The sequence below is a fragment of the Temnothorax nylanderi genome, unplaced genomic scaffold (assembly GCF_030848795.1).
Source record: "Temnothorax nylanderi isolate EJ_2023f unplaced genomic scaffold, tnyl_v1.0 TNYL_tig0550_pilon, whole genome shotgun sequence".
NCBI classification, from domain to species: domain Eukaryota; kingdom Metazoa; phylum Arthropoda; class Insecta; order Hymenoptera; family Formicidae; genus Temnothorax; species Temnothorax nylanderi.
The window spans coordinates 1-116962 of NW_027249612.1; the positions used below are offsets into that span (position 1 = coordinate 1).

Consider the following 116962-nt stretch of genomic DNA (forward strand, 5'->3'; position numbering starts at 1 on the left):
AATGTCTCGACAAACGAAGATGAACAGCACCCATTGATTATTATTATTCGGGCTAATAACAATACGATGAAGAGCGAGATCAAGTGCGCTTATCGGAAAAATTTCACCAAACCGAACAACATTGGATCGCTGCTGGGATTTTCAGCGAATCGCGTGCTGGAGTCGCGACAATGGCACGAATCGGATGTTCCGATAAATATCATCAACGTAAACATCATTCGCATAGAGTGTAACGTGACCGCGGGTGCGTACAGCAACAACAAGTACGTGCACACGATACACGAGTTTTCACCGAGTGTGCCTCCAGAATATAAGATATCGGAAACGCCGGAACAGATCATTTATTACCTTCCGATCATCGTACGGAGCATTTCGGACTTGACGCTTCGCGTCGTGAATCAGGACGGTCGATTAATTGATTTTCGTGGAGAGGAGATCACCGTTAGACTGCATGTACGAAGACGACAGCGATAACGTGAGATGCTCGTACTGAACGAAGCTGAGCAGGTGCAACAGACGAGAAACAAAATTAGAGAGACAATCCGATCGCCAAAGAAGAAACTCACTGCGTCGAACGTTGAATTTTTGAAATCATTGGGTTTCGTCGTACGAAATGGCTAATATCTTAAACATTGGAGGTGAACCGATCTTTGACGACAGCGTCGTCAAGATTGAGACACACACGTACAATCCGTACGCCAATACAACTTTTGGACATAACGATGAGATAAGAATACCCATACAACAGCAGGATTTATACACGTTGCCGTGCGAGAGCTTTCTCTACGTTGAAGGAAGATTGACGATAAAGAGAAAAAATGACGAGTCTGAGACAACGCTTGCGAATAATTGCGTGGCGTTCATGTTTGATGAAATTCGATACGAGCTCAATGGCGTGGAGATTGATCGCAACAGAAACGTTGGAATAACCAGTACCATCAAGAACTATGTATCGTTTACAAATGACAAAACAAAAATTATGCAAAATGCTGGATGGGACATTTCATCTTCTCACCCGGAGGGATATTTCAACTTTTGCGTACCGCTCAACACATTGTTGAGCTTTTGCGAGGATTACAAACGCGTGGTTGTTAACGCTCGTCACGAATTAATTTTGATACGAGCGCGCAGCGATAACAATTGCATTGTAGGAAATCCGGCGACGGAGCCGGAAATTGAATTGTTTAAAGTACAGTGGCGAATGCCTCACGTCACATTAAACGAGGTCAATAAGCTATTCATGCTACGGGCCTTGGAAAGCGGGCGATATCTTAGTGTCAGTTTCCGTTCGTGGGATCTGTACGAGTACCCCATGTTGCAGAGCACGACCAAGCATTCGTGGGCCGTCAAAACGGCGACTCAGCTGGAGAAGCCGCGTTACGTTATCTTTGCGCTGCAGACCGGGCGCAAGAATATCATGTCGCAAGATGTTAGCGTATTCGATGACTGTAACTTGACCAACGTGAAACTTTATCTAAACTCTGAATTTTATCCGTACGATGACTTGAATCTGGATTTTGGCAAAAATCGATACGCCGTCCTTTTCGATATGTATGCGCGTTTTCGTAAAGCTTATTACGGATACGACTGCTTCGATACGCTTTGCACCGTGGTTACATTCCTGACAAAAGGACCTTTTGTTGTCATTGATTGCTCGCGACAAAACGAATCTGTCAAGAGCGCCACCGTGGATGTGCGAATAGAATTTGACTGTAAAGAGAATGTACCGGCAAACACTACCGCCTATTATCTCATCTTGCATGATCGCGTAATCGAATACTGTCCGTTGTCGAACGTAGTGCGCAAAATCATGTAAATTGCAATATTAGCAGATATTGCAATATAAGAGGCACAGATGTACCTCGATAAGATACAGATTGCTCCGTCGTTTCGTCATGATCGTACCAACGTTTGTCGATCTGCAAGGATTCACCGTCGGGATGAAATTTGTCGTAAAGGAGGTGGCGGTTCTGAGAAACGGGGCCGTTTTGGCACATTACATTTTTACATGCCCCATGCCATGGAATCTCCTCACAAAATCCGATAAGTCATGCGCTTTCTGGTTGATTGCAAATCACCATGGACTACGATGGGAGGATGGAAACGTGCCGTACAGCATGGCGAAACACCTAATTACATCGGCCGTGCTTGGAGAGGGCGACGAGACGTCGACTCTTGTGTACGTCATGGGATGCCAGAAACGAGAATGGCTGGTGGATCTGCTTGAGAATAAAGCGAGAAAAAACCTAAATATTGAGACTTTGGATGCAGATTACGAAGATATCGAATCTTTAAATAATCTAGATGTTACTAATACTATACGATGTGAAAAACATGTTAAGAATTGCGCATTACAAAATGTATTAAAAATATTTAACTGGTGATCACAACACCAGAAATAATTATGATTTTAAAATAAACTATATATGTATATAAATGTTACAATGTTTTATTTCCTTTTCCCACATAGTTTGTAGTATAATATAGATGTTTTAGTTGTTTGATAATTGTTCAAAAGCTGTTTTAAAGATGTTTTAGTTGTTTAAAAGATGTTTTAAAGATGTTTTAGTTGTTTAAAAAATGTTTGATAGTTGTTTTAAAGATGTTTTAGTTGTTTGATAGTTGTTTAAAAGATGTTTTAAAGATGTTTGATAGTTGTTTTAAAAATGTTTTAGTTGTTTGATAGTTGTTTAAAAGATGTTTTAAAGATGTTTGATAGTTGTTTAAAAGATGTTTTAAAGATGTTTGATAGTTTTTTATTTGCTGTTTTAAAGATGTTTTAGTTGTTTTAAAGATGTTTTAGTTGTTTTTAAAGATGTTTTAAAGATGTTTTAGTTGTTTGATAGTTGTTTTTAAAGATGTTTTAACGATGTTTTAGTTGTTTGATAGATGTTTAATAGCTCTTTTAAAGATGTTTTAGTTGTTTGATAGTTGTTTTTAAAGATGTTTTAACGATGTTTTAGTTGTTTAAAAGATGTTTTAACGATGTTTGATAGTTGTTCAATAGCTGTTTTAAAGATGTTTTAGTTGTTTGATACTTGTTCAATAGCTGTCTTTTTTCTCGCGAGGATTATTTTCGCATAACATAATATGCCGCAGATAAATCACGCGCATCCTCGCTTCTCATTTTATTCGATAGCGGTTCAGAGTATCCACCCGCGATTGCAAGATGCAACGGTAAGTAGATTATTTTTCATGACAGCTAGTTTTTGATAATATAATATGCCGCAGATAAATCACGCGCATCCTCGCTCCTCATTTTATTCGATAGCGGTTTAGAGTATCCATCCGCGATTGCAAAATGCAAAGGTAAGTAGAAGATTATTGTTTCATGATAGCTAGTTTTTGATAATATCATATGTCACAGATAAATCACGTACAACCCTCTCTCTTCATTTTTCAATGCTCTATAAATTGAGCTCGGGCTAGAGCGCGGTCAGTATAACAACCATCCTCAGTAAAGGGCACATTAAGTAAAACATGGAGTTTATTGAGATCTTCTTCCCGAGGGACAGGGTACGGAAGTGTGTGACAAAAGTGTAGTGACATATAATATAGTTTTTTAATGTTTTTCTTTTGTTTAGTGGATGTGGCCGCGATGGGTGCAGCGATTCCTCAGGATCGAGGTGCAGATGGAGGACTGGTGGGTGCGGATCCGCATTCCCCGAGATTACGTGAGTATTATTTTTTTTCCTTTGTGCGTGCGTGCGTGTGTTTTAAGAAAAATTAATATTTTTTATGTTGATTTTACAGCCGCAGATGGATTACATAATACCAGGGTTTATAAACATTGAGCATTGGCGGTGGATGCAGAACGAAAGGCGGGCAAATCGAGAACTTCCAAATATATTGTGGGAGCAGGACCGATTCGACATTTTTAATTTACGAAGACTCTTCGGGGAGGAGTTTGAGGAGGAGGAAGAAGAGTATTGGTAAGCTAATCGTTTTTCCAATAAAACAAATATTGAATCCTTATCTTAATCGTGTTATTGCATTTGTGTGTTTCAGGTGAAGAAGAATTTTCATGCTACGAACGATCCGGTATAGGATGAATGCCGTACGAAGTTTTTGCGTTCATTGTTACATTTTGCGCCTAAATGAATAAGATGTATTTTTAGCACATTTATTAAATCTTATGAAAAACAACTCTTACGCTTATTTTATCATGTTTTAACGTAATGTCGCGTTGATGCTAAATTTATATAAAAATTATCATTAGGAAGTATAGAATAAATATATAAATCCGAATGTAATCTACTTCAGCTTAAAAAATATTTTAAATCCTTTTTTAGCAAAAATATTCATTATCTAAGTATGTGTATAGAAAAGTAAAAATAAAGATTAGAAAATAAATATGGTATAAGTAAACATGTATATTTGTAAAAGAAGATAAATACGGTTGGTCTCGAGTTAATTATCTCGTTATATTATTACGCGAATAGATAGGCGAATGATGGAGATGGCAAGTGAGAGATGATGCGGGCGGGAGGATAGGTAAGAAAACCGCGCGCGAGGGAGAGAGATAACGCGAACGGGGGCCGGCAGCGAGAGGGACCGCGCGAACGGGGGAGAGAGAGAACGCGAACGAGAAGACGCGCTAGGGAGAACGCGAACGGGGGGGACGGGGGCGCGAGAGAACGCGAGCGGGAGCGCGCCGTGTGACGTCACGCGGACCGACGCGGCCGTTGCACGCGGACCCCTCACCCCTCGGCGCCCGAAAACGCGAATGCGGTTCCCTGCTCCCTGCGGACCCCTCCCCCGCGGCGCCCGAAAACGCGAACGCGGGTCCCCTCACCCCGCGGCGCCCGAAAACGCGGTACCCCCTCCCCCTCCCCCGCGGCGCCCAAAAACGCGGTTCCCCCTCCCCCTCCCCCGCGGCGCCCGAAAACGCGGTACCCCCCCCCCCCGCCCGCGGTACCACCCTGCCCCTCACCACCCCTCGGAGCACCCGGGGTAGAACTGGCCTATATACCCTACTTACACAAAAACGGAGACAGGAAAGAAGTGAAAAACTACAGAGGAGTAACATTACTGGACATGGCATACAAAATTTATGCAATGATTCTAGAAGAAAACTGAGGAAGGAAGTCGAAAGACTGAGGCTGCTACCAGAAACGCAAGCAGGTTTCAGAAAAGGGAGAAGTAGCATAGACAACATATTTGCACTGAAAACAACAGCAGAAAAAACGATAACGAAAAAGAAGGGAAAACTCTACGTCTTCTTTGCAGATCTGAAGGCAGCGTTCGATAAGGTGAACAGAAAGAAACTATGGAAAGTTCTGGAAAAACGCGGCATAAATAAGAAATTAATTGACAGAATAAAAGATATTTATAAGGAAACTATCAACAGAATAATCGTAGGAGACAAATGCACAGAAGAGTTCTGGATAGAAGGAGGGCTGAGGCAAGGATGCCTATTGAGCCCACTCCTGTTCATAACATTTATCGCGGACGTGGAGGATTTTCTAAAGAAAAGGCAGAACGGAGGCGTAAAATTGGGGAGAAGAAGAATATATACCTTGGCGTACGCAGACAACCTAGCGATGATGGCGGAGACGGAAAGAGAAATGAAGAAAATGCTGAAAAGCCTAGAAAAATATTTAGAGGAAAAAGGGCTGATTTTAAATGCAGATAAATCCAAAATGTTGGTCTTTTGTAAGAAAGAGAGAATTAAACAAGAAAGGAACTGGAAATGGAAGGACGACAAGATAGAAGAAGTCGAGGAGTTCAAATATCTGGGATTTACATTTAAGAAATGCAACACCGGTGAAGCACACATAAAACATATAGCAAGAAAACAGGGTTGGGAAAGTTACTTTTTAAAAATAACTAGTTACAGTTACTCGTTACCGAGTCAAAAAAGTAACTAGTTACCGTTACTAGTTACTGATTCTCAAAAGTAACTCGTTACCGTTACAGTTACTTAAAAAGTAACGATTAGTTACTTTTTCAGTTACTTTTTTTAAATGTTAAAACAAGATTACAGAATAAAAAATTTAATTTTAACATGATAATTTTAAACTTAAAATTCTTAAATAAAATGTATTATGTATGAAACTACACTACTATTTAGATCTAGGATTATCTCAATAACGTATTAAACTACAAGGATTATATAGGGTTATTTGGATTATAAAATAATAAAATATAAACTCGTTAAATTTTATCTATATTTTTGATTTATTTTTAGTAAAAGTTGATACTCCATTATATTATCATGTAGGCGACCTCTTGAAGGTTGACAGACAGAATTACCGATACTAAACATCCTTTCAACTGATGCATTGCTTCGTAAAGCCGTATTAAATTTAATAAAAAGTTTTTTTAATTTCAGGAAATTAATTTCAATTTCAATTAATCTTTATTTCACTCCCCTTCCGGGGTTAGAAAACCTTTACAAATTCTGCTGTACAAATAAAATCATATACATTCATAATATAATTTTTCTTATTTCTTCTTTCCCGTACCTGGTCATTTCCCGTCCCTTCATCTTCAATCCGGCACCCTTTTGGTCATCTCTTTCAGCTTCCTTTAATTCCGCATCCCTCTGACTTCCTCCTTTCTGTCGCTGCTCTTCCCTTTTCTTTCCGGCTCTCTCCCTCCTCTTGTTCGATGCCTTCCTTCTTTCTTATTCTACGTTCACTCTGCAAATAACTGCATTAAAGATTATTCTTACATTCTTACAATCTTTCCTTCTTCTCCCCTTCCTCTCCCTTAATGCTTCTCTCTTTATCTCCCTTCATCTCTCCTTTTCATCCTAAGTTTCTCCTATTCTTTTTTCTTCCTATCTGCTTCGTCCTCGTCCGTATCCATAAGGAGATTCTCCTTCATCCTTTTCGCTCCTTCTTCCTCCACGGTCCTCTTTGGCCTCCCGCTTTCCTTTCCTCTCCTCTCTTTTCTCCTTTCTTTCTCCTCTCTTTCTCTTACCCTCGCTTCCACCGACTTGTCCTCGTCCATTTTCACCCTCAATCCGCTCTCTTCCTTTCTCTTTGCATCCAATACCTTCCGCTTATCCTCCTCAACATCATCTGTATTATTCTCTAATCTTTCTGACTAACTTGCCGTTGTATTAGCCTGCCTTCTTCTTCTCTCCAGCTGTGCCATCCATTTCTCTCCCTCTCCTTTACTATTCAGTATCCTTATGATCTTTCTCGCCAATTCCTTCTGGCTTCTCCTCCTCCTCTCCTCTTGTGCATCGCTCTAACACATGCTCCCATGTCTCTGGTTCTGCACCACATATTCTACAGCTTCTTTTCTCTATTGGTTCCCAATATCTTCCACCTCTCATCTCATTACCTATATAGCCTAAATCTCGCTATCCTAATCATGGACTTCTCTTTCCCTTTTTTCTCTAGGTATTCTGGCCTTCTGATTTCTGCTATCTCCCTGTACCACCTGTTATATCTATAGACTCTCTTACTCTTTCATCTCTCTCTTGACTCTGAATGTCTTTGTCTCTTCTTGTTATCTCCTCTATACTGCTCCAGCTATTTCCTCTTTTCCTTTTTATCTCCTCAGTTGCGTATCCTCTTTTTTCATAGAAGCTCCTTCTCTCTTCTTCCCAATTTGCCTTTCCCTTTCTGACATTTCTTTTTATTTCTTTCCAGCATTCTCTTGCAATCTCATTTCCCTCTCCCCTTTCCAGTTTTTCCTCGTATTTCATCTATATTCATTCCCTTTTACCAGCACTTACTCTCATTCTGTCCCTCTTGGTTTCCTCCCTTATCATGTATCCGGGTGTGCTCCAGTCTAGGCCCAATGTCCACCTTATATACCTTTCGTGCATTCTTTCTATTTTCTCTCTCTTTTTCCATCCCCACACTTCTGCTCCATACAAAGCTATGCTTGCTACCAGCGAATCGTATAACTTAATTCTTCTTATCTAGTTTCCTCCAAATAACCTTTTTCCTATTCCCCAAACCTGTCTCATTGCTATGGTAGCTTTCCTTACTCTTTCGTTTATATGCGCCTCCTGTCCTCCGTTCTTTTAGAATGTGTAGCCTAGAAAGCAGAATTCCTTTACCTCCTCTATTTCTTCTCCCTTCCATTTCCATTCCATTTTCTTCATTTTACCTCCTCCCTTCCTGAATCTCATTACCTTTGTTTTCCCTACATTCACTCTCAGCTTTTTTCTGTCGAAATATTTCTCCAGTCTTTTCATCATCCTCTTCATCTCCTCTTCATCCTCTGCTATAGCTACTATATCATCTGCGTATGCTAACGTCCAAAATTTTATTCTCCCTACTACCACGCCTCCATCTTGCCCCCTCCTCATTGTTTCCTCTAAGTCTGCCAGCAATAGTATGAAGAGCATAGCGCTCAGCGGGCATCCCTGTCTGATTCCTTCGACCATCCAGAAGCATGATCCCTTTTCTCCTTTCACTCTTACCACGCTTCTTGTCTCTTCGTACAGATCTCCTATCCTAGTTCTCAGCTGTTCACTAATCCCTTCTCTTTTCAGTACCTCCCAAATTTTTTCTGGGCAGAAATCACGTGAACTCTCCGTCTTTGTCTCCCTTTGTTCCGTTCATTATTCCTAATCCTTCTTCCTCTACAAACTCCAATAGCTTCCTTCCCTCTGAATTAATTTCTTTATCTTTCGATTTTCTTCTTTCTCCCATTATCTCTGTTAATCCTCCTTCTCCTGTTCTCGCATTAAAATCGCCTCCTATTATTATTTGCTCCCCTACCTAAACCACCATCATTTGTATATTCCTTTATCTTCTTTATCTTCTTTTCAATATCATTGCTCACATATACCGCTATAATTCTCCACGTACCTTCCTTTGTTTTTGCTATTCTTTCCACAATTCCTTCCTCCTCTCTCTCCTCTATTCCATCTGCGGCTAGTTCTTTCTTAACGCCTGTTATTATCCCTCCTTTTGCTCTTCCCTTCTTTCTTTCTTTCGTCGCTGACTGGCATTTCCACACATATTTATCCGATAACCTTCTTTTAACTTTACACCATTCTTTTTGCTCTACCCATGTTTCTAACATAGCTATTATATCCCAGTTTTCTATCTCTTTCCAGAATTCTTCGTTTTTCCTCATTAATCCAGCTATATTCCAGAAGCCTAATACTGTCATTGTGTTCACCCTTTCCTCACTTTGCTTACTCCCTTCCTGCCCCCCGTTCCGCATTTCCTCCCTCTTTCTCCTATTCCTTATGCCTTCTCCTTCCCTATCCTCTTTCCTTTCCTTATGACTTCCGAAAATCACTCCTCTTCTCTAACTTTCCTCAAAATTTGAGGTTATATGCTTGCTGTCATTTACTGTGTGTTTAATAAATGTTAAATATTTTCCATATATGCCAATCACTGTGTAAACACTTGTGAGTTTGCCAGCCGGTTTCTGGCACCAATGAATGCCAGTCAGTTGGCGCCACTAATCATTGCGTGTGTAAACTTACCTTAACGATAAAAGTAACGATAAAAGTAACTGTTAAATTAGTTACAGTTACTGAAAAAATGTAACTAAGTTACCGTTACAGTTACCAAAAGAAAAATGTAACGCAGTTACCAGTAAGTTACCAAAAAAAGTAACTTGTAACGGTAACTGCGTTACAAGTAACGAGTTACTTCCCAACCCTGCAAGAAAAGCAGCAGCAGCCATGGCACAGGTTTGGGGAATAGGTGAAAGGAAATTTGGAGGAGACTTCGACAGGAGAATAATGATGTTTAATGTCATGGTCAAAAGCATACTCTTATACGGAGTAGAAATATGGGGATGGAAAGAATGGAAGGAGATAGAAGCACTTGAAAGATACATAAGATGAATATTAGGCTTAGATAGATGCACGCCAGGCTATATAGTCAGAGAATAAACAAAAATAGAACAAATCAGCATAGAAGCTGGAGGAAGAGCACTAAAATACCAAAAAAAAAATAAAAGAAATGACTGACAACGAAATACTGAGAGAATGCAGAAGAGAAATTAGCAATACAGAATGGGAGGAGGACGCAATGGGGCAGAAGGATGCAAACGTTTTACGAGGAGGGCTTAAATCAGTGGACAAGAGAAGCAAGAGAAGAACAGGAAAAAAAACACGATAGAAGAATGGACAACTAACTACAAAGAGAAAAAATTGGAAGAGAGAGGAAAGAAGATAGAGAGATCGAAATCAACGAAAGAATACAACGGGTGGAAAACAAGTGAAAGAGCGAAATATTTGGAGTGGAAAGGAAAAGGCACAAAGATGAAAACAATCGCAAGATTCAGATGCGGAATCGAATGGAAAGGTAACAGATACTGGGAGGAAGAAGGTAAGAAAATGTGCAGGTTGTGTGAAGAAAGAGAGGAATCCTGGCACCATATTCTAAGAGAATGCCCGGAATCCAGAGCAGCCAATTCGATCGAAGAATTTATAATGGCAGAAGACGGAAAAGGAATAGAATGGATTCTGAAGCTGTGCATGAATAAAAGAAAAGAGAAAGAAAAGCTGAAGAGACAAGAAATAAGTGTATAAATTAATATAGAAAAGGTATATAGATGTAAAACATGATTTAAGCAAAACACAGAACCATGTATCCCGAGAAGGGAATCATTATCCTTAATAAAAAAAATAAAAATATATATTCCATCACAGTTTGAAAACTTTTGTAATTAAAGTTAAATTTTCAAATTTTAGTGTCTTTACTGACTGACCACAAGAAGTATGCCTATGGAGTATTTTCCACAATCGGTTGAAGTCCGTAAGAGTTGTCAAAAGTAGTAGTTTTTCTTATAAAGTCGTACTTTCTATGCTAAATTACAACTGTGAATGTCTCCAGGTAGTGAATTTTTGGTAGAGGCTAGTACCCAAGGAGTGCCAATGCGCGTATAATGCGCTTTAAATGTACATTAAACTTTGCATTAAATGCGGGTATTTGTCCCGCATTATATGCGCATTTAATGCATATTATGGAAGTGCATATCAAAAAGTGCACCTACGCTCATTGATCGAGGAGCCCAATCGGACAACTAGTGAACTCTGTACTATATTGGAATTTTTCTTCGTGCCCAGCTTTTAAGCATTGCTGTGAGCATATTCCAGTACAGCTATCACAGAAGAAAAGAACATTCTTATTTAGAGAATAACTTTATTTTTGACATGATAAATGTCATTTATTTAAAATTCCATTTATTTAAAATTTAATTTATATAAAATTTAAAAACTTAAATAAAATATTTTATAATGAGTCAGAAACTACTCATTTAAATATTTTATAAAACCTGTCATTTATAAATTGAATGTTCAATTTGCATTGATTACGCATTTGAATGCGCGCATTTTGAACACACAATTAATGTGGTTTTGAAGCCAATGCAATTGTACGCGCATTAAAAGCACGTTATATGCGCATTGGCGCTCCTTGGGAGACTATTGTTGTAATTCGTAGAAAGTTACAGTTTTAACTAAAGATTACAAAAAAGTATGCCTATCGAGTATTTTTCACAATCGGTCCAAGTTCGTAAGAGATGTCAAAAGTAGTAGTTTTCCTTAGAAATTTATACTTTCTATGCTAAATTACAACTGTGAACGCCTCCAAGTAGTGAATTTTTGGTGGAGGCTAGTATAATTGTGAAAATTTATAATTTGTGGTACAATCTTGTAGTATTTATGAGAAGTTACGAAAAACTGCGTCCTGGTTAGCTCTCTTAAGTTCAATAAAATTTTGTGAGTTGTACAAAGTTGTAGTTTCTATAAAAATTTACGAATATCTTGCCTTACTTGTTTCCATTTTTAGTCAAAGTCAGAAACAGTTATTAAAAGTCGTACTTTGTTTAGAAACTTGTAATTTCTATGAAAAGTTAGAACAAATGTGTGTGTGACTCCGTCCATCTTTTCGTTTCCCATTTATGTCCGAACTGTGTCGTAGAAACTAGTAGTTCAGCATAGATACTTATAATTTAAATAAAAAACTGCAACTATTTTTTTCTCGTAGAAGGTTGTAGCTCATTTCAGATAGTTGTATAAATTAGTTGTATAAATTTTCTACAAAAAAACTACAACTTGTTAAAATATGAGTGAGTTGTAAATTTCGGATACTTTATTATAGACAGTCATAATTTGTTGTCGAAATGATATACTTTCTCATAGGGCAGCAGTGTGGTCTAGTGGTAGAGCGCCAGACTCGTAATCTGAAGAACCAGGTTCGAGTCCACTAGAGTTAGAACCATGTAAACATGGAATGTTTTTTCCGAAAGCTGCGCCCTCCGTGCAAGATAGGCTCTTGTGCGGAGCAAACTGGGCTCCGTCTTTCGGAAAGAGACGTTAAGCCGTTGGTCTAAAGGGTTAAGTGAGAGGAGAAGGGTAGTATTGGATGAGAATTGAATAAAGGGTTGGGAACGTCCCTACAAAACGCCTTGCAACCCTGAGGGGAGTCAATAAACGTATTTATTATTATTAAATGACATACTTTCTCATAGTTTCTTTTTCCGCCAGGGACTTATTTTACTTTCAGTTGTTGCTTCAGCGATATCAATTAAAAAATGTTCTTTTATTACGTAAGTGCTCACGCGCCACGCACGTCGTGCGCGTGCTGCCCCTGAGTCATGCGTAACCTCTAGAGCGTTCATTCGTTAGTGTCAAATTGCTCTTATTTAAAAAGTAGTGTTCAGACGCAGTTTTGCCAGAGGAAAAAGTTTCTTCTGGCACAGATCACGTTCTGTACTTCGTACCCGCGATTTCTGGGACACCCTGTGTATATGTGTGTGTGTACATACACACGCGCGCGCGCGCGCGCGCGCATATGCATACGCACACGCACACGCACACATGGTGTGTCCGGAAAGTAATGAGAATAATTTTTTTTATCCTCCCCAGGAGGGCTGAGTGAAGAAAGTGGGGGTCGAGGTAGTTAACCTTTAGACTGCCGGCATTTGATGAGCTTTAATCCTCTTAGAAAGTCCTCAAATTGTTGTGCTTATATCTTATATATAACATATACAAAGTTCCGATCACACGTAGAGTCTATATTTAGGTTTTCCGGCGGTCTAAAGGTTAAAGAGAGATCTCAAGTATACGGTTAAACCCTCCTCAGCACTCCTCAGTTGAGTCTGAGCCTTTCAAACGGTCGGTACGTTACAGAAGTGCATCCTTGTTTTTAACTCTCGTCGCGGACGAAAATGCAAAGGAGCGTTGAGTAGCATTACGCAATTAAATTTTGCGTGAAACTTTGAAAAACAGCTTCTCAGAAATATTGAAGACAGCGTATGGGAAAGCTGCTTTGTCGTATGGATGGGAAGCCGTTGAGGATGAACAGCGCTCTGGGCAACCTTTAACATTCAAAAACCGGTGAAAATGTGGCCGTTATCAAGACTGTTCTGGATTGGGACCAACGTTTAAAATGAGGCATAGATATCCGATATATATGCAGAATCAGATATCATATCTGAGATAAAAATATCATGGCTTTTTATAATCTTGCAGATATCTCTGAAATATTCTCATGATATCTCGACAAGCACAATCAGATATTCTATTATTTAGATATCTTCCAGATATCTTGGTGATATATTTTGCTATGTGGGGTGTTTAAGGGGGTATTCTACTCTAGAACGCGCTGTTTTCGGGATTTTTTACAAGAAACCAGTGAAAATTGTTAATATCAGCTTTTTATGTATATATTTTATTATCTTTAAAGAACATAAAAAATATTTTTTGAAGCTGAATTAATGAATATAAATATTAATTAAACCCTATCGAATACATGGTAAAAAAAAACGGTGCCCATGATTGCGCCCTATCTGGTTGTCTGAAACAAAAAATTCAAAAAGATTCTTAATTAGTATGAGTTTGGCTATAGCAGGAACTAGAATGGAATAAAAAAATAGAAAATTTAAAAAATGGCGGCACTTTGAAAATTTAGTATTAATTTTTTTATCTTTCGAAGGTTGTCAAAATCGTAAAAAAATTTTTTTTTACTTAATTCTATTTCCGGCTATAGCGACACATCTGCTGAGGATGTACGCAAAAGCCGGACTTGATCGGTCAAATAGATCTTGAGATATCTTGGGTACCAGTTCAAAAAACATGGTTTTGAGAAAAACACGTTTAAAGTTTTGCGCACCGTTTATGAAGGATCTTTACTTACGAAGATTAATCTGCCAATCCAGGACCATACAGGGGACCTACCTCATGCTCAAAGAAGAAGAGAGCAGATGTTTTCTCAGAAAGGTCAGGAAGAAACCGTTAGGCCCCTCTTTCAAACTAAAAACCTACGAGACCTGTCGAGATGCGCTCGGCACTGCGCGCTGTGAGCCGCTCCCTTTAAACCGCTACAACTTCGTCAATTTTATGAATTTAAGCAAATCCCTTTACAGACACATTTTTCATAACATATACTTTGAGAAAAAAAATTTTTTTTCGATTTTTTGAAATTTCTAGAGTAGAATACCCCCTTAAGATGTTAATAATTAGGTTAAGATGTTAATAATAAAATAGTCTATAATAATTATTACAATATACATTTATTTTATTGTAATTTATTGCAAACTGTAATTTTGATAACATTGTCATATAACGTATGAAGCATGTTTAAAACTTTTTTATTAATGTAATAATATATACTCATAATAATATAAACTTTTTACTCATGAACTTTACTTATAAAATAAAACGCATTTAAAAAAGAGAACTAAAAACGATTTGTCCGACATCACTATTTTTACCTTTTCATCGTATAAAATAGAATTGTACACCATATGACACTTATTAAGTATACCACACTAAAGTTCTATCTTATTGTTAGTTTTACATCCAACAAAAAGCGGTTAAGAATCTGTTAAGTAGATTAACTGCCATGCAAAATAAAAGTTTATACTAACCCACTCGGCATGTTATGTTGTTGAAATATTGAAATATTCGGAAATGGTGCAGAAATATTTCGTTAACATTTCATTTGTAACTATGCATCTGAAATATTTCAGAAATGTACCTGCATCATGTTTTTTATAATATTGCATTAACAATATTTCTGAAATCTTTCAGAAAGTTGTTTACAATATTCCCAGATAGCAAGTTGCCCGCAGGTTACTGTCAATTTGGTTAAAACTGCTCTGCTAAGTTGCCTTCAATATTGAGGAAAGCGGCTTCCGATTTTGCCTATTGGATTGCCGACTTTTATTGCCACCAAAACGGTTGCCAACAGATTGTGGCAACTTTTATGGCAATAAGTATGCTACGAGCTTTCCGCTTGTTTGCGTAAGGTAATCGTTGTCTGCATAATGCTTTTAAGTTGCTCTAAACGAAATTACTGTTGTCCGGTGACAGCAATATGATGACAACTGAAGGGAAACTTATGCCAAACACTATTTCCTTTTTATGCCAAGGAATGCTTGGCTATCTGGGTTTGTAAGTTTCTGTAATATTGCAAAAAAAATGTAGCAGATGCAATATTTCAGAAATATTTCTGAAACATTATAAAAGTAATATTACGTTTGCATTGCACGAATAATATTTCTGTAACATATCAAACGCAATATTGCATTTAAAATATTTCTGAAAAATTTCTGAAAGATTGCGTAGGTAATAAAAAATTGAATTGCAGGCAGTGAATTTCTACAATATTGCAGAAGAAATATTGCAGATGTAATGGTTTAGAAACATTTCTGATACAAGATAAAACTATTATTATGTTTACATTGCATGGCGTTATATTTTTGAATGTTTCACATATACAACATTGCATTTGTAATATTTCCGAAAAGTTGCTGACAGACTTAAGAACTTATAAAAAATTAAATTTATTATTATATAATTATTGCATTTTATTGCATTTTTTCTCTTTTATTAAGAATTTTCTGATATTTCAAATTTTGTCATATGGCATTTTTAATATAAAATATTTAATAATATTTAATATAAAATAATATTCGACGCTGACTGGCAGAAAAGATTTATTTGTATATCTGTATTGTTAATATTGTTATGCGATAGCTTTATGCTCACCAAAATAAGCAAGTATAAGGAAGAAAGAAGCGTCAGAGTCAGAGGATCACCACTACCCTGTTCGATCATCAATGTCATGCAACAAGACGCCGGTATACTACTTGGATGAGTGACCGGCTGAGAGAGCGGATTTCTTCGCGCGGCGGCTATACGCACATGGCTTAATATTTTTTTTGTTCCAGTAACAAAATATTTCATTTTTCACATATCAACAAATAGTTTTTGCGTTAGTAACAAAATTTTGTTTGCTAATACAAAACATTTTTCTCAGTGTAAAATGTATTTGAAATATCTCTGAAGTGTTTCTGCAATATTTCGTAGATATATTTCATAAATATTTCAGTAATATTACCGAAATATTGCCAAAATCTTTCAGCAAGGTTGCATTTGAAATAATTGGGAACATTGAAACATTGCAGAAATGCTGTAGAAACGGTCGTGAAATATTTCTGAAATATTGATGAAAGGTGTAATATTTCAAATGGAATTTTGCAGAAATGTTTCTGAAATATTACATGCCGAGAACCTTATGCTGTATGCGGTACACACCTTCAATTTAAAATTGTTATTTAACATGTTGTGCCACACTGCCGCTTTATATGTTAGAATGTTAAATTATGGTGCCGGCAGCTAGTAAAGGTGGAAGCACATAAAATTGCAGGAGCCATGAGCAGAAGCCATATGCGCATGCGCTATGGTATCTGCAGTCTGCATGGCTTCTAAATTTTCAATCTACATAAAAATACATAATGCATAGTTTATGTAGATTGGAAATTCAGAAGCCATGGGGCAGACTGCAGATACCATAGCGCATGCGCATATGGCTTCTGCATTCTGCTCATGGCTCCTGCAATTTTATGTGCTTCCACCTTTAATATTTTAGATATTACAATGGTTTTATTTATAAGGGCCATTCTACAATACGTCGCAAACGATGGCATTTCAACTGCTAGTTGAAAAGTGTTATTTCTGATTACCGATTGCCAGTTGCTGTCGCCAAAAAAGTTAAAAGTTCGCTAACTCTCTTTTGACAACCACAACTGACAACACACAAGCGCAACTGGAAATAACACTTTTCAACTAGCAGTTGCCATCGTTTGCGACGTATTGTAGAATGGCCCTAAGAGTATCTTACTTTACCCCCAAACTTCCTCTAATCATGTAAAAAATCCCGCACTAAATCAGTAGAAACTGTCTCTCGGTCGAATAAGCTAAAATTTTAATATATTGGGAGCTTTCCAGCAAGCGACACAGGTCGACACAAACATCATTCTATCTTCCTTTTTTGGCAATGAGTAACAAAGACAAAACGACACTTGTGTCGATTTGTGTCGCTTACTGGAAAGCTCCCATTGTAGTTTAGGGCATTCTGATTAAAAGCCTGCGGCACACGATACGATTTTTCTTACTAGATCGCATGCGATCTAGTAAATTACAATAATTGCACCACTCAACACTCAGGATTTCTAGTAATTCATTAGATCGCATGCGATCTAGTAAGAAAAATCGTATTGTGTGCTGCAGGCTTAAAAGTTTCAATGGGCACAATCCGAAAATGGACAGTTTCTGCGCTATTGACCTTAGAACGTTACCTTAGTATGTATCCGACTAATGATCCAAAAAAGGTTTCCTTACACTTTAGAAGTGTGTTAAATATTTATATATGTATAATATATGTAGATTCTTAATACCCACATTCCCACATACACATATATACAATACCTATAGGGTGTCCGACTTTAATTTTTACATTGTAATAATTCGAAAACGTGGCGTTTTGGTAAAAAGTGTTACAAATAAAAGTTGTAGGGTTTTCAGAGGACCGTTAGGTGAGTTACCTAGATTTTGGGCCCGAGGTTTACTTTAGGCCCAATAAGGCCAAAGTCGATTTTTTAAGTAAGTAATTTTTTACAGTATCATCTTTTTCTACTATTTAATTTGAACAACTTTTGTCTGAAACATTTATTTATTTGCCTAATACTTTTTGAGATATTCAAAGAAAACTTGATAACTTTTTTAATATTTAGCTTACAATATCTTGATAATTGCTTGTTGGAGGGAAAAGGTGCAGGACTTTTTTACTTGATTTGGTCTCAAGAATATGGTAATGCAATAGCACCTCAACTTTTTTTAATACCTATGTATACATGAAAGCTCCAAGGAGATGTACGCACAAATATACAACTTTTATTTGTAATACTTTTTACCAAAACGCCACGTTTTCGAATTATTACAATGTAAAAATTAATGTCAGACACCCTCTAGGTATTGTATATATGTGTATGTGGGAGTGTGGGTGTTAACAATCTACATATATTATACATGTATAAATATTTAACACACTTCTAAAGTGTAAAGAAACCTTTCCTGGATCATCAGTTGGATACATACCAAGGTAACGTTTTAAAGTCAATAGCGCCAAAATTGTTTATTTTCGAGGGTTGTGCTTATTAAAACTTTTAATCAGAATGCCCTAAACTACACACATTAAAGTTTCAGCCAATTCGACCGAGAGCCATTTTCCACTGATTTAGTGCGGGGTTCTTTTTGAAAAATCAAACAAATGAATATAATTGCAAAGAATATGATTATTTATTTTTTACAGAAGTGTCAAATATAAACTTATATGATTTCTAAAAAATGGATTTTTTGTTAATTGAAAAAATTGCTCGGCAATATTGCACAAATAAAACCTAATGGTTAATAACTGCGATAATGAATACTAATGGTTGATAACTTTAATTGTTGATGATAAGTAAAAAGACGCTTTTATTAGCAAAAGGCAATTGCAGAAAAATAAAACAAATTAAAAATAAAAGAAAGATAAGAAAAGTCCAAAAGAAAAGTAAAATAGCAACCCCTTCGTTGGCATTGACGCAATAGTGCGTCAAATTAATCCGTGCCCTGTGTGGCATTGACGCAAAAGTGCGTCAACCTTTTTTTTCCTATTTAATTTGCTCCGATTTGGCATCCAAGTCTTATACAGGGGTTTTTGGGGTCGCTGATTACAAATCTGAATTCAAAATTTGCAAATTCAAAATGGCGGATCCAAAATGGCGGATAAAAATGCAAAAAAATTACTTGATTGGGATGAAATTTGCCACTCGGGGTTTTTGGGGTCGCTGATTACGAATCTGAATTCAAAATTTGCAAATTCAACATGGCGGATCCAAAATGGCGGATAAAAATGCAAAAAATTACTTGATTGGGATGAAATTTGCCACTCGGGGGTTTTTGGGGTCGCTGATTACGAATCTAAATTCAAAATTTGCACATTCAAAATGGCGGATCCAAAATGGCGGATAAAAATGCAAAAAATTACTTGATTGGGATGAAATTTGCCACTCGGGGGTTTTTGGGGTCGCTAATTACGAAGCTGAACTTAAAATGAAGGAATTCAAAATGGCGAATCCAATAACATGGAGCGAAATACAAAAAATAGATGGAAATGTATGAAGCTTGGTACTCAATGTTGTTTTAAATGATTTAAGAATTCCAGTTTTGAGATTTCTCAAAGTTTGAATCAGCAACCTAAATAACCCATAAGTACCAAGATTTATCCAAATCAAGCCGTTTTTTGTATTTTCGTCCGCCATATTGGATCCGCCATTTTGAATTTCTGAATTTTGAGTTCAGATTCGTAATCAGCAACCTAAATAACCCATAAGTACCAAGATTTATCCAAATCAAGACGTTTTTTGTATTTTCGTCCGCCATATTGGATCCGCCATTTTGAATTTTCGAATTTTAAGTTCAGATTCGTAATCAGCGCCCTCAAAAACCCCAAGGTACAAATTTTCAGGACAAAAAATTTTCCTGCCATTTTGGGCACTTTTTGTCGAATTCTCTCTGCCAACGAAAGGGTTAAGAAGCGAATCAAGTTAGCAATCGCGATACATCCTGGACAAAATATCTGCCAAGCGTATTTTACTGCATGATTTGTTATTCGCTATTGGTTAAGAAGTATAATTACTCCGACTTAAAAATTTTTAATTAAAATTTTATATCAAGGTTTATTTATATATTTTTAACTAGAGAAATTTTATAATTGAAATTCACACGTGTATAGATCTGTATACTACAGATATTAGTAACATCATTAATAGTAGATTCTTAGAGAAATTGTGTATATCCATAGCACTATTTAACATCACTATAAATACACCATAGTACATTATCTAGGGACAGAAACTCATAATAGAAAGAAGAAAATTCTAAAAATCTACTATTATAATAGATTGTGCAATAGATTGTATTATATAACAAGAACTATATAACAAGAAATATACTTATGTATAAATCAGCCGCCCTTTAAAAGTTACTAAATATCTAAATCCAAGACAGCATAAAGAAACAGAAAGAGAACGACAGAGAGGTGGAAAGAAGAGAGAGATTTTCCTATTTTCTTCATCATTACCTGTAAAGTAATTAGAATTTCCTGAATTCACTAATTAATATAAAAGGAAATCATCATATGTTATTTTGCTTACAATTCCCTAATGTCTTAAGATTGTGTCATTCGTGTCTTTTAGCACCATTTTTCTTAGATCTAAAAATACAAGGCATCTTTTATGTATTTACTGATGCCATAAAAATAATGGATCATTAATCGTCAGGCATAGGAGTATTGCAATTTCCATGCCACAACTTAGTCTCCGAATGGCACTCTGAATAGTTAGCGAATATATCCGCGTAACCACGATTACGCCACCAGGTACAAAGTTGCCTGTTCCACCCACAATCAACCATGTGGATCAGTTCTGGTCTTTCCATGCCTAGAAGCGTATAGAAATCTTGATCGCCTAAATGACCCTGTAATAAGATAGATGAGCTATCATTCTAATCAATCAATGTTAGCAGCAAAATATGAAGTGTATCCCATAATCACTTTTAAACCATAAATAATATTTCTTACTTTTCCATTAAATTTAGACTACCTTTTTACTAAAGATTTAGATTAATTTTTTTTATAATGTCAAAGAGTATACACTTATGTAATTTTTAAATTAAAAGCAATTGAAAATAAGTGGCCCTTTTCGAAAATTAAGTTGTAAAGAAATTTATAACAAATAAAATATATCATACTTCAGTTACTGTTAAGTGTATAGGTACTTCACTTCGATAAAATTTTAATTTAAGACTTAATTATGAACATATAATTATATAGAAAATTATATAGAAAATTTGAAAATTGCAATAAATGATGACTTTCTATGACATACGTTAAGAACAAGTTGACTCAAAATTATCGACAATACAAATGTAACTACACATGAACACGCATACACACGCGTGCGCTGTTATACACTAACATATCTATAACAAGCTTTATGAGCGAAATAAAATAATGAGGAAGCAATGTGCAAGTTTCTGATTCGCTAGATCGATTTTCTTCGATGTTTCTTGAAAGTATGCAAAACAATTTTGCACATTGCTTTCTTATCATTTTATTTCGCTCATAAAGTTTCCTCTATAAGGAAGCCATACTATTTTCTGTTAATAATTATGTTGCTGTAATTTAAAAACAAGCTGGCTCTAAAAAGAATGGTAGCGATCTGTAACGATGAAGAAGCAATATGCAAGTTTCTAATTTGCACACTTTTTTTATTTTGATGAGATTAAAGGCCAAAGCACATATGACAGTCGTAGTCGTGGACGTAAGTAACGCACAAGCTTTGGCGTATCCTGATCTGTCAGGTCGGGGACTACGACCGTCGTATATCGCTACGCCATGTTATGTGCTTTGGCCCTTACTGCGTTCATCGCATAATTCAGGTAGATCAACTGAACGTACATTTCTTTTGTTTTCAAAATGATACATGTAATATAGGCTACGTTCGCTTTGGACGCTTTCGTGCTGAAAACATCACTCCATCTTTTTTCAACATGTAATCTCTACTATTATATAAAGGAAAAAAGTTTGTTTGTGCCATTGTTCAAGGTAATCTTAGAAACTATTGAATCGATTTCAAAAATTTTTGCACTGGTGGATAGCTTATATCTTCCTGAGTAACATAGGCTATGTGCCATTGTGCTTCAACCCAATTTGAAAAAAAATTTGGAATATCTAAAATTTTAAATTCTTTAAAAGAGTCGTACTTAATGACTTTTCCTGTTCAGATTTTCCTAATCAACCAAATCTTAAAGTATTATATATGAAATAGGGGTAGAAAAAACTGAGGAATATAATAGAATTTAAATAATTGCTAACAATAAAGGGGTTACCGATTTCTGTCTAAAAAAAGTCTACGTGATTGCTCTAATTTCCACAAATTTTGAAATATCGAGCTAATTTTTTGTTTTATGGATAGAGTATCATTAAAGATAGGTTGGTATTGAATTTGGCGAGAATCGGTGAAAGGGTTGCCGATTTTTGCCTAAAAAGTGTACAAGTTATACATGTTATATTTATCATCTTATATAGAGTATAATTAAAGGAAGGTTGTGTTTTGAATTTGGCGAGGATCGGTGAAGGGGTTACCAATTTCTGCCTAAAAAATGTATAAGTTATTTGATGGATACAGTATCATTTAAGGAAGGTTGTTATTGAATGTGGCGAGGATCGGTGAAGGGTTACCGATTTCTGCTTAAAAAGTGTATAAGCTATACATGTAATTTTATATAGAGTATCATTAAAGGAAGATTGGTATTGACCACTAAAAAAACGCGTTAATAATATTACCTTATGGGTGACGTGGAAAGCTATTGAAAATATGTGTTTATGAATCATACATTGGTGGATAAGATTAACTAGAACACAAATGTAATAACACAAATAAAGTTGTTTAAAAAAAAGACGCCCGGACGAAGCCCCGGGTAACTAGTATATTATATCTCAAGCGCGGGCGAAAAAGCTAGTTCTCAATATTTCTCGGGTTAAATATCGAAAAAAAAGAAAATTCTTTTACCGATCCTCGTCAAATTCAATAATAACCTTTCTTTAATGACATTATATTCAAGTTCAGGCTATATGGTCCATATATGGACTTCGTATATGGACCTTTGATCATGTATAAAGCTGAGTCTATTCAACCAAATCTTAAGAATTATATACATATGAAATGGGAGTAGAAAAAACTGAAGAATATAACAGAATTATAAATAGCCCGATATCTCAAAATTTGCTTAAGTTAGACTAGTTAGAGCTACCACAGACATTTCTCAAGAAATTATCGACTTTTAATCGCGTATAAAGTTAGAGCAACCACGGACATTTCTCAAAAATTTCAAAATTTTATAAAGAAAGAACCCTTTTATCGATCATTGCCAAATTCAATACCAACTTTTCTTTAATAATACTCTACATTAAAAAAAATTAAGCCCGATATCTCGAAAATTATCGGAAGTTAGAGCTACCACAACACTTCTAATACCATACGCACGCACGCACATACGCACACACATACACTTTTAAAACAATTGAAACCCCCATTTTTTATTGCATACTAGACATCACAGACGCGCGCGCTACTTAGGTATTTTTAAGGATGTTCTCCGGAAAATCGATTTTCTCTAGATTTTCTTGAAACTGTGAATATATGTTAATTTAGGTGTGCTTTATGCGTGGTATAAATTTTAGTACCTCTTGCGGTATTGAAAATCAAGGTACTGAGCTTCAATGTTTCAATCAGCTTAGGTATCGTTTATTCGATCCAACTGGCCAACTTTATTTAAACAACGTTTCGACCGTAGATTTCGGTCCTTTTCAACGCTTCAAAGTTTCAACTTTTAACATGGGATTCCTATTCCGAGCAATTGTAAAAGACATTATAATGAACAGACATTATAATAAATGGTGAAAAAAGTTTTCTCTAAATGTTTTTGAAAAACTAGTATATGATGCGCCATAAAAATAGAAATAATATGCGATAAGTGTCAATACCCTTGCGGTACTCGTTTTCGAGAAATACTTGTATAAAGTACGCGATTTGATGAATTTTTCGCTCGGTTCAGAGTGACAGAAGAGGAGAGGCGTCAGTTACTTGGCAACGCCGCATGAGTTCTCACGCGTGAAGTTAACTTCTTATTTTTTAGATGTTATTATATGTAATATTTTGTATATAAACAATTAACTTCAGTAAAATAAATTTTTCTTTTTAAGCATGAATACAAGTTGACCACGACTGGAGACGGAGAACGTCCTTAAGGGGATCCTGCAGCCGTATGATTTACCGACATTATCGTTTTTCGATGAATCTTTTAATTGGCTTTATAGAATTGCAAAAATCTTTTACAGAATTAAAGTCCACACAAAAATCTAGGGTAACAAACGCGATTTTACATCAAAAACACCAAAAAATTAAAAATATTACTTATTTGGGCACATACGCAGCTGTCACCTGACGACAATATTTGCTTAAAACAAAAATTCTGCAGTTTATACATATATAATGTTTATCATCTGCCCTTGGGAAAACATGTAGGAATAATATCGTGCAAGTAGAAGTAAGATTCAATGCGTACAAAAAAAGATCCATCGAAAAATTATTTTAGTAATGCAAATACGGATGCAGAATGACAAGAAGAGCAGCAACAGTAATTGCCGGATCTTGCGAGAGATGGCGAGCAATCGAAAAAAGGACAGATGTCATTTCGTTAGACAAAGACAGATATAGGGAAAACAAAATTAGAAAGGTTGACATTATCGACATCGAGGAAGTTCGCTTGTCACTGCAGGATCCCCTTAAGGGGATGCTGGAGCCGCAGGCGAACTCGATCAGCGTCGATAAAGAAGTGCTTACCGACTATATCTGTCCTTGTATAGACAAAGATATAGACAAGGATAGCACGCTACATTGCATGCATACATACGCACGATACACATCGAAATTATACTTTTATATTACGCTTCCAAATCTTGATTTGGGGGGTTTATCGATGTTTTTATTGTTGTACAATTTAGGGGAACTTGTTTTCGCGTTCGTACCAATGGTATCCCATATAGCACAAAATGTTTTTAAAATATTTTTTAAATATTTTTTAGGAAGATTAAAATAATTCACAAAAATATTTTTTGAATGTTTCTATGTCCGCCAGATCATGTCAGAAAAATATTTTCAAAAATATTTTTATAAGATTGCAAATAAATATATTTAATAATATTTGTAAAATCTTTTAGAAATATTACTTCAAAAAATAAAATATGTTTAACCCAATAAGTAATAATTGTGTTTCATGTTTGAAAGATTTTTTTAATATCTGTAAAGTATAGGTACATCTTTTTTTTATATATATTTGAAAAATATACATATCTATCTTGTGAATGTCATGATTTTGCTTCGCCAGAGACCTGCTTATATTAGCCCTCAACTGAAATTTACTTACGAGTTAGTCTTACCATTATGCGCCGCCTAGCAGCGTCGTTCCAAACTAGCACGGAAAGATGCGCTATCATGCATCTTTTAATTAAGAATATTTCATAATATTTCAAAAATATTTGAAAAAAGATTTTAGAACCAATAATAGATTTAAAATATTTTTAAATATTTTGGAACAAGATTATAAAACAATAAATATGTTGATTTAAATTAATATTTCAAAAATATATTTCAAATATTTAAGAAAATATTTCCTGGGTGATAAAGAAGAACATTTTTATAAATATTTTTAAAAGATTCTCAAAATATTCTTAAAAATGTTATCACAAAAGGTTTTTTAACTTTTTTAAAATATTCCTAAAACCATTTTAAAATATTTCTTGCAATATTTTTATAGAAATATTCAAAAATATTTTTTGAAAACATTTTGTGCTGTATGGGATATCTCTTATATGAAATACATCTTGTGACGAGCTGACAGCTCGCCGCAACTCGAGACGCCATATTGGGATAAAAGTAAATAAGGAAATCTGTACTTCCGTAATTTTTTCTCGTTTTCTATATAAAATCGGAGTTCCCCTGAATCATTAATGTATGTACTGCAATTCTGGAGAAGGATTTTTAATTCTGTCAAATATTAACGACGCTACGTTTCGACAAAAAAATGCCGGTAAAACAGACGGCTCCAGCATCACCTTAATATTTCACTGTTACTATTATACTATTAACCACACAACTGTCAAAATATGCCATGACAGCCGCTCATGAAGTAAGCGCAACAAAAGAACCAATCGGCATTGCGGAAAAGCGACAACAATATTTCGATAGATTCGAGTATCGATGACATACCCTTTTTAGAAGAGGACCCTTTTTAAAAGAGAATTCTTATAGCTTACTTCGAAAGCTTTTCAAAACACTATAAAAAGTATTTTTTCATTAAGTTCTTTTCGAGTTATGAGTGTGTACATACATACATATACACATACACGCATATAGACATTTTGTTAAAGTATGTTTTTTTGCATGTTTTAGAACATTCTGAACACAATGCCCGTGAAAACTCGAAACGAAATTTTTGACCTCAAAATAAAGCTTTCTCTATGAGGAAGCAAAATATATTATTTATATTAATTTTTATAGGGGAGACCGGGGCTAAACCGCCAACGGGGTTGAACCGCCAAATCAAATATCTCGGAACCTGTATATTGTGCGAACTCGCTATTAACATTGTAAACGCTGCTTATGGTACCCATGTGACCAACGGAGTTTCGGCAGGTTACCTGCCGTGTTATGATTTTTACGAGGGCAAACGTGTTTTCGGAAGGTGAAAGTGAAATTTTCTGCGCGTGGAAATATTGTAATATCTGCAATAATGTTTGCTCTCCAAATCTCGAGGTACGTGATTATAAAGAGTAATGCATGCTGAACACGAATCCAGTGTAGTTTTTTCATTATCGTTGATGTCTAATATTTCGTGGGCGATCAAACCTGAAACTTATGTTTGGGGCTTATCCGCCAGTAAGCACCCGGGGCTGGTCCGCCAGTCTCGTCACTGTGGCGCGCCGGGCGCACGACTTCAGCTCACGGCGATTTCAGGTTAGGTTTCCCTCGAGCGTGATTCTGTCTTATCTTGCACGTGCGTCAGTTTGTGTAGGAGGGAAATGGTACGCACGTATCGTCGCAAAACGGGTGTTTTGGCCGACCGAAAAGATGGCAGACCGTTGTTTTCGAGATCGCTCACGCTCACGGCACGTCGGCGAGGTACGGCGAGGCACGGCACGGCTCTGAGATCCCGCGATTTCCGCGCGAGAGTTGACATGCCGCGCGCGCTGTAGATCGTCCCGACTCCCGGCCGCGGTAAATCGTCGTTGTTGGTCGTTGTGTCAGTGACAGTCGCGCGTGCGACCGCATCGTCCAGCGTTCGCCGCATCGTCTCGGCGTCATTGTCGCCGCCGTTGTAGTGGTGGTGGTGTCGGTGGTGGTCATCGTCGTCGTCGTCGTCGTCGTCGTCGTCGTCGTCGTCGTCGTGGTGGTCATCGTCGTCGTCGTCGTCGTCGTCGTCGTCGTCGTCGTGGTCGTGGCCGTTGTCGTCGTGGTGGTCGTGGCCGTCGTCGTCGTGGTGGTCGTGGCCGTCGTCGTCGTGGTGGTCATGGCCGTCGTCGTCGTCGTCGTCGGCGCGTCGAGGAATCGGCGCGAGGACGCCGTCGAGTCGGTAAAATGGTCGCGCTCCACCGCGAGCTTTTCTAACCCCCCTGTCGCTATTTATCGCTCCCCCGCGAGAAACGCGGCTTGGTTAAGTTGCTCGAGGGTCCGCGCTGATCCTATGGCACCGGAACGCCGTCACGCGTATTCCCCGTGGTTGCCCGCGTTGACAATGTGACGTGCCGTTGGGGAGTTTACGATTTGGTTAACCTCTGTATTCACGTGCCTAAATTGTTTTATGGAATAGGTAAAACAATTATTTTTTAATAATGTTTTGCATAAAAATTTTAAATAAATTTTTATATTTTTCTCTTAAAAAACAATTATTAAAATGTATTCTATCATTTTTCAGGATTAGATGTACGTATATGTATTGAAAATGCAGTGTGGCGGATTAGCCCCGGGGGGGTGGCGGTTCAACCCCGGCATTTTTGAGATTTCAATTTTTCCACCGTTGTCGTTTTTGCTCTATACCGGTTAAACAAAGCAACATAGATAAAAATTTCCTACATAAATTTTGTAGCTAAAGGTTCACTCTTTACAGTGGTATACCACATTAAACTAAAATTATTTATTTTCTTGTTAAAAATCGGCACCGAAAAAAAACTGGCGGTTTAGCCCCGGTCTCCCCTACTTGTTTACAATATTATTTATTATTAATATATAATATTAAAAAAACTGCCTAGTCGAAAGAATCAAAGCAGTAATAGTCGTTTTGCGTAGACTTTCTGATAGGATTCCTTCATGGAGCTGACTTTTCTTTATATTCGGTAGCATCAAACTGATTTTGAGTCCGTTGCAAAATCAATGTGATAAGTTTCTTTTGTCCTCTCAATTCTTTAATTCTTTTTTTGCATTTAAGGCTTTTAATTTCCTCAGCAGCGTTTGAAATATAAAATACTAAATAATTTAAAATGAAAATTAGGTGACGATTTAGATGCAATTCTTGAATCGCAAGATCAAGTAGCTGCTCGTAAGTCACTTTTTTACAGTAGCGAGTGAGAGTCCAAACATTTATTCCGAATTCTAACGCCGTTTTTACGAAAAAATTCGCGCTCGATTTTTATTCTTTTAATCGCTCTAAGTATAATTTTATTGGATATGTCTACCTTATCCGTCTTTTTTTTATAGTTACGCACCATTATCTACACGGAAAAAAAATGAGGTTGCTTCAATTAAACGTCGACGTCACGGGCTGCCACAAGCATAAATAATTAATTCAATTGGATATTATTGGACCAAATATTTAAATTATTAAAACAATTATCTGATTTTTTTGTTCATTAATATTGATGTTGCATCAATAAATTCTCAATTGCACTGATGCTGTTGATACATCTTTTTTTTCGTGTATGTATAAAAAAACAATCCTTTATTGAAGTGTGTGGACACATTGCCCTATCAAAAATAAGACAGATAGCCCCGACCACATTTTTCAGTTTTTTAGTATGTTGTGAATTTTAGATTATGCAGAATTAAGATTTGACGCTTCTCACATCTGATAACTATATATTAATGGATAATATTATAAATTGCTTGCCTTAATTTGAGTTAAACTACTGTCGCACAACAAATTTTTCGACCGTCGAAAAAAGTTAATAATCGTCGCTTTCTTTGTAACGCATGGTCTACGAAAAGCATCACAAGAGAACAAAAGCTTCTGATTCTCTTACGTAGAGCTTTTTTCAATTATTTAGAATGGTATATGTATATATATGTATATATTTGTTCTCTTAAGAGGTGTGTATATATATATATATATATATACATATATATATACGTGGGTAGTCTGAAAAGTTTTGAGCCTCAAACATTATTTTTTCGGTCAAATTCGGTCAAATTTTTCAACATCGACACATTTCAAGTCGATGTTAGGCTCAAAACTTTTCAGACTACCCTCGTATATATATATATATATATAGGGGAGACCGCGAGGCGAAGTCGGCCCTTTTTTTCGGTGCCGATTTTTAACAACAAAATAAATCATTTTAGTGAAATATAGTATACCATTGTAAAGAGTGAACCCTTGGCTACAAAATTTATATAGGCATTTTTGGTCTACGTCGCTTTGTTCAACCGGTATAGAGTAAAAACGACAAAGGTGCAAAAATCGAAAAGTCAAAATTCCCGGGGTGGAGTCGTGTCTTCATTCTCGGACTGGATTTTAAATAAAGATACATAATTTTGATCATAAAAAATAATAGAATACACTTTATTTATTGTTTTTTAGTAGAAAAATGGAAAGCGGAAAATAATTTCAAGAAAATCAATTTTCTTTTTCGCTACAGTTAAAGCATGTAAAAATGGAGTCTGACGAGCGCACGCACTCGTTGTGTGCCTTACGCCTGCACGAAATGCACTGTTTTTCATCGGCCCTGTTTTCTATTATCTCCGAGCATACGCAGCACATATTATTTAGCTTCCTTGACTTCGTTTTGGCTTGGAAACGACTTCGCCCCGAACACAAGTTTTAGGTTTGGTCGCTTATAAAATAATAGAAAATCAATGAAAATAAAAAAACTGCACTATATTCGTGTTCAGCATGCATTACTCTTTAGAATCACTTACTTTGAGATTCAGAGAGACAATAATACTTAAGATATTACAAACTTTCGACGCGGAAGAAATTTTACTTTCGACCTGCGAAAACACGTTTGCTTCGATAAGAATCACAACATGGCACGTAACCTCACTAAACTCCGTTGGTCACGTGGGCACCATAAGCCGCGCTTACAGTATTAATGGCGAGTTCACTCAACATACAGATTTCGAGATAATTGCAAAAACGACTCCGCCCTGGGGCCGACGCCCCGGTCTCATATATATATATATATAATATACCTCTTAACACCTAAGATAGCAGTACTGTGGACACATAGTCCCCGTAGACAGATAGCCCCGGTCTTTCCTAACATATTTATATGTAATATATATAATTTTTATTTCATAACAATAAGTTCTTCTGTCTATACATATCTTCGTTTATTATATTTTCTCTATGATATATCACACATCTTTCAATACGACAATTGATATCACAATATAGAAAATTTACTTCAATTATGTAACTTTTAATAACTGTCCAATATTACCTTGAAGTGATATTTCTCCGTCATAGCATTCACGCTATCTTTATTGACAATCTCATTGTATTCAAGCGATTTCCGTAATCTTTCCAAATTAAAGAGCACCATCCCACTATTATAGCCAGGGTACCCGCCTTTATGTTGAGGTTCGCCAAACATCGTTGTCGGATGTTTATTACGATATAAGTACAGAACATGTCGGTAAACTGGCGTAAGCTCCGGAGCTAAGCCAAACAAGGCTTCCTTTCCGAACTTGTTAAATTCTTCAAACAGATCCTTCACGTCTCTACGAAATTTCGTATCCGCATCAAACATCGCGGCGAGTTTCTGATGGCTGGGTGCGATTCTGTGCAAACCCAGCGAAATAAAGAATAATGCATCGGAATAATATGTTCCTGGTTTGCTACTGAAATGTGGCAACATAACCGATACAATATCCTCCAATTGTACAGCTAGTTGATGTACATTATAGTAAAACACCTGAGGACAAATAAATATGTAGATACTTTTATTATGTCAAGTATAAGTTCAGAATAAACAAGAAGGAACAAAAATGTCTATATGAAAACAACCTAAAAATAAACAATGTCTATATGAAATAGACTGCCTAAGAAAAAAAGTGGACATAATATGATAAGATGCAAAAATACATTATTAGATATGAAAAGATCTAAATAACATGTAATTTTATATGTATAATCAGATCTGAAATTTGGCGCGATATGATCATATCTTTATATAATCATATTCGACTTGATCTTATTATATATATGACATCAGATCTGGTTGAATATGATTATAGATGTAAAAATACATTATTAGATATGAAAAGATCTAAATAATATGTAATTTTATATGATTACATACATAATCAGATCCGAAATTTGGCATAATATGATATCTTTATATAATATCATATTCTACTTGATCTTATTATATATGATAACAGATCTGTCTAGATTATACATATATAATCATATTCAACCAGATGTGTTGTCATATATAATCATATTCAACCAGATCTGTTGTCATATACAATCATATTCAACCAGATCTGTTGTCATATATAATAAGATCAAGTCGAATATGATTACATAAAGATATGATCATATCACGTCAAATTTCGGATCTAATTATATATAATCATATAAAATTCATATAAAATTAAATCTTTTCATATCTAATAATATATTTTTACATCTGACCATATTATACCCATATTATTATACCTATTTCTTTTCTCGGGGAATTATACAAATATTTTAATGACAATGCAATATACTCATATAAGGACATATTCGTTTTAATTTGTTAAAAATAAGAAAGGACATACAAGAACATACTTCCATAAATTTTCCAGTGCTGGCCATAACATTTTGGATAACAATCGCAGCTATGTCTCGACTGTCATCATCAATTATCACATGGAAGGCAATATCCACAGAGGCGAATCTGAGCAAGGAGTCCGTGAATATTTGGAACTTACGTCTCATAGGCGAGTTCGAGGCAACCTTGGTAAAAATGCACCATATGTTATAATAATTCGTCTGATTTCGTGGCATAATGCTTGCCGTTGAAGACAAATAATTGATGGAATAAGCAGTAACTGCTGAGGCAGCCGTAAGGTTTGCCAAGCTTCTGTTTCTCGTTTGCGGGCTGAACAAGACCCAGCGTCCTCCATCGGATGTCTGATAGCAATATAGAGCAACCAAGAGTAACGCAAGGACGGTCAACCTCAGCAGCACCTTGCGTAACAAGGGCATTTAATTTGTATCCCTTATTCTTCTAATCTAAAAGAGCAAACAAGCTTCAAAAATCTACAAAAAGAAATAAATGTTTAGAATATAAATAAAAATATCTCGGTTAAAAAAAACAATAATTTAATTTTACATTTGTTAATTTTATAATTTCTTCACAATTTATTTCGATTTAGTCAAATAATTTTTAATTTTAATATAATCTAACCTAATTCGCTTCGGTTAATTCTCACGATTTTTTTTAAGCAAGAAAACATTAATCTTAGATCATGGGAATCAGAAAGGAATTGATAATTACGTGAGCATGATCAATAGCTGATTTTTTGTTACCGCACCATCGCGTCACCTGGTTCAGATCTCCCATCAAGCGATATCATAAGTTTGTTTTTTATTGCTGCACCAAACTGCATTACAACTTCTTTTCTCGCTTTCACCAAATTCAAACATATGCCTATTTCACTCAGTACAGAAGTCACAAGTCACAAGTATAGAAAATGTGTGTTACACTAGCTCAGCTAGAAAAAAAACAGACCTCATGTTTTTCCTGTGTCAATGGGTGTGTTTAGGTAAGACACCGCTACTGTAGCGCTACACGAATGCGTACCAGCCATTGGCTGTTCATGGTAGCGCTACCATTTTGGTTGGTAATTTGGGAAAAACTATTTGTAGCCGTGAACTACAAATGGTTTTTCCCAAACTTTAGCCAAATTAATTAACAAATCTCATTAAACTTATGCTCGTTTTAATCAGTAAGATCAGCCGCAACCCGGTACATCGCCGGTTTTCCATTTTGGCTCTTAAAAATTTATAATAAATAAAATACGGACTCGCAGCGAGTCGCAGCTAAGCCAACCCGACAGAGGTCTCTACTCTTACTCCTGTCGACCCTTAAAGCTGGCCACACACACTTTTTCGTAACAGTAACAGTAGGATTTCGACCAATCGCATTGCTCGATTCGGGAACGTACGGCCGTACGTTGGTAGAGGGGAATAGTCGACTCTGATTGGTGGATTTCCTTACGATTTATGTCTTACGTCTTCCGTCGATTCGTGTGTCCAGCGCTTAGGGCCGGTCTACAATGGATGTTGTAAGTCGTAAGTCGTAAGAATTGGCCAATCACAGTTCATTATTCTTCGACCGCAAGGAGAATAATGAACTGTGATTGGTCAGTTCTTACGATTTACGACTTACAACACCCATTGTAGACCGGGCCTTAGGCCTTAGGCCCGGTCTACAATCAGTCGTATGTCGGAGTCGGATGTCGCAACGTAGCCGATGGTCTAAAGCCTTGTGAACACGATACTAGAAATCGGTCCGAGTTTCGGTTTAAGCCAATAAAACTGCTGCTTTTCTGTAAGAGCTGCAAGTTGATTGGCTTAAACCGAAACTCGGACCGATTTCTAGTATCGTGTACACAAGGTTTAAGGCCCGGTCTACAATGGGTGTCGTAACTGTCGTAAGTCGTTAGTCGTAAGAAATTGACCAATCATTAGTTGATTATTCTCTTCAAATTCGATTGTGATTGGTCAATTTCTTACGATTAACGACTTACGACAGTTACGACACCCATTGTAGACCGGGCTTTAATGGATGTCGTAACTGGTCTAGTTTCCACCTAGACCTAGGAGCGCCTAGGAGCGAATTAACGACTTCGGTGGAAACTAGACCACTGTCGTAAGTCGTGAGTCGTAAGAAATTGACCAATCATTAGTTGATTATTCTCCTCAAATTCGACTGTGATTGGTCAATTTCTTACAAGTTACGACACCCATTGTAGGCCGGTATTTATAGTCGGTTCTTATATTTAAGACCGTCTTAAGGGGATCCTGGAGTGACAGCGACAAGGCATAATCGGTCTAAGCAATATCTTTGAATTGGCTGAACAGAATGGAAAATCCTTTTACACGATTAAAGTACGCACAAAAATGTAGAGGGCTGTACATGATTTTTTCTGATAAACTAAAAAAAATTTTATTTTTATAAATATTGTCTTCACCTGACGACAATATTTGCTTTATACAAAAATTCTGCAGTTTTTCTATAGAAAATAGTGATGCAGCCCTCTACAAAAAACTGTCAGGAATAATATCGTGCAATTAGAAGTAAGATTTGAAGCCTAAAAAAAAAGATATTACTTAGACCAGTGGAAGATGCAAGGTTAGGTGCTATCCTTGTCTATATCCTTGTCTATACAAGGACAGATATAGTCGGTGAGCACTTCTTTATCGACGCTGATCGAGTTCGCCTGCGGCTCCAGCATCCCCTTAATCGGGTTTAAAGCCTTGTGTACACGATACTAGAAATCGATCCGAGTTTCGGTTTAAGCCAATCAACTTGCAGCTCTTACAGAAAAGCAGCAGTTCCGCGTCGAATGAGCCGTATGAAAGTCAATTTGATTGATAAATAATATTTATCCATCAAATTACCGAGCTAACGTCACGGGGTCATTCGACCAATGGCGTGAGCGTACGGTTATTTCTATTTTTTAGGAAAACGATTGACCACCAAACGTTTTAACAATGATATTCGTGACCACCAAACGATTCCGCGTCGAATGAGCCGTATGAAAGTCAATTTGATTGATAAATAATGTTTATCCATCAAATTACCGAGCTAACGTCACGGAGTCGTACGACCAATGGCGTGAGAGTACGGTTTTTCCTATTTTCTGGGAAAACGGTTGACCACCAAACGTTTTAATAACGATATTCGTGACCACCAAACGATTCCGCGTCAAACGAGCCGTATGAAAGTCAATTTGAGTGACAAATACAATTTTTCTGATTAATAGCACAGAGTCATACGACCAATGGCGTGAGCGTACGGTTTTTCCTATTTTCTGGGAAAACAGTTGATCATTAAACGTTTTAATGACGATATTCGTGACCACCAAACGATTCCGCGTCGAATGAGCCGTATGAAAGTCAATTTGATTGATAAATAATATTTATCCATCAAATTACCGAGCTAACGTCACGGGGTCATTCGACCAATGGCGTGAGCGTACGGTTATTTCTATTTTTTAGGAAAACGATTGACCACCAAACGTTTTAACAATGATATTCGTGACCACCAAACGATTCCGCGTCGAATGAGCCGTATGAAAGTCAATTTGATTAATAAATAATGTTTATCCATCAAATTACCGAGCTAACGTCACGGAGTCGTACGACCAATGGCGTGAGAGTACGGTTTTTCCTATTTTCTGGGAAAACGGTTGACCACCAAACGTTTTAATAACGATATTCGTGACCACCAAACGATTCCGCGTCGAATGAGCCCTATCAAAGTCAATTTGGGTGACAAATACAACTTTCCTGATTAATGGCACAGAGGTGATATGTCCGGCATTATGCGCATACGGTTTTTTCTATTTTCTGGGAAAACGGTTGACCACCAAACGTTTTACTGGTGATATTCGTGACCACCAAACGATTCCGCGTCGAATGAGCTATAAAAAAGTTAAATTGGTTGAAAAAAAAAAATTGTCCGGCTAACTTCACACCGGAAATTTCATTTTGATTTTACAGGAAAACGGCTAACCACCAAACGATCGGACTAGACTACCAAAGACCACCAAACGACCACCAATCGATACCAATTAATGAAAGTTCGTTACGTTGAAGTTGTCCGGCTAACTTCATAGAGGTAACTTCATTGAGGTGGCCACTATGCGTCTTTTCCGTTTTTTCCTATAGGTAAATGTTGGCAACATTGCTTGTTGTTACTGATACACTTTGTAATTATTTTCTTTCTCTGATTGTAATAAAGTAAAGCGGCAAGTTTAACTTAATGATGAAAAACAATAGTTTAGTAACCATACGCACACACATTAGCTATTACGAAAGTTGTTTTTACTTCCTTGTGTGGTCGTGTGCCATCATTTATTCTGTATATCAATTTTATTTGGCAAATAATTGTAAGAATATAAAGAGAGGAAAAAAGAAAAAAGAGAATTAAACTGTTATAATATTAATAATTTTAGTTATGTGTGATTTATATTTTCAGATTTCAATGACTATTACGATGCATATGGTGATTTTGATTCAGGATGGATTTGGGTTGGAAAGAAACGAGACATCTCCGATCAAGAGTGGCTTGTATGGCTCACATTAGTGAATAGATTGATACCTTATATTTTCATCCATCATTTTATCAGTCAAATTATTAAAGTTAATAGTAACAATATGGTATAATAATTATATGCAAAATATATAGTAGAAAATAAGTAATATTAAAAGAAAATAACAAAGATATTTTTCAGATATTATGCTATTGGTATATCTTATCGTCTATCATTTTTCTCTATCACTATTTGGGTACATTGAGCATGTTATGTGCAGTACTGCAACCTAGTTTTTTACATATATTAACACATATATGTAGTAAGAATACAGCATGGATTATACATATTTTGTATCTATTTGTAATACACATATTAAAAATACCAAATGGGACTTTTCAAAGTTGGCTAGGAATCACTGATGAGAAGCATTATATTTTAACACTTCTAATGTGTTGGATACATTTAAGAAGTATCAGTCACAATATGGATAGCATTGATGACCAATTCTCCAATTCAAATAATTTTATTCAGAAATTAGCATATTGCTTGTACTTGCCTACATTATTTTTAGGACCACTTATTTTGTATCATGAATTTGTGGAATCTGTATGTATGAGTAATTATATTATATATCATAAAGAATCACGAAATTCTATAATAGATTTTATTTTTCAGATTAATCACCCACATGAATATTGGAATTATCAAAGGCTTCTAACTTTTATATTAAATTTAGTTAGATACATGTTCTGGTTATATGTGACCGAATTGTTGCTACATTTTATTTATATAAATGCTATACAATATCACTCACAGGTAATAAGTCTTTTTATATACAAGATATACATCATATTTATATATAAGAATATATTTTATTTTTTGTACAGGTTGTGCAGAATTTAAATTCTTGGGCACTGTATGGTTTAGGATATTGCATGGGACAATTTTTTTTGAATAAATATGTTGTAATCTATGGAACATGCAGTAGTTTATGTTATTTAGATAACATAAAAGCACCATCGCAACCTAAATGCATAGCTAGGATTCATTTATATTCCGACATGTGGAAACATTTTGATAGAGGATTATACAAATTTCTTATAAGGTAAGTTTAATTTATTTTTTAAAATTGATTAAATTTATCTACTAGACATATATCTTCTATTACACTAATTAATAAGAAAATTACATATATTTCATTATAATACAGACTCTTCTTAATATTCTAATATTGCTTACAGATATATTTATGTTCCAATACAAAAATCACAAAAATATAGATATTTTGGAAAACTGTTTGCATCATTTTCATGTTTTACATTTGTCTTTATATGGCATGGAATACAAATGAACATCTTTATTTGGACATTGCTCAATTTTATAGGAATAGTAATTGAAGATATAGGAGTATCAATTGGAAAAAGTAAACAATATCATAAAATACAAAATATGTATTTATCTTCAAGAAATACTAAAAGACTTCATTGCATGCTAGCAAGCCCTCTTTTAGCAATATCAGCCATATCTAATTTCTATTTTTTGGGTGGACGAGAAATTGGAAATATCTTTACAGAGAATATATTATATGGCAAGTTCATTATATCATAAGTTTTTATTTTCCATATATTTTGTTCAATATATAGAGAGATTATATCTATTATCATTTTATAAATGTGTTTTATATTATTATTAATGTGTTCTATATTATTATTAATGTATTTTATATTATTATTAATTTTTATAGTTTTACAAATAATCGAATATTGCAAAAGTATTCTTGTACTTTTAAAAAATCAAAATTAAGATGTCAATTTTTGTCTATAGGATCCTGGAAAAGTCTATCTATTCTGCTGTTCTTTCTTTATTGCTGTTGCCACGTTTCAGTAGATGTTAAAAGCTGGGAATTACGCCATATTAGAAGATAATGTAATGCTTCGAAAATTTGTCTACTAAATAAATGTTTGTACATAGATTGGTACAAATTTGATCTGACGCCTTAAATGAAGGACAAAAACATATTTGTGAGAAGTTAAAATGTCAGTTTAAAAGTTAATAATTTTTTTAAATGTTCTTTTAATTCTTGTTTAAATATTTTGCAGGAATATGAAAAAATATTTTTATAATCAAACAGACTTAAAAATTAGGAGAACATTTTTTAGGAATTTTATTTTTTAAGTAAAAATATGTAAATAAATTACAATTGCAATTCTTGTTAGGTCTCTAAAATATAACAAAAATCACTAATTATCATGAATAAATGACATTTTATATTATAAAATTTTATGTGGTTTCTTTATTAGCCTCTTTTTAAAAAAATTTATATATCTTGAAGTACAAAAATAAAAGATTCTTATATGCAAATATATGAGGGTTTGTACGATGCTCAGTACGAAAGTAATGCTTCCTAACATTTTTTTTTTCAAATCTGGCGCTATAGAAAATTTTGCGTTTCAATGAGTTGTTATTTGAAGTCTCTAGTTGAATTATGTTGAGTAGTATTGTAATCATGCTACAATATTGGGTGCTTTCCAGCAAGGACACGCTGTGTTACACTGTGCTACACCGTGTAAAATACTTGTTGGAATGCAGTTTAGTTTTGTAGTGTAACACCAGAGTGCATTATAGTTTTCCATTCTTATTTTTACGAGTATTTAGCGTATATCTATAATAGACTTATGATTTTAAATAATTATAAAATTATAAAGCCCTGTGCACAATAGAACACATACTAGGAATAAGAATATATATTAAATATTAGGATATATAATAAATATAGAAATATTCCTGTAATAAATATTAAATATTAAGGTGATACTGGAGTCGTCTGTATAACCGATAAAATTACCATTTTCTATGTTATCGACCTATATCTGTCCCCGAGCAGAAATTCGATCAGGGGTGTAATAACGCCCTTAGCAGGTTATCCCTAATGCAAATCAGGTCCCGGATAGGAAATCCTGGTGGAGGCCATATCAGAAATGTAACGCTATTTTCCGTTAGAAACCTGACAGGGCTGAAAAGTCAGGTTCTTATCAGGCTGTTTTTCAGGCCCCTAAAGGGAATAATTGCATTATACATGCCTGATATGGCCTATAGGCAGGTCCGTAAAGTTAGGTCCTTATCAGGCTGTTTTTCAGGCCCCTAAAGAGAATTGCATTATACATGCCTGATGTGAACTAGGTCAGGCTGTACCTTATCAAAACCTAATTTTACATTATTGCCTGATTATATCCTGATTAAACTTCTACTTTAATTTAATATTTAATATATAATAATAAATATTTTTTAAAGTTATTTCGCTAATTGTTAATATAATATTTACTAACAACTGATCAGATAAAGTTAATTAAAAGATTTATTTAAATGTATACAGAAACTATAGGTACACATATATTTAAAGGAATAATATTATATTTTAAAGGAATATAATTTTAACACATATATTTTAAAAGATGAATAATATATAATATATAAAATATTTTTTAAAACGACATCACGTTTTTATTCTTTCGGCTTTCGTTTATTTCTCTTCCCATCTCAGTCTTTATCGTTATTAATTATACTGCGCGCTTGAAAAAATTTGTTGTTCTTTGCTGGCGATGACTTGTCACGAGCTCTATATTCCGTTATAAATAGCATCTGAAATATAATGTATAGTTGTATGTTACTAAAAAAGCAAACAAATACTTTATATTACTAATATATAGTGATTTACAAGAAAAATACTTGATTTACAAGAAAAAGAAACCACTTTTGTAAAAGATGCTTTGCTACGTCTGTTAAAAAATAATTAAAGATCATAAATTGTTCAAACAATCCGTGCTTATACACACATACAATTATATTTTAATAAAATTACTAAAAGTGGACTTTGTTTTATAAGAAGTTTTATTTTAATTATTTTTTGTATATATGTAAATATATAGAGAGATGTTGCCGTAAATTTTATATGATTAATTTGACAATTATGTATAATTACTGACAATTAAACATAATACTGTATTTAAAATTATGTATAATTGCCAATAAATATGCATAATAACAAATTAATAATATTTACAGTGACATATAAATATATAATCATATTTATATAAGTTGTATGCAAAATATAAATTTACCTTTCATGCATTCACCAAAAGTAGTGTCTTTAATTAGCGATATACGACGATCGTAGTCCCCGACCTGACAGATCAAGATACGCCAAAGCTTGTGCGTTACTTACGTCCACGACTACGACTGTCATATGTGCTTTGGCCCTAAAACATTACTTAAGACGGTCTTGAAATAAGATCCAACTTATGAATACTAGCCTTAATATTGAGTTTTTGCAATACCGTCTTTCAGATACGATAACCGTCTTTCAATTGTTCATGTACATACATAAGTGAATGTATTTGAACAATTCAGATACGGTTACGGTTTATCTGAAAGACGGTATTGCAAAGACTCTTTAATATCGTTCAAATTAAGCACTCATACAGCCTACAACATGGCTGACCGTCACGTGATCGATTACCACTGCATCAAAGAAACAGACAGCAACTGTCGTAACTGTATGTATGTAGTAACTGTGGAGTAATATGGTAGCTCTCAGAGCCAACATGATTGCGTCTGATGTGATTGTAGATGTTAAAAATTTTTGTTCGTAATGTAAACAAGAAGCTTACAAGTGACAGTTCCGCCAAATAACGTGTGCATCGATGAGAAGCAAACGTGCGATGAAAAGTAAAGCTGTTACGCGCAATACGTTTCTCATGTTTCGTTATCTATCATTAAATTCGATGAACACATATTTCGGGTGTGGAGTGTCGTTTGTATTGGATCGACGTTATATCATCGATTGACAGACGGTGGTGGCTATTGTCATACTTGTCGTCGTGTATTGATTTCAACGATCGCCGCGTTTACACTATGTTCGCAACTCTGAAGAACAAGATACGTGAGGAGATCGGCAGTGACGTGTCTACCGTTGTCAAGAACGCTGGAAGTATACGCGGCATTAATTCCAAACACGTGTCCCAGGTAAATACAAAGTCACTGAATATCGTCAGTGCACATTTCAAGCTTTAAAGGCTGGTCTACAATACGTGGAGTAAGCCTGGAGTAAGGAGTAACAATCTTGGCATAAAATGCTTAAAACGATTTCGTCTAGAACGGTGAAGTAAGCGTAGAAATCACAATATAGGACTGTTTTCTAAAATACACTGCCAGCGCTGCAAATTTATAGTTTACGTTAACGTATAGTATATACTATAGACTTGTAACGCTAGCAGTGAATTTGCTAGCATTTTTGAAACACAGCCTAGGTCGCGTTGTTGACGAAAGAGGTTATGTTGTTGTCACTGCGTAAACGTATTAAGGACGTTCTCTTGTGATAGTCCCTCTCAAAAGTTCCGCGCGCCGGGCGAAAGAAACTGCTGTACGCAGCGCCTCTCTGGAGAGGGAAACTTTTTACTATGACTGTACGCGCACACATAGCGACGCTCTATCTGTATATACGCCCATACTAGCTTACGTCGAGGATACGGCAACACTGCGCCTCAAGCTCAGAGTTGCGCGCGCAGTAAAAGCAACGAATGTATAGCCGCCAAGCTCCGAGCCTAACCTCTATCATTCTGTGTTGTGTAAAAAATTCCACTCAATTTCGCATTTCAAACGGCAGGTTTGCCAGGAAAAAGGCAGAAGAGATTAAAAAAAAGAAACTTACAGCTATGTCTGCAGTTAAAAAAAAAACGTATTCAGAAAATAAATAAAATGATTTATACATAATTGACCTTTATTTTGTGAATAAAAAATTTATTTATAACTGGAATAGAAAAATAAAAACTATCTATTACAATATTGGTAATGTGGATTATAATCAGAATATTCAGAATGTAACATTTTATTTTATTCTTATTTATTACAATATGTAACATATTTTATTTTATTTCTAAGCGCTTTTATCTTTTATAATTTTTGGTTTTCTATCACCATTTTAGTTTTCTATCACATTTTATTTTATTTCTAAAAATGGAGGAGAAGAGGGTGTGTACACTTTTTACACTGCAAAATGTGAACCATATTGTATTAACTTAGTAATAATTTTATTTATAGCTTTTTTATCTTTCGTAATTTTTGGTTTTCCATTTTCACATTTTGCAGTGCAAAAGGTGTACACAGCCTTTTCTCCTCCATTTTTATACACTTCTTTCAAGTTCTCAAAACTGATATTTTGTTTCGCCATCCTTTTCAATAAATCTCGGGAAACAACACCTTTTAATAAATGTAACTTTTCTAAATTTGCCTTAATGGTATCATATTCTAATTGATCTGATAGACAAGTTTCGTATGGTTTCATGTATTTTAATAAATCATCTTCTTTTTTAAGAAATTTAATTAACTTCTGAAGAACTGAACATCGAAAGTTGCATTATGAAAGTTTTCCAGAACGTCAGGACCTAAAATGTCTTGAGCTAATGTTGACAATTTAAACAATCCTGGACCTTTCCGTTCTGGAAAAGCTTTTTTGAAAACTGTCAACGTGTCAACAAATCCAACTATATTAGTAAAATCTAAGTGAACATTATTTTTAACCATTGCTCTGAGTAGTCGCGGAACATCGAACTTAGCGTTATGTGCGACGAGTACATTCATTTTCTCTGAACAACTTAAAAATCGATTAAGAGCAATTAAAGCATCTTTTATATGAATCGTGGAAACTACTTCATTATTTAAATGCAAATGTCCTTCTATAATACTTAAACCTGTTATATTCATTGCAGCAGGTGAGATAGGTTGCGTCGGGGTTACATAAACATTGAATTCGCGATTTTCTGATATTGCAGCTATTTGTAAAATGTCGTCAGTCATACTTAGACCACCAGTTTCAAGATCAAAATAAATTACATTATAAGCAAAAGATACTGATTCGGTAACAGTTGTTTGTGTAGGTGTTACATTCATACCACAATTCGATACATTCATACCACAATTCGATTTATATGTTACACCTTCTGAACTCTCCATTTTTTTTCTTAACTGTTCTCTCTTTATTACTAATTCAAGTCTCCGTAATTTTTTTTCTTTAGTAGATTCTCTTATTGCTCTTGCCCTTCTTTTCTTATCATATGTAATAGCATATTTAGCTGTGTGAGTGCCCGGTGACAATTGCAATTTTTTTTTAATATCTAAAATTGAAGCTTCGCCGTCATTTTTTGTGCATACTGCACTCGCAACACGGAAATCTGCTGCAGCGCTTTTACTGTGACATACGTTTTTATGCGCTTTGTGGGCTATAATATTATTTACGCTTTCATTTGTCTGACTAGAAGCTGCGACAGAAAACTTTCGAGCGTTATTAGCGTATTTAGAAAACAACGCATATAAGGCTGCATATAATTGTTCATCTTTTAGCTGTATTGTTTGTACTCCGGAATTATTTCCCCGCCTGCACCAGTTACCGCAATTTTCGTGTTGATTATAAATGTGATCGGGAATACTCCGGATGGCACTTGCAAGCTCTGCAGTTTTACCTTTGTTCTGCGAGATTGCATAAGCAAAACATTTTTTTAAATGTGGAATTGCACCTTTTTTATTTAATTCTTTATGACTTTTTACTAACTCGTACAATTCTTTTCCGAAATTTTTTACTAAATGATTTTTATCTGCTAATTTGTACATAACTTCGGAATTTTCTTTTCGCACAGCTGCTATTGTGCTACTATCCTCGTCGCCAATAACAACTCGAACTTTCAAGCCTACATCTTTTAGTACTTGGCTGTGATTAATCAGTTGCGCTCCAGCATCCGCCTCCATAGCTTTTGCGCTTCCGTGATAATTTTTGCGGCAGTCATGATCTGCTTTATCATGTCCCCGGTCACATAATGCACACTTCCTATTGCGAGTAGCATAATCCAGAATCTTTCCACTCAAAAATCCGATGATTATTCCATAACCATTAAGGCTATCGTAGCTTCTTCCATTGCCTCTCTTGGTCCATCCCATGTCGTATGAAATTATAATATTTACTATATCTAATAATGCTGCATCCAACTCACAATTTAGATTATTATTGATGTCGGAGGATTCAAGGATTTGTAAATTAGGATAGATGTCATCAACTATTTCTGGCGGCCTATAAAAAAGTAAATAAATAGCAAATTATAAAAACATACAAAATGAAGTAGATTACAATGAAGATTTTATTTATGATTTCGTGTACTTAAAAAGTAGATATAAAAAAATAGTGTAAATTTCAGGATCACACGATGGATGATTTCTTCAAAATAAAATAAGATTAAAGTCAGTAAAATACATTGTTATACGTACAGTACATTTTTGGTACAAATCAGAGTAATCGAAGAAATCATCTTATAATAATTTTTTATGCGTCTACACATTTTTGACACAAGTCAGTAAAATAGATTGTTATATATATACAGTACATTTTTGGTACATATCAGAGTAATCGAAGAAATCATCTATCATACAGTACTATTGATACTTTTAACTTTTTCATTAGAATAATAATCTTATTATGTAATATTTTTAAAAATATAGTAGAATACATTTAAACATTTTTCATTAGCTTAAGGTAACATTCTGACTAAAAAATTTTTTTTCCTTCTTTTATGTTACCTTAATCATAAAAAGCTGTTGATTATTTACAATTATGTTCTTGCATGCATGTTGTATAACTACAATTATGTAATTACTGTAAAAAAAGTATCAATTACAATTCTTCACATAATCTCTTGACATTCTGGATGACAAGACGTCTCTCCTCTTCTGCAGCTCGTCTACAACTTTCTTTTGCAGCCTTTTCAATTGCTGGTCCTACTTCTCGTTCGTACCGTTTGTACAAGTCATTTGATATTGTTGGGATATTCATAACAGCCAGTAACTTATTCAATCCAGTACAGCCCATACCAGAATGTACAGCACCTGTCAAAAAGCATTTGAGGTTATTTTCAATATATATAATTAATAATTAAATAATGTATTCAACTTTATAACAGATGAATTATTATGTATCTAAAAGTAACAACGGACTTACCAAATACAGCTGCTGAATTGATGTCAGAGTAAATACGTTGTTGAGCTTGACACTCATGCTCTTTATTGGTACGAACTTCATTAATTCTTTTGCATTTATCACAACAGATAATTAAAGTAGAATCAAGTCCTGTATATTTTTCTTTCAAGACTTTATCTAAGTATAGGTATTCATTGCACTTCGAACATCTCAAATTTTTTGCAAGTACTTTGAGGTCTACGATGCGTTTCCCCTCACAGACATTTTCATCGCATTCACATAAAATATTCTGAATACGTCTTTTTTTAACTGCAGACATGGCTGTAAGTTTCTTTTTTTTTACTCTCTTCTGCCTTTTTCCTGGCAAACCTGCCGTTTGAAATGCGAAATTGAGTGGAATTTTTTACACAACACAGAATGATAAAGGTTAGGCTCGGAGCTTGGCGGCTATACATTCGTTGCTTTTACTGCGCGCGCAACTCTGAGCTTGAGGCGCAGTGTTGCCGTATCCTCGCCGTAAGCTAGTATGGGCGTATATACAGATAGAGCGTTGCTATGTGTGCGCGTACAGTCATAGTAAAAAGTTTCCCTCTCCAGAGAGGCGCTGCGTACAGCAGTTTCTTTCGCCGGCGCGCGGAACTTTTGAGAGGGACTATCACAAGAGAACGTCCTTAAGTGTAAAAGGACCATCTACATATATCTACAATAGCCGTAAGAGTATGCAGTAAGACGTAAGCAGTAAGCTACTGACTAATCGAATAAGTAACATTTACTTCGCCAGTCAATAATTAACACAATTAAGAATTTAATTGACTATACTGGCGATGATTATAATCGTGGTAACGATTATAATCGTCGTGACAAATCGTCACAGAGTTTCGACCAAGGATTCTGGTCATTCTAAAGTTGATGTAATTTTAGATGCTTATAATATAAGCATCTTAATTTTACCACGATTATAATCATTGCCAGTATAGTCAATTAAATTCTTAATTGTGTTACTGACTAATTTTTACAATTCAAGAATAATCGACTGTGGTTGGTCAATAGCTTACTGCTTACGTCTAAAGGTCGTGGCACATAGAAAAACTTAAGCAGTAAAACTTAAAGGGATCCTATAGTGGCAGTAATTACCGACATTTAGTTAAAAGCAAACCACTTTTAATTGGCTTTACGGAATTGCAAAATTCTTGTACAGAATTAAAGTACGCACAAAAATGTAGGGGGCTAGTGTCGGTTTTACATCAAAAACGAAAAAAAAATTAAAAATTTGGGCACATAGAGCTGTCACTAACGACGATATTTGCTTATACAAAAATACTGCAGTTTATATATACAAAATGAGATACTAGCCCTCTAGGGAAAACGTTGAAGAACAATATCGTGCAATTACAACTACGATAGAAGTCTAAAAAAAAGTGTCATGCTTTTAACTTTTATGCTGGGTCTACAATGCGAGTCGCAAAGTCGTGAGTCGCAAGAATTGACCAATCACAGTCGAATTTGAGGAGAATAATCGACTGTGATTGGTCAATTCTTGCGACTCACGACTTTGCGACTCGAATTGTAGACCCAGCATTATATGTGCAAAAGCACATGCAGGTTGATAGGATAAGCAGTATTGCGTGTAGCGAGAGATGGCGCAGCAATTGAACAAGGACAGATGTAGGCTGTTGTCTATGTGTTTTTAAAAGGAACTAATTCTTTAGTAGAATTTTATTGATTCATATGATCATTTGACACTAAAATAAGTTAAAAAACGAAAATGCTATTAAATTAAGGGGTGCACTTCTGAGATATTAACAAAAAATATCATTTTCCATTGTTTTCAAAATATCTCGAAAACGACGCAAAATACGAAAAAAGTACAAGAGAACTTTTTTGTAGGAAATAAAATTTTGCATCGAATACGTATATAAAAAATTTCTTTCCGATATCGGAAACCCAAGAAATAAAATTAAAACGAAATTAAAAAATAGCGAAAATTTGGGGAAAAATATTTTTTTTACATTTTTGCGTACAACTTCTTTTCTAGCAGTCTAACCGATTTTTTCGTTCTGAGATAAAAGAAAGTAGACATTCTAACGAAAAAAACGCGAGGTCAAAAACATTTTTACGATCAATAGTGACCGAGATATCGTTCACGCAAGTTGAATGGTTTTAGTCGGTTTTTCAGTGTTTTGCTATTATTTTAATTTAATGTTATTTAAACTGGTTTTTTTGCAATTATCAATGAAAATACATAACTTTTATGCGTTATCTACAATAACCGTAAGAGTATGCAGTGAGGCATAAGCAGTAAGATATGGAAATTGAAAATTGTTTAGTTGTGCCTGAAAAAGACTTTTTTAAAGAAATATATATGTTTTCGTTAATAATTGTAAAAAAAAACCAGTTTAAATAACATTAAATTAAAATAAAAGCAAAACACTGAAAAACCGACTAAAACCATTCAACTTGCGTGAACGATATCTCGGTCACTATTGGTCGTAAAAATGTTTTTAACCTCGCGTTTTTTTTGTTAGAATGTCTACTTTCTTTTATCTCAGAACGAAAAAATCGGTTAGACTGCTAGAAAAGAAGTTGTACGCAAAAATGTAAAAAAAATCTTTTTTCCCAAATTTTCGCTATTTTTTAATTTCGTTTTAATTTTATTTCTTGGGTTTCCGATATCGGAAAGAAATTTTTTATATACGTATTCGATGCAAAATTTTATTTCCTACAAAAAAGTTCTCTTGTACTTTTTTCGTATTTTGCGTCGTTTTCGAGATATTTTGAAAACAATGGAAAATGATATTTTTTGTTAATATCTCAGAAGTGCACCCCTTAATTTAATAGCATTTTTGTTTTTTAACTTATTTTAGTGTCGAATGATCGTATGAATCAATAAAATTCCACTAAAGAATTAGTTCCGAATGAGCGTCGTTTTTTAGCTCCAAGCAACAGCCTAATGCCTGTCGTTAGACAAGGACAGATATAGATATATAACATAGAAAACAGGATTAGAAATGTTGACATTATCGACATCGAGGAAGTTCGGCTTTCGCTATAGGATCCCCTTAAGGGGATCCTGCAGCCGTATGATTTATCGACATTATCGTTTTTAGATGGATCTTTTAATTGGCTTTATAGAATTGCAAAAATCTTTTACAGAATTAAAGTCCGCACAAAAATCTAAGGTAACAAACGCGATTTTATATCAAAAACACCAAAAAATTAAAAATATTACTTATTGGGGCACATACAGCTGTCACCTGACGACAATATTTGCTTAAAACAAAAATTCTGCAGTTTATACATACATAATGTTTATCATCCTCCCTTGGGAAAACATATAGGAATAATATCGTGCAAGTAGAAGTAAGATTCAATGCGTACAAAAAAAGATTCATCGAAATTTTATTTTAGTAATGCAAATACGGATGCAGGATGACAAGAAGAGCAGCAACAGTAGTTGCCGGATCTTGCGAGAGATGGCGAGCAATCGAACAAGGACAGATGTCATTTCGTTAGACAAAGACAGATATAGGGAAAACAAAATTAGAAAGGTTGACATTATCGACATCGAGGAAGTTCGCCTGTCACTGCAGGATCCCCTTAAGCAGTAAGCAAATCAGGGCGAAACTTCCGAATACGTCCATGCTCAGATTTAGGTCAAACTTTGTAAATAGATTCCTTTTAGATAAAAAAGACATATACCAAAAGGATTTTTTGCGACTCCAAAGTTTAGCAATTTTTTAAATATTTTTTCACATCACTTTCTTATGTCCTATGTATTATTGTACAACCTGTGTGAAGTTAGCACCCCATTTTTGAAATTTTGAAATTCTAAAAGTTGTTCCGGATTGTTCTAGACTTGTTCTAAATTGTTCCAGAAGATCAAATTTTTAAAATAAAAATGTTTGCGGAAAATTAATAAAAACGATTTTCTGACCTGGCACCCCATTTTTCGAAAATCGAACTTTTCAAGGTTGTTCTAGTTGTTCTAAACATTGTTCCAAAGTATTAATTCGATTGGTTAAACACTTTAGGAGATATTGAAAAAAGAAAAATTTTAAAAATAACAGTTTTTGGCCATTTATTCGTAAACAAAATGACTTACAAAACTGTCGATCTAGAACATATTTCTAACCGCGTAGAACAACTCAGAACAAAATTTTTAAGACCAGAACAAGAACCTAAAGGGTACTTTACTCTTCATCGGAAATATTATTTTTCGATTTTCTTCGTTAAAAATCTTGTTCCAGGCTTCCCGCTTTAAAACTATCGTGTTCTCTACTGGAACAACTCAGAACAAAATTTTTAAGACTAGAACAAGAACCTAAAGGGTACTTTACTCTTCATCGGAAATATTATTTTTCGATTTTCTTGGTTAAAAATCTTGTTCCAGGCTTCCCGCTTTAAAACTATCGTGTTCTCCACTGGAACAACTCAGAACAAAATTTTTAAGACCAGAACAAGAACCTAAAGGGTACTTTACTCTTCATCGGAAATATTATTTTTCGATTTTCTTCGTTAAAAATCTTGTTCTAGGCTTTCCGCTTTAAAACTATCGTGTTCTCCACTGGAACAACTCAGAACAAAATTTTTAAGACCAGAACAAGAACCTAAAGGATACTTTACTCTTCATCGGAAATATTATTTTTCGATTTTCTTGGTTAAAAATCTTGTTCCAGAGAACGATAGTTTTAAAGCGGGAAGCCTGGAACAAGATTTTTAACCAAGAAAATCGAAAAATAATATTTCCGATGAAGAGTAAAGTACCCTTTAGGTTCTTGTTCTGGTCTTAAAAATTTTGTTCTGAATTGTTCTACGCGGTTAGAAATATGTTCTAGATCGACAGTTTTGTAAGTCATTTTGTTTACGAATAAATGGCCAAAAACTGTTATTTTAAAAATTTTTCTTTTTTCAATATCTCCTAAAGTGTTTAACCAATCGAATTAATACTTTGGAACAATGTTTAGAACAACTAGAACAACCTTAAAAAGTTCGATTTTCGAAAAATGGGGTGCCAGGTCAGAAAATCGTTTTTATTAATTTTCCGCAAACATTTTTATTTTAAAAATTTGATCTTCTGGAACAATTTAGAACAAGTCTAGAACAACCCGGAACAACTTTTAGAATTTCAAAATTTCAAAAATGGGGTGCTAACTTCACACAGGTTATTGTACAGTCATTTTAAATGCTTATCCGAGAAACACATGTTTGCACACAGCTCTTGTCGTGAGCGAACTAACTCCAGTATATTACAAACCAAAACAGCTCTCAAGTAATGTAAGCAACCATAAAGTCATACCCGTCAAAGTCATAACATAAACATCATTGGCGAAACTTCAGAAAATCAGAAACGTTGTAAACCCATGTAACAACTCGTCTCGCGTGAAAAGTGTATGCGTGGAGGCAGTAGGTTCCGCCCTCCTGCGGGGGGCTTCATTATTGTTAAACTAGACACATAGTGTGCCTTCAAAGTACATATGCGTGGGCTTTCCACGCGTGGAAAGTTGTAAACCCATGTGGCACCTCGTTTCGCGTAGAAAGTGTGCGTGGAGGCAGTAGGTTCCGCCCCCCTGCGGGCCCTGCGGGGGGCTCCACTATTATTAAACTAGACACATAGTGTGCCTTCAAAATACATGCGTGGGCTTTCCACGCGTGAAAAGTTGTAAACCCATGTGGCACTTCGTTTTGCGTAGAAAGTGTATGCGCGAACCCATACAGCACAAAATGTTTTCAAAAAATATTTCTAAATATTTCTATAAAAATATTGCGAGAAACATTTTAAAATGGTTTTAGGAATATTTTAAAATGGTTTAAAAACCTTTTGTGGTAACATTTTTAAGAATATTTTAAGAATTTTTTAAAAATATTTTTAAAAATGTTCTTTTTTATCACCCAGGCAAAATTTTCTTAAATATTTGAAATATATTTTTGAAATATTAATTCAAATTTACGTATTTATTGTATCATAATCTTGTTTCAAAATATTTAAAAAATATTTTTATTTCTTATTGGTTTTATAATCTTTTTTCAAATATTTTTAAAAATATTTTTGAAATATTATGAAATATTCTTAATTAAGAAAGATGCATGGTAGTACATCTTTCCGTGTTAGTTTGCAACGACGCCGCTAGGCGGCGCATAATATGGTAAGACACTCGCAAGTAAATTTCAGTTGGGATCTAATATAAGCAGGCCTCCGGCAAAGTAAAATCATGACATTTGCGACACATATCTTCGCCAGCAATACAACGCAAGGCTTACCCAACACTACACACTGCGTTGCTATAAATATACAAAATATTTTCCAAAGTAAGATATAAAGATGTATATTTTTCAAATATTAAAAAAATCTTTCAAACTTGAAACAATTATTGCTGATTGGGTCAAACATATTTTATTTTTTGAAGCAATATTTCTAAAAGATTTTACAAATATTATTGAATATATTTATTTGCAATCTTTTAAAAATATTTTTAAAAGTATTTTTCTGACATGATCTGACGGACATAGAAACATTATAAAAATATTTTTGTAAATTATTTTAATCTTCCTAAAAAATATTTTGTGCTGTATGGGAAGGCAGCAAGTTAAAAATGTTAAAAAAGTTGCTAAACTTTGCAGTCACAAAAAATCCTTTTGGTATGTCTTTTTTATCTAAAAGGAATCTATTTACAAAGTTTCACCTAAATCGGAGCATGGACGTTTTCAGAAGAACAGCCCTTAAGTTTCACTGCCTACGTTTTTCTATGTGCCACGGCCTTAACTGCATTCTCTTACGGCTATAGGAAATAAAATTAATTTATTTCGCTACGCCCTTACGCCAGCTCTCTTAAACCGGAAATAGCCCTCTTACGCCTACTCTTACTCCTTACTCCACGTATTGTAGACCAGCCTTAATAATCAATTTGTTGGTTTATCGAATTCGAGACGGCGTTTTTAAGGTGCGTTTTCACTCATGTCGAGATGTAGGCGACATCGGGTGCGTTCGGTTTGGACGCTCACGCGCTGTAAGCGCTCACGCTTATAAGCGCTGTTTTCAATCGTTCGATTTGGTATCTGAGCGCTTACACAATAGTAAGAAATGTCGTTCGTTTTGGCAATGTAAGCGACTATGAGCACGTCAAAATGGCAGACGATAGGTTATTGTGTGTTATATTTGCACAAATAATAACATTATTAGAATTATTATTCGATGAGGAAGAATATTTAATTTTTAAAATAAACCCTTTTTTTTAGAATAAAGCGAGCAACATTTAATTTTATTGTACAAATTTTAAAACCTAAATTACTAACAAGGGAAGGGTCAACCCTCGGGGTCACCGATTTTGTCGAAATTTTACTAAAATGTAGTATTGATATAGAAGTGACAAATGCTGTACGGAGACGATGCGCTTCTCAACCGTTGCCGAGAAATCGCGATGTACTTATATTACAGTATACATCATATACAATATATTTATTATTATTATTATTACTTTTAGACAAAAAAATGTTTATAATTATAATTTTAAAATTGTGCATAAAATGTTCGTAAAATATTAGCGATTTTGAAAGTAAATAAAAAAATATATATATATTGGCGGGGATATTTACATAATATTAAAAAAATTGTATGTATATTTATTGGTTTATTTATTAGTTTTGTATAGGTATAAAAAAAAGGTTACAATAAAAAAAGGCGTACAAAAAGAGAATATTATAATAAAATGATTGCGATTATTCGTCGTCTTGCTCTGTAACTTTACAAACTTTAGAGTGATTGAAATAAAAAAAACAAGTGAAACATAGAACTGAATTACACCAAGCACACTTTATAAATCCAATTTTTTCGCAAGCACATTTTGTTTTTAATAACGAGACAGGAAAACACACGTCATTAACATTCAAAAAGCTCGGCCGTTTGCTCGTCAGTTTTGATGCAAACCATGCGTATTTAATCATAAGTGAAAATACCGGAGCATTTAACTGATGCAATATTAAAGAGTGAATTTTTATAACATCTTTACGAGATGCTATTTCTCTTTTTTCTTGTAGTAATATAGGAACCTTTTTTTATTGTAACCTTTTTTTTATACCTATACAAAACTAATAAATAAACCAATAAATATACATACAATTTTTTAAATATTATGTAAATATCCCCGCCAATATATATATATATTTTTATTTACTTTCAAAATCGCTAATATTTTACGAACATTTTATGCACAGTTTTAAAATTATAATCATTAACATTTTTTTGTCTAAAAGTAATAATAATAATAATAAATATATTGTATATGATGTATACTGTAATATAAGTACATCGCGATTTCTCGGCAACGGTTGAGAAGCGCATCGTCTCCGTACAGCATTTGTCACTTCTATATCAATACTACATTTTAGTAAAATTTCGACAAAATCGGTGACCCCGAGGGTTGAGCCTTCCCTTGTAAGATCAAAATCAGGACGTAAAACAATATCACCTGAAAAACAATTATTTATCGCTATATGGAAAATGGCCACCCCAGATTCATATCGGTATGTTATTAATATTATTATTACACATTGTTGTTTCAATTTTTAAATCAAATAAAGGGAAGTGAGAGAGGCAATCAGAGCCACGCGTGGTAATTAATGCGCATTCAAAATAAATCAATATTGAAATATATATATTAGTTAATACAAATTCGGACGTTTCGATACTTTTTGTGTCATCTTCAGCGTAAAAATGAAAATAATACATGAAAATTTCAGACGATAAATTATAGTCAATCGCGATAAAATGAGTCAATTAGTAGAAAAGCGCAGTCAAATCAATAAAATAAAATTTATACGAATGTTTGGTAGTCTGTCAGGATATGCCGATATGCAAATGCTCCGAATCGATCGCATCTTCGACGTTTACTCTCAGGTTGGAAGACCAGGTAAAAAAGAGAGATTCGATTGTCCTTTCTAAACCGTGAATCGGAGTCGCAATATGTTAAAAAACGCAATGTATCAGTATTAAAATTACAATCACAAATTCTTACTTACGGAGCATTACAGACCAGTAAGTCGCAGTGTTAAAATGTACCTGTCGCTCTGACATGTCGTGAGTGAGTGAAGCGTTGGTAGAAATCGGAAGGTTAACATAATAAAAGCGGTGTGTACATGAGTTAATGGTGGGGATAAAAATTCACAACCGGTTGTCTACCCCCTTAAATATTATTATTATACATATACCTATCCGTGGACGCATAACAAAATTTTTATCAACAGATACTGAAAGACTATTTAAGCATTCATGATCTATTTTATTTTCTTTATTAGGGATGAGATTTTTGACACCACACACTCCGCAGGAATACTGCTGAATTTCGTCTTCCTAAACAATTACCGACATTTTATTTTTTTTTTATTTTAAAAAATTATTAAAATATTTTTTTCACGACTTTTAGTCTATAATACATATATTGTAAACTGTTTGGAATATATCTTTATTTTGTTTTTTAATTTATAAATTAAATAAATTAATAAGGTTTACTGGCAAGTATACATAATTTATTACTGCAGTATTTATTACTCTTTACAGATTTACTTTTTTACTTACGCTTGTCCTTTCCATATTTTTTATATTCTATATTTTTTTCTATTTTATATTTTATATTTTTTAATACTTTTTTATTACTCTTATTACTTTATTAACTTTTACTAAAATTGCGTCTTATATGTCTATGTTATACGATAACGGCGATGACGACGACCATGATTACATGATATCGGCGACCATGGTTACACGTTGTCGGCGACCATCTTACACGACGTAGGCTACCACGTTACACGACGTAGGCGGCTACGATATATGATGTCGGCGACTCCGATATATGATGTCGCCTACATCTCGACATTCTCGACATGAGTGAAAACGCACCTTTAGTCTGATAAATAATTTTTAGAAAACGTTGGACTGCAGACGCAGATATATTTGTATTAAAATTACTTTATTACATTTTTTGTCCTGATCTCGATCGTCTTATATTGGTGTAAATGCAATTTACCAAAAAAAAATAATTTACCAATTTAGATTACTGAATTACTTAGTCCGAGTATACATAACCTTAACGTTCAAAAGCATCTTTTTCGGGACGACGCATGGCTCTGCGTGAGCGCGAATGATTAATAGCGGAAAGGTCCTGGGTTCAATCTCGGCTTTCCGCATGTTCCTCGATTAAGAAGAGATTTTTTGCACACGTTTAAGGAGAGAAGAGGTTAAAAAAATGGATCTTTTAATTAATGTTTATTTCTAATATTACAGATTAACTTCATTCTTTGTTTAACTTACTTATTATCCTTTTCTAATTCTTAAAACTAGAAGAAGATAAAAAATCAAACCGAGATTAAAGTTAATCTACATTGGTAGAAATAGACATAAAGAGAAGGAGAAAGGGCCTTGGCACATAGAAAAACCTAAGCAGTAAAATTTAAGCAGTAAGCAAATCAGCCAATTACAGTCAAGAACTTAAAGCATAACGTAAGCGGTAGCAAATCCAAACTGTTGATTTTCTTACTGCTAACGTCTCAGATAGCCAAATCTGTTCGAACAAATAATGCCAAATACTTGCTACAAATTTTGGTTTCAAAAATGGTACAAATTTGCATCAAAATTTGTTTTATCAAATGTTGTCGACAAACTGCTAGCAAATACGTATCAAAACATGCGTACACAATTGACGCCAAATTGATACCAAATATCGAGCAAAGCTTAGTAGTACCTGATAACAAATTGGCACCAAATTGCTGTTAAAGTTTGTTGACTAAACCTAACGCCAAATTGATGCCAAATATTGAGCAAATTTTGGTAACAAAACTTAAGAACAAATTGACGCCAAATACCAAGCGATGTTTAGGGCGTTTCATTCAGATGGCGCGACACGTGAGTCGCCACTTTCAACGCGCCCCCACCTCCTTCCTCGCTCTTGTTCAGTGTCATGGCCGCTCTTGCTGCGTTTCTTCGGACGAGACGAGTACGTTTTCCTTCTTTCGTAACTGATTGAGCTAAGCGGCACGTATTCTGGAGACCAACCGAGCGAGATTCGACTTCCTAAGGAGAGCTCACCGCCAGGAAAAGGAGAGCTTGAGGGAGGATTGAGGCGAGGAGTCCGGTCCAGCGAGCAGGGCCCTTCCGATATTCTCATTTGGGACGCCATATTGGAAGATCGACATTGATCGTGGTAGTACAAGGGGCTCTGCAAGGTTAATTCTCGTCTTAAGATCTGGCATTGCTCTCATTCTTGTGGCTCTGGTTTATATTCTAGCCCTAGAATTGATCTCGTAGACAAAAGCAGAGGCCCCCCCTCTCTTTTCTTTTCTTTTTTTTCTTTTCTTTTCTTACTTTGATTTCAATCAGTAATCCAGACTCCTTAATTCCGCCCTGTAAGATCTGGTTAATTCTCGTCTTGAGATCTTGGAATTGCTCTCATTCTTGTGGGTTTGGTTTATATTCTAGCCCTAATGTAATTTTAATATATGCATTACAATTTTACACTGTCAAATAATAAATAATATCGTTTGATAATAATAACAACAGTATAGATAATAGTAACAATTTTATTACTTGACTTATTTCATTCTATTTTTGACAACTCGTATATACATTAATTGTGGCTAAGGTCTATACTATGTCATAGTGTAGATCTTAGCTACATTTCTGGCAAGTCAGTCCAAAGTATGCGGCTTTGTTCTCTATCCTTTTTATCTGTAGCAATTTTATTTCTTTTTATTTTTTAATTATTTTTTATGTATTATCTCTTATGTATCAGGTTTCTGAAGAAGACTAAGTATATAAAGTCGAAACGTAAAACGTTAATTGTATTTAAAATTTGTTTAATTAAACGAGATTTTGTTTTTAAATTTAAATTGATGACCTTTTTATAACTCGAGAAAATCAGCCAGCCTTCCATCCTATAAGTTTATTTTGTACTGTTAGTTTAATTAATTTAGTTATATTTTTTTCCATTAACATTCCATTTGTTATAGTGATTGTGCAGTAGAAAATCTGAAAAAATAAATGTTTTTAAAGAGTAAAGATAGTATATATTTTGAAATCTATGTATTTTATGTAAACATAACATTTAAATTTATTTGCAGTTTATTTTAGAACATGCCAAAAAACACCGTTTCATAAGCTTTCTAAGAAAGTTAAAAGGCAGAAAGTGAATGTTGAAGTTGTAGAAGAACTCAATTCAACAGATTCTTTAATTGAATTCGATCAGTCGCATATTCAGCAAGCACATGCTTCCGTTAAAAGCCAAAGTTCCGTAATACCAGATTTTCTTCATAATCAAAAAGAATCTGAACTTTCTCATTATTCTTAACTTTTTCATCATTCTGAACTTTCTCACCATTCTGAATTTTCTAATAATTCTGATCATTTTGAGTACTCTGAACACTTTGATTTCGAAAATAACGATAATTATAGAGATATATTTAACATTAACAGACACACCGGCAACAATAACGAGGCTCATTCAGATGACAACGATGATAATTCTGAAAACTGCGAGAATAGTGATGAGAATAAAAAATATTCGAAATGTTTCGTGAAAATAAGAGTTATAAAGAAGAGTTTTAAGAGTATAAAGAGTTATACTCTTATAGTCTTAAAGAAGAGTTATAAGAGTATAAAGAATATGTAATATTATGTAATAAAATGTTTCATTCTACTTGCCGTTTGAATCTGATTAAGGCAAAATTGTAATATTAGTTTGAAATAGAAACAATTTAAAACAATTTAAAATACAAGGGAAATGCTTTAGTTTTATAACTATTATATTCTTGCAATATTAAAAATTTTACATATTCTTTCTTTGATTAAAATATTTCTCAAAATAATCTTGGAACTGTTGATGAAATATCGTGTATTTTTTTATCTGTAAAAGTTTAAAGTTTTGTTTGAATAGTTTAAAAGTTTTGTTTAAACGGTTTAAAAGTTTTGTTTGAACAGTTTTTTTTCTGCTGTATATTAATTTCTATTACATCAAACACTACAAAATTCACTTCGGTTGCTTGCACCTAAATGATGTATATTATTCTTTTGTTATTTCTTTCTGACAACAGTACTGCATTATTCCATCGTAATCGACGAACTATGCACATTGTGAACATTTGTTTATTTCAATTTTGCATTCTTGCAAATAATAAATCGTGTTTCAAGTTTGAACTAGTTGTTTAAATATGCACGGTAGTTATTATTGTATGATTAAAGAAAGGAAAGTTAGTAGTATTAGGCTTATAAGAATATTGTTTTAGATGCATTTTCATAGAAATTATACTCGTGTTTTCAGTAAGATTCTATAAATCCTTCTTATACCGGCCAATGCATTATCTGCGCACGGAGTATGTGTTCCAGGCATTATATAAGATTCTCGAGTGTTTACAAATATTGTATGTGCTGTTGACAAAGTTAAATGTTTGCATATGTCAGTAAATTCACATTGTATAACATTTACTGTAATTAATATATAATTAATTACTTTATTGCCACCGTTAGATTTTATAAATGTCTTATAATGTTTTATAAATATAAAGATTTCTTTTAACATATGTAACATATGTATAAAATAATTTATTGTAAATCAATAACAAATTATATGCTTTTTTATAATTTAATGCTTTTAATTTTTCCTAAAAAAAAAAAAAAATATTAGTATTTATTAATGGCTACGTAACAAGGCTTGCTGCAATTTGGCGTCAAGCTGTGTCATCAAGATTTGCTCGGTATTTGGTGTCAATTTGGCGTCAAGTTCTTTCGTCAAGGTTTGCTCGCAATTTGGCACAAATTTGCTGTCGAGCTTTTGTTGGCAAGCCTTGTTCACAATATGGCGCAAATTTGCCGTTGAACTTTTGCTGCCCTGTTTTGCTCGATATTTGGCGTCAATTTGGTGTCAAGTCATGTACACAAGCTTTGCTAGCAAAACACAAGCGTATTGCAGACACAGATCGCACCGAATTTGTCGACAAGTTTTGCGCGTATTTGGTGTCAATTTGGTTACAATTTGCTGACAAATTGTTTACTGGGGTTTTACTGCTTAAATTTTTCTATATGTTAAGGCCCAAAGAGTTTAGAAAAAAGAAAAAATTGAGGATTAGAGGTTTTATGTCATATAACCTGAAAACTAACGGTTGGAAACACTGCGATAAAAGCTGCGTTCTGATATTCACTGCCAGTACCGAGTGAAAACCTATAGTTTACGTCACGTACACTATAGATTTTCAGTACATAGTGAATATCAGAACTTATCTAACAAGAGGCGATTTTTGGCGATCGTTTGGTATGGTTTGGTACATATACCAAAGTTGCTATTGGTTCTGGTGCAGTTTGGTACCCTTTGGTTGCTTATACCAGAGCAGAGAGAAAGATGAGAGTGGTCATGCCCGCGTTTTGGCTGTACCCGAATCCTGTCGGTATGTGCACGTTTTTGTGGTTCTCTTCTGTGCTATGTCCACTATTTTGTGGTAATGTCAACGATTTTGGGGTTCTCTTTCATGTTATGTTCACGATTTTTTGGTTCTCTTCCGTTAGATTCACGATTCTTTGGTTTTATTTCCAAAGAGAATAAAAAAATTGTGGACATAGCACGGAAGAAAACCACAAAAACGTGCACATACCGACAGGATTCGGGTACAGCCAAAACGCGGGCATGACCACTCTTATCTTTCTCTCTGACCAGAGTCACGCCAAAAATCACCTAAGATGTAAGATTAATAGCAAATTTGGTTGGATGCACTAATGCGCACTAGTGCATATTAAAGTCGTATACTGATTTAGGTCGGTATTCATAGTCGGTTCTTATATTTAAGACCGTTTTAAGTATGATCTTGAGATGTTATGGACCAATCACAGAGCCGTATTAGCATCTTAAGACATTACTTAAGACGGTCTTGAAATTAGATCCGACTATGAATACCGGCCAATAAAGAATATTGAGGATTTCGTGATTTAACCTGTTATATTAAATATACACTTTACGTTTGTGTACGATGACTTTAATGTGCACCAGTGCGCACTGAGTGTGCACTAGTCAATGACGTATATACGTCGACACTCCTTATTCGCGGGGGTTACGTATCTGACAACTGCCGCGAATACGGAATCCGCGAATATGGAGTAGTTAAATGTATGGTAGTATATGGGATACGTCCCAAGAAAAATTAAATTAAACAAAAAATCTAAAACAAGATTATTATTTTTATTTAAAATAATAAAATATGTAATGTATATAATGAATTTATGTATTGACCCTAGAACGGTACACTGGGTTAGCGTAATCCATAGCGATTTTAAAAGTTGCGGCACTTCTATACTGTACGGGGAGGGGGGTTCGGACCAGGGGGGAAACTTTGGAGAGCCCCCTACTAAGCTGCACTCATAATCGAACCAGTGCATTGAAAACTGCCGAGTAAAAAACATTGAAAGTTAGTCTCCGGGTTACACAAACCTAGTGTACCGTTAACGTTAGTAAATCCGTGATATATACCAATTTTGAAAAAATAATTAAATAGAATTTTGTAATAAAATTGAATTGAAAAATCAAATAAATATTTTTTTCATTGATCTTATAATCTCAAAGTTACCTAATAATGTACAATAACGTAAATTTCAATTTTTGCTGTTTGTTATTAGAATGTTAATATCATTAGAAATTTATTATTTATCAATTTTTTACTTAAAATATTTAATATGTAATGTCAAATCACGCAAATAATTCATTTTATTCATTACCATAAAAAGTTACTAGAGCCAAAAATTGCCTACATTCACCATTCAAAATAATTATACTTTTTGGAAGTAATTGAAAATATGCATTAATCCCCTTAAAATACAACTATAGACCTTTACAATCCCAGTAGAATTAGGTCACAACTCGTTTCAGAAAAAGAAATGTAATTAAATAACCAAAAACCTCAATTTTACTCAATTAAAAAAATTTTGTTTTGATATTTTGTAAATAGCTCCTGTGCAAAAGTTTTTTTTGCTTTCTAACGTGGATATTCAAGTTCCTGAGATTCTAAACTATTCATTTAAAAAAGAATTTGCCCTAAAATATGCAGTTGATCAAAAGTTATAGTAAAAAGAAAACGGCGAGTTAGCCTAACCCAAGTGTACCATTTACGTTACTTTTAGAAGTGTACCGTTCTAGGGCAAGATTCCGATAACTTTGGCGCCTTAATTTGACGGTGGTTTCTGATAATACTTTTAACGCTGAACAAAAAATTATATAGGTCTTATAGGGCTAACCGCTCTGGTTTTCGAGATATACAGTGTTAAAGTTGAAAATAAATAATATGAATTTTTAAGTAATACTTCAATTGTGTGTATAAACAGTACACACGTAGGCGGGGGAGGAGCTACCGCCCCTCGGTTCGCGTGAAAAGTTAAAAACCCGTTTTTTCTTCTTTCGTCGCTTCGTATGAAAAGTTGCATTGTGTGAAAACTGAAAATATTTAATATCTGTAATATAAATAATTTGTTGTAGCAGAGAATAGTTAGGATATTGAAAAGTATATGTATAATTTTATACATTTTATAAAAGTATAAATACAAAGTATTCTCAGCTTTAACAATGGCAAAAGCATAAATTGTTGTTTTTCATTATTGTACGGTTCCACATGGGTTTGCAACTTTCTACACGAAGCGAGGTTTATCCCACCTACAAAGATCTGTAAATCATTAAACGTTTTTAAAACACCAGACGCTATATCTTGCAAACTATTAGTCGTGGAATTGTTTAATTATTTTTCCCGTATTCCTCGCTAAAAATACCTTCGAAAATTGCTTTTACATTTTGGCGCCAAAGTTATCGGAATCTAACCTGTTCTAGGATTAAATATATAAACATAAATAAATTTTTATTTCGCCAGTCAAATAATAAACAACAATGGGAATATTAATCGACTCTACTGGCCATTATAATCGCCAAGACAATACGAATAGCAAAAGATTAAAAAAAGGCGCCAAGTGTTCGCGCCCTATTATGCGTAGTTATTGCGCGAAACAATATTTTATTAAATTAACAATTTTAATCTATTTTTGTTATAAAAGTAGTGATATCAAATATCGTGCCAAGTGAGCATGAATGTATAGATATAAAATTTAATCCTTTCTCACATAAATATATAATTTAATTCTTCTATCATACTTAATAAAATAATAAAATATTTAATGTAAAGAACTTGTTAAAGACCATGAAAAATTGTGTTTACCATGCCATTTAATTTTTTTATTATTATAACTATTAAAATAACAGAATACTTCGCTTAAAATTACGTCAAATTCCGATTTTTTTGAGCTTGACGTTGATACATCTTCATCAACCTTCAGCAACTGAGTTTTCTCTGTCAAAATTTCTTCTAATTCAACTTCTGTAAGATCTTCTTCACATGACTGTAATTCTTCAATGTCTTTAATTTCCAATTCTTCGAAACCCTTCTTTCCAATGTTGTTGGCAATTTCTGTAATGTCTCGCGTGGTCTCACTTTAAATAAGGTTAAAGGAAAGACAAAAAAACACACGAAATTTCGTCGGCCTAACTGGCAATAATTTTAATCTTAATAAAACAACGTTTCGACCTCTACTTTGGGTCCTTATCAAGATATAAGTTATTTAGCATTGCTGGAACAACACAAATAGTCGGTATTACACAAAAATTAATAAGCATTGGTGCAAGTAAAAATGCAAAACTTACAATAATCTGCGCGTCAAGTTTTGAAACATATTATCATCGTTACACTATGTGGTCAGGAGATATAACAGAAAGACAATAAAGATAAATAATACATGCTAAGTTAATAAAGGAAATAAATAAGATAAGTAAATAATCGTTTACAAATAAATTGTTTGAAGTAGAGACATAGGCACGATGTGAAACTTTTAGTATTGACAACAAATTAATAGACGGCGATACGAGTCAGGCGCGGTACGTGGTGCGCAAGTAAAGAAATTAATAGTTACAGAAGTAACGAATTACAATGTATATATATACATATATTCCAACTTAATAAACTACGCGCCGATTATTTGTCGGACTTGAAACACAGCTATCGTTGGAACATTAATACCCTTCCCTCCCCGGAATTAAATCTACACGATTTAATTATTTAAAAAACTGTAAAGAAATTATTGCGAAAAATATTACCTCAGCCAGGATTTGAACCTGGAACCTCCCTCATTCCGTGCAGGGCGTCGTACCAATTCGACTACCGAGGCATGTGGTAATATTTATCGCAATAACCGGTTAATAAGTTTAACAAACGCATGTTTCAGCCTGCGTAAATTCAAATATATCATTTGACTCGTGAAAATGTCAACAAATTAATAGACGACGATACGAGTCAGGCGCGGTACGTGGTGCGCAAGTAAAGAAATCTTAGTATTGAACTGTAAATTATTTTTCAAATTATTTTCAAATTATTTTTCTGAAGTCTATTATATATATAAGTATGATAAGTCTTTTCGATATTTATATCCGTGAATATTGAAATATCTATCCGCGGATAAATAAATGTGGTCACAAATATGTTGACTGCGAATAGCAAATCCGCGAATAATAAATCCGCGAATAAGGAGTGTCGACTGTACATAAATCAAGCATTCCATTTGTAGACTCGGCAGAGTGAAGCCGGATGTTGGACCGACGTATAGTTGGCTAACTAATTAAAAATTATTTATATTTATCTTTTCCAATCGGTTGGAAATCATTTGGAGAAATTTGGAAAAAACTTTTTAGAGTTTGGAAAACCATACAATAATTGAAAATTAATTAAAATCAATTAAGCGTATAGTTGGCAGACATATTGTCTAAAAATTTTTTTTTATCCAATCGCTCCAGAATCATTTGGATGAAGTGTCAAAATATATTTTATTATTTGGAAAACTACTCTATTTTAATAAAAATTAATTAACAAGTAAACGATTTCGTTTTTGTTAACGGCAGTATTGAATTTTAGATAAGGATATTCCCCATTTTATTAACCCTTAAATGCCACCCGGGGTCCAGCGGACCCCAGACCCTTTAGAATGATATATTTTCAAATGTTCCCGCCAAATATGGAGCTCATATTTATTTATTTATTATTTTTTATTTTTTTGATTTTGGAGCCAACATTTTAACTGTTGGCGATCTTAATTTTTTATACTATGTTGAAATTGAAATTTTAACAATATAAGCATTTTATTCTCTTTTCTAAGCCTTGAACAACATTGAAAATAATTTTCATAACTAAATATCAAAAAATCAATAAGTAAAGAGACATTTTTCATGCTGGGGTCTTTTAGACCCCATGTGTCATTTACGAGATTCTTGAGAGGTGTGGCATTTAAGGGTTAACTATCGACAATCCAGTGACGAAGAAACGATATTATTACTCTGGTAATATCGCTTTTTCATCCATATATATATATATATATATATATATATATATATATATATATATATATATATATATATATAGGTAGACTTAGACTGTATTTCAATATTGACTGTAAGTACTGAAAATCTATAATGTACGTCACTTTTTCAGTACTTACAATGAATATCGAAACACAACCTTACTCTACTAGACTACTCTACTACGTCGACTTGGAGTCGGTTTTGGAGAGTAATTTATCTACGCAGTGTTACTCCAATCCAATTTGGAGTAAAAATTAGAGCGAATCGGTAATTTTATTTTTATTTAAAAACACGTTTCAAAGATACAACTTCATAGTACATATACTTTGCGTAGAGTCTACAAATATTTTAATTTTGTTAATTATATTTACACGATACTGCTTCAGGGGCGCAATGAGGAGACTGATGTGAACTACGTGATAGCATTAAAGCTAAAAATTGACTTGCTAGGCTTTACATTATGTTGCACTGAACATAACTATTACGTAAGTAGTTAACCTAACTTCAAAATCTTATTGAAACTCTTTAAAATCTTGTTTATCAATGATTTAACTAATTTTAATCAGTAATAAGTCTGACAAATCTAGTCGGCGCACAATTTACTAATGTTGGAAAAAGATATGTGTAATACACAAAAAATATATATATAACAATTAGGCTACCAAGATCCAGCGCGGACCGTAAATGGCGATTTAGTTTAATCTATTTGATTGCATATCATATTCATAACGGTCGTATAATTGTCGTATTATTTTTATAACAATAACAATATAATTATTTTTATAAGTATTTTAATTTTTAAAAGATTCTTAAAATATTCTTAAAAATGTTATCACAAAAGATTTTTAAACCATTTTAAAATATTCCTAAAACCATTTTAAAATGTGTCTTGCAATATTTTTATAGAAATATTTAGAAATATTTTTTGAAAACATTTTGTGCTGTATGGGCTAATAAAAACTAAATTTTATTTACACCCGACCTCTTCTTCATTCTAATGTATTGAAACACTTGGCGCGCTGGTTGTTTAAATCCACAACAAATAATGCGATCATCTTACTTCACTCTTTAAAATGTGAACAATTAATCCAGTTTTGATGCTTAGATTCAAGATGAAAAAAGATGATGAGATTGTCCAGTGACCTCATTAATCACACTCTTTCAAGAAAAAACTAATGCAGACATTTATGACGCCGTAACAGTAACTGCGTTCTACTATTGGACATGGAACCACTTTGGAGCAGTTTTTTTAAGATGCTGTGTAAATTAGAATGAAGAAGAGGTAGAGTGTGAACAAAATTTAGTTTATTATTAGATTGCTGATTAAAATTAGTTAAATCATTGATAAACAAGATTTTAAAGAGTTTTAACAAGATTTTAAAGAGTTTTAATAAGATTTTAAAGAGTTTCAATAAGATTTTAAAGAGTTTCAATAAGATTTTGAAGTTAGGTTAATTATTTACGTACCTAATTGTTCAGTGCAAGATAGGGCCTAGCAAGTCAATTTTTGGCTTTAATGCTATCACGTAGTTCACACCAGTCTCCTTATTGCGCCCCTGAAGCAGTATCGTGTAAATAATTAACAAAATAAGAATATTTATAAACTCTACGCAAAGTATATGTACTATGAAGCTTGTAGTATCTTTGAAGCGTGTTTTTAAATAAAAATAAAATTCCCGATTTGCTCTGTAAATTTTTACTCCAAAATTGATTGGAGTAACACTGCGTGGATAAATTACTCTCTCGAAGCCAATGTAGTCTAACAGAGTAAGATTGTATTACGATATTCACTGTAAGTACTGAAAAAATGACGTACATTATAGATTTTGAGTAGATCGTAGGAAATAGGATTCAACCATTTCGCTTACGGCCTTACTCTACGCTCTATTACATTGCAGTGGAAAATCAACTTACTCTGACGTCTGATAATTTATAATCTTAATCCACTACTTCTGCTGCCATTGTAGATGACGCTTCCCAGTGAGAAATGATACATCGGATCGACGTCGATTAGATATCGAAATCTCGATATCAATATAAAATCGATCTTCACATCAATTTCGGTATTCAGGTGGTCACAGCTTTGACATTCATCGATATCGAAATCTTTGAAAAATCGATATATTTCGTATGATAACTAGAGCGCTTTTATAACGTTTTTTGATGTCATAATAGAGTCTGCAAACGGAGGGATTCCAACCTCTTTGTTTGAAGAATTATTTGATATTTATGAAAAATATAGCAATCGAATCAATGTCAAAACAATGTCGAATCGATGTCAATTTGAACTCTAATGAGGAAATTCACCCGACATAAAAAAAAATTATATTTATTTTGAAATTTTATTACTACTTTTTAACTAAATTTGTTTCTTAAGATGCAACCTATGATTATAAATATTTTCTCGTACTTGAAAAACACACTTAACCTTAATGGGATTCGAACTCGGGACCTCTGGATCGTGAGCCAACCGTCTTACGTGGTAGACTACTTCTTAATTTGATGTAAGTGTTATATATAGTCTACATATGTCATAACCAGCACAAATATATAATTTTTCAAAAATTCTTAAGAAACAGATTCAGTTTAAAAAAAGTAATAAAATTTCAAATCGGATATACGAATATAATTTTTTCTTAATGTCGGGTGAATGTCAGAAACCAGTGCCGGCTCATTACAAATAGGCCTATTGACAGAATAATAGAATAATGACAGTCTTGATGTGTGTATTAACCATACTCACGACATGAAAATGCCTTCTCACATGAAATTGCACTTGAAACATATTCAGAGCGCATGCTCCGTCTCTAACTAGTGGGAAATAGTAATCGAATCGATGTCGAAACTATGTCAAATTGATGTCAAAGAGTTCAAATCAACATCGATTCGACATCGTTTCAACATCGATTTGATTGCGTACATCATGCATGATTCTTAATTATTCGGCGAAGTTGTCCCAATATATTTTAAGAATATGTTATATTAATATATTTTAAATGTTTATAATATTTTTAAAATAAATTTATAATTAATTAATAATATAATAATAACTCATTATTCTCACTAAAAAAAGTAACTTATCGTTACCATAACTCGTTTTTCTCATTGAAAAACGTAATCCACGGCAACAAATTTTTCATATAACAACATATATATAAATGTATATAATCCTTTTCTAAAATGGACATTATATGATATATATATATATATATATATATATATATATATATATATATATATATGTATATATAATTTATATAAATTTATATAAATTATATATAAATATATATATAAATATATATATTAGACCGCATACTTGGTTAATGTATAATTTAAAACACAATAATTTTCAGTTTTCTTCGATTCAGGAAACAATTTAGTTCTTTTCATCTCATAAGTCGAATCGATATCGAACCGATATCGAATCGTTGATAATGGACAAACATGAAAAACATTGAAAATCTTGAAAGAAAATATTATATTATATTGCTACATGCTACCAAAACAGATTGTTTGCAAAGTTATCATAACATCGAAATAACCTCGAAATATTTGAAACTATCGATGTTCAACAACCTGCAGAACCGCATCGATGAGATCTGATAGGATCGATATCGAATCGACGTCGATCCGATGTATCGTTTCTCACTGGGTTAAGGGTGATATTTTACGTAATATTTTTTTAAGGGGTTAGACCACTATAACGGGCGTTTTTTCAGGGTAATTTTCAGGAATTAATTTCTAACAAAATATTTATGAAACACCAGTAATTTTTTTTTATTATCTTCTTTATTAAAGCGTTATATATTTTTTTGGACAACAAAATTTTGACACGTTCTTCAATGTGTATAGAAGATAATAAAAAAAAATTACTGGTGTTTCATAAATATTTTGTTAGAAATTAATTCCTGAAAATTTCCCTGAAAAAACGCCCGTCACAGTGGTCTAACCCCTTAAAGATATTTAACGTGCCGTTAACTTCTTTATTATAGGTTATATGACATTTCTATCAAAAAATGCTTTAATCTTATAAATTCTTTACGAATTTTAAGTCCAACAAAACACAAAATCCTTTTGGATTTTTAATTATGTAGACCATTAATCCTTACGAATCTTAAGCAAAAAAAATCTTTTATCGAGGCATATATGGGAAAGGCTGGGTCGGACTCAAACCACGGACCTTGGTGTTGCTAATCATTCGCGAAAGCCCTGAGCCACGCATCATCCCAAATTGTTTTTCGTAATAAATTCCTTGTAGGTTTATAATATACTCATTTAGCATCAGTAACGAATTGATTATCGACTCAATAATGTAATATTACATTTTCTTTAGTATAAAACTGCATTTTAAGATACAATGGTAATTGGCACGTTTAAAATCATAAAGATGGAATTATAAAATTCAAAAAATTATTATTAGGCATAAATTTTGCCTGATGATTGAAAATGTCGATATCTATTAAATTTTTATTTACTTGCTGTAAGAGAATGAACAAGGCAATCTTATTATACAAATTTTCTAATACCAATTTTTAGTACATTATATTAATACTATTATATACATTATTATTACAGATAGGCTCTACAAGTAGTATTAGTGATTCTCAAATATCGTTAGATGGATCCAAAGAAGAAAATACAACATCTTCTTTACCGCCTATTTCTCCAAAGAGAGAGAACAGTTTTGAACTCAAGCTCAATGATGGAATGCAATTATCTGTAAAAGATATAAAAAGGTTTGAAAATAGAGAAGACGAATGGAAAAAACGTTTGGCAAAGAAGGAAACAGAGATATTGAAGAGGATGGAGAAGAAGGAGGAAGAATGGAAAGTCAGACTCTTTGAAAAAGAGAAAGAATGGAAAAAAGTTGTAGAGAAACAGGAGAAGGAAAAACGACGATTAGAGGAAGAGATAAAAAAAATAGAAATGGCAAAACAGTCGTTAGAACATGCTCTTAAAAATGCAGAAGGTACTTTCAGATAATCTAATTTTTAAGGCGATGCTGGAATCATCTGTTTTATCGTCAAAATGTCATTTTCGTGTACGCGCCATTTTTTATTGGTTATATAGAATTATAAATCCTTTTCCAGGATTAAAGTATACATGCACCCAAACGGAGAAGAGACGTGTCAACTTTATGTTGAGACAGAAAAAAATTATATACTTCTATAATTTTTTTTCTTTCTCTTTTTCCACGTGTATACCTACTTTAATCATGGAAAAGGGTTTATAATTCTAGAGAATTAATAAAAAATGGCATGTACGTGAAAATTAGGTTCTGTCGGTAACTCCAGCATCATCTTAAGACATTTTAAGAGTGAATTATCTGTTTATATTTTTTGTTCTTTTTATATATATATTATTATTTACATATTATATGTAAGCACAAACACACAGGGCATATAAGTATAATTTCTAGAGTCAAATATCTTTCGATTCTCACCAGGGATTATTTGAAACTAAATTGAATCTAATATTTTTTTTTTCACTGTTTTATGACTGTAGAAAAATGCAATGTATAATGGCATTTTTATTTTCCTCGTGCATTTATGTCTTTTTTACATCAATTTATCTAATCACGCTATGCGTGAAAATATATTAAAGATATTTCAAAAATGTATATTTTATCAAACAAGATATCACAGACGCGCGCTTCGCACGCGCTATTTAGCTTTAATCATGGTGTAACTAACAAGGTGTGCTATCTTCTCGGACGAATTTTTGTCACGTTCTGCGCAGCACCAAGTCAATTTTGTGTTTTTTTTATACTGGAATTGTAAGATTTTTTTTACATAATATGATTCTTCTAGTTATTCTGCCCCATACAGCACATGTAGATACTGAAAACGTTCGAAAGATATCGCAGCAGTTTATTGCGTATATTCTCAAAACATTCAAGATACGTACTGCGATTTACTGCGGACATACTGAGAAGACTTCTATGTCCACCTTTTTCCAGTTCGTAGTACATATACTGAGAATATTTCGCAGTAAATACCAAGAACATCACAAGTACCAATATAGAACCAAGAATAGAATGTGCACGATATATATACTTACTATGTTAGATTAAATTAATAAAATTATGTTCGTTGCCTTCTGCACTGTGCTACGTGAGATATAAGGATCACTTAAGACGACTTAAGCTGATCCGCAGCGAACAATATCAAGGTTGAAGCATTTTGCAGCATCTCGCAGGCTCGCCTCTTATATTGAACGCGTGATGATTTTTAATTACGAGAAAGTACGCGTGGCGGCAGCGCGTGTTACTAGCGTGATGGTAGATTGAGTCAAATTGAATTTCTATAGGGTGAGTCATTTTAATCGACGCAGGCAAATATCTCGAAAAATATGAAAGATACGGAAAAATGTTTTAAAAGTTGTATGGTTTAAAGTGTGACACATAATTCCGATAAGAGTCATGTCGTAGATATCGTCGTTTTCAAGAAATTTTAAAGGCGACTAATTTCTTAAATAAAACTTGATTTTTTCTTTGAAATAAAAGTTGTAGATCTCGTCGAGACGTTTTCAAAACACTATAATAAAGCCCTCTTTCGTTAAGAATTTCCTGAGATATTTAAAATTTTGTTATAATATTTTTAATATAAAATATAAAATATCTCGTGAAGTATTCACTTTTCTATGACTTTACCTTCATACTTTTATACGTAGAATAATAAAAAAAGCGAATAATAATATTAATTATTACATTTGCAATTTTGCAAAATTAAATGCGTCTATAAAATGCAATCAAATTTGTTTAAATATTTTTTTCTGTTTTTTTTTACAACAATCAATTCCTTTCATTATTCTACGTATAAAAGTATGAAGGTAAAGTCATCGAAAAGTGAATACTTTACAAAATATTTATATTCATCTAAATAATTTCAAACGGCCAATTTCGAGCTATTACCAGATGTTAGAAAAATATTGAATACATTCAATAATAGTATACAGACTTGTTTACGTTTCGTGCCTTACTTGGCCTTCTTCAGAACAATAAAAAAATTATAAAGAAAAACGCATTACAATATATCGCATTATTCTACGAACAAAACGAATCAATTCGATCCAACGCCACAATTTACATTAATCCGGTCTCACCCAAGTAATTGGACAATTAGTCATATTGAAGTCAGAAGTATATTGTCAATTATTCGTCAATCTACACGCAGAATCGGTCGTTTCCTTCGCTGCATGACACTTATGCGTCCATGAAACCCGTATAGATGTGAGATCCTTTGTCGCCAGACCATCTTAGTGGCAACTATATCAAAGTTAGAACTTACATAGGACCAAAACGAAAATTTGATTAAAAACGAGTTTAGCCTTAAAAACGGACTCACATAAGCGGTCGATGAAACAAAGAACTAGGGTGAATTCCTTCCATCATCTCACAAAGCGTGTGTTCGTCGCGAAGGATAACAGACGACTGAGACAATACCCGCATCGCAAGGGCACAATAACCAATGATCATTGTTATTAACAGAACGTTTAAGATAACCGATTCAAGATATCAAAATAGGCATCGTTTAGTAGTTCCGTGTCCTTATTTAAATTTATACCATTAGTTTGTTCTTTAATATGTATTATTTCTGCGGTTAATCTCTTTTTGTAATTATGCTCAATTTCTAAGATGCGTGCATTTTTCCAGTCAAATGATTTCCCAGTCTGGTAATATTTTATATGAATATAAAATATTAAAAATATTATGACAAAATTTTAAATATCTCAGGAAAAATTCTTAACGAGAAGAAAGAGAACTTTATTATAGTGTTTTGAAAACGTCTTGACGAGATCTACAACTTTTATTGAAAGGAAAAAATCAAGTTCAATTTAAGAAATTAGTTGCCTTTAAAATTTCTTGAAAACGACGACATCTATGACATGAATCATATCAGAATCATATGTCCCCCTTTAGACCATACAATTTTTATCTAAAACATTTTTCCATATCTTTTATATTTTTTTAGATATTTGCTTGCATCGATTAACCCTTAATGGCACACGTCCGCGATCGAACGTTATCTGCATACGGGGTGTTGTATACCCCACACGACTTTGAACGTTGGTTACGGCGAAATGGAGGCTCCAATAGGCTTGAAAAAAATCAAGTACATACATTAAACACTGGAAAATGATACCCATTAGCCCAAACTATGAAATTTTTAGTTTTGAGGCTTCAAAAAAATTCTTGAAATAAATGTGTTATGAAAAATGGCTTTTTTTCAAAGATAATGAAAACGAAATTATTAGTAAAGAAACAATCCTTTCTTTCGAAATGTTTTAAGAAACACGTTGGAATTCACCATTGTAAACTTATATCCAACAAAAGATTCTTTGGAAGAAAAGTATCATCTCTGAATAGTCATATATCGCTATTTGTAATTTAGTACAGTGTAGCTCAACTTAATCATATCAAAGAAAGAATCGTTTATATCAAACACACATATGAAATATCATACAAGAGAATATTATCGCACAAATACATGAAATAATTATTGAAGTAATGCGTCAACCTTCTTTTATTCATAACATAATCCTCATTGGCATAATAATAATCAATATAGAATTTATCTATTGCTTCGTAAAGAGACTCTTTTGACGTGATTAAAGAATGAATAAAGACAAGATAAGTTGAATAACTTATTCTGACTAATAGTAATAATATGCCTTTGTTTATAGATTGACACATTAATTCTGAAGCAAAGAAACAATATGCAAAAGTAAGGATTCGCAGAATAGTTCGACTCAGATTACAATAAACTAATTATATCTTAATAACACAGAAAACGTTAGTTATAACGTGGCTCGAATGCTACGAACGCACATACAATATTGAATACAAGTAACGAGTGTAATTACACTTCTCGTTTATATCTTAATTAAGAACTATCGAAGGATACAAGAGCCAATGTAACGCAGAATTCAATGTATTGTGGACTATTAGAAAGTGATCTCGAAAGAATGTATTTAGAGATTTACAATAGTCGTTCGTTATTGAAATGGTTGCAACCACACAAAAGGAGAGAATGTAAAGGAATCTATACTGAGCTCAGTTTTCTCAATAATGAGTAATCAATCACGAAGAGTCGACTCATTTTTCTTAAGGATGAAGAAGCCTCTCTTTTAATTAGAGCTCTCGACTTATCTGTAACCAATGATCGGAGAGTTGAATAGACCATGCGGTCATCATCACGTTAGACGTAAATCTAACGCCGTCCCCGTTATGATCACTGATTAAATGAAATGAATGTAATTTGTTACCTTAACACTGTCGTTAATCGGAATTACTTCCTCGTATGATTAGTCGGATTGACTAAGCTCAAAAAGAGCGCTCTCTCAATTGTAGAAAATGATATCTTCCTTCATAATCGAGAGGACATTCCAGAACGTTTCGATTGCGTCGTAGTTTTCCGTCTCTCTCTCTTTCTCTGAAGATCGGTATAATAGCAGATTCTCGATGATCAATGTGATGCAGCTGTTCTCTCAACATATTAGAACTCGATAGAAATTAATTATCGGTTAATCTACGACTCGTTAATACTGTACGTATTACAAAAGACGGTGAAGCTACAATGAACTTAACGGACGATCCGTCGTAGAAGACGTTCGGAACGAGAATGGCTGCTCGCCGTGCTGCCCGCACGAACACGCCCGTGCCCGCATGCGCATTGATACACGCTCGACCGTAAGCGGTCCCCGGGCCGCCACGCGGTCTTCGTCGCGCGCATTGATACATTATGACGCGTAAAGCGGTAGCTATAGCTATTACTATAGCCATCTATGAAAGCTCTTTCTTATTAAATATAAGTCCGATTCTATAAATACACAATCTCTGAACTGACCTTACTTTATCTTTAAACAATTTTCATGATCGCCTGTGCCCCTTTTTTCTAGAACTGAAATCTTGATTTTTATAAGAAAACTCATTTTTATTTTATGTTTAAGTCAGGGATAATCAATTTTACTGTAAGATTTTCATAAAAAGTCTTTATATTTTCCAAAAGTATAAAATTATTGCTTTACATAAAGATCTTACTCTATTGCAGCGCACTGCACACAAATCGCACAACGATGTTTGTCGCACATCGGACGTAAACAAGTTTGGCAGAGCAGTTTTGTCTTTTTATCTTTGCTCCTTTTACATATAAGACATTGAGCATACTTTTCTAAGTACACCCTGTTCTCGAGTTCTTCAGGTTGAACCCTGTTTTCTTGCAGGATATTTTCAACAGCAAATCGCAGGTCGAGTCGTATATTGGGATTAGAAAATCTGTCGCGTAAAAAGGGCAATGTGAGATGTTCTACCATTTTTTTAAAGCAATATTTACTAGTCACTGCTGACTCATTCCCAGAATTTATCAATTTGCATTTCTATAAAATGCGGGCATTGACAATTGCTTGACCTAGAATGCCGTAAAATATGCGCATAGGCCATCTGTTCGTTCTGCGACTGACCGTATACGCATGGCACAACTGATCAAAGCAATCAGTGCCGCCTTTTGTAAAAAAAAAAAAAAACAAAAAAAAAACAAAAACTTTTTTCAGTAGAAAATTACGAAGCCTGCATTTGGGGTGTTCAGCACCCCAGCAATCCTGACACGTCTGATTCAAATCGTGTTTGGAAAGGCACTAACGATTTCTGCCAGGTGGAACGTATTGGAATGCGTCATTGGTGATTCGAACTAACGACAGATGGCACTGCGATGCGAAAATTCATAGATTAACCGACCGAAAAAGACGCCTAAACTTCGTTTTGAGGTGTTTGACACCCCGCGTTCCAGTTAAGGGTTAAAATGACTCACTCTATATTCTGAGTAGTATACGAGAATTTACGAAAAATAATATACTACTGTGAGATATTACAAGTACGTCCTGAGAATTTATGAGAAATAATATACTACTATCGATGTTATAGAAATGTTCAAAGTATATTATATACGGTACGTATATTTACAGTACGAGTACAAAACGTTTGAATAATATCATGTGCTGTATGGGGCGCATATAAAATATTAAGGTTCAGTTACCGAAAAGTGAAGAAAGTAGTTTACGAGATATTTTATATTTTATTCTAGCACATTTTGACGTAAAATATAAAATAAAATATCTCATAAACTATTCATTTTTCGGTAACTGTACCTTAACACTTTTATGTACAGAATAATAAGATAAATCAATTGGTGTAACGAAAATACATTGTTGCTTTGCAAAAAAAATATGTAGTTACATATTACGGATGAACTTCCGAAAATCTCCCACGCCCAATTTACGTATTATTTGGTGGAAATGATTCAAATGCCTCTAAATGAATGCCCTTAAATGGATTTTTACCGATGGGAAAGATAAAGGCATAAAATGTTTAAATAAAGTTGTATGTAGTCAAACACAATTTAGATCCTTTTCAAAATTAATTTTAGATATTAAAGAAGTATATTCTGGTTGAAGACATAATAAATCTATTAAAAATTAAAAATTAAAGCATTTTTTAAAAATTATTTTCTAATTTTTATAAAATTATGATTTAGTATGTGATAGACTCATTACAACTTTCCACGCGAAACGAGGTTCACTCCATATCGCCCACTGCAGGGGTGTCACATGAGTTTACAACTTTCCACGCGTGGAAAGTTCACGCATGTACTTTGCAAGGCACACTATGTGTCTAGTTTAATGGTAGTGGAGCCCTCCGCAGGAAGCCGACTTCATCCACGCATGCACTTTTCGATCCACACAACAATTTGGTTATCTTTTTTCTAATGTTATTCTCAATTTATAGAGTGAGATATAATTTTTTTTATTACAAGAACATGAAAGACGTTAATTTTGTCGAAAAATTAAAAAATTTTTTCTCGGAAACTAAGTATTTGCGGAACTTAACACTGTGGGTTTCGACTACATTTAATGGGTACTACACATCTGTAAAATTTTATCAAAATCGAGTGTGGGAGGTTTTTGGAAGTTTATCCCATATTACTAATTGTATAATTTTTTTGTAAAGCAACAATGTGTTTTCTTGGCAAGAATGTTATTTCCGGGGCCCCTCAATTTGATAGTTGTATTTGATAGATCTTTCGCTGAGAAAAAGAATACCGCAAACCACAATGCGCTACGATGCATAGTTTTCGAGATATCAATTTATATAATTTATCACATAGTATAATAATATACACAGAATTAGCAGTGACCCCTACGCAACTCTAACACCTGCCCCCCCCTACCTTTCACTCACAACATTTCTTTTCATACTACTCTCTTTGTTTGACGTGTTATTATTATTCAAACGTGTAGTATACAAGTCTAGTGTACACTAGGCAGTGTAAAATTTAGTATCAAAATGTCGCTACCGAAATGGGTCTCCTCCAATTCTTTTTATTGTATATCGCCACAAATATTCACACAGATGATCGACTAACTTATATTGTTTAATACCACCTCTACTTAAACGAACTCGTAAAGCACGCCACGAACTCATGTGGCACCTCGTTTCGCGCGAAAAGTGTATGCGTGGAGGCAGTAGGTTCCGCCCCCCTGCGGGGGGCTCCACTACTTTTAAACTAGACACATAGTGTGCCTTACAAAGTACATGCGTAAACTTTCCACGTGTGGTAAATTGCAAACCCATATAATACCGTACAACAATATTGCTATTATTACATTTAAAAATCGATATCTCGAAAACTATGCATCGTAGCGCATTATGATTTGCGGCATTCTTTTTCTCAGTGAAAGATCTATCAAACACACCTATCAAATTGAGGGGCCCCGGAAATAACATTATCCCCGTTTTCTTTACACCATTTGATTCATCTTATTATTCTGTACATAAAAGTGTTAAGGTAGGGGGAGACCGGGGCTAAACCGTTTGTTTTTTTTCGGTGCCGATTTTTAACAACAAAATAAATAATTGTAGTTAAATGTGGTATACCACTGTAAAGAGTGAACCTTTAGCTACAAAATTTATATAGGAAATTTTTGTCTACGTCGCTTTGTTTAACCGGTATAGAGCAAAAACGACAACGGTGGAAAAATTGAAATCTCAAAAATGCCGGGGTTAAACCGTCTACCCCCCGGGGTAAATCAGTTTCAGGTTTGATCGCCCATGAAATATTAGACATCTACACTGGATTCGTGTTCAGCATGCATTACTCTTTATAATCAGCATGCATATAATAATCACGTACCTTGAGATTTGGAGAGCAAATATTATTGCAGATATTACAAAATTTCCACGCGCAGAAAATTTCACTTTTCACCACGAAAACACGTTTGCCCTCGTAAAAATCATAACACGGCAGGTAACCTGCCGAAACTCCGTTGGTCACATGGGTACCATAAGCAGCGTTTACAATGTCAATAGCGAGTTCGCACAATATGCAGGTTTCGAGATATTTGATTAGACGGATTTACCCCGTAGACGTTTTAGCCCCGGTCTCCCCTACAGTTATCGAAAAATAAATAGTTTATGAGATATTTTATTTTATATTTTACGTCAAAATGTGCCAAAATAAAATATAAAATATCTCGTAAACTATTCATTTTTTGATATCTGCCTTAATACTTTTATATGCAGAATAACTAGAAGAATTATATTATGTAAAAAAAATCAAATTCCATTAAAAAAAAAAACGAAGTTGACCTTTGCATCTCCTCCATATCTCCACCTACAAAAAACCTATTGACCTCAGATTATGTCCCCCTTGAAACCAAGCAAAATTGATCTGATGCATTTTTTTTTATCGCCAAAAGCAGGCGAGTTATTCAGGTGGCCTGTTTTAGATGCCTCACCCTGTATATACTTTTTATAATGCCGTCGTGTTTATTTATAAGAAGTGTAAAAATACATCATACATACATAAGACATCGAATAATTAATAAAAAAATTTCGATAGAAAATAATAGAATAAAAGACATAAAAGAAAAATGACAAAATTCTCAAATAAAAAGTAATTTAAGTTAAGTAATTTTTACTATATCTTCTATACGTTTATTATGTGTTTATTGTTTCTTATACGTGTTTATGTATCTGTTATATTTGTTTATTTATATTTATGTGTTTGTATTTATTATTTTTTTTTTAAATATAATCACCGTAATTATAGTTACACACAAAAGATCTTTAGTCCAGTCAATGTAGGAAAACACTTGGAAATTTATCCTCGAAGAGTAAACTTTTTTGGAAAATGTTCTTTTGGGTTTCAGAAAACATGTCCCAAAAGTTTACCAACGTAAACCCTGTGCTAAATGTTTTATTTAACAAAAAAGACCGAAAAAATCGGTTTTTTAAGTATAACTAAAAAAACATTAATTTTATGAAAAAATAAACCATGCCAATCGAAAGAGGAGAAAATTTTACTAAAGAAACATACCTAAAGTTTTCTTAATATTAATATGTGTAGGAGTAATAATTTTTTAATTAAGGCTTCAAAGTGCGTCGATGCCGCCCCGTGTGAAGCCGCCTGCAGAATACACGGGCGCGCGCGCACTTTTTAAAAAGGGTTGTAACTTTTGATTGGGTCGATAGAATCAAATTTTACAAAAAGCATTCGAAAGTAGATGTAATTTACTAATTTTCAAGTGGTTTAGAAAAATTGAGAAAGCATTTTGAGTATATTTAAATCGAATTTGAAGAGAGGCCATGTGAAATTTTTGACTTATTTTACTAATATCATTGCCATTTATTTAAATTTGCAGATTTTCACTTCTAAACTAAAGCATTATATTCTTCTTCTTAAAATATGTGCTGATAACATGCAATAAATGAAAAAAATTACAAAAATTTATTTTTTAAAAGTTGGGACCTTAAAGTTGATAGTTTTCTTGAAATTTCGTTATTTCAAAATTGATCAACAAGTTTGACTGCAGATATTATTGCTTAGGAAATAGATATTGAAATTTAATAACAGAGTTTTTTAAAGCTGAAAATATGTACTTTAAGATGATACAAGTTTTATTTGAAAAACAAAATATTAAGCAGGTGTATTTTTCAAAAAAGTATATAAAAATAATTGTCGAACTAGAAAATATGAAAATTTATCTATTTTCAAAGTCGAAAAAGTAATATGGATGTTTAGACGGATGTTTAGGCGACTTCTCGGCTCGCGCGCGGAGAACCGCAGCGTCCGAGTTAGTCCATACGCCAGGTCGATTGAGCATTTTTATCGAGGTTGATGGCTTAAGTTAATGTTTTTTTTTATGTTTTTTGGGTCGTAGAACAAGAATCTGTAAATAGTTTTTTCGTAAGTCGATGCAATAAAAAGTTATTAACAATTTATTTGTTTAAATTGCCCTAGCGATTAAACTATACATCCTATAAAAAATTGAACTAGAGAAAATTTGTTCCTCTTTTCACGACGAACAAAATGGCGTTTGAATTTTTCCAAAATCTTGATTATTGACGGAAATATGTCAATTTTTAGGTAATTACTGCCTAATATTCACCTACGATCAGCAGCCATACGCGAGGTGTACTGGACTTCCACGCACGTAGGCGCGTTTTTGCAAGTTCAGACAAGTTCAGAGTTTCAATTGTTTTAACGATATAATTGAGCGCGAGTGCGGACGCCTAGGGTACTCCGCGACGCGTAGGCAGTAATTACCCAAAAATTGACCTAAATATTTCCGTCAATAATCAAGATTTTGGAAAAATTCAAACGCCATTTTGTTTGTCGTGAAAAGAGGAACAAATTTTCTCTAGTTCATTTTTTTATAGGATGTATAGTTTGATCGCTAGGGCAATTTAAACAAATAAATTGTTAATAACTTTTTATTGCATCAACTTACGAAAAAACTATTTACAGATTCTTGTTCTACGACCCAAAAAACATAAAAAAACATTAACTTAAGCCATCAACCTCGATAAAAATGCTCAATCGACCTGGCGTATGGACTAAGTGAGCGGGTGCTCGCTGCAAACAAATGCTACGCTGTCTCCATCCTTTTTCTAGTAACATTCTTTTGTTTTAAGAATCGTTTACATATATTTTTGAGGTTTAACAAAAGGAAATTAGTTTGCGAAGCGCCTTCGCCACAGAACAGTCTCCGTAAAAACGCTTAATTTTATGCTTTTTACCCGCCCTTTTGAGTCGCCATTTTATAATGTTGAAAATTTTACTTCAGATTCGTATTCAGCAACCATGAAAACATATTACCTATGAATTTCATGATTATACATTTAATATTTTTTTAATTATAATCACTTTTTCACATTTTTCTTTAAAAAATCGGTTTTTTTTGTTTTTTTCCAAAAATAGGTAAGAGCACATGAAATAAATAGGTAAACTTTTGCATTTAAGGGTAGAAAAACACTTTCCAAAAGGTTTCAAGTGAATTCATTCTTTGAGAACAACTTTCCAAATAACGCATGTTTTTTGCCTGCGTTGCCTGGACTACTTCCATTAAAACCCTTTCTTGCCCGAATCTTCGTTTTAATATCCATTTGAATTATACAAGATGGCGGAATCTTGTCACGTTCTTTTATTGGTCAGTAGAAATGCCTGCGCCGTAGCACACCTTGTTACTTACACCATGGCTTTAATATTATACTGTTACTATTACACTATTAACCCTTTGATACACACAACTGTCAAAATATACGATAACAGCCGCTTATGAAGTAAGCGCAGCGAGAGAACCAATCGCGGAAAAGCGACAACAATAAACTTCGATATATTCGAGTATCGATTTAACATGCCCTTTTTAGAAATGGACTAGAACACTACAGGCACGCGCCCTTTAGCTTTTTTACATTATCACACAAAACATTTAAAACGATATTAATATTGCTATTTTTAATAATACCACATTAAGAAAAATTTAACGGTATATAACATGACTTTTAAATGACTTTATACAAATAGAATTTTTATTTAAATTGATTTCATATCTCTTGCAAAGATATAAATACATTTTTAATAATTATAATTAAAAGCCTCGAAAAATAAAAGAAAGAAATTATACATACAATAACTAATTATTTACGAAATTTTTAACATGCCTATTATCTCTTTGATTACCAAGGTGAATTCTTACCACCCCCTTTCTCTTTCTCTTTTTCCCTTCTCTCCTCTCACCCCTTCCCCTCTCTCCCTCTCCCCTCTCATCCCCCCTTATCTTTTCCAACCTCCCACACAGCACACGGATATCCGATGGATATCCATAAGACGTCCTTTAAGGATATTAAGGATATCCATATGCTATCTGTTTTACGTCCTTCGGATATCCTATGGACGTCCATGGTATATCTGTTTATGAAATTGGTGGACATGCTTATATCCCTAAAACATGTCCACAGGATATCCGATGGACGTCCTATGGACATCCAGAATTCTGATTTACATTAAAAGGATAAAAACAATGAAATTTATAAATATTTTAAAATAATATATTTATTTTAAAAATTATATAAAGTATATAATTAACAATTGAAAGTATAAAGTATAAATTCGTAAATTGCACGTACAAATGGTAATGTTTATCGATTTGACGATATACACAAACATGTGTATATCGTTAATTCAAAATAAATTTTATGCTATGATAGATTATAAATATAAGTTTTAAAAGAAGTATATATACAGGGTGTCCCATTTTAACTTGGACAGCAAAATATCTCAAAAACTAAGCTCCACATACAAAAATGTTTCAGACAAAAGTTGTATGGTTTCAAGGGGGACATAAGATGGTACCATTGGTTTGACCTTGGATGGTCGTTTAAAGCTCACATAAACGACACCTTTAATTTCTTAAATGGAAACCCCTATTTTTCAATGCATATTCTTGTAGCTAATCTCGAGAGCTTTTCAAAACACTATAATAAAGTATTTTTTCGTTAAGAACTTTTGGAATTATGAGGCTTGAAAGTTCTAGTATTTTGACATAAATTACAAAATATCTTGTAAAACATTAAGTTTTCGGTAATGTTACCTTAATACTTTTATGCACAGAATAATGAGACGAATCAATTGGTATGAAAAAAAGACATAGTTGCTTTTAAGAAAAAGTATGCAGATGCGTGTTGCAAATTACATATTTTTTCTTAAAGGAACTGTGCCTTTTTTCATACCAATTGATTCGTCTCATTATTCTGTGCATAAAAGTATTAAGGTAACATTACCGAAAACTTAATGTTTTACAAGATATTTTGTATTTTATGTCAAAATACTAGAACTTTCAAGCCTCATAATTCCAAAAGTTCTTAATGAAAAAATACTTTATTATAGTGTTTTGAAAAGCTCTCGAGATTAGCTACAAGAATATGCATTGAAAAATAGGGGTTTCCATTTAAGAAATTAAAGGTGTCGTTTACGTGAGCTTTAAACGACCATCCAAGGTCAAACCAATGGTACCATCTTATGTCCCCCTTGAAACCATACAACTTTTGTCTGAAACATTTTTGTATGTGGAGCTTAGTTTTTGAGATATTTTGCTGTCCAAGTTAAAATGGGACACCCTGTATAGTTACAAAAAATATGAAAACTGCAAACTCTTTTGCGTTATTTAACCCTCGGTTGTCACACGGGGTCAAAATGACCTTAACCAATTTTCAAACAGCTACATGCTGTGAAAAAACCAACAGTTTAAGTAAATCGCAAAAAATTCTAGAATTAAGTTTAAACATTGTAGAACGTATTCTCAAAAAATTAACTTTTATTATAAGAAATTAACTTTTTGAGTGGCATCATGTTAAAAAAAATCCTTAAAAAATGTTCAAAAAAGAGATAACAACTGAAGGTTAAAAATAAAAATATCTCGAAATAAGCAAAAGCGAAATAAATTGCACGTGCAATTGTTAACATTTACAATGTTTTATTTTTCTTTTTTTTCTGCCCTTTCTTTGGCACGTCTTAGCTATATTTTAACGGCTTCCTCGACTTCTTTACGGTTTTCTGCTACTTTACATAGTAGAGCACTTCCTAAATAGAAAAAAAACACAATATAGACATAATTATATATTTGAAACATAACTATAGTAATTATATAAAGCGCCGACAATACACATAAAAATTTACAAATATTAATCCATTTTCAGACAAAAGACTAAATTAATAGTATTATTTTTGCTTTTAGAAAAAATCTTTAATGTTTTATTTATAATGTATAAATGGCATTGGTGTTTAAGTATGTAATCAATTATTATGTTATTTTTATCAAATGCATATAGGTTTTTTTAACACTGCAATAAGTTTGTTATATTATTTCTCATAACTGACAATAGCTCACAAAACGTATATCTGTGTATATTTACGTATGTATTGCGTAGTATATGTAATAAATTGTAAAAAATACATATATGCATTTTGTGGAAATTAGCCATTGTGATGTGATCAACTTGTGTATTGTTTATGCTATGTATTCTGATTAGATATTTAGCTAGCAATGTACCTTGCAACGCATTTGCAAGAAATAGTTTTCCAAACACTTGCTTTTTTTTAGCACCGTGCCAGTTATATTGTTCTGCAAATCTATTTGAGAGGAGAAGCGACAAACATCCCTTTACAAAATCATATGAAGCAGTTCCTCCCAATTTTGAAAGTCCTTTTGTCTAAAAAATATGAAAATTATATGTACTTAATAATAATTACGCTAATTAGCAATGGAAACTTGTATCAAAGAAATAATACAGAAAACATACAGCGGATTGAAAATGATTCGGTTCTTGAAAATATTCTTCCACTTTGTTCAATTCTTCTAAACGTTGCAAAGGAAAATGAAATGTACTTAAAAATGTAGAGTCAGTCTTATGTGTCTTATCCGCATTTTCTTTCCTCAAAAATGGAACTTTTATATCTTCACAGCATTCCTTTATCAGTTCTCTGACTAAAAATAATTCCTTAAATACTCTCCGGAATTTTTCATCTAAAAAAATTAAAATTTATTTTTATACACACTTATAGATGAATTATGCACAGAAAAAACAATATCAAACATTAGTATCAAATTAAAAATAACATACATTCTATTTAACGATCATTATTTCATTTATGAAATAATCTTAAATGTCTTTTTAGGGTCATTATTTCCAACGTCTGTTAACCTCTAATTGACAGTTAATTTTCAAAATAGCCAATTTCTACTGGCTATTCCAAACAATTAACCGTCGGTTAGAGGTTAACAGACATTATTGGAAATAGTGACCCTAAATAAGAATGTTTTCCCTCTATCTGTATATGTACGCAATATTTGTCTGCACAAGTACTAATAGTAATTAATGCTACAGCATATACATATTAGATCTTGTTACTGTTCATCCAATTAACAAAAGGCAATGCTGACATACAAAAGATATAGTATTTGAAAATGCGTTTTTATATATTTGATGTTATTCAGCAAGAGAGCAATGCAAATGTAGTAGTACAAAATATTTCTGACTAAACTGTGAAATGTACTACGTTTAAGCAAGCGTTACTTCTGTAGTAATTTAAGATAATTGACTCATTTACGCAGAGTAAATTATCGTAAGTTACTACAAAACCCCGTTTACGCGAAGGAATTATAATACAGTAATTGTCTCGATCATCCCATGATTGAGGTTAGGTTATTCGATCTTATTGATTGTGAAAGCTGCATAGCAAATATATAGGTTTTAACCCCTTTGTTGGCAGAGAGAATTCGAAAAAAAGTGCCCAAAATGGCAGGAAAATTTTTTTATCCTGAAAATTTGTATCCTGGGGTTTTTGAGGGCGTTGATTACGAATCTGAACTTAAAATTCGAAAATTCAAAATGGCGGATCTAATATGGCGGACGAAAATACAAAAAACGGCTTGATTAGGATTTTGTATTTCGCTCCATGTTATTGGATTCGCCATTTTGAATTCCTTCATTTTAAGTTCAGCTTCGCACTTAGCGACCCCAAAAACCCCCGAGTGGCAAATTTCATCCCAATCAAGTAATTTTTTGCATTTTCATCCGCCATTTTGGATCCGCCATTTTGGATCCGCCATTTTGAATTTGCAAATTTTAAATTCAGATTCGTAATCAGCGACCCCAAAAACCCCCGTGTAAGACTTGGATGCCAAATCTGAGCAAGTTAAATAGGAAAAAAAAGATTGACGCACTATTGCGTCAATGCCACACAGAGCACCGATTAATTTGACGCACTATTGCGTCAATACCAACGAAGGGGTTAATAGGCTACTCTCTTATATCATTTACGATATAAAGCCAACGGCACACAATACAATTTTTACATGTAAAAATAAAAAAGGGTTACCTTGGATTACCTTTGATATAAACGTATTTGACGTGAGAACACTGAGGTATAAGCAGAAATAAGAGATCGCGATCGGAATTACATACAGATGGCGTTGGCATAGAAGGATAGCATATGGACATACAAACTTGTCCATTTTGGGATATCCCTAAAGTGTCCACAAAAGTATATCCGATGGATATCCTTATAAGGTCCATGGATATCCCGACAAGAAATGGACATAAAACGGACATCCATAGGATATCCTGTGCTGTCTGGGCTCCTTATCCATTTCCCCCTTCTCCCTCTTCCCTCAACACCTCTCTTATTTCTTGCCACGTACTCCCGCACCCCCAATCCATACACTCTTTCCGAACATGTTCCCATATCTCTCCCACACATCCTACATTTTTTTCCTCCTCTTCCCAATATCTCTCTCCCCTCAGTTCATTCCCCAACTTGTACCTCGCTACTCTCAGCCACCTATTTTTCCCCAATTTTTCTTTAAATATCTCGGCACACTCTCCCCCTTTACCATCCTATATCATCTGTTAAATCTTGCTTCTTTTATTCCCTCCACCTTTCCTCCCTCTGCATCTGCACTTCTCTCCCATATAAATCTTCCCTTCTTAACAGCCCTTTTTCCCTTAACTCTTCCATTTTTTCTACTCCTCCAGCCTCTCCATCCTGCTCCTCATCTCTCCTTCCTCTTCCGCCATCAGCTCATGTCATCCACGTATGATAGGGAGTACACCTTTTCCCTTCTTATCCTAATCTTACCCCCACTTTACCCTTCCCATTTTCCTCTCTAAGTCTGTTATCAAAATACTAAAAAGTGAACTTAAAGGACATCCATGCCTAAGCCCCCTTACTGTCTAGAATTTCTCCTCTGTGCTTTCTCCCACCTTCACCCTACTTTTTGTCTCTCTAAAAATCTCCTTTACCGTTTGTATCAACTCTTCCCTTATCCCTCCCTCCTTCATTGCGGGATCCTAGAGTGACGACCGAATTCCGATGGAAAAGCTTCATCTAAGCGGAATTAAAAATGTCGATAATTTTGACATTTTAATCCCATTTTCTATGTTACCGGCCTACATCTGTCCTTGTCTAACGAGATATCGTAATGTCTGTGAAGTTGGCATATCATTTTCCAGCAGATCAAAAATAAAAGGGAGTTCTTGTCGCATGCAGTCGAGTTCTATAGTTCCTGATACTTTTTAGTAATAGTTCTGGTGATTTTACCCAAAAAACAGTCGATCGAAAAAATGATCTGCTAACTTCCCGTAGCAGATCATTTTCTAGCAGATCAAAAATAAAAAAGAGTTCTTGTCGCATGCAGTCGAGTTCTATAGTTCCTGATACTTTTTAGTAATAGTTCCGTTGATTTTGCCAAAAAAAGTCCATTGAAAAAATTATCTGCTAGTTTTTCGAAATCTCGGAGTTCCGGTTTATTTAAAATATTTTTCGAACAGTTCTGAGCATACTGAAGCATTTTATAAAGAGTTCCCGATACTAGCAATGTTGTATAATTGTTTAAAAAATTAATACCGCCCAAAAACCGAGTACTTAGAGAGAAAAGAGTGATATGCTGTACGAAATGTAACAGTTCCGGTTTATCTAAAATATTTTTCAAATAGTTCTGAGCGTACTGAAGCATTTTCTACAGAGTTCCCGACACTAGCAATGTTGTATAATTTTTTTATAAATTAATACCTCCTGAAAGCCGAGTATTTAGAGAGAATAGGGTGATATGCTGTACGAAATGTCGCAGTTCCGGTTTATCTAAAATATTTTTCGAATAGTTCTGAACATACTAAAGTATTTTCTAAAGAGTTCCCGACACCGGCAATGTTGTATGATTGTTTAAAAAATTAATACCGCTCGAAAACCGAGTATTTAGAGAGAATAGGGTGATATGCTGTACGAAATGTCGCAGTTCCGGTTTATCTAAAATATTTTTCGAATAATTCTGAACATACTAAAGCATTTTCTAAAGAGTTCCCGACACTAGCATGTTGGAGAGTCCCCGGATCTACGTTTTTTCTGCGGCGACACGCACTATTGGCGACCTCATGCGTTACCGCCTTAACGCGGCTCCTCATTGGACGGACCGCCACCTATCTTCCTATCATTACGCACGGTGTAGCTACTTTTCTGAACACACTTGATCTGTGCTCTACCGTCTCGAAGCCCGCCCGCTTGACTTGACTTCGTCAAATAAAGATTGCAGCGTGCCTTTTTACATCTGCGTATTTTACTCGATCCATCACCGTTCCCGGCCATCCCAACAGGTTATGGGCCCAGCACGCTTCCACTGCGTATTTTACTCGATCCATCACCGTTCCCGGCCATCCCAACATAGCAATGTTGTATGATTTTTTTATAAATTAATACCGCCCGAAAGCCGAGTATTTAGAGAGAATAGGGTGATATGCTGTACGAAATGTCGCAGTTCCGGTTTATCTAAAATATTTTTCGAATAGTTCTGAACATACTAAAGCATTTTCTAAAGAGTTCCCGACACTAGCAATGTTGTATGATTGTTTAAAAAATTAATACCGCTCGAAAACCGAGTATTTAGGGAGAATAGGGTGATATGCTGTACGAAATGTCGCAGTTCCGGTTTATCTAAAATATTTTTCGAATAGTTCTGAACATACTAAAGCATTTTCTAAAGAATTCCCGACACTTGCAATGTTGTATGATTGTTTAAAAAATTAATACCGCTCAAAAACCGAGTATTTAGAGAGAATAGGGTGATATGCTGTACGAAATGTCGCAGTTCCGGTTTATCTAAAATATTTTTCGAATAGTTCTGAATTTACTAAAGCATTTTCTAAAGAGTTCCCGACACTAGCAATGTTGTATGATTTTCTTATAAATTAATACCGCTCGAAAGCCGAGCGGTTAAATTTTTTAAACAATCATACAACATTGCCAGTGTCGGAAACTCTTTAGAAAATGCTTTAGTATGTTCAGAACTATTTGAAATGTATTTTAGATAAACCGGAACTGCGACATTTTGTACAGCATATTACCCTATTCTCTCTAAATACGATCGGCTTTAGGGCGGTATTAATTTATAAAAAAATTATACAACATTGCTAGTGTCGGATACTCTGTAGAAAATGCTTCAGTACGCTCAGAACTATTCGAAAAATATTTTAGATAAACCGGAACTGTTACATTTCGTACAGCATATCACTCTTTTCTCTCTAAGTACTCGGTTTTCGAGCGGTATTAATTTTTTAAACAATCATACAACATTGCCAGTGTCGGGAACTCTTTAGAAAATGCTTTAGTATGTTCAGAACTATTCGAAAAATATTTTAGATAAAGTGGAACTGCGACATTTCGTACAGCGTATCACCCTATTCTCTCTAAATACTCGGTTTTCGGGCGGTAATAATATAATTTATAAAAAAATCATACAACATTGCTAGTGTCGGGAACTCTTTAGAAAATGCTTTAGTATGTTCAGAACTATTCGAAAAATATTTTAAATAAAGCGGAACTGCGACATTTCGTACAGCGTATCACCCTATTCTCTCTAAATACTCGGCTTTCGGGCGGTATTAATTTATAAAAAAATCATACAACATTGCTAGTGTCGGGAACTCTTCAGAAAATGCTTTAGTATGTTCAGAACTATTCGAAAAATATTTTAGATAAACCGGAACTGCGACATTTCGTACAGCATATCACCCTATTCTTCCTAAATACTCGGTTTTCGAGCGGTATTAATTTTTTAAACAATCATACAACATTGCCAGTGTCGGGAACTCTTTAAAAAATGCTTTAGTATGTTCAGAACTATTCGAAAAATATATTAAATAAACCGGAACTGCGACATTTCGTACAGCATATCACCCTATTCTCTCTAAATACTCGGCTTTCGGGCGGTAATAATTTATTAAAAAATCATACAACATTGCTAGTGTCGGGAACTCTTTAGAAAATGTTTAGTATGTTCAGAACTATTCGAAAAATATTTTAGATAAACCGGAACTGCGACATTTCGTACAGCATATCACCCTATTCTCTCTAAATACTCGGCTTTCGGGCGGTATTAATTTATAAAAAAATCATACAACATTGCTAGTGTCGGGAACTCTTTAGAAAATGCTTTAGTATGTTCGGAACTATTCGAAAAATATTTTAGATAAACCGGAACTGCGACATTTCGTACAGCATATCATCCTATTCTCTCTAAATACTCGGTTTTCGAGCGGTATTAATTTATAAAAAAATCATACAACATTGCTAGTGTCGGGAACTCTTTAGAAAATGCTTTAGTATGTTCAGAACTATTCGAAAAATATTTTAGATAAACCGGAACTGCGACATTTCGTACAGCATATCACCCTATTCTCTCTAAATACTCGGTTTTCGAGCGGTATTAATTTTTTAAACAATCATACAACATTGCCAGTGTCGGGAACTCTTTAGAAAATGCTTTAGTATGTTCAGAACTATTCGAAAAATATTTTAGATAAACCGGAACTGCGACATTTCGTACAACATATCACCCTATTCTCTCTAAATACTCGGCTTTCGGGCGGTAATAATTTATAAAAAAATCATACAACATTGCTAGTGTCGGGAACTCTTTAGAAAATGCTTTAGTATGTTCAGAACTATTTGAAAAATATTTTAGTTAAACCGGAACTGCGACATTTCGTACAGCATATCACCCTATTCTCTCTAAATACTCGGCTTTCGGGCGGTAATAATTTATAAAAAAATCATACAACATTGCTAGTGTCGGGAACTCTTTAGAAAATGCTTTAGTATGTTCAGAACTATTCGAAAAATATTTTAGATAAACCGGAACTGCGACATTTCGTACAGCATATCACCCTATTCTCTCTAAATACTCGGTTTTCGAGCAGTATTAATTTTTTAAACAATCATACAACATTGCCGGTGTCGGGAACTCTTTAGAAAATGCTTTAGTATGTTCAGAACTATTCGAAAAATATTTTAGATAAACCGGAACTGCGACATTTCGTACAGCATATCACCCTATTCTCTCTAAATACTCGGCTTTCAGGAGGTATTAATTTATAAAAAAATTATACAACATTGCTAGTGTCGGGAACTCTGTAGAAAATGCTTCAGTACGCTCAGAACTATTTGAAAAATATTTTAGATAAACCGGAACTGTTACATTTCGTACAGCATATCACTCTTTTCTCTCTAAGTACTCGGTTTTTGGGCGGTATTAATTTTTTAAACAATTATACAACATTGCTAGTGTCGGGAACTCTTTAGAAAATGCTTCAGTATGCTCAGAACTGTTCGAAAAATATTTTAAATAAACCGGAACTCCGAGATTTCGAAAAACTAGCAGATAATTTTTTCAATGGAATTTTTTTTGGCAAAATCAACAGAACTATTACTAAAAAGTATCAGGAACTATAGAACTCGACTGCATGCGACAAGAACTCCCTTTTATTTTTGATCTGCTGGAAAATGATATGCCAACTTCACAGACATGATATCGTACGATATATCTGTGTGTGTTCTTGTCAGATTGCAACACCATGTACACTGCGGTGTGTGTATAGTCGCGGACAGAAAGGTTGTCCGAAAGGTTGTCCGACTTTGAGCCGTATTCATAGTATGAATACGGGTGTATAAGTCGGACAACCTTTCTGTCCACGAGTGTACATACATAAAGGCTGTGGTCTTTCTTTCAATGAAGAAAGAAGGAGAAGAAGAACGCTTCATAGCATTTGCAGCGTCAAATGGACCGCAGCCAAAATCTGTTGAAGTAAAATTCTTTCTTATTAGGCTTTTAATCTCAACTTTAATAATGCAACGCTGTTCTTTGATCTAGTCCGAAGTGCGAGAAACTTTCGATTTTTACACGTAAGCTATGTAATTTGTATATTAAGCTAACGTTTCTTAGAAGTGACAGCTCTAGGTACAAAAGGTGCGACACCAAGTAGTATTAAATATAATCTTCTTAAGTTCTTAGTCTTAAATTTACCATCTCGCACATAATTTCTATACGTACTTTAAACATGTAAATGAGTTTTCAGTTCTATAAAGAGTATTTAATTCGAAGAAAATCGATCGAACTGAGATATCGGTAATTGCAGCCGTCACTCCAGAATCTTATTAAGTCAAATAAAACTATCAACTTTCCCTCTTTTTCCATAACTGTCTATTTATTATGTAGTTTAAAATATATATATATTGTCTATAGTTCTCCTATCCCTTCTCTGAAGCCCGTTTGGTTGTGTGGTATAATCCTCTTCTGTCTCTTTTGCTTCCTCATAGAGGAAGCTTTGTTTTCGTAAACTTCGTATATGGACCTTTGATCGCATATAAAACTAGGTCTAATCAACCAAATGTTAATGAATTATATATGAAATAGGGGTAGAAAAGACCGAAGAGAAAATTGTTTTTTTAGTTTTCGATGCCAATGTGTTCCTTATGTTCTAAAACGTCGAAATATCGCATTAAAAAAAAATGTCGGTATGTGTGTATGTATGTATGTATATATGTGCCAAATTTACCGAAATTTTTATAACTCCAGAACTAATCAACCAAATTTTAAAGAATTATATATGAAATAGGGGTAGAAAAAACTGAAGAATATAATAGAATTAATAAAAATTGCTAATAATGAAGGGGTTACCGATTTTTATCTAAAAAAAAATCTATATGATTGCCTTAATTTCCGCAAATTTTGAGATATTGAGCTTAATTTTTTTTATGGATAGAGTATCATTAAAAGTAGGTTGGTGTTAAATTTGGCAATGATCGGTAAAGGGGTTACCGATTTCTGCCTAAAAAATATATAGGGTAGACCGAGGCGAATCAGATTACTAATTAGCACGATAAAATAGCTCGTTTGAAAAAGAAACACTAACGAAAACTGTCTTAAAATTTATATTGATCTGATTCGCCTCGGTCTACCCTAAGTTATTTGATGGATAGAGTATCATTAAAGGAAGATTGTTAGTGAATTTGGCGAGGATCGGTGAAGGGATTACCAATTTCTGCTTAAAAAGTGTATAAGATGTACATGTAATTTTATATAGAGTATTATTAAAAAAAGGTTGTTTTGAATTTTGCGAGAATCGGTGAGAGGGTTACTGATTGTGTAAGTATCTTTAATGATACTCTATCCATAAAAAAAAGTGTGCAAGTAGAAACTTGCACATTGCTTCCTTATAGTTTTTAAGTGTGCAAGTAGAAACTTGCACATTGGTTCCTCATAGTTTTTAAGTGTGCAAGTAGAAACTTGCACATTGCTTCCTCATAGTTTTTAAATGTGCAAGTAGAAACTTGTACATTGCTTCCTCATAATTTTTAAGTGTGCAAGTGGAAACTTGTACATTGCTTTCTCATAGTTTTTAAGTGTGCAAGTACACGCAGAAAATTTTTCTCGAATAATGTAGAATACTCATAATAAAATTTACTAGATTTGCATCGCACCGGTAAGATATACGCGTATTCAACAGGAAATTAATATATAACAATAGAAAAGTAATAGTTTGATCAGATACATCTTGTAACCTAAAGGTAAATAAATTTGCCATACTAACAAGGAAATATGAGAGAAGTAAAAAAATAGGAGAAGTCAGGGCTTGGGAAGTAAAAAAAGTCCCATACTAATATGTGTATATTCGACGTTGTAGTTTGAATTGCGCGTTGTTTCTTAAGACAGTATAAGAAAAACTATAATCTAGGGTGGTACCTACTGTGAGCTGTATAGAAATATTCGTTGCGTATCTGGCAATAGTCTATGTTCTTCATAGAAATGCGATAGTAAACACGATCGTGGACGACGAAAGGCGCGCGGCGTGAGCGGCAACGCGGGCGCGCGGCGCGAGCGGCAACGCGAGCTCGCGCGGCGAGAGGGTTCGGCTCGCGCCCGCTACGCGGCGCATCGCCGGTATACTTTCGCGTGATTAATATTCAACATCGACCCCTATATCTAGGGCAGCTCGGCAGGGTTTCTCCAGCGTTCTCAAGTTCGCTCGTGGCGGACAGCTGACCGCCACAGCCTATAACGGCAACTTATGTTTTTGCCATGACTGCAACAGACGTCTCGTTTTTTGTCCATCAGCCTTCGGGATAAAATATTTTACAATCGGATAAGATATAATCGGACAAGACATAATTGAATCATCCGTTTTTAAATTAACAAACGGATTTTCTGAAAACGCGCTCTCGAAAGTCCCATACTTGATGGAAATATTTACTTCTGCGTATAGTTTTATTCTTTGCTCTCTAAATTTCCTATACTTTCTTGAAATCTTTTGCATATTATGACTATATCCTAGCCGTGCAAGATTAGTATGGTATTTACTTTGTTCGTGTATACTTGTATTTTCGAGAAAAGTTTTCTGCGTGTAGAAACTTGTTTAAGTGAGCAAGTAGAAACTTGCACATTGCTTCCTTATAGTTTTTTTTTAACCTCTCCGTCGTTATACTTGTATAACGTCGGACTCAGCGTTACTATCCCTATACTCCTCCACCGCCTTCCCCTCACCCTTTTGGACTATTGGGACCACTATACCTTCTTTCCACACTTTCGGTCACCCTTTCCTTCTCCATATTTTATTGCAGTAGCCCCATACGTAATCCTTTATCTGCTCTTCTCCATATTTCCACAATTCATTGGCAATCCCATCTATACCTGCTGCTTTCTTATACTTCATTCATCGAATTATCCTTTCTATCTCCTCTCTTTTTAAACTTTCCTCTCCATCTCTTTCTCTTCTTTTCTTTATCCCTCTAATTACTTTCACCTCCACATCTCCCAGCAGGTTCATAAAATAGTCTCTCCACTCCTCTATTTCTATTCTTTCATTCAATCTCTTTCTTTTCTTCCTATTTCTTTTTATAATCTCCCATACCTGTCCCTCTGTTAAACACTAATGGCTCACTCTGTATACAGTAATGTATAAAAAGTACCGGGACGGCAGTATCCCGAAAGGATGGAGTTTTTTGAAAAAATGTTATATACAAAAGTTGTAGGGTTTAAAAAGATCTGGTCTTATCAGTGTGACCTTGGATGGCGTCGCCAAGACAAGATCACCTTGAATTTTTTAAATGAGACCCCCTATTTTTTATTGCATGTTCTTACGGCTTTTGTCGAGACGTTTTCAAGACACTATAATAAAGCTCTCTTTTGTTAAAAATTTCCTGAGATATTTCAAAGTTTATCATGAAATTTTTAATAAATGGAGTAGAGTAAATGGAAGTTTTAATCGATCCCCTTAGGGTTACAATTCTCATTCATTAATACCCTTCTCCTCTCACTTAACCCTTTGGACCAACGGCTTAACGTCTCTTTTCCGAAAGACGGAGCCCAGTTTGCTCCGCACAAGAGCCTATCTTGCACGGAGGGCGCAGCTTTCGGAAAATAAATTCCATGTTTACATGCTTTAGTGGACTCGAACCTGGTTCTTCAGATTACGAGTCTGGCGCTCTACTACTAGACCACACTGCCGCATGAAATTTTTAATATAAAATGTGAAATATTTCGTAAAGTATTCACTTTTCGATGACTTACCTTGATACTTTTATACGTAGAATAATAAAAGGAATAATAATATTAATTTTTACGTTTGCAATTTTGCAACATTGAGTAGGGGACCGAGGCAAACTTGACACTAGGCTTTTTGCCAATTTAAATCTATCGTAGAAACTTGCCTTTCCTACTGTAAATGCGTTTTTTTGTGCCAGTATTATCAACGGAATTTGGTGACATTCTGAGTTATGGTGTAATTTTTAACGCATAAGCGTTTTTGATAGTAAAAAGTAATTTTTCTGATCTCTCGAAAATTTCTACTCTTTCATCGAGCTTTACTCTTGCGAATCTACCGGTAAGTGATTTTGATGGGAAATTCGATGCTTTATACGAATTCGATAATCGTTTTTGCATATTTTCAAAATTTTTATATTTTTGGAGTAACAAAAGTGAAAAACCAGGGTTGGCATGTTTTAAACAATTTGTTTAAAACTGTCTGATTAAAACTGATTTAAAACAGTGGACACTGTTTTAAACATTTTTGTTTTAAACAGTTTTAAACTACTGTTTAGAACTGTTTAAAACACTGCAATTAAAAACATGTGATTATTTAGAAAAAATTGCAAAAAAACAAAAACTAAACTTTTATTTAGTTTTTTATCTATATTATTTATGTAGCATATAAATATAAAGATATATATACTAAAATAAAAATTAAAAATGATAAGATGGGTATTATTCTATTATTTTAGCAGAATATTTATTTTAGATATTAAATAACAGTCATCACAATAAAGACTACTTAACTTAGTAGATATTGAATGACTTTACATTTTAGCAGTTTAAAATAATAGTACATAGCAGGTACATTTTAGCATTTTAAAGTAATAGTGTATAGCAGGTAGCAGGTCAGTAGTTCGTAGTTGTAGTTATTGATATTTAATATATTCAATTAATCTTTATTTCACTCCCCTTCCGGGGTTGGAAAGGCGTTTTTTTTTTTCAGTAAAAACGTTCCCAAAAACCTTTACAATTTCTGCTATACAAATAAAATCATATACATTATACATTCAATCATTAATCATATACATTTTATATCTATAATATAATTTTTCTTATTTCTTCTTTCCCCGACCTGGTCATTGAGCGACCTCACATCTCATTTCCCTTCCCTTCGTCTTCCATCCGGCACCCTTCTGGTCATCTCTTTCAGTTTCCTTTAATTCCGCACCCCTCTGACTTCCTCCTTTCTGTCACTGCTCTTCCCTTTTCTTTCCGGCTCTCTCCCTCCTCTTGTTCGATGCCTTCCTTCTTTCTTATTCTACGTTCACTCTGCAAATAACTGTATTAAAGATTATTCTTACATTCTTACAATCTTACCTCCTTCTCCCCTTCCTCTCCCTTAATGCTTCTCTCTTTATCTCCCTTCATCTCTCCTTTCCATCCTAAATTTCTCCTATTCTTTTTTCTTCCTATCTGCTTCGTCCTCGTCCGTATCCATAAGGAGATTCTCCTCCATCCTTTTCGTTCTTTCTTCCTCCGCGGTCCTCTTTGGCCTCCCGCTTTCCTCTCCTCTCCTCTCTTTTCTCCTTTCTTTCTCCTCTCTTTCTCTTACCCTCGTTTCCACCGACTTGTCCTCGTCCATTTTCACCCTCAATCCGCTCTCTTCCTTTCTCTTTGCATCCAATACCTTCCGCTTATCCTCTTCAACAAAAATCATCAGTATTATTCTCTAATCTTTCTGACTAACTTGCCGCTGTATTAACCTGCCTTCTTCTTCTCTCCAGCTCTGCCATCCATTTCTCTCCCTTTCTTTTTACTATTCAGTATCCTTATGATCTTCTCGCCAATTCCTTCTGGCTTCTCCTCCTCCTCTCCTCTTGTGCACCGCTCTAACACATGCTCCCATGTCTCTGGTTCTGCACCACATATTCTACAGCTTCTTTTCTCTATTGGTTCCCAATATCTTCCACCTCTCATCTCATTACCTAGCCTAAATCTCGCTATCCTGATCATGGACTTCTCTTTCCCTTTTTTCTCTAGATATTCTGGCCTTCTGATTTCTGCTATCTCCCTGTACCACCTGTTATATCTAGACTCTCTTACTCTTTCATCTCTCTCTTGACTCTGAATGTCTTTGTCTCTTCTTGTTATCTCCTCTATACTGCTCCAGCCATTTCCTCTTTTCCTTTCTATCTCCTCAGTTGCGTATCCTCTTTTTTCATAGAAGCTCCTTTTCTCTTCTTCCCAATTTGCCTTTTCCTTCCTGACATTCCCTTTTATTTCTTTCCAGCATTTTCTTGCAATCTCATTTCCCTCTCCCCTTTCCAGTTTTTCCTCGTATTTCATCGCCCTTTTACCAGCACTTACTCTCATTCTGTCCCTCTTGGTTTCCTCCCTTATCATGTATCCGGGTGTGCTCCAGTCTAGGCCCAATGTCCACCTTATATACCTTTCGTGCATTCTTTCTATTTTCTCTCTCTCTTTCCATTCCCACACTTCTGCTCCATATAAAGCTATGCTTGCTACCAGCGAATCGTATAACTTAATTCTTCTTATCCAGTCTCTTCCAAATAACCTTTTTCCTATTCCCCAAACCTGTCTCATTGCTATGGTAGCTTTCCTTACTCTTTCGTTTATATGCGCCTCCTATCTTCCGTTCTTTTGGAATGTGTAGCCTAGATAGCAGAATTCCTTTACCTCCTCTATTTCTTCTCCCTTCCATTTCCATTCCATTTTCTTCATGTTACCTCCTCCCTTCCTGAATCTCATTACCTTTGTTTTCCCTACATTCACTCTCAGCTTTTTTCTGTCGAAATATTTCTCTAGTCTTTTCATCATCCTCTTCATCTTCTCTTCGTTTTCTGCTATAGCTACTACATCGTCTGCGTATGCTAACGTCCAAAATTTTATTCTCCCTACTACCACGCCTCCATCTTGCCCCCTCCTCATTGTTTCCTCTAAGTCTGCCAGCAGCAGTATAAAGAGCATAGCGCTCGGCGGGCATATCTGTCTGACTCCTTTGACCGTCCAGAAGCATGATCCCTTTTCTCCTTTCACTCTTACCACGCTTCTTGTCTCTTCGTACAGATCTTCTATCCTAGTTCACTCAGCTGTTCACTAATCCCTTCTCTTTTCAGTACCTCCCAAATTTTTTCTCTGTTCACGGAGTCGAATGCTGTTTTCAGATCAATAAATGCTGCCACTAGCTTCCCTCTTTTTTTGCTAACAGCCTTTTCAATTACATAATTTAGTGCGTATATATTCTCCATTGTACCCCTTTTTTTCCTGAACCCTGCCTGTGTTTATGGTAATATTCTTCTTTCTTCCGCCTCCTTCTCCAATCTTTTCGGCAAAATTGCCGCGTATATTTTGTAGTTTGTGTTCATTAATGTCACCCCTCTGTAATCTTGTGCTTCTTTTCCTTCTCCTTTCTTCACTATTGGTACTATTATACCTTCTTTCCAGTCTTCTGCTATTTCTTCTGTCCTCCACGCTGTATCACATACCTCCCATATTTTTTCCTTCAATCTCTCCTCCATATATCCATACCTCATTTGGCAATCCATCCGTACCTGCTGCTTTCTTTTCTTTCATTTCTTTAATTACTTCTTCCACTTCCTCTCTTCTTATTCCTTCCTGCTCCTCTTTGCTACCCATTCTTTCCTCTCCCTTCCTGTCTTTTTCACGCGGTTTCACAGTTACTCTTTCCAATAGCTCCATGAAGTGTTTATTCCATTGCTCCTCCGTTATTTCTTCGCAAACCTCTTTTCTACCCTTCCTTTCTCTGTTTATAAATCTCCATACTTCCTTCTCGCTAGTTGCTTCTCTCGCCTCTTTTATAACTCTCTCCCTTTCTATCTCTTTCTTCTCTTTTATTTTCTCCTCATATTCTTTTTTCTTTAGAATGTACCTCTTTTTATCTACTTCTCCCTTCCTCCATTTAACTAGTTTCTCTCGTGCTTCTCTCCTTAGTCTTACACATTCACTATCCCACTATCTGCTTTTTTTCTTCGATCTCTGGTCTTCTCTTATTTCTTTCCAAACAGCAGCCTGTTTTATCTCTCTATACACAGAGAGGTTAGATTGACATGTAGACTGTGCGTGTGTCTTGCGTTTTGCGAACTGCGGCCTATGTAGACCGGGCTTAACGGCGCGCCTTATTTCTCACAGCCTCCGCCGTTAGCGTTTTCAATTTTTTAAATTTTGGCAACGTTATTTATATATTTACAGTTGTTTAATGTTACGCTAGCGAAAAATTTAAATGCCTGATAGCGTTTTTTGGCAGAACTGGTGCGCACTCAGTGCACATTAAAGCCGTCGTACACAAATCAACGTAAAGTGTATGTTTAATATAAACGGGTTAAGTCACGAAAGCCTCTATACTTTATTGTACTATTTGGTAAAATATGTATTGGGTATTTTATCAATCAAAATATTTGCATTTTACTTTAAATATTAAAGATTAAATCAGTGTACAACGGCTTTAATGTGCACTGAGTGCGCACTAGTTCGGCCAATGAAAAACGCTATGACATTATTATTACTTATGGATGCTCCGCACATATTTTAAATCTTCTTGCATAGATCAAAGCTATCAAGTGTTTTTTTTGCTTGTTTAAAACATGTTTTTTTTGTTTAAAACATGTTTTTTTTATACCTTAGTTTAAAACACAAATAAAACATAAAACATTGTTTTAAACAAAAAAAACAATGTTTTTTGTTTAAAATAAAAAAAACATGTTTTTTGCCAATCCTGTGAAAAACGACGTTTGGGGCAAATTCGACACTACGCCGTTTTATCGGCTCCCAATAACAAACGATGCTTGTCATGCAGCTATATGGCCCATGACAAATGTGTGCGCACGTCTAATCGCGAATTTACGTGCATAAATTGTTTTTCAGACATGAGTTTAGATGAAAATAATTGAATGTTCAACAATTTTTGTTCTCATTATTTCCAATGATTGTTACTTAATTCCGAATTTTTGTACTTTCTAAATACACGATAAACAATGTATTGTTGCGGCCGTGATGGACACTGGGTAGAGAAGTCGCGGAAAGCTGTGAAGCGCGCTCCTTGACAACGGGAGTTTGTTTATGAATTTATTGATTTTCTGTCTGGCGGATTTTTGGAATCCGCACGCGTTCTGTTTCGAGTTTTGAATAAACGCATTACTCAAAGTTTCTCTGTGTTCCCTTTCCTTTCGCGAGTTCCGTGGAGTACGTGCGCGAGTGAGGAGTGCGCGATAGTGCTACGACGGTGATCTCGCTCGGCGAGCGCAACAGTATGTTTAGTTTTAGACAATAAAAAATAAGTTCCAGAATCAAATTGTGTCGATCAGGCAAAGTGTCGAGCTTGCCCCGGCATTTTTCAATTTGAAAATTTGTCTTCACGTCACTTTTCCTTTCCTGGGGGCAAAACTAAGCGACGTACAGCAAAATTTCTTTAAGCAATTTTGTACCTGAAGGAACACTCTTTAAATGTGTACCATTAAATTTGCTTGAAATTTTTAATTAATTGTTGAAAATTGCCTTTGAAAAAATCGTGTCGAGTTTGCCCAGGTTTCCCCTACATCTTTAAATTACAATTAAATTTTTTAAAATAATTTTTTGTTTTTTGTTTTCAAAAATCAATTCCTTTTATTATTCTACGCATAAAAGTATCCAGGTAAAGTTATTGAAAAGTGAATACTTCACGAGATATTTCATATTTTATATTAAAAAAATTATGACAAAGTTTAAAATATCTCAAGAAATTCTTAACAAAAGAAAGCTTTATTATAGTGTTTTAAAAACGTCTCGACAAGGGCTACAAGAATATAACATAAAAAGGCGGATTTTTTAAAAAAATTCAAGGTGACCTTGTCCTAACTTTGACGATGCCATCCACATTGCCAGGTCACATTGATAAGATCAATAAATAAATGTTTTTAAACTCTACAACTTTTGTATGTAACATTTTTTCAGAAAACTGTATCCTTTCGAGATATATTACCGTCCCGGCATTTTTTATATACTCTGTACATATACAGAGTATTCGATTGATGTATATTATTAACACGTAGCGGAAAAATAAAAACACTCTTATTATATGTATAATTCTAACCTCACAATTAGTCGAAAAGTCCTTTATAGTTTTTTGATTTCTTTAATATTAGCAATTAAGATATTGCAAGTTCAAGTTTGAATAATTTCTCAAATTAAACATCCATAAATGAGGTATATGTCTGCATATTCCGCAAATAAAAAAGATATTTTAGTGAAGGCTTGCGAAGGACCTTTGGTAATTATGGCTTAAGCACCCTTTACACCGTACCTAAAAAATTAGATACATTAATTAAAAAAGGGAAGGACAGACTCGAGAATAAGAAATGCACTGGTGTGGTCTACAAACTTGAGTGCTCGGATTGTAGTGCTTGTTATATTGGTCAGACCAAAAGACACTTGGAGACCCGTGTAAAAGAACATAGTGCTGACATTAACAAGCGCTCCAATCAGCACTCAGTCGTTAGCAAGCATAGAATGGATTTCGACCACAACTTTAAATGGCAAGATGTTAAAATTTTACATAGGGAACAAAACCTCAAAAAACGGGAAATCTCTGAAATGTTGTTCATTAAAAAACATACAGACGCTATTAACTCACAAAAAGACACCGAAAATCTACCATTAGTCTATGACCGTATTATATCTTCGCTGTAGACTTTACCTTCTATACAATTCACGGTAGTTTGCGTTTGTTTATTATGAATTTACCATTCGTTCTCCGAGCTTTACACGGCATGGTCATGTCTCTAGTGTTTGTTCTTTTACATCTCCTGACCGCATATTTTTAACGATGACAATAAGATTTAAAACTTGACGCGCAATCATTGTAAGTTTTTATACTTGTACCTTATTTATTAATTTCTGTGTAATATCGGTAATTTGTGTTGTTGCAGCATTGCTAAATAATTGTAACTTGATAAGGACCAAAAGCAGAGGTCGAAACGTCGTTGTGATTGATATTAAATTTATTGCCAGTTAGGCCGACAAATTTTCGTGTTTTAAAAAAGATATTGCCTCGAAATCTCAAGACTGAATATTGATGTACAGCTACAAAGTCAAAAGAACACTGCTTAAAATATGTTAATAAACTCTGATATATAGAATAAATTTTGTTATATTTGCATTATTCTTTTATTGGAACATGGGGCAAGGAAATCTAGAATCTTGTCCTTGACCAAACTACCAAGCGCGCAGCGTGTAACCGCTTTATTTGAGAAATTGTTAAAACTTTAACTTGCAATATTATCTCATTTAATATTAAAGATATCCAAAAATTGTTAAGGACTTTTCGACTAACAAAGAAGCCCACGGAAGTGTCCCCCTTCGATTTTAATGAGCTTTTGGTATGTTGTTCTCTAGATGAAAATAAGACGAATATCTCCGAAACTATTAGATAGAAAAAAATTTTTTAAGCAAAAGTTGAATGGTTTGAAGAGCATTTTAGAATAATAACAAAATGAAATTTTTTTCATTTTAATTTTTTTATTTTTATAAAAAATGAAAATTAAAAAAATTTTTTAGTCCTAATATGAGATAGCCCATGCTCGAGTGACGATCGTTGCTGGAGTATGAAGGTTATTGTACAGTAATAAAAAGAGGGAAAATACTATGTTAAAGTTAAGGGAAGGTTCATACGAAATTATATAAAAGTGTGCTGACCCACACAGCATAAAATTTTTCTGAAATATTTTAGAAATATCGCAAGATTTGAAATATTTCAGAAATATGCTATGAAATATTTCTATAATATAAATATGTCTATGAATCACAGAGTTTTGAAATATTTCTTGAGAGAAATGTTTTCTAAATCTTTCGGAAATATTTCAAGTTTTTCATAAAATATGTCAGAGATTGCAAAAAAGTTACAACATTATACTGAAATGTAAGTGCCAACACTGACAACACATATGCTGTATACATACAGCCGCGCGTCCGAAAAAAATCCGCTCTCTTAGGCGGTCACCCTATCCAAGTAGTAACTGCGCCAACGTTGCTTGACACTGATGAGCGCCTAGTGGAAATCCTCTGACTCTGACACTTCCTTCTTGCTTATACTTGTATAATGTATACAATACATCTTTATAGTGTTCAAAAATTTTATAATAATATATAACTAGTAAATATTAAGTGTAACAAAAATTTTGATATATAATGAATATTAATAATAACAATAATGTGGTAAATGGGCCAACAGTACACGAGCTAAATAAAAAGATATTATTTTAATAAATTAATTTATTCACACAACGTAACTAAATAATAAATATACAAATAAATATAAAAACATGGCAAATGAGTAAATTTTTAATTTACTTGTTCAAAATGCACAAATATTACTCAAAAAACATTTCTAAAATATTTGTTGTAAAATTTCAAAAAAAATTTTCGATGTATTGCTAGAAATGTTTCATGGAGAATTTTTGAAATGTTTCATGGAGAATTTTTCTAAATTATTTTACGAAAGATTTTATAATTGATAAAAAAAATTTGTAAAATATTTGTCATGTATTGCAGATATATTTTGTAAAAAATTTTTCGTACATTTTCAAAAATATTTCATAAAACATTTAAAATATTTTTAAATCTTTTATGAAATACCGGTCTAATAAAAATATTTTTTACAATATGTGTGATATTTTAAAAAAATTTTTGTGAAATATTTTAATAGAATATTTTAAAATGTTTTACAGATATTTACGAAATATTTTTGAAATATTTTATTAAAATATTTCACAAAATGATTCACAAGAAATATTTCATGCTGTGTGGGGACAGTGATTTGAGGCAGAAGGGTGGAAGAGTAAGATTGAAAATCGGGAAGTTGAAAATGTTGGGTATAAGTGAGTTTGTGATTATTGTAAATAAGCTTCTCCATTACATTTGTATTTCAGAAACATTAAATAAAGTTTTCTAATTGCAATACTGATGTATTTTGCATTTTATTAGCGATTTTTTGGGGTCTTGGTATCTCATATTAGAAGCATACTTTTTTGATTTTGCATAAAGCTCATTTTTTACATTTTTCTAATTTTCAGAAAAATTATTATTTAAATTAAATTTTATTTCAGCATCTTAAAGCTTATTAAATTCCCTTCAAAATGACCCACTACATTTTTCAATTCTGCCCATAGACTTCCGGCAATCACACGAAATAGATGTGGTATCTCATAATCAATTAAGGTATCTCATAAACATTTTTTTATAACATACATTAATCGAATACCTTGATATGTTACGCTCAAAGACCGAAAACGCTCCCTGAACGAAAAAAACATCCACAATTTGTTATGGACGGTGCTGATCGTCCAAATACCGAAATGAGATATTTTTTTGGCGTGTGGACGTTCTTATTGTCCACAATGCGATGTGTGCATTTAAGAAACGTCCACGACGCGTTCTGGATAACTTGAAATGCTCACAAAGCGATCAGTCATGTTTGTCATTCTTGTCAGTTTGCTTTACTGCTCTGCTTGAGTAAAGTTGACTGTCTTTTTTTAATGTTATTGTTACGCTCACTGCACGAAAAAACCGACCACAACGCGTTGTGACTTCTCAGATTCAGCCACAACGCGAAATTCGTATCGTAGCATTTTCAAAAACGCTCGTAACGCGTTTTGGCATATTCAAAAAGGCCACAAAACAAAATTCGTGTTGAGAGGTAATCATTCAGAATAGAGGGCCATTTCCGAATTTTGATATTTTTTTGCGGCTTTCTTGGTAAAAATCTTTGTTGTGACTTCGAGTGATAATCGGGGAGAGTCCGAAGAATATATAACCTATTTTCTTTTACTTGAAAGTACACATGTCCGCCTGCGGCGGAGCCCTTCCCCCGCCTAACACGTACTTTCAAGTAAAAAAATAGGTAGGTTACGTATTCTTATAAATCCTCAAGTAAATTCGCTTTGTGAGCATTTCAAGTTATCTAGAACGCGTTGTGGACGTTTCACAAATGCACACATCGCGTTATAGACAATATGTTTTGTGAAGATCTGATTCGTGTTGCGCCGAGTAATATTAGGAATCAGGAATGGTAACGGTTGACAAGGATGACAAGCTCGTAGATCGCAAGGATGACAAGAACGTAGAACGCAAGGATGAATGACGCGCAGAGCAAGGATGTCTAGCGCGCAGGTCACAGGAACTACAAGAACGTAGAACGCAAGGATGAATGGCGCGCAGAGCAAGGATGTCTAACGCGCAGGTCGCAGGAAATCAGGAACGTAGAACGCAAGGATGAATGGCGCGCAGATCAAAGATGTCTAGCGCGCAGGTCGCAGGAAATCAGGAACGTAGAACGCAAGGATGAATGGCGCGCAGATCAAAGATGTCTAGCGCGCAGGTCGCAGGAAAACAGGAACGTAGAACGCAAGGTTGAATGGCGCGCAGATCAAAGATGTCTAGCGCGCAGGTCGCAGAAAATCAGGAACGTAGAACGCAAGGATGAATGGCGCGCAGATCAAAGATGTCTAGCGCGCAGGTCGCAGGAAATCAGGAACGTAGAACGCAAGGATGAATGGCGCGCAGATCAAAGATGTCTAGCGCGCAGGTCGCAGGAAATCAGGAACGTAGAACGCAAGGATGAATGGCGCGCAGATCAAAGATGTCTAGCGCGCAAGTGATGTCGTTGAGCTGAGCGGTTATCATGGGATAGCGGTAATCTCAGTCGCGGTGTATCAATCAGTCGTGGGTATCACGTAAGTCATCAGTCGCGGTTATCAGATCAAAGTAGCGTAACAATAGTTGCGGTGTATCATACAGTCCTCAGAAATCTCCCCGGCAGCCGTGTGCCACGCGGTAAACTCGGGCAGCCGTGTGCCCCGGCAGCCGTGTGCCAAGCGGTAAACTCGGGCAGCCGTGTGCCCCGGCAGCCGTGTGCCAAGCGGTAAACTCGGGCAGCCGTGTGCCCCGGCAGCCGTGTGCCACGCGGTAAACTCGGGCAGCCGTGTGCCCCGACAGCCGTGTGCCAAGCGGTAAACTCGGGCAGCCGTGTGCCCCGGCAGCCGTGTGCCAAGCGGTAAACTCGGGCAGTCGTGTGCCCCGGCAGCCGTGTGCCAAGCGGTAAACTCGGGCAGTCGTGTGCCCCGGCAGCCGTGTGCCAAGCGGTAAACTCGTATTTTTTTTGGAGCACTTCTCGTAAAAGATGAATTATCGGAAACGCTCCACAGGAACAATGTCAAAAAGAAACAATGCACGTACACATAAGGAAAATACCGGGTCACTCGACACAAACGTATACATTGTAATGCGGATATCGTATCAAGAGTTAAATCAATGTCGAACATATCACGCGGGCGCGTAACGTTAAAATGGCGAGAATGATTGTACTGCACGTAATACCGCGGAGATTAAAACGAGAAAATTAACAATGTCACAACCGACTACGAATACACGCAATAGAAGGAAATCGAAAGTGACTGCTCACGAAATGCACATATAACGAGGATGTCAAACCGAACTTAACGTAGTCGCGCGGTAAGATAATGGCGAGAATAGCGACAATGCGTTTCTTGAAATACCACGGCAATCGAATCGGGTAATCAAACCTGAAGCCTCTCTCGAGGTAGAAGCGACGACGTTCAAACTTTCGGGCGTCTCGTTTACGTATCCGTAGGGAGTGATTAACATCAAAGCGTCCCGTCCGGCCTTGTGAGGCCTTTGGAAGAGGACGGGAGCAAACCACGTCAGAACTCTGAGGCTTTTCAAGATTTTAGTAACTCCTCGCTCCAAGATGCAATTCTTCAGGTAACTGTGAAGGAAGCTTTCTTGGCGACGATACGCGCACTCAACCCGTCTCGCGTTACTATCTTTTCTCGATATTAATGACTAATAAAACTCGTGAGAATGAAAAGCTCAGGCAAAAACACAAAGGAGACGAAGAATAATAAAGGTTGCTAGGGGCCGGAGCTTGACCGATGCCGCGCTCGTTGACTGTCGCGCCTTTCCCGATCGCGCTCGCGACGTCTGAGCCGATGTTACGGCGCTTATTTCAAATCGTCGCTTTAACGATTTCGAAACACAATAAAAACGTCTACACACCGAAAAAATATCTCATTTCGATATTTGGACGATCAGCATCGTCCAAATACCAAAATGAGATATTTTTTCGGTGTGTGGACGTTTTTATATATGTATATGATATATATATATATATATATATATATATATATATATATATATATGTATATATATATATGTATATGTATATATATATGTAGGTCCAGAGGTATGTTCCGGGACTGTTTACGTTTTTTGAAATGTACAGTCCTGGAATATACGCATATATATGTAATCAGATTCAAAAAACTGTCCCGAAAATTGCCGTAAGACATGAATTTTTTCCAGGACAGTCCTGGAAACTGCCAAATGTCCCGGAATATACCGATATAAACAATAAAAGTCCCGGAACATACTTCCGGACCTACATATATATATATGTATATATATATATATACATATATACATATATATATATATATATATATATATATTAGAGTGGTCCTTATATAAAAAGGGTAATTTTGAATTTTGACTGCTCGAACGGTTTGGAAGGCTCGAAATAAATTTAAAAAAATCTGTGCCAAAGGGCAGCTTCCTATCTCAATTTTAACACGTGCCGCAGAGCACTTGAATTTTCCTATTAAAATCAAATAGCAAATGATTTTAGTATGAATGCAATAACAATCGGAAAAATTTGAAACTTGGCAATTCTCTTACCTATAGTTGTACTTATCTTCTGAAATTTTTATAGATTTTTATCTACATATTTCAGGTTGCTAGTGGTCGATGAAAATAATTTTTTTTTTTTTAATTTTTTAAGCAAATAGCAAATGATTTTAGTATGAATGCAATAACAATCGGAAAAATTTGAAACTTGGCAATTCTCTTACCTATAGTTGTACCTATCTTTTGAAATTTTTATAGATTTTTATCTACATATTTCAGATTGCTAGTGGTCGATGAAAATAATTTTTTTTAATTTTTGAAAAATCAAAGGAATCTTGTTTATTTATTTTTTTCTATAATTTCGTTTATATATTTATTTATTAATTCGTAGTCTTAAATAAAAATTCAATATTTTTATAAAATTATTTATTTAAAAAATCTTTCATGAGTGTCTCCTTTTTCGCATCGGAATATTTTTTTTATATTCTTTTACTATTTGGACAATAAATTGTTTCTGATCTTCGTTTTTTGTTAAAATATTATTATATTCTGATATTAACTGTAAAAAATTAAATAAATTATGTTTCTAGCCATTTTTTTTATATTTTGGCAGGATTATATTACTATATCATGTATAATTTTGACATTGATGAAATTGTGATGCAAACCTATTGGCGCTGCGCTCAACGGTCGCAACGCATGCTGACTAGAGTCCTAGGCCGGTATTCATAGTCGGATCTTATATTTAAGGCCATCTTAAGTAATGTCTTAAGATGCTAATACGGCTCTGTGATTGGTTCATTTGCTATTTGCTTAAAAAATTAAAAAAAAATTATTTTTATTAACCACTAGCAACCTAAAATATGTAGATAAAAATCTATAAAAATTTCAGAAGATAGGTACAACTATATGTAAGAGAATTGCCAAGTTTCAAATTTTTCCGATTGTTATTGCATTCATACTAAAATCATTTGCTATTTGATTTTAATAGGAAAATTCAAGTGCTCTGCGGCACGTGTTAAAATTGAGATAGGAAGCTGCCCTTTGGCACAGATTTTTTTTATTTATTTCGACCCTTCCGAACCGTTCGAGCAGTCAAAATTCAAAATTACCCTTTTTAAGGACCACTCTAATATATGTATACATACACAGAATATATTATACATACCCGGGAAAAAAAATTAGATCTGCCGAGATATGACCAGATCTAGTTTATCAGATCCGGTCAGATATAATATTTGATTTGCAAATTGTCTCTATCTGGCCAGATCTGAACAGATATAACCAGATCTGACCAGATATAATTATTTACCGAATGTATCCAGATCTGTTCAGATATAATTAAAAATTATGAAGGGATGTAAAATGTTATAAAACCATAAATCGATTCAATTCGAAATTGTGTGCCACTTTATTATAAGCGTGCGATACAACTGATGATATAAATTATACCGTACACTTGACTTATGTACCATTCTTATACTATCGTTTATCATATTTTAAATACGAGAAACGGAACTTATCGAATGCGATCTATCGGATGATCCGACATTTGCACAGGGTACAACAAAAAGGTCGGGACACTGAATTATCTCGCGCAGACAAAAGAAGTCATATCTGAGCATATCTGACCAGATAAAATTTGATCTGCTGAGATATAATTTGATCTGGTCAGATCTAATCCTTTTTTCCCGGGTGTATAGAATATACAATAAATTATTTGTTCCGCCAATATTTAATAACAAAAGAAGTATTTATTTCAATAACCTTTGGCAAAAGTAATTAAAAATAAACGTCACGACGTTTCGACCCTCGGGGTTTAGGTCCTTCTCAAGTGATCTATAAACAATTTGGTACGCGGTCAATTTTTAGTCATCTTATAATTATACATGAAGAACGTAAGTCATTACCCAAGGAGCGCCAATGCGCGTAAAATGCGCTTTAAATGTACATTGAAATTTGCATTAAATGCGGATTGTAAATGCACATTTAAAGCGCATATTTGTCCCGCATTAAATACGCATTTAATGCACATTATGGCAGCGCATATCAAAAAGCACCTACGCTCATTGATCGAGGAGGCTCAATCGGACAATCAATGAACTCTGTACTATAATGGAATGCTCACTGCAATGTTTAGAAGCTGGGGACGAAGAAAAAAGGGATAGGTTGGTCAGTGTCCGTTTCTTTCTCTGTTTAGATAAAGAAAGAAATGGATGCTGAACAACCTATCCCTTTTTTCTTCGTCCCGAGCTTCTAAACATTGCAGTGAGCATTCCATTATAGTACCGAGTTCACTGTGGACGACCAAAACTCCACTAGCTTGCTTACCCTATAGGGGATCTAAGGGTCTACACGTGGATCTACACGTTGATGCTTTAAACAGAAATAAAAACAAAGATAGTTAGTGGAATCATTTATATATTTAAAATTCAATTTGTATAAAATTAATTCATATAAAAAACTGAAAAACTGAAATAAAATTTTCATGCTAAAAAATTTTTGTGCTAAGCAAGAGCTGTACATAATTGTTAATGATTAAGGTGTAGCACTTTATTGAAAGATATTTTACCTGCAATGTATGAACATGTTCAATAATAGATACAGACCATAGAAAATAAATAAAACAATAACCAAAAAAAAATTTTTTTTAAATACAGTGAAAGAAAAATTTATCTTTTTCTCGAGGAAAGACTCAAACTTCAAGAAGGCTTCAACATCAGGTAGAGGAAAGATATCTGGCCATCCTTGTGGCTTCGTTAACTGCTCAGAATCATCATTTCCTACATGTATCAGAATATTCTCCAGCATTGCGTCATGATTTCTTAATAAAAGTTATGCAATAGCCAATCGACTTGCAACTTTTTTGTAAGAACAATTTAATAATGTTGAATAATGTTTATACGACATGTAGACGATTGGATGGAAATAACCAAAAACTTATTAATCGAACGATCATCGCTGGATATTACGCATGTGAATATATTTTTAAGACTATAACTTTAATTTTATTTGATACATGTACTTTACATTTCACTCATTTACGGTTGCTTATTACAGTTTATCAATTATGACCTTTTTTGCGAGAATCTTCATAACGAAAGATGTCTAATGTGATAGTGATGGCCGTTTTATATTAGGTAATAACTTAACATTCTTCACGTATAATTATGAGATAACTAAAAATTGACCGCGTACCAAATTGTTTATAGATCACTTGAGAAGGACTTAAACCCCGAGGGTCGAAACGTCGTCGTGACGTTTATTTTTAATTACTTTTGCCAAAGATTATCGAAATAAATACTTCTTTTGTTATATATAGAATATATGCCCCATTTTAAAAGTGACAGTCAAATATCTCGAAATGACATTTAAAAAATTAAAGGTGTCTTTTGGATTAGTTCTTGTAACCTTGAAAAATAGATTTTTTCGAAAATTTATTTCATTATAATTTGTCCCCTTCCAGACCATACAACTATTGTCTGAAACATTTTCTTCTAAAATTGAAAAGAATAAAAATTTTGGAGGGTGGTCGTTTAAAATAGAATACCTTATATACAGGATATTAAAAAAAAATGTTATATATTTTGAGAGCAAGTAGTATTCATTAAAACAAAAAAGTATCTAGTAAACATGGATCCTAAATTAAATATCTGTTAAAATATAGGCCAGTCTTTATCGTATACTATAGAAGCTGCTCTATGTGATTTCTATGGGCTACTGCTTAGTATTTATGCGGTTATCTACCTTATTATACTTCTTTGTTAATGCGTGAGTAGGAGTTCACCCATGGATTGTGAATCGCAAAGGGGTAGAAAGGAAGGAGACACTTTTTCATTATAACAATGAATATATTTACATATGTACATGTGTTAGTTGTGTCTGTGTAAATAATTGCATTTTATCTGACGTTGATCAATCTTGACTTTGTCGGTGATGAAGAGGCGTTGTGTCCGGTGTTGGCGTTTAGTCCGGGGTGCCAGGCTTCGATGAGTCGATGAGCGTCAGAGTTTAATGTCCTCGCACGAGAGCGTCGGGTGCTAAGGAAGTCGGCGGGCGTCCGTGCGCCACTGCCGAGGGCGTCTACGCGCCTAGGAGTCGGTGAGCGTCCAAGCGCTACTGCCGGAGGCGTCTCGCGCCGAGGAAGTCGGCGGGCGTCTGTGCGCCACTGCCGAGGGCGATCGAGCGCCTAGGTGTCGGCGAGCGTCTACGCGCTACTGCTGGAGGCGTCTCGCGCCGAGGAAGTCGACGGGCGTCTATGTGCCACTGCCGAAGGCGACCAAGCGCCTAGGAAGGCGGCAAGCGATCGTGTGCTACTGCCGAGGGCGTCCAAGCGCCTAGGTGTCGGTGACCATTCACGTGCTGCTGCCGTAGGCGTCTAGCGCCCAAGAAGATCTGTCAGGCCCCGTAGGGGGTCCCTTTATATACAGGTCGTGGTCGAATCTGAAATACGCGAAACGGTACAGGCGATGCGGCGCCTAGCCTGTATTACCGAATACAGGTACCGTAGAGTTACCGCGCGGGCGTGTACCATAAGTGGCGTAGATCGCCACATTACCCCCTTAGTTGTTTTAAAGTCGGGATTTGAAATCGTACTGTCTTTCGTGACACTCTGTCACTCCGAGTTGTGGTTTCCGTATGTGGAACATCCGCTGGAGTATGTTATGATGGCTGGAGTGTCTCACGAGGTCTGTCGTTTGGTTCTTGTTCTGCCAAGATGTAGGCAGGCTTTAGGCGGTCTATAGTTACGTGGACGGTTTTACCGTTAATCCGTAACTTATAAACCTTCTCGCCTTTGCTGAGGACTTTGTAAGGGCCATCAAAAGTGGGTTGCAGAGCCCGCGTTGGTGCATCGTGCCTGACGAACACGTGAGTTGTGTTTGCCAGGTCTTTGTGCTGGAATATAGCAGGCGACCCGTGTCTTTTGATTGGTTGCGGCCGTAGACTTCTCATTGTCTCCCTGAGTCTCAGTAAGAAGTCACTCGTTTCATTGGCTTGAGTAGTTTCTTGTAGAAACTCTCCCGGAAGTCTCATGGTTTCTCCGTATACAAGTTCTGCAGGAGTTGCGTGGAGATCTTCCTTAAATGCTGCTCGAATGCCCATCATAACGACGGGTAATACTTCAATCCAAGCTTCTGTTTCGTGGCATTTGATGGCCGTTTTAATTTGTCGGTGCAAACGTTCGACCATACCGTTGGCTGCGGGGTGATAGGCTGTTGTGTGTATATGCGTGGTGCCTGTTAGCCTAGTAAGCTGACGAAACAGGTCGGCCTCGAATTGCCTTCCCTGATCCGTAGTGACCCGCGTATGTGTATCGAATCTTGCGATCCAGTGAGTGAAGAGATTCTGGGCTACTGTCTCTGCGGATATGTCTGCCACCGGTATGGCTTCAGGCCATTTGGTAAATCGGTCTATGATTGTAAGGCAGTATCTATAGCCCTTTGAGATGGGTAGAGGCCCAACTAGGTCCATGTGTATGTGCTCGAACCGTTTGGTAGGGCCGACGAATTGTCCTAGAGGCGATCGGTTGTGCCTGTGGACCTTCGATTTTTGGCACACTCTTGCCCATTCTTGGCAGTCGGCCTTAATGCGTGGCCAGACGTACTTTTCTGCGACTAATCTTGCCGTCGCCTTGGTTCCTGGATGCGATAGACTGTGCAGTGATTGGAACACTTGTCTCCTGTACTTTTTTGTAACGAATGGACGTGCTATTGGGGTTGACGTGTCGCAATACAATGCTGCACTTGTTCCAGGGATTGATACTTTTGTCAATTTAAGTGAAGAGTTCCCTTTTAAGATGTCTTCCACCTCAGTACCCTCCTCTTGTGCTTGTGACAAATTTTCTAAGTTGATTGCGGACTGAATTTCCTCGATTCATGAGAGGGTATCAGCGACGACGTTGTCTTTACCCGCTATATGACGAATATCGGTAGTGAACTGACCGATATATTGTGAGTGTCGTGGCTGCCTAGGAGAGCTATGTAGTGGATCTTGTCGAAAGGCGTACGTGATTGGTTTGTGGTCAGTGAACACCGTAAAGACCCTTCCTTCTAGCATGTGCCGGTAGTGTTTGATAACAGCGTAGATTGCTAGAAGCTCTCTATCATAAGGGCTATATTTTTGCTGGGCCGGATTCAGCTTTTTACTGAAATGGTTGCCATTCTGTTCCGTCCCGTTGTTGAATGACTGTTCCGATAGCTGTATCGGATGCATCAGTTGTAAGAGTGATGTCTGCCTCTGGATTTGGATGTGCCAACAGAGTTGCGCGAGACAGACTGTCCTTACATTTTGTAAAGGCTGCTTCCAGTTTTGCGTTCCAAGTTATGGGAGCCTTCTTTTTGATTTTGGGACCGCTGAGTAAGCCATTTAAAACTGCCTGGTCTTTAGCGGTCTTGGGAATAAATCTGCGATAAAAATTGAGAGTCCTTAGGAACCGTCGAAGCTGCTGAATGTTCTCTGGTTTGGGGAACTCCTTGATTGCTTCGATTCTTTCTGGCGGAGGTTGAGTGCCGTTCTCCGAAACCTCATAGCCCAGGAAAAGAACCTTTGTTTTTCCGAAAACGCATTTAGAGGGGTTGAGTAAAATGCCGTATTTCTGAAGTCGTTTGAAGAGTATGCGTAAATGCAATGAGAATGTCGTCAATATAGCAAAAATCCAAGTCGCTTGTGATTTCGTGAATGAAGCGCTGGAATGTTTGTGCGGCATTGCGTAACCCGAACGGCATGAAAAGATATTTGAAGAGTCCGAAAGGAGTTGTTATGACCGTTTTTGGAATATCATCAGGGTTAAGGGGATCCTATAGTGAAGGCCGAGCTTCCTCGATGTCGATAATGTCAACATTTCTAATCCTGTTTTCTATGTTATATATCTATATCTGTCCTTGTCTAACGAGAGGCATCTGTCCTTGTTTGATTGCTGCGCCATCTCTCGCTACACGCAATACTGCTTATCCTATCAACTTGAATGTGCTTTTGCTTAATAAAACTTTATTAGAGAAAATCTTTTTTTCTAGGCGTTGAGTCTTAGTTCTATTTACACAATATTGTTCCTACATGTTGTCCCTACCCCGCCTGGGTGTTATTTTATATATATAAACTGCAGTATTTTTTTTATTGTCGTCAGGTGACAGCTGTATGTGCCCAAATTAGTAAAATTTTTAATTTTTTTTTGTTCCCGATATGAAATCGTATGTCGCGGGGTAGATTTTTGTGCGTACTTTAATTCTGTAAAAGAATTTTGCAATTCTGTAAAGCCAATTCAAAGTTTTCTTGTAATAAAGAAATGTCGGTAACTACTGTCACTATAGGATCCCCTTAACGGGTATTTGATTGTATGGTCGCACTAAATCAATTGTTGAGAAGATCTTCTTTCCGTGCAGGTTCTGCGAGAAGTCTTCGATATGCGGGATCGGGTATTGATCCGGTTCTGTTTTAGCGTTAACTCCCCTGTAATCTCCGCAAGATCTCTAGGAGTCTCCTTTCTTTGGCACCATATGTAATGGTGATGACCATGGGCTTTTTGATACTCGAATGATCCCTTCTTGTAGCAAGAGATCGAATTCAGCCTTGGCCGCCTTGAGTTTGTCAGGGGCTAAACGGCGAGGACGGCATGCCACTGGTGGGCCATCCGTGGTTTTGATGTGGTGGAGCGTGTTGTGTCTTACCGTCTGTCTCTTGGCAGTAGCCTTTAAGATATCAGGAAATTCTGTGCTCTGCTGTTGTTTTCCATCGTGCTATCTCGCTTTGCGATCACGTCGGGGTCACCAATTTTATGGGCTACTGCTTAGTATTTATGCGGTTATCTACTTTATTCTACTTCTTTGTTAATGCGTGAGTAGGAGTTGGCCCATGGATTGTGAATCGCAAAGGGGTAGAAAGGAAGGGGAGACACTTTTTCATTATAACAATAATAGTTATTTGTGTAACAAGTGCGGGAAGTTGAAAATTGGACACGGTGCGGAGTGGACGCACGAGCCGAAGGCAAGCGGTGTCGATGCAAAGTAGCCGCCGGTAATACAGGTACCGTAGAGTTACCGCGCGGGCGTGTACTATAAGTGGCGTAGATCGCCACAATTTCCATTCTTTGTCACACATCTTTCAGCCCTTATATGTCTCAAAGAATCACGTACTCTTGCAAATATACGTGACTGCTCTCGAATTTGCTGACATGCATTAAATATATGTTTCTACAATGTTTATATATACGTATTGATAGGTGTTGAATACACGAAAGTCTTTAACTGTCCCTATAGCCAAAAATCGAAGAGATTAAGGTCACGGGATCGGGCAGGCCAAACTGTTCGACCATTCTGACCAAACCATTGTCCATTAAATGTAGTAGTAGTAATAAGTTTATTGTTTTTCCCGTAGAGTTTACAATCTTTATACAAAAACAAAAAATCTCTTAACCTACGTCTTTATTCTAACCTTATCTAAACCTTATACTAACTTAAACTAAGAAGAAAGATTCGGCATGCACCATCTTCCCTTTCTCCCAACCACACACACACGCCTCGCAATGTCGGGACTTCCGTTTCCTCTTGCCTTCTATTTATCTCTATTTTCCTCTATCCGTACCTCCATTTTCTCTCCTTTTCAGCCTCCCTCTCTCCCTCTTTCTCTCTCTCCCTCTGTCTTTCTCCCTCCCCTCCCTTCCACCTATTCTCCCCCTTTCCCCCCCTCTTTCCTCCCCCTTCCCATCTCTTCGTTCCCCCCACCTTCTTTCGCCACCCCTTTTTCTTCCTTCCTTTCCCTTTCCACCTCTAACATCCATTCC

The 116962-nt window shown here is 34.8% G+C and overlaps 3 protein-coding genes, 2 long non-coding RNA genes and 1 pseudogene across 22 annotated transcripts; 2 read left to right on the forward strand and 4 right to left on the reverse strand.

Moving 5' to 3' along the window:
- Nucleotides 1-14432: 14432 nt before the first annotated feature.
- On the reverse strand, nucleotides 14433-32856 carry Xxylt (Xyloside xylosyltransferase). 10 transcript variants are annotated; one of them, XR_011721402.1, is made up of 6 exons: nucleotides 32592-32856; nucleotides 32144-32326; nucleotides 31880-32047; nucleotides 30543-31016; nucleotides 20422-20743; nucleotides 14433-20348 (listed from the first exon to the last, which is right to left on the reverse strand). XR_011721402.1 is itself a non-coding variant. In XM_071723014.1 (5 exons), the coding sequence occupies exons 2-4, from the start codon at nucleotides 32297-32299 to the stop codon at nucleotides 26141-26143; spliced, it is 918 nt and encodes a 305-aa protein (XP_071579115.1). In that variant the 5' UTR covers nucleotides 32300-32326; nucleotides 32592-32855; the 3' UTR covers nucleotides 20608-20743; nucleotides 26098-26140. The 10 variants fall into 10 exon arrangements, 2 of the variants coding, with proteins under 2 accessions (XP_071579114.1, XP_071579115.1); XR_011721401.1 differs by having other exon boundaries at nucleotides 32108-32326; XR_011721398.1 differs by having other exon boundaries at nucleotides 31880-32326; nucleotides 32629-32855.
- Nucleotides 32857-35674: 2818 nt separating this feature from the next.
- On the forward strand, nucleotides 35675-38638 carry Rasp (protein-cysteine N-palmitoyltransferase Rasp). Of its 9 annotated transcripts, none has more exons than XM_071723005.1 (7): nucleotides 36017-36213; nucleotides 36303-36484; nucleotides 36559-37176; nucleotides 37248-37465; nucleotides 37602-37783; nucleotides 37856-37948; nucleotides 38185-38638. In XM_071723005.1, exons 1-7 carry the CDS (start codon nucleotides 36087-36089, stop codon nucleotides 38283-38285), a joined length of 1521 nt encoding a protein of 506 aa, XP_071579106.1. In that variant the 5' UTR covers nucleotides 36017-36086; the 3' UTR covers nucleotides 38286-38638. The 9 variants fall into 9 exon arrangements, with proteins under 9 accessions (XP_071579110.1, XP_071579111.1, XP_071579106.1 ...); XM_071723004.1 differs by having other exon boundaries at nucleotides 36559-36966; nucleotides 37036-37176; nucleotides 37602-37948; nucleotides 38185-38332; XM_071723009.1 differs by lacking the exon at nucleotides 36017-36213 and adding an exon at nucleotides 35675-35992 and having other exon boundaries at nucleotides 37602-37948; nucleotides 38185-38332.
- Nucleotides 38639-39697: 1059 nt separating this feature from the next.
- Nucleotides 39698-46836, reverse strand: LOC139783848 (uncharacterized; annotated as a pseudogene).
- Nucleotides 41248-70029, forward strand: LOC139783851 (uncharacterized). Its single transcript, XM_071723012.1, has 2 exons — nucleotides 41248-41382; nucleotides 69358-70029. The coding sequence occupies exons 1-2, from the start codon at nucleotides 41272-41274 to the stop codon at nucleotides 69763-69765; spliced, it is 519 nt and encodes a 172-aa protein (XP_071579113.1). The 5' UTR covers nucleotides 41248-41271; the 3' UTR covers nucleotides 69766-70029.
- Nucleotides 56924-57837, reverse strand: LOC139783854 (uncharacterized). Its single transcript, XR_011721393.1, has 2 exons — nucleotides 57259-57837; nucleotides 56924-57089 (listed from the first exon to the last, which is right to left on the reverse strand). It is a non-coding gene; the product is annotated as an uncharacterized lncRNA (long non-coding RNA).
- A 1877-nt stretch (nucleotides 70030-71906) lies between the features above and the next one.
- Nucleotides 71907-74970, reverse strand: LOC139783852 (uncharacterized). Its single transcript, XR_011721392.1, has 2 exons — nucleotides 72129-74970; nucleotides 71907-72049 (listed from the first exon to the last, which is right to left on the reverse strand). It is a non-coding gene; the product is annotated as an uncharacterized lncRNA (long non-coding RNA).
- Nucleotides 74971-116962: the final 41992 nt, after the last annotated feature.

What these genes read in the sequence shown, in the direction of transcription:
- Xxylt (XM_071723013.1), bottom strand. Translation starts at nt 32,299, where the DNA reads ATGCCCTTGTTACGCAAGGTGCTGCTGAGGTTGACCGTCCTTGCGTTA. An exon ending in GCACTGGAAAATTTATGGAA is followed by an intron (nt 31,017 to 31,879) that starts GTATGTTCTTGT and finishes ATTTGTCCTCAG; the next exon opens with GTGTTTTACTATAATGTACA. An exon ending in CGGAGAAATATCACTTCAAG is followed by an intron (nt 20,744 to 30,542) that starts GTAATATTGGAC and finishes ATCTTATTACAG; the next exon opens with GGTCATTTAGGCGATCAAGA.
- Rasp (XM_071723002.1), top strand. Translation starts at nt 36,087, where the DNA reads ATGATGAAAAACAATAGTTTAGTAACCATACGCACACACATTAGCTAT. An exon ending in CTATACAATATCACTCACAG is followed by an intron (nt 37,177 to 37,247) that starts GTAATAAGTCTT and finishes TTTTTTGTACAG; the next exon opens with GTTGTGCAGAATTTAAATTC. An exon ending in TTATACAAATTTCTTATAAG is followed by an intron (nt 37,466 to 37,601) that starts GTAAGTTTAATT and finishes TATTGCTTACAG; the next exon opens with ATATATTTATGTTCCAATAC.
- LOC139783851 (XM_071723012.1), top strand. Translation starts at nt 41,272, where the DNA reads ATGTTCGCAACTCTGAAGAACAAGATACGTGAGGAGATCGGCAGTGAC. An exon ending in ATTCCAAACACGTGTCCCAG is followed by an intron (nt 41,383 to 69,357) that starts GTAAATACAAAG and finishes TTATTATTACAG; the next exon opens with ATAGGCTCTACAAGTAGTAT.